General features: G+C 42.8%; 1 protein-coding gene and 1 long non-coding RNA gene across 2 annotated transcripts; both read left to right on the top strand.

Moving 5' to 3' along the window:
* The first annotated feature begins 30,436 nt into the window (after positions 1–30,436).
* MRPS9 (mitochondrial ribosomal protein S9) lies at positions 30,437–95,188 on the top strand. The gene is made up of 11 exons (XM_047068573.1): positions 30,437–30,553; positions 41,873–42,052; positions 62,735–62,797; positions 62,883–62,913; positions 74,786–74,865; positions 83,793–83,878; positions 84,937–85,012; positions 87,487–87,655; positions 88,650–88,758; positions 92,523–92,692; positions 94,919–95,188. Exons 1-11 carry the CDS (start codon positions 30,437–30,439, stop codon positions 95,008–95,010), a joined length of 1,173 nt encoding a protein of 390 aa, XP_046924529.1. The 3' UTR covers positions 95,011–95,188.
* A 3,274-nt stretch (positions 95,189–98,462) lies between these two features.
* On the top strand, positions 98,463–105,967 carry LOC124503491 (uncharacterized). The gene is made up of 3 exons (XR_006960185.1): positions 98,463–100,134; positions 100,732–101,098; positions 105,135–105,967. It is a non-coding gene; the product is annotated as an uncharacterized LOC124503491 (long non-coding RNA).
* The last annotated feature ends 38,212 nt before the right edge of the window (positions 105,968–144,179 follow it).

Raw genomic sequence — 144,179 nt, 5'->3', positions numbered from 1 at the left:
GGTGGAAAACTGTTCAATTTCATTAGTCATCAGGGGAATGCAAATTGAAATCACCACGAAATACCATTGCACACCTATTAGAATGGCTAAAATAATTTAAAAAAAAACAGAGCTAACATGAAACACTGGTGAGGATGTAGAGAAACTGGGTCACTCATACATTGCTGGTGGTCATGAAAAATGGTACGACTGCTCTGGAAAACAGTTTGGCAGTTTTTAATAAAACGAAATCGGTAACTATCATACAACCAGCATCGATCCCAGAGAGAGAAAAATGTATGTCTGCGCAAAAACCCATACAAAAATACTCTTTTTTTAAAATTTTTTTAACCTTTATTTATTTTTGAGAGACAGAGACAGAGCACAAGTGGGGGAGGGGCAGAGAGAGAGACAGAATCGGAAGCACACTCCAGGCTCTGATGCGAGGCTCGAACCCACAAGCCGTGAGATCATGACCTGAGCTGAAGTCGAACACTTATCTGACTGAGCCACCCCGGCGCCCCTATTAGTTGTTTTATTCATAATAGCTGAAAACTGGAAATAAACCAGAGGACCTTCAACAAACAAATGGTAAACAACCTGTGGTACATCCATGCCATGGGGTGCTACTCAGCAGTGACAAGGAACAAACTTTTGACCCATACATCCTCCTGCATAAACCTCCAGGGAATCATGCCGAGTAAAAAGAAAAACAAAACTCAAGATGTTTGTGTCATTACATTTATATTAACATTCTTAAAATAATGTAATCACAGAGACAGACCAGATTGGAAGTTGCCAGAGGTTAGGGGCTTGGTAGTTGTGAGAAGAGGCTATAAAGAGATAGCATGAGGGGTGCCTGGGTGGCTCAGTCTGTTAAGCGTCCACCTCTTGACTTTGGCTCAGGTCATGATCTCGCGATTCTTGAGTTCCAGTTCTGCATCTTGGCTCTGCGCTGACAGCATGGAGCTTGCTTGGGATTCTCTCTCTTCCTGCTCCTCCCTGACTTACTTGTGCTTTCTCTTAAAGTAAATAAGCTTAAAAGAGAGAGAGAGAGAGAGAGAGAGAGAGAGAGCGCGCATGAGAGAGCCTTTATAATTATGGAACTCTTGGGTATCTTGACCCTGGTGGTGAGTACATGAATCTACATGGGAGATAAATCTGGACACACTCTCTCTCTCTCTTTCTCTCTCTCTGTCAGTCTCTGTCTCTGTCTCTCTTCCTCCCCATGATCCCCCCCCCCCAACAAAGTGCCGTAGAACTTTACAGCAGAACTTTACCAGAGAACTGGTAAAAGCTGATAAGCTCTGTGGATTGTTGATTTCCCCGTGTCACATTGCTCTGTAATTATGCAAGATGTTACCATTGAGGGGAACTGGTTGAGGGGTACATGAAACCTGCAAGAACGTTTTTAATTTTGCAACTGCGACTTCAGCCTGCAACTCTTTATAACTATTCTGAATCTTGTAATTTTTAATCTGTAATTATATCTTATTTGGGGGCTACTCTTTATAAGGATTTCAAAATAAAAATGTTAAACGAAACTAACAAAGAAGGATGCGGGACGGACAATACGGCACACGCGTTAACAGCAAAGATGAGTCTCATGACCCGGTACAGGTTCCCAGACACCGGTCATTCATTCAGGATGGGTCATCTGAGATGGGGCTGAGTGGGTGTGGCTCCCGGCCACCTTCAGCTGGTTAGGCGCGTGCCTCTCATTCTCCATTTCATCAATACCGGTCACTCATTACTCAACAGTGCGGCCGGGGTGCTAGCCCAGGCACGTAGACCTAGGCTGAAATCTATTTGCCTTGCATCTCATCTAAGCCTCCTCCTAACGGATTCCTATGTGAGTGTTGGAAAGGGTGTGCAATCCACACCTCTGGCGTCCCTAGGGGAAGCTAGAGGAAAGGCCACCCGACCAGCTGCTCCCCAGCCTTCAGCCATCGCAATACCACACAGTGACATTTACAGATAGCCGCCACACACTCGGAGCAGGGCTGTGCCGTGAATTCAATATGAACTCTGAAGTACAAATGAGAATGAGATTCTAGCAAAATAAAAATGACCAATGCCTGGAGCCTGGGGAAATCTACACACCCTGCTAACTGGTGGAAATCAAGTCTTAGATGGATTCTGCCTCATTCTAGTTTAGTGTGTGTGTGTGTGTGTGTGTGTGTGTGTGTGTGTGTGTTTGTGTGTGTGTCTATATATACTTCTTTATGGCTCATCAGGGGATATAGAGCATCATTCTCAAAGTATAGAAGAAAAACCCATTTCTGGAAATGTCTATAGAAATCAGAAGAAAGTTTAACGTTTATGCATCTGATCAGACTGAGAAAAGACAATCATGTTCTCAATGACATAAGAAAAAGAAAGTCCTAATAAAATGCTATTAAGAAGTCTCAGAGAGATAAATAATTGTTTAAGGAACTTACATAGCCACTAGCTCATTTATGACTTCAAGTTTTTTAATAATTTTTAAAGTTTATTTTGAGAGAGACAGAGAGAGAATGAGCAGGGGAAGGACAGAGAGACAGAGAGACAGAGAGAATTTCAAGCAGCTTCTATAGGGTCAGTATAGAGCCCCACATGGGGCTGAAATTCACGAAACTGTGAGATCATGACCTGAGCTGAAATTGAGTTCGACGTTTAACTGACTGAACCACCCAGGCGCCCCGATGACCTCAAGTTTTTAAATGGTGGGGTAAAGAGGATTGCCCTTTCCCCTTCTCAAAAATCATGCTGGAGTACTAAGAGAATAAGTACCTATAAGAGTATTAAAAGAAGAAACAGAAGCAAAATCCATTTCCACTGAAATGAGGAGACATCTGTAACCGTGCACCTGTGAGGAAGGGTTGGCAAGAGTGGAGAAGGTCAAACAGAAGTGTGAAGCTGCCCAGTAGAGGTGTCCGCAGGTAGACTCTGGTGACCCAAGCCCATCATGAATCTGCTCTCAGCCTGCTTCTCAGCCACACTTCCCTTAGCTGGTACTCTGCAAACCACATTTCTCCTGCTGGAGTCTGCGAGTAGGGGGTGCTAGAGAAGGACCAGAAGGAAGAAGGAATGGTGACGGCTGGTGCCACAGTTAATTCCAGTTTCCAGTTGTTGGTTTCTTCTACAGTCCCAGAGCATCATCTTATCCCCTCTGAAATAGCTGACAACTGCTTCTCCACGGAGGTCTGTGTCTCCCACCCACCAAGCCTCTAGGTTATAATGACCTTAGGCTCTCCTCCGATTTCCTCCAGAGCTAAGAGTGGTGGGGGCCTCCTGCAGTTCCTATCGTTCTGTTAAGTTAGCGTCCCTTTCCCCATTTTCCATCTGCCCAGGATCTGTTTAATCCAGCTCTTATATGAAACTCACTGCTAAAATAACTTGTGGCGTTCTGTTCTCCTGACTGGACCCTCACAGATATAAAATCACTATCCTCAAAAGTAAGTGACCCACTGAGAGGGGAAAAATTAATCATTCTTGAGTTGATCTAATGTCCCTGGCCTTGGTTTGATGGGGGATCTTCCAGAAGCAGAGAGGGTGATGCTGCATAAACCATCACATAGAGCACCATTGCAGAAAGAGGTGTCTTGGTAAAGCGGGAGGGGAGGACAGTGTGCTGAGCCTCACGAACTGACTGCAGGGCTTATATTTCTTGTCTAGGGAGAAGTCACAGCCGAGAGAACAGTCATACAGGGTTCTGTCACAGGAATCCTTGCCAGCCTGGGGCGTGATCCTGCCTGACGTCTGACCTGCACCTCCCATAGACAACTCGTCCAGGAAGAACTCATCTCATTCGAAGATGAGCAACAATCCAAAATGAATTTGCCATAAATTATATGCAGACACATACCATGTTCTACGTGAGAAAGCAATAGCATAAGAATAAATAACCAAAATTCTAAGAAAGATATTAAGCATATACAGTCAAGCAGTACATTTTATAATGATATAAAATAAATAGGATTTATATTTGGATTGATAAGATGCTTCAGCATTAAAATATTTAAATGTTATATTAATAAATCAAAAATAAAAGCCACGGGTGTCTGGGTGGCTCAGTTGGTTAAGCGTCTGACTGTATTTGGGCTCAGGTCAGGATCCCAGAGTCGTGGGATTGAGCCCTGAATCTGGCTCCGCATTGAGTGTGGAGCCTGCTTAAGATTCTATCTCCCTCTGCCCCTCTTCCCTGCTCGTGCCCTCTCTCTCTGTAAATAAAATAAAAATAAATAAATAAATGAATACATGAATAAATAAATAAATAAATAAATGCCAAATAACTGGTGGTGATTTTTTATAGGTACAAAATATGAACAAAATTCTATACCTGTTACCAAAATGTTTAATAAAAGTAAAGAATTTTTCTCAAATATTTTGAACAGTATTCATCAGAAATCAATAGTAAACAATTCTGAAAATTTACAGGTATTCTGACTGTCAGGAACAAGACAAGTATGTTTACTATCTGTATTATTCACTGCTACGGTGCTTTGGACAGTCTATTTAATGGAATAAATCTAGAAAACAAAATGAGAGGAAAAAGTGAGGTGGCAATATTTACATACGATATGGTTGTATATGTAGAGAAAAACCACCTGAAACAAATATAATGTTACACATCAATTGTATCTCAATAAAAAAATAAAGATTTACAAATTAATATCTTTGTTTCTAACTAGCCATAACTAGTTAGAAATGAATTGAAAATAAAATTCCATTTGCAAAAATGACAACTCAAAATTCAACAAGAAAAAAAGTATATATACATATACATATATATGTATATATACATGTAAAAAAAAAAAAAAACTACGCGGCATTAATGACAAACGTGAAATAAAGCCCCAACTGAATGGGAAAACATACCATTCTCCTAGACAGGAAGATTCAAATAACATAAAAATGTCAGTCCTCCCAAAGTCATATATAAACATTGTGCTTTTTCAGTCAGAATATCAAAGGGATTTTGAAGGAACGTAATAAATTGATTCTAAATTTCATCTGGAACAATAATTCCATCAGAATTGCCAAGAAATATTTGAAAAACAGAATAATGAGTAGAGGCATGTCTTATCAGATATGAAAATGTCCTTGAAAACTATTATAATTAAAGTGCCATATTATTATACCAGGAATAGACAAATAGCTTGTTATAACAGAATATAATCCAGAAATATGTATCTATTTAATACATGAAAAATGTGACATTTTAAATCAGTAGGTAAAGAATGAATTATTCAGTATTTGGATAATGGAACAACTGAATATCCATTTTGAGTAAATCAAACTTAGCTTCCTGCATTATGAGATATATATATGTATATGTACATGTATATGTATGTATATGCATATATACAATTATTTATCAGTGATGGTTTACAAAACCAGTAGAGAAAAATTTTAAGAAAGTTTAAAAATATCTTTATTGGAGAATGACCTTCTACATAAAGTGCAGAAACCAGACAAAATTGGACATAATTCCTAGATTTTCCTACTAAAATTTAAATTTGCTCTATGTTGAAAAAAATACCATAGACAAAGTAAAAAGATGAAATGGATTAAGAGAGAATGTTTGCAACTCAGAAAACACAGAGGGGCCAGCAGGGAGCTTCAGTCTGCTTTCAACTTGAGAGTTTTGGTGACCTGGTGAGCCTCATCATCAATTTTCAACAGCTCGGGAGAACAGGGGTAGAAGAAAAGGCCCAAAATGCGAGTAAGTAGGACCCTGTTCGCCACCCCATAAACCTGGAACATCAAAGGACTACACTCTCACAGTAAAGTTAAACTAGAAAAGACACTTCCCCTACTCCATTGGTCTAGAAAGACATGACCAATCTCAAACCGGTTGTTGAGTAGCAAAACTATAACCCGGCAATGAAATACCCTGAATTCAATTTAACTAGGGGTTTCAAAAAACCTCAAGGCAAGAATTTAACCTAGAATGCTCTGGGAGTGTTCCCAAACATTTGGCAAGAGCAAACATAAATCCTTTCTTCAGAAATGCACCTTTATCCAAGGTCCCAAGTATTTCTCTCCCTCTCCAAAAGAAAGAAAGAAAGAAAGAAAGAAAGAAAGAAAGAAAGAAAGAAAGAAAAGAAAGAGGAAAGGAAAGGAAAGGAAAGGAAAGGAAAGGAAAGGAAAGGGAAGGAAGGGAAGGAAGGGAAGGGAAGGGAAGGGAAGGGAAGGGAAGGGAAGGGAAGGGAAAGGAAGGGAAAGGAAGGAAAATCCAAAGAAAATGAATGTTTTCAATCAAAACAAAACAAACCACAAAAATGCAAGCACGATGAGTGAGCATAGCACCAACAATAGCTGAAAAATCTGACCTACAAATACTTTAGATGAGTTATTCTCAAAACATAGTCCCTAAACTAAGCAACATCAGCATCACCAGGGAAGTTGTTGGAACTACACATTCCTAGGCTCTGCCCTGACCTGCTAATCACAGGTCCTAGGTGTGACGCCCAGCCATGTGTGTTTTAACAAGTTCTCAGGTAATTCTGATGCACACTCAAGTTTGGGAACCTTTGCTTAAATATTAAATTTAAAAACCCAACGTATGGTGTATTTGATGTGTTTCTCAAGAGAGGCTTGGAAACATGACAAAAGAGCAAACAATTTTGAATAAAGCAGAGCAGGGCTTTCAGAAATGAAAAATACAGTAACTGGAATTTAAAATTCAATTGATCCATTTAGCAGTAGACCCGATGGACATAGCCAAGGAAAGAATGAGTTACCTGAAAGACAGAACCAAAGAATAGCATGGAACGAAGCACGGAGACATAAAGGAGACGAGGATGAAAGGCAGATTTAAAGACTTCGTGATGCACTGAGTGAATATGCATGTATTGCATATTTCATGATGTAAAGGAAACATTTAAAAATTTTTTTTAACGTTTATTTATTTTTTGGGGGGACAGAGAGAGACAGAGCATGAACGGGGGAGGGGCAGAGAGAGAGGAGACACAGAATCGGAAACAGGCTCCAGGCTCTGAGCCATCAGCCCAGAGCCTGACTCGGGGCTCGAACTCACGGACCGCGAGATTGTGACCTGGCTGAAGTCGGACGCTTAACCGACTGCGCCACCCAGGCGCCCCGTAAAGGAAACATTTTTAAATGCTTGAATGACACCTATAATTAATACAACCCAATTAATGTATACGCATTGAGCGCTGCACCCCACAGAGAAGTCCAAAATCATAAAGGAGAAATGTGGCCTTCAGGCCATGGTCACCCAACAAAGGATAGAAGTCACAGCAAAGGGTGAAGGTAAAAAGGTGGGTATGGTGAGCCTACAGCAGCATTCCTAGAAAGGAACACAGGGCCACAGAGACCAGAAGCTTCTCTCCACACCAGAGGAGCAGAGGGTCTGAATAGGCTGTTAACAATATTGGATTCGGCCGTGGTCCCTAGGGTGGGAGTAATCTTATATTTGCGTTGCGTTGCTTTTAAGATATGAATATGACAACTTTCAAGTTTCAATCAGGCTTCAAGAGAAAAGGCAGACTAAGTTAAGGGTCTTTGCACTTTCCTACAAGAGAATTCAGGACATTTATTTCCTAGCAAATTGAGTGTGAACTAAAAGTTGCTCATGGCAAGCAATCAGGACCAACGGTACTTGCAAACTGCATTATATGTGGGTTTTATATGCTTTAGACAGTATATGGTTGACACTAACATCTAAATATAGTGGAAAAATAAAAACTCTTGGAAAACTAAACAAAATGCTCTCTCCTGCACATGATGAAGAGTATCCAACATAAGGCATACCTGGCTGGCTCTGTTGGAGGAGCGTGTGACTCTTGATCTCAGGGTCGTGAGTTCAAGCCCCATGTTGGGTACTGAGATTACTAAAAAAGAATAAAATAAAACTTTTTACAATAAAGAATATCTAAGTTAAAACAATAGCCAACACCATACTTTCACAAATCACCCAAGAGATTAGCATTAAGTAAAGAAGAGGTCAAAAATGGCTGCTATCTACAAATTACTCCCATTGAAAGTAAAACCAAGAAGATTCACTGAATAACTCTACCAAATTAATTTATGGGCTATGAGAATTTAAAATAAGTATGGTAGAATTGATACATAAACTTTCTCCTTGTCTTTGAGATTCTTCAATTTTATGGTACTGTACTCAGAGGAAGGATTCATTTTATTACCCAGCCTGTGAACTTTTCCAACCTGAGGTCTTTCATTATTTCTTTCCTTCTAGAACATGGAATATTAAATTCTATTTAATAACAGGCAATTATTTTTAACAAGAAACCAAGTGGAAATAATAATTCAGAACTGTAATTGCTGAAACAACTGAATGGAAGGGGTGAATGTCAGCATGGATTCCACCGGAAGCAGATTTTATGAGCTGAAGACCAGGTCGAGAAATCCTCTCATCAGCAAGTAGTAAAGGATCATTGTGCTGGTAACAGGAGCACCAAAAGGACAGGGGAAAACAGAGCGGAGGAAGCATTTGACAAAGAAATGATAGGGGTGCCTGGGTGGCTCAGTAGATTAAGTGTACGACTCTTGATTTCAGCTCAGGTCATGATCTCACAAGTTCATGAATTCAAGTCCTGAGTTGGGCTCTGCACAAACATTGCAGAGCCTGCTTGGGATTCTTTCCCTCTCCCTCTTTCTGCCCCCTCTCCGGCTTGCACTCTAAATACACACACACACACACACACACACACACACACACACACACATATATATATAAATTATAATTAGTGGAAATTCTCAGAACTTTACAGAGAAAAAGCAAATCACATACAAAGGACCAAAATAAATCAGGCTTTCAACAATACCACTGGCATCAAGAAGGTGGTGTGGTAAGACATTGAAGACCCCCAAAGAGATTGGCTACATGGGATTGCATCCTCGCCTCTGAGAGGCAGGAAGGGGAGAGAGGAAAGATGTGTAAAGACAAGTTAGTGGGGGAGAGTGAGCTGGTCTGAGGCTGGACAGGATGCCACCACATGCAATCACAAGAAATGTCCCAGTTGGTGAAATAGCCAAAGAGTATTTTTAAGGACAACAATTTTGAAGAACTATATGAGCCATGGCTCAGAGATTTATAGTAGAATATTTTCTTCTGATGAATGCTTTCTATGAGTGTGTGTGTGTGTGTGTGTGTGTGTGTGCACGCACATGAAACATTCACAGAAGGGGTTGAATGTACCATCTGGATTGATGTGTAATAAATAAGACAGCTTCTCTGAAATGAGGAGCTTGGAGACAAAGGTGATCAAAAGGGTGTAAGCTCCTAGGAATTTTTAGAAATCTTCAAAGGCAAGGAGGGTAGGACATGCGCAAAGGTTTGAGTCAAGCCCACCTGGACAGCCAGGGTCTGGAGGACTTCATTCCAGCTGACATCTGGGCGACAGAGCACTTCTACTTCCAGAACAAAACTGTGCTCTCCATGGTGGTTCCTGCACCTGGGTTCTTTTTTTTTTTTTAATGTTTATTTGAGAGAGAGAGAGAGTGTGTGTGAGCATGTGCACACTAGCGGCGGAGAGGCAGAGAGAGAGAGAGCAAGCAAGAGAGAGAATCCCAAGCAGGCTCAGTGCTATCGGTGCGGAGCCCACTGCAGGGCTCGAACTCAGAAACCTGTGAGATCATGACCTGAGATGACATCAAGAGGCAGAAGCTTAACCAACTGAGCCACCCAGAAGCCCCAGCCTTGGGATCTTTCTGTATGAATTTCCTGATAAATGTCCTCGCTATCTCTGGGCTCATACAACTTCCTCAGTTTGCTCCCTCGTACTCCGCCTGTCTTCCTCATTAGCTTGCTCTTCCTTCCTTCCTTTTGTGGAAACGGCATTTTCCAAGGGTTCCCAAGCACCCCCCTTCTGCTTTCCCGAGCTCGCTGATCCAGGAGGTGAGCCCGGAAGCCGTGGCTGGCAGAGTTCCATCTCAGGTACACGTGAATCACCTTGAACTCAAGGGGCCCGAATGGCTGCAGATTCACCATGTGTTTGGAAAGAAGGGGGACTTTGTTGTAATATTCACTTAATTTCAAACTTTTCCAACTTCTTCTGTAAAGTTTCGTAACTATTTTCGATTTCGCAGGCCATATGGCCTCCGTAGCAACCATGTAGTTCTGCCATTTTGCACGAAAGCAGCCATAGATGATATGTAAACAAATAGTTGTGGCCGTGTTCCAGTAACATTTTATTGACAAAAACAGGCAGTGGAAAGGAGTTGGCCCACACGCCTTCTTTTGATGTAAGCAAGCACTTGCCAAGATGAACACCCCCCCTCCTCCAGGATGTTAAGTATAGCAAAGGCCTGGGGAATATTGGCCCGATCTCCCTGTCGGTGTCCAATCCCTCCCCCAAGGTTTTTGCAGATTTCAAGATTTCTCAAGGTGAATTTTAGCTCTAGACTTTGGCTTTTGTGTGAGTTGCCTCTGTCGTGTACCTGATCTGCCCTGATTTATGTATATAAGCCATTCACTGACTTCCTGAACCATCCAGACGATATTTTGGTGACTGTTATCATTTTACTAGGGCTGCTGTAACAAAGTACCACAGACCGGTAGCTTAAACAACAGACATTTATCTTCTCAAAATTCTGGAGGCTGGAAGTCCAAGATCAAGGGGCCGGCGGGGTTCGATTCTTCTGAGGCCTCTCTCTTTGGCTTGCAACTGGTCGTCATCTGCTCCCTGTGTCTTCACGTGGCCTTCCCTCCGTATGTGTCTGTGTCCTAATCCCCTTCTTACAGAGACACCAGTCATTTTGGACCTGAACCACCCTAATGACCCCATTTTAATTTACTTTCTAAAAGATCCGGTCTTAAATACAGTCCTGTTCTGAGGTAATGGAGGGTTAGAACTTCAACTTCCCCTTCAATATGAATTTAGAGATAACATAAGTTAGCCCATACTCAAGAGAATATAAATTTTATAAGGTCTTATGGTTATAGCAAGGGGTTCTCCATATATATTATGTAGCAAAATTGTTAAATTGCTTATGAACCATTCCTATTGTAAAAGCCTTTTTTAGGAGCGCCTGGGTGGCTCAGTTGGTTAAGTGTCTGACTCTTGGTTTCGGTTCAGGTCATGATCCCATGGGTCATGAGATTGAGCCCCACGTTGGGTTCCATGCTGAAAGTGCAGAGCCTGTTTGGGATTCTCTCTCTCTGCTCCTCCCCTGCTCTCTCTCAAAATAAATAAACTTTAAAAAAGCATTTTAAAAAAGTTTTTATTTAAATTTCAGTTAATTAACATACCATGTAATATTAGTTCCAGGTGTACAATATAGTGATTCAGCAATTCCATACATTACTGTGTCATCATGACAAGTGGATTCCTTAATCCCCATCACCATGCCCCCACCCACCTCCTCTCTGGTAACATCTGTTTGCTCTGTATAGTTAAGAGTCTGTTTCTTGGTTTGCCTCTCTCTCTCTCTTTTCCCCTTTGCTCGTTTGTTTTGTTTCTTAAATTCTACATATGAGTGAAATCATATGATATCTGTCTTTCTCTGACTTATTTTGCTTAGCATAATACTCTCTAGCTCCATCCACATCATTACAGATGACAATATTTCATTCTTTCTTATGGTTGAATAATATTCCATTATATATATATGTTATATTATATATATTAATATATATAAAATAAATAAAATAATATAACATATATATACCCCATCTTCTTTATGCATTCATCAGTCAATAGACACTTGAGCTGTTTCCATAATTTCGCTATTGTAGATAATTCTGCTATAAACATTGGGGTACATATATCCCTTTGAATTAGTGTTTTTGTATTCTTTGGGTAAATACCTAGTAATGCTATCGCTGGAATGTAAGGTAGTTCTATTTTTAACTTTTTGAGGAACCTCCATACTGTTTTCCAGAGTGGCTGTATCAGTTTGCATTCCCACCAACAGCACAAGAGGGTAAAAGCCTTTCTTGACCACTCTGCCACTCTAGGTTTAATTATTTTTTAATTTTTTATTACTTTTTACTTTTTTTTCAACATTCATTGCTTATTTTTGAAAGACAGAGCACAAGCACAGGAGGGACAGAGAGAGAGGGAGACGTAGAGTCTGAAGCAGGCTCTGGGCTCTGAGATATCATCACCGGGCCTGACACTGGGCTCGAACCCATGAACCGTGAGATCATGACCTGAGCCGACATTGGACGCTTAACCACTGAGCTAGTAAGGTGCCCCCTGGGGGAGTTCTTTTTAAACTGAAGGTCCTTTCAAGATAGTTGAGTAAGGCTAGTGCTCCTTTTGGCTCTGAAAGTACAGTTGTATCATCTTTGAAGGACTCAAAGTATTTTTTTTTTAATTTTTTTTTTCAACGTTTATTTATTTTTGGGACAGAGAGAGACAGAGCATGAACAGGGGAGGGGCAGAGAGAGAGGGAGACACAGAATCGGAAACAGACTCCAGGCTCCGAGCCATCAGCCCAGAGCCTGACGCGGGGCTCGAACTCACGGACCGTGAGATCGTGACCTGGCTGAAGTCGGACGCTTAACCGACTGCGCCACCCAGGCGCCCCTCAAAGTATTTTAATATACATTTTATTTTTCAATCATATCAGAATTACATGTTCAAATAAAATACCTACAATACACAGAAGGGAAAATCTGCCACAGTCATGCCACACTACCCATCCACTGTTAACTTTTTGAGGCTTTTACTACACTTTCTAACACAGTGGTGACTACGAGATGTGTATACGTTATTGTTTCTTGCGAAGAATGTTTTTTTTGTCCATAAAGGTAATTAATTAGCTGGGTTATTTCTACTTTGTCTCTGGAAATTATATCTGCTCAAGTACGAGGAATTTACCAGTGAATTACGTTATTAAGACATGGCCTGCCATTCTCACACGGATGCTTGTCTGAAAGATAAAGGACAAAAATCAAAGCAGTGTTAGTTACAGACAGCATTCACCAATAACTTATTCAATGGTATTCAATAGTAACTATATTAATATGCTCCTTTTTAAATCAGCTAATGGAAAGTTAAGTGTTAGCAAGGCCTGTTCCCAGATTTAACAAGAGTCATCAGCTTCCTGATAGTCAACTTTTGGGCTGAAGAGGTTTTTCAATGGAAATGTGTGCATTTGATGAATGCTAATTGCATGGTTCCAAATCTTCTTTAGCCAATCCGTTTGCAGCTGTTATCCAAGTTATTTTATAAACGTCTGAAACAGCTGTCAACATTTTGAGGGGGAAGCTCTTCAATCAATGAATTGACAGAAATGCAATACTTAGATTTTTCTGAGCAGAAGGCTCGAGAACATAATATACATCTATTTAGTGATGTAGCCAGCAATGAAAGGCAACGATTGATACTCCCATTGTGTTTTAAAGTGTTGAAGAAAATCTTCATGCTCATGGGCATGGAAAGTACATCTTAAGAGCACACTACTTGGAGGGGGGGAGACCCACAAAGTCAAATGGGATGTTTGAGTGTCCTAAGGATACAAGCAATGCAATCTTATTTCCCGTCAATAAGAATGCTTCTGATGGTATATAGCAACATTGTAAATCATATTTTAATTAAAATTTTAGTACTTGTTGATGTTATTTGTTTATTGTCTCAATAAAACATTTTTAACAGATGACATCTGGACATTTTGCTTGATTTCTTTCTTTTTTTGCTCTATAAAATTCTTTAGTAAATCTAATTGTTGGGAATTGCATCAGACTGACAGCTCTGGAAAACGAAGCCGTTTATTCAGGCTCAGAATCTGTGTATTCGGAAAACAGCTCCCTTTATGCTGCTATGGGCCTCAGTTGCGTACCGAAACTAGAAGGCTCAGGTCACTTTTAACCTTCATGGAGCATTTGCTTCTTTGCTAAGGTTGCCACCTTTGGGGGGAAAAATGAGCATCTGTAATTGTGGTGCTTTCCAGAGCGTCACGTGTCTGAAACAAGGCTGAAGACCGCTATGTCTTTCCATCCGCAACTGGTCCATATGATTCCTGTCCTATCATGACCTACTTAAAAATAAGCCAATGTTTTCTTTGCACGAATGGGAGACAAAGCCTGTCTGCTCTGACTTTTCATGGAACCATGTCCCTGTGTGAGCATGTCAATTTTTCATGCCAGTAACCAAAGAACATGATGAGGGTACGTTAAGTTTGCAAAAGTCTGCCTGGTTAAGTCATGCTGGCAGAACACATATACTCATCTCTGCAAACTCGATACTGATGATTGCATAGATGAAAACATTTTGCTATTGGGGCTGTTCCCTAATAGATGAAAACATCAGCAGTCATGGCGTAATATCCCTGGGCAGTTTTTCAAAAACACACAAAATCATCTTTTAACTTTCAAATGATTAAACATAGAAAGTCCTCTTTGTTGACCCTGAAATTTCTTCAAGCGTTGTGGAATAAGTTTGTTTGTTTCCAATCAGTGTTTCGGTCTTTATTACCTTCTCTTTCCTCTCTTAACTAACCTACTTCTAGGGTTAGTTACCATGGAGCCACCAGAAGCAGATACCGAGACAAAGATACGTGTGCAAATGATTTATTCAGGAAGTGCCTCCCAGGAGAAACTAATAAGGGACTGGGGAAGCAAGACATGGAAAGGCAAAGTACAAGCCAGGGTATGATCTCAGGCAAAAGTCCCTGGAGAGAAGAACGAGCCTGATCCGGCAGGGGAACTGGATTACAAATTTTGCCTCAGTGTATCCGAACCGGAGGCAAGAGAGCTGGGCTTTCGTTGGCCGCACCAGTCAGCCATTGGCCAGGGGCTTCCCCCGAGGAGGCAAGAATTCCCAGGCATTCCCTGCTTTCTGTACTTGTGCCCAAAGTGACTTCGGCAGACCTTGGGCAGACCTCCAAAGAAAGACACAGGTGTGGACAGTTACAAGCAAAAGCATACCAAAGCCAAAGGAGGGGTGTATAAGAATAAAAGAGATCCAGCTGAATCTGGCTGAGCCCCAGCAGTGTTCAATACACATAGGAACATTAGACAATATGCCTGGAATTGTAAAGTGAGGATAAGAGCTCATTCAGAAATCATGAGCTCCGTCCTGGTAGAGTACAAAAATGTGCAGTCATTTTGAGTAGCACGCTCATGGCCATGAGACAAAGAAAGCACAGAGCAGAGATTCCCATGCTCGTTAGAATCACCTGGGAGCTTTCAGAACTCCCAAAGCCCAGGACATACCCCAGACCATTCAATCACCATCTCTGGGCCTGGTGCCAGACATCAGCGTTTTGAACCTTCGGCATAGAATATGGTCTCGATATTGATGACCCTTGCCAAAGGATGTGTCGCCTTTCCTAAAACGGGTTTTGCTCATAACCTGTAAAACAACAAAACAGAACAAACAAACAACAATCGGGCTCCTTAATGTGATAGATAACATGTTAGTGGGAAAATGTCTTGCCTTTGGCAAAAGTATCAGTCGATTTCCCTATTAATATAGGGTTTGGTACTTATTTTAAAATTGTTTAATTGGTTCAGGGACAAGCTATTAAGAGTTTTGCAGAAATCTACGGGGAAACATTGTAATATTTTAAAAATGCAAAACAAAGAGAACTATTTTAACAAATCATGAGACGGCTACCTTTTACCTTATAAAAATAAAGGGAGGACTCTGGGAAGATGGCAGAGTAGGAATCGGTCTCCCCACCTAGACAGTAATTGCACTGGCAGGATCTGTCTCATATAACGATTTGGGAACTCTGGAGTCTATTGAAGGCTTGCTACTTCCAGGGGAAGTAAATTTTCTGGATGGTAAATTGCACTTAATTTCAGTCAATTTCATTGTAGCAACTACCCATCTCCCATCCTCTGGCCCCACAAAGACAGCTGTGCACATGTCTCAGGAGCAGCTTGCATACAGCTTGAGGGAGCTAGGGTGGATAATAAGGACTCTGCCTCCAAATACCAGGGATCTTTGCTCTGATCACTGATTGCTGGAGCCCAGCGCAGACACAGAAGCATTGTTGCCTTCCTCACTCCGCTGTTAGAAGCCTTTCCTCTTTAGGCTGAAATGACTGTCAGAGGATTTAAAGGCCAGTGTCTTTCAAAATTTTCTTTTGTTTTCTGTTGCCTCTCATTTCCCTCTTTTGGCAGCCAGATAGTTAAGGTCTAGGCTATTCAAAAGTAACCACACATATGGGGAAATTTAGAAAATCATCAGGCATGCCCAGGGAAAGTTGCAGCCTCAGCGAGGAATTGAGAAGTCCTTTAGTTTATACCTCAGGCTGATCCCCAGCACAGATACAGTCTACAGCAATCAAAAAATAAAAACAAAACCAAAAGTTGGCAAACCCTGGGGAAAAGGGAGAATCTGATTCCAGGGTTACCGCATTATTAGGTAAAAATGCCCAGTTGTCAATAAAAAAAACACAAGACATTCAATGAAACAGAAAAGGGTGGCTCATTCAAAGCAGGGGAAAAAAACAACAGCGACTGTCTCTGAGAAGAACACACGATGGACCTACTAGGCAAAGACTCTAAAACATCTGTTTTAAAGATGCTCAAAGAACTAAAGCAGACAGGGAGAAAAATCAAGAAAATGCTGTATAAACAAAATGAAAATAACAAGAAAGAGATTTAAAAACCTAAAAAAAAAAAAAAAAGAAAGAATCAGAAATTCTGGACCTGAAAAATACAGTGACTACAGTGAAAAGTTCACTAGAGGGATCAGAGGGATTCTGAGGCAGATTTGAGCAGGCAGGAGAAAGAATCAGCAAACCCGCATATGGAAAAATTGAAAATATCAAATCTGAGGGAAGAAAAAAGATTGAAGCAAAGTGAACAGAGTCTAAGGGACAGGTGGGACACCGTAAGCCAATCAGCATACACATTGTGGAAATCTCAAAAGAGAAAAGAGAGGGGCGCTTGGGTGGCTCAGTCAGTTAAGCGTCCAACTTTGGCTCAGGTCATGATCTCACGGTCCGTGAGTTCGAGCCCCACATCGGGCTTTGTGCTGACAGCTCGGAGCCTGGAGCCTGTTTCGGATTCTGTGTCTCCCTCTCTCTCTGCCCCTCCCCTGTTCATGCTCTGTCTCTCTCTGTCTCAAAAATAAATAAACGTTAAAAAATAATTTAAAAAAGAGAGAAGAGAGAGAAAGGGGAAGAAAGATTATTTAAGGAAATAATGGCCCCCAACTCCCCAAATTTGATGAAGGACGTGAATATAAACGAGAAGTTCAATGAACTCCAAACAGAATAAACTCCAAGGGACCCACACCAAGACCCATTGCAATCAAGCTGTTGACAGCCAAAGATGAAGAGAGAATCTTGACAGCAGCAAGAGACAAGTGGTTCTCAACAAATAAAAATCCTCAATAGAATAATCAGCAGACTTGTCATCAGAAACTTTGGAACCAGAGGCAGTGGCTGATATATTCATGTGCTGAAAGAGAAAAACATCAATCAAGAGTCCAAGATTCAGCATAACTGTCCTTGAGAAGTGAGGGAGGATAGTAAGACATTTCCAGATAAACGAAAGGCGAGGGAGTCTGTTACCACTAGACCTGCCCTGTAAGAAATGCTAGAAGGAATCCTGAAGGTTGAAATAACTGGACATGAGACAACTCAAAGCCATATGAAGAAATAAGGACCTCAGTAAAGATAAATACATGGGCGGTTATAAAAGCTAGTATTAATGTAATTTTGATTGGTAACTCCAGTTTTTGTTTTCTACATGATTTAAGAGACAAATACATTTAAAAAAAATCATTGGTCTAAAAGCTAGAGTTACTTTAACTTTGGTTTGTGACCCTACATTTTGTTTTGTGCGTAAGTGAAGAAACTAATGCATACAAAAATGCAATTATTAGTTTACATTTTGGACACACATATGTAAAAACATAATTTGACATCAATAACTGAAAATAGTGGGGATAGACCTGTATAGGAGAAGTTTTCGGTGTTACTGAAGTTAAGATGGTATAAATTCAAATTAGAGTGTTTTGACTTTAGGATGTTAAATGAATCATGGTGATCACAAAGAAAATATCTATGGAACGCACACAAAAGGAAATTAGTACATTTCACTGTGAAAACATCAGCTAAACACAAAATAATACGGTAATGTGGGAAATGAGAGACAAAAAGTAATAAAGCAGGCAGAAAACAAATAGTAAAATGACAGAAGTCTCTCCTCAATAATTTTTTTAATTAATTTATTTATTTTGAGAGAGAAGGTGTGAGCGCACAAGTGAGGAAGGGGCAGAGAGAGAGGGAGATGTGGGGCTCGATCCCACAAACTGTGAGATCATGACCTGAGCCAAAATCAAGAGTCAGACACTCAACTGACTGAGCCCCCTAGGCACCACATCAGTAATTACTTTAAATTTTTTTTTTTCAACGTTTATTTATTTTTGGGACAGAGAGAGACAGAGCAACAGAACGGGGGAGGGGCAGAGAGAGAGGGAGACACAGAATCGGAAACAGGCTCCAGGCTCTGAGCCATCAGCCCAGAGCCTGACGCGGGGCTCGAACTCATGGACCGCGAGATCGTGACCTGGCTGAAGTCGGACGCTTAACCGACTGCGCCACCCAGGCACCCCAGTAATTACTTTAAATGTAAATGGATTAAACTCTCCAGTCAAAAGACAGATTGGCAGAATAGCTTTTAAAACATGATCCCAATATATGCTGTCTACAAGAGACTCACTTTAGCTCAAAGACACAAACAGGTTCAAAGTGAAAGAATGGAAAGAGATATTCCATGCAAATAGTAACCACATAGCACATTATTCACAATAGCAAAAATGTAGAAGCAACCCGTGTCCACTGGCAGGTGAAGTGACAAGCAAAATGTGGTATATTCCTAAAATGGAATTTATTCCACCATAAAAATAAAGGAAATTTCAGGGTGCCTGGCTCAGTCAGTTAAGCGTCCGACTTCAACTCAGGTCATGATCTTGAAGGTCATGAGTTCGAGCCCCACATCGGGTACTCTGCTGTCAGCGCAAAGCCCGCTTCACATCCTCTTCTCCCTCCCTCTGCCCCTCATCTCCCTCCTCCCCAAAATAAATAAACATTTACAAAAAAAAAAAAAAAAGGAAATTCTGACACATGCGACAACATGGATTAATCTGGAGAACATTATGCTATGTGAGATAAGCCAGTCACCAGAAGGCATATACTGTCAGATTCCACTTATATAAGGTTATTTAAGTAGTCAAATGCATAAGGACAGAAAACAGAATGGTGGTTGTCAGGGGTTGGGAGAGGGGGTGAATTGAGAGTTCATGGTTTCAGGCTTGCAAGATGAAAAGAGTTCTGGGGACGGACAGCGGTGATGGTTGCACAACAGCGGTACTTAATGCCATTAGACGGTACCCCACAAATGGTTAAGATGGTAAATATTATGTTATGTGTGTTTTACCACAACAAGAAAAAAGACACATTAATATCAAGCTAAGAGAGAGAGGGTTTATGTGGAAAGGATTGTAAGTTAAAGAAGGAAAATGGCAAGGAAAAGACAGAAGGGATATCTCACCCAGTTGTATTTCTAAATCCTTATTTATTCATTCTTCCTCTGATTTTGGAGAATTAGCTTGAATCCCTGGCTAACGGGGTATTTCATGAAACCTGGATACCAGTATTTAGCGCAAATTAGTGTTTTCAGTGATGAAATTATGTCAAAAATCATTAAAGGATTTTTTCACATTAGTCAAGGTATTTTGATTCCCTCTCTCTCTCTCTCTCTCTCTCTGAATAAATTAAGAACATCTAAGAAATTTAAACGGTAATTTCATTTTTCACAACCAATCTACCTAGTTAATGTTTTATTTTTCCTTTGAGGTATTTTATTTTCATAGTGTTAATAGGTGTTTTTTTTTCTATCTAAAGATAAAATAACACTTTCCCATTGTTAATATGTGCTTTTAACATTTAAAATATGCAAGCCAGTGTATCCGAACTCGACCATTTCTGGTATGCTTAAAATCTAATTAGACTGTTGTGTGAATCAAACGAGGTAAAATATATAAAAAATGCTTTGGAAAATGTAGATTATTGAATAAAGTTAAGGTCTACATTTTGTTTTAGACACGGTAATAAATCTAATTATGGAGAAAAACAAATCTCACAAAGTGGAAATTTGTAACATAAAACATGGAGTTGTGTATCATGTGCAATACATTCATTTTAATTAATTCCTAAAGGTGCTGAGCTTTGGGTACCTCAATTAAATAATCATTACAATAATTCACTTATAGAGATATGTGCATGCTGGGTCTGCACACAACACGAAATGGAGATGTCTGAACAGAAAAAGAAACACCAGTGAAATTTTTTGGGAAATGAAACAATCAGGGTTTCTAAACTCAGGAATTAAAAATAAGTTAAAAAAAAAAAACCTATTACGTATATGAAACAAAGGAGAGAGGCATTTGCCAAGAAACTGGCAGTTCTTCTTGTTACATCCTTCACCTCAAATCACAGAAACAAAGCCACATCAAGGACACGCTGTTTGGAAAACTGACCTGATGGTCATTGTTTTCTGACTAATCATGTTGCATTTGCCTTGCTTCCAGGTCTAAGATGCCACTTTCCAAACATAGAAGGAAGGCATTTTCTGAAGCGTAAAAATCATCAATGATACTTTTCTGTATAATAAAAGTAAAAATGGACCCATCGGGCCACCGCACTGTTACTGTAACGGCCAATCTTACACGGAGCCAAGTAAGCATCAAAATAAATTTAGTTGCCAGAATAAAGAAAAGGTGCACCCAAACATGCTCCCAAATTCTCAGTTTGTACTACATCCTTAATTTAGGAAAAGGAAAGCAAGTGACAAAGCTATCAAAAATATCTATATGACATAAAACAAAAATTGGAGAATAACCAGTATATGAACCTTGAGCATTGAAGGATGGTGGAGATAGGAGAAAAAGACAATTTATGTTTCATGTGATCATCCATTTAGCCAACAAGCATTTACTGATTGTTGCCTAGCATTGTGCCAGGCACAGTCCAGCTTTGGGATACAATATGAACAAAACAGACATGGACCTTGCCCTCGAGGGATTTAGTTATAAAAGGACCTCAGATTCATCTCATGTAAGCATCCACTATGAAAGCAGGAAAGCTAAAGACTCCCTTGCAGCTTGAGTTCCAGGTATGGATTAGTTTCTACCAATCAGAGGGATCCGTGTGAAACTTAAGTCAGTAGCTGGTTTGAGTGGAAAAGACGAGCAGAGCAAGAGGCATATCCAGTTGGCTGATGCACGTAATAGCAGTCGTCCTTGGAGAGATGTTCCTCGAAGTACGGCTACAGCTTGATCCACTTTCCCTTTCAATGATTTTTAAATACCTGGTAATAAATCCCTTTCTACTGAAACCAGTTAGAGTGGATCCGATTGCCTGAAAGTGAACACAAACTGACACAGTGTTATTAACACGATGCTTGGACCCATTGTCTGGCAAGAATTCCTCCCTGCTGCTGGGAAGCTATGAATCTACACTACTGATTATGGACACACAAAAGACAGAAGACGAAAACCGAAATCTCGTTTCTTTTCTCACATTCTCTCTTTTCAACAATAGGCCAGATGTGTATTAAAAAAAAAATCTGGAAGTAATGCTGCCTCATGCCATCAATCTTACCTTTGACATAACTGCATGAGTTGTTGAATTCTTCAGTTGAACTCTTGATTCTAACGACGTAAAGAAACACATTGCACTGACTGGATAAGAAGTTATAAGGAATATGAATATTTGGCAAGTTTGTGCCTTGAGTTCAGAGATCTACAACTAAAAAGTGCCGGACATCTAAATAAGATGACAGGAAACCATGGGTTTACCACACAAGCCTAAGTATTTGTAAGTTTCAAATTGGGTCATTAAGAATGTAACTCTAACAGTTTGATTCAAAAACTGATATGCTTATTTCAGGAACCTGTATTTCCCAGGATAAAATGTTCCTTTGAGTCTAAAGCCAGAATAACACTATGCAGGTGTTTACAATCTAATCACAGCAAACTATTCATAAAGAGATGAGATAGTTTAATCAGACACCAGGCTGTGATATGCTTCTTGAAATTGGACACAATTTCAGGTTTCAGATATGATACTTGATTTTGGAAAATGGGCCAGCAATGTGTCTTCAGTGGAAATCGGAAAGGTGGCATGCAAATGCTTAAGAGCCATTTAAGGATATTGAAGAATAATTTTTAATCGCCTGATTTGATAAATTGAGATGGAAAATTCTACTTTGTAGGTATTATAAAATGGGGTAGGTTAATTGCTTTCAGAGAGGGTTTGGAAGTGGTTCTGCATAATGGTAAAGAAATGAGTTAGATGGTTTTCTTATTTTGATTTGCAGCTCTATAAAACATTTAGGAAATAAAACCATCTTGATCCATTTGGCAGGAAGTAATGTTTTCCTTCTCAAAGTCCCAAATTACTTTGCAATTCTTTCATGACTGTATCACAATCTTTCTAGAATGATCATATTTGTGTAAATATCTTTTTCTCTATATGTGTTGATAAGCCCTTGAAAGGCAGGTATCATATTAATACCCAGATGGTTCCTATCAAAGAGAATTTCAAAGTATGTATCAATAAATATCGGGTGATAAAGCTAAAATAGTTTTTTGTGCAGATTAAATTCTGACTGCAATTCCTAAAGTACCAAATTTCCACTTTTCAGCTGGGCGGTCGAGTCAGAAGACATACTGGGCAGATTTATCTATGTCTCCAAAATATGAAATATCCAGTTTCCTGGTTGGCCTATCTGGAAGAATCCTGTGGGCCCTAGAGCCCTTGCTATCTCTGAGGAGGCAAAATCTGAATAGTTCTGGGGTTCATGTTTACGTCAGGAAACACTTAACGAGTGCATATGGGTAGCACTCAGGGTGGGCATTGTCGGAAGCAGGGTAGAGTATGAACATGCATGGGGACAGCCTGAGTGGGGTCCCAAGAGTGGAGGGGACATGGTGAATGGAGGGTATGTGGTCAACTTAAAGCATCCATATTTAAACTTCACACACACACACGCCTGTGCAGACCAAGGAAAATGTACGTGAAGGGCGACCAGTTTTCGACCTCTGAAGAGCAATCTAAACCGGTGTATTCCGCAGGAGATGGGATGCGTGGGAAGTATGAAAGCAGCAGACAGAATTAAGTGGGGTAGGATGCTAAGGCAAGAGGACAAGTGAACAGGGTCCCTAAAGAGAATGGTTAACAGCAAGCAGATACAATGTATAAAGGGGAGAGTGAGGGTTCTAGGGGCGCCTGGGTGGCTCAGTCGGTTGAGCGTCCGACTTCGATCAGGTCACGATCTCGCGGTATGTGAGTTCGAGCCCCACGTCAGGCTCTGTGCTGACTGCTCAGAGCCTGGAGCCTGTTTCCGATTCTGTGTCTCCCTCTCTCTCTGACCCTCCCCCGTTCATGCTCTGTCTCTCTCTGTCTCAAAAATAAATAAACGTTAAAAAGAAAATTTAAAAAAATAAAATAAAATAAAGGGGAGAGTGAGGGTTCTAAAGACACCCTTGTTGACGAACTCACGGTTCTTCCAGGACCGGGCATAATATGGAAGAGTGGTTGCGTGTGTGTCCTTGGGCGCCATGGTGCCTGGTTCCATGCCCTGCTAGTTGTGGGACACTAGGCAAGTTATTGAACACACCCCCGCCCCAGCTTCCTTATGTCTAATATGAGGAAAATAATAGTGCCTCCCTCATAAGGATGCTATGATGCAATGAGGCAGAAAGCCAGAACAGCCCCCAGCTAATGCCATATAATGTTGTATAATGCTCCCTAAATTAACATTTTGTGCGTGTTCATTTGCATATGATGTACAACTTCTATAACTCTCTTTTACGTTTCTTAGACTCGCATCTCATGGTCCATCTCAATCCATCCGCTTTCTCTGATAGGTGAGAAATATGTTGCTCTTCTCTTTGCTTCCTCAACAGCGTCAGAATGAAAATTACACCTCAGAACACTTCTACTTCTTCTTCTCCTTCTTTTTTCTTTTTTCAGGTCCAGATGACAATCTTCTTCTATAACTTATTTACATCGTTAGGCTGGATCAACGTCTTAGTAGCAATGCACTTTTTAAGGCTCCTCCCTGCTGGGTAAAGTGGCCCTTCCTGTTTGTCCTAAAATGGTCTCTTTCTGCCTCAAGTTTATTTTGCTCTAGTTTTCTGGAATTTGATTAAGTTTGTATTTGTTTTAACCGGGCCTGCACCGATTTTATTGATTTTGATTATTCTCAAAACGTCGTTATTTGATTATATTCTTATTTGATTATATTCTTAACGTTCATTATTATTATTATTATTATTATTTTTGCTCTGACATCCTAGTATCTCAACTATATTCAGTCAAACAACTCCTTTTTTCTAGACCTTCTTTACCTCCACTTGGCCTTCATCACAAGAAAGTCCTGTTTGGAGCCCGAATGCATCCTTAGCTCATGGATACACATAATGTCATAGAACATTTTCCACACGCTATTATTTCTAATAGGGAAAAACACTTATAATTCCACCACCCAATTGGAATAACTACTTCCACTGTCTACATGCACTTAAAAAAATGACTTAATCTATGCAAAATAATTACGAATATGGTCAAGAAGACCCTGGCCCTAAGCACACTGCCCCTGCACCTGCGTATGTTGGAAATCATTTTCAAGGCACAGCAAAAGGTCTGCCTGATCCACCTTTATGTTCCCTGTAAATTTGTTTTGTTTTTGATAATGAAGCCTGGAGAAATGATTCTCGAAGCATCATAACAGCATTGACTGACAGCTCCCTAAGTGCTGTGTCTTTTATAGCAACCATAATTGACAGCTCATAGGTAAAGAGCATATGTAGACGGATTGAGCCCACATTGAACACAGTGGGGGAAAACACCAAAGAAGAAATTTGTTCTATTTTTTTATTAATTAAAATTCAATTAACATGGTAAAATATATGCATCCTGGGAGAATAGATTCACTTGTAGGCTGAGACAGATTCAGTTTTTAAGCTGCTATAGAAGCTTCTTATATAGCAATTATGTACTAAAATTACCTCTCATAAATGTTTTTACACTTCAGTGAAATTTGCATTTCCTTACCCCACGTACACTGCTTATTTAGCTGGGCGTGGTCTAGGTCATTAAAACTTTTTAAGTTGTAGATCTAAACATCGCTGAAGTTGTGTGGGCACCTGCCTGAGGAGGGTAAATTAAAAATCTGGCCCCATTAAAAAGAATCCTGCAATGCCACTTTTGGGTATGCACCCAAAAGAATCAGAAGCAGGGATTCAAACAGATACTCGTGCCCTCACACTCATAGCACCATTATTCACAATAGCCAGAACGTGGAAGCAGCTCATGTGTCCCTTAATGAATGACGGACAAACAAAATGTGCTATATACATACAATGGAATATTATTTGTCCTTAAAATGGGATGAAACCCTGAAACATGGTACCGCATGGGTGACACGTGAAAACATAATGCTAAGTTAATGAAGCCAGGCCCAAAGGGACAAACATTGTGTGATTCGACTTACAAGAGGTACTTAAAATAGTCAAGTTCATAAAGACAGAAAATAGAATGGCATTACCAGGGGTCGGGAAGAGGGTGGCTGGGAGGTGTTTCATGGGGCTCGAGTTTCTGTGTGGGAAGATTGACAGTTTGGAGATGAATGGCAGTTGTGGTTGGACAACACTGTGAATATCCTTAATGCCACTGAATTGTATACTTTAAAATGGTAAATTTTAAGGTATGTATTTTTTAACCATGCACGCACACAAAAGACATGTAGGAATCTGTATGGTCAGTCCAGATGGTCAAGTTGAAGGAGTATTGACACAGATGAAAGGTAATGGAGTCTGACCTAAATAAGAATCATGAATTATTTGGACGGTTTTGTGCTGGGTCCCCCTCTCAGATGTAATAGGTCTGGACTGGTACCCAACAATCTGCATTTCTAACAAATTCCCTGGGGTATTTGTTTTCTAATGCTGCATAACAAATTATCCCAAATTTTAGTGGCTTACGAGAACATATTTTTTTTATCTCAAAATTTCTGTGGTCCAGGAGTCTAGTGGTTCTGGCTCAGGATCTGTCATGAGGTGACAGTCAGACTGTTGATGGAGGCTGAAATCATGTGAAGACTTGGCGGGCAGGACCCAGTTTCAGGATGATTCACTCCCTGTTAGCAAGAGGTGTAATTCCCTACTAGGTTGGTCTCTCCATATGTCTGTCTCACCACAGGGCATCTGAGTTTCCCAGAGTGGATGCTTCAAGAGAGTGAGAGCAAGCAGGAAGCCAGCTTTTGTGACTAGTATCCAAATTCTATTTTTTCAGAGATAGGTCATTAAATGCAGCTCATATTCAAAAGGAGGGGCTCGACCTTTCAAAAGGAGGAGTACTGAAAAACCAATTTTAAAAGCCAATACCCTGGGGGCGCCTGGGTGGCGCAGTCGGTTAAGTGTCCGACTTCAGCCAGGTCACGATCTCGCGGTCCGTGAGTTCGAGCCCCGCGTCGGGCTCTGGGCTGATGGCTCAGAGCCTGGAGCCTGTTTCCGATTCTGTGTCTCCCTCTCTTTCTGCCCCTCCCCCGTTCATGCTCTGTCTCTCTCTGTCCCAAAAATAAATAAACGTTGAAAAAAAAAATTTTTAAAAAGCCAATACCCTGGATGTATTCCTGGGGCTGCTATAAGAAAGTACTGTAAACTGGGTGACTTAAACACCAGAAATTTGTTGTCTCACAATTCTGGAGGCTGAGAGTCCAAGATCAAGATGTCAGTAGGGCTGGTTTCTTCTGAGGCTTACGGGGGAAATTTTGTTTCAGAGCTCTGTCCTTGCTTCTGGTAACCTCACGCTTTCCATGGCTTACAGATGACCATCTTCTCCCTGTGTCTTTACGTTGTTTTCCCTCTATACATGTCTATCTCTCAATCAAAATTTCCTTTTTTTACAAGTACTACTGTCATATTGGATGGAGACCCACTGTAATGACCTCTATATAACCCTACTTCCAAAAAAGTTCACGTTATGAAGTCCTGGGTGTTAGGACCTCAACATCTTTTGAATTGGATACAATTTAACACACAATACAATCAGGTAATACTGAGGGTCCTGCTCTGGGGACAATACTTTCGAGAATCACGGGTCTAATCCACTCCTTGGTTACTCCAATGAGAAATGTAGGTTTTTCGGATCTCTGTTATCTGTGGACCCATGAAACCTTTGTGTTTTTTATAGGTTCTAGGTTCTTCATATTGACTCACAAAGCTCTGAAGTTCCAGGAATCCTTTAAAGGTGTGTGTGTGTGTGTGTGTGTGTGTGTGTGAATTTTCTGGAAACCTCATCATTCATCATTTAAGCTATCTACACTGGGAAGGAGAATAGAGAGGGTAGGAGATGAAGAGGAGATAATGAAGGAGAAAGGAGTAAGGAAATGAGATATGAGAAATACAGGAAAAAGAAATATTGTACCAATTTAGACTCCTACCATAGCCTGCTACATCATCCAGTGTAAGGCAGGGTGGGAGGTGAGATAAAATCAACTCTTACTGTTATATGTATCTATATTTTTAGAAATTCAAGAAGAAAATGAACACCTGTGTATCTGCCAGTCATCTAAAGACAAAGAACAGTGGCAGGGGCACCGATGCCTCTGTGTGCACAGCTCACAGCACCCTCTCCCTCCTTCCTGGGTTATTTACTAGTCCCACGTTTGTGTTTATCTTTTCCTTGGTTTTCATTATGGTTTTACTACATACAGATAGACCCTTAAACAATATCTTGCCTAGTTTTACCTGTTTTTGAACTTTACATAAATGGAATCAGTCTAGGTGAGCATACATGACTTTCTATTTTTTTCCTCCACCTGGTGAAACCCATCCATATTGCGTGGCTGTGGTTCATTCACTGTCATTGATGTCCACCCATCTTCTGATCCATAGATAGGTTACTTTTGCTGTCACACACAAAAAAATGTTATGAACATTCTTATGTTAGTGTATCAATATGTGTGCACTCCTTGGTGAGTTAGACACAGAGACGATACCAGGGGGAGTTGCCTCACAAGGCCATCTTTATTTGCAGCAAATAAGGAGATCGGGGGAATAATTTCCAAAGCTGTGACTCCTGCAACAAGGGTAAGCAGGTTCTTTTTATTGGGGTTTGGATGAATCTTCAGAGGGGCAGGTCTCATCACTGAATGTAATGGGCAGGCATCAAGTTACACATCCCCACTCAGAAAACATGCCTATACATATATTACATGTCATCTAATGAGGCTTATGTCCCTCCCTGGGTGGGGATTTTAACATTATCATGAAGCTCAGGTAACTGTCAGTCACTTTATGATTCCTGATTCATCTCCCCAGGCATCTGTCCTGGGGGGGGGTCATATTCAAAGGTTTCTTGTCTTGTTCCAGCAATTTGTTAGTTGCTAAAAGATAAAATCTGTAGTTAGGCAGAAGCTTCTAGGAGTTTCCTGAGTGCAGGGGTCTCGCTGATGACACTTTTACATGTCTCTTGATACACTGTGTAAGAATTTCTGCAGGGTATATGCCTAGGAATGTAACTGATGGAGTGCAGGGTGCACTCCCCTTAGCATCACTGATTGGTTGGTAGATTTCAGGAGGGTTGTACTAGAACACTCCCACCAGGAGCACCTAACTTATTGCTAGCTCACAGCTCAGCAGCACTTATTATTAGTTCAATATTTTGACTTGCCTGATGTCTACCCTACAAGCTGACTTTAGAACCAAACCCTCACATTAGATGTGACACCACCATATTGGACTTTTTGGGGACTTTATGATCCTCATGCCTAGAATGCCTGATGCCTCTGACATAATAGGCGCTCAGTAAATGAGAGAAAAATCAAATGAATCTTATGCTTCAGCTGTTTGGTAAAACCACACTTTTTCTTTCATTTTAAGTGTTTATCAGCACATTCCTGATTCCAATCATTCTTTCTGACTCCAAACTATGTACCTAATGTCAACCGTTAGTGGTATATTTTTTCCAAACTCAAAGGTTATGCAGGAAATTTAAGGCAGCAGTCCAAGTGTTGCCCCTAGAGGTAGGAAATGTACTACATTCACCTTACTGTAATCTAGTCAAAGACTGTAACATGAATTTAGACCAAAAAAAAAAAAATAGAAGAGAAAACCTCCATAATTCCTAACCTTAATTACATAACCTACTTCGTTCTTATATGTTCCAACATGTCATTTTGTAAAAAAAAAAAAAAAATAGTAAAAATTCTGCATTCACATACTTATTTGATTGTTTTATACTTAATTAAATTTCCACAGTTAAAACCATTTTTTGTGACAATGTGTAGGAATTGCTATTTAAAGGCATCTATTTTAATGAGCTATAAAGTTTTGGTTCCCAAACGCTAGTTTGCGGACCTCTGCCAATTTCTGATGGAAGTTATTAGCCTAAAAGGTACTAACAGAAAAACAACAGAGTGAGCTTTTCAATACAATGAAATGCATTTCATTTAAAGGAACACCCCCCCATTTCCCCCCTGAGATTATGTCATTTCTACCTTTTTAATGACAAAATGTGTTTTAAGAAATTATGGTGTATTTATTTGTTTGACTACTCTGTCTGAACTCAGATTTTGTGTGTGTATGTTTGTGTTTTAATTTTACTAATCCTTGAAGTCTAAATGTTTGGAAGTCCTTTCAGAGTAGTTTAGTGCATTATTTAAAATGCATTTTGTAGGAAGCACCCTGGGAGTTACTCTCAAGAACACACAAGTCTCATAAAGCAAGGTATACTCATTTCTATTCCATGACTGTGGATTTAATTGATTGGTTGCAAGTAAGGCTTAGGACTAACACTATGGGGAGTGGTGTGCAAAGATGGGTAAGACTGTTTCATCCTTACCTGTTAATGGTTTAGTCTGCACGTTACAATTAGAAGTGTGTGCCCTGGAACGTAGAGTGGTTTGGCAGCTGCTCAGGAGGGTGGAGACCCTGGACCCTGAAAAACGTGGAAAGGTATACAGGAGAGGAAAACCCTACTAGTAAGATAGATAGGAGCCAAGGTCTGAAATCCATTCTTGTGTGAGCAAGGAGAGCAGGATCCGGGTTGGAGCGTGGTGAAGACAGACTGCAGAGGGAGATGCGGGCGGGTTGCGCAGGTTCTCCCGTTCCGGAAGAGCCTGCTAGAGGTGCAGCACTGGGCCAGGGAAGGAAGGGTGGGTTACAGAACCACATGGAAGTCGTACCCAGACTTAGACAACGACAGAATTCAACAGCTGCAGCAGGTGAAAGAGACCAAGAGGCCTCTTTCGGAAAGAGGCCAATACTCTTTCAGCTTGGGGCTACTAAGAACTAGGGGATACTACGAACTGGCTACTCCAGGGGGTGTAGCCGGACACGCCCCTCGGGGGGGTTCACACACCCAATCAGCGACGAGCCGCCCCGCCCCATGGGGCACGCCCCCTGCTCCTTCCCCACACCCTCGGGATCCCCCTTCTCCCACAGGCGCCTGCGCAGCCGTCAGGCCCCGCCCCTTCACCCTCCAGCCCTGGTCTCCAGCAGCCAAGATGGCGGCTCCCTGTGTGTTCTGGGGCGCAGCGGTTTCCTACCGGCTCTTTCTCGGAGGTAGGGTTAGCCTTGCCCTCAGACAGGGCGTCTGGAAAGCCGCGGCTGCTGAGCTGCAGGTAGGTACATGAGAGAAGTGGAGAAGTGGAAATACTGGTCCGTTGTAGCGCGAGGATGTGGAGCCGGCGCCGCTACCTTCCCCTGGCGTCTCGCGTGCCTGCCGACGGGGACCCTAGGGTCTTGGGTATTTAGTAGAGTTGTGCGGTTGAGAGAGGAATGGGTATTGGCTTGCAGCGGCCACTTGGGGTTGTGTCTGGTTTTCGCGGGGTGTGCAGTGAGGAAGTTACCTGCAGACGGAACTAGAGCGACCCCCTTTCTTGAGTTGGCTGCCAGGCAAAGGGGAGTCTGTGCCTAGGTGTGGAGTAGGGTCCGGTCCCTCCCGCCTTCCCCGCGGTCCAGTGGGAAGGAGGGCCGCGCCAGAGGCGGTGAATGAGAACTGGACTCCTGCAGTGAGTGGTCTGGAAGACTTCACAGTGGATAGGATTGGTAGCGACTTTAAAAGTGCCTTGCATCTGTGCAGTTTCTGTTTTCTTAATTTTCCCGACACCTTGTCTCTGGAGAGGTGGAGCCCAGAACTTGAACGTTTCCGCTCATCCTGGGGGCAGTGAAAAGCCAAGATTCTAGCTTCACAGCTGGTTGAGTGATGATGCCATTTACTGACATGGGATCCCAACAGGAGGGACAAGATTTGAGAGGGTAGAAAACGAGTTCAGTTTTGGATAGAATTGTATTTATTATACAATTATAATTGGGATGTCCGAGTGGAGATTTCCACTAGGCTCAAAGATTGGCAAGTTTGTAGGTCAAGAAGAGTACTGATTTACAATCCTCTGTTACCTTGTAGATGGTAATTGAGGCCTTAAGAGTGAATTCAAACACCTAGTAAAGGTGTACTGAATTGGAATGAGTAGAGGTACAGGGCCCCGAAGGACAACAGTCAAGGAAGAAGAGCCTCCCAGAGACTGAGAATGAGCTGCCAGAGAAGTAGGGGGAAAACCAGACAGTGTGGTGTCATGGAAAACAGGTGAATGTTTGAAGTAGGGAAAGTGATAAAGAAGTACCAAGTATTGTGAAGAAGTCAATTATTATGATATAGAAACTATTGAAAGGGGTGCCTGGGTGGCTCAGTTGGTTGAGCCTCGCACTTCAGCTCAAGTCATGATCTTCCAGTTCCTGAGTTCGAGCCCCACGTTGGGCTTGCTTCTGTCAGCGCAGAGCCTGCCTTGGATCCTCTGTCCTCCTCTCTCTGCCCCTGCCCTGCTTGAGCTCTCTCTCTCTCTCTCTCTCTCAAAAATAAACAAACGTGAAAAAAAAAATTTGAAAAAAAGAATAGTCTATTTTAACGTAAATCAACCAGTCCACCTATTCATTTGTCCATCATTTGTTTTTTAATACTTTCTCGGTGAAAAATATGTTGGAAGTTTTTATTTTTTTCCTGCATCTTATTTGAATATATTTTTCCTGTGTATGCATAGTCATATATAAAAGGGACTGTTGCATATATAATGTTTTTTTGCTGACACTTAATATGTGTCTGGGGGAGAATGCTAACTTTCTCTCCCTCAAACTCTGGAATATGCGTATCCTCCTGTGTCTTTCTCTATGTTCTTTTTATTGCGTGCAAACATCCATGCACGTGCATGCTTTCCAAAAAAAGTAGATTCCATTCTACATTTTGCTTCTCCAACTTACATATATAGTAGAAATTCCTTCAGGTCACCTGTTATGTATCTAACTGCTATATAATATTTTATTATGAATGTGTCAGAGTTAATATTTGATGGCCATTTATTTTGTTCCCATTTTCTTCCCACGAATAAAGAGTTCAGTAAACATCGTGGCATAATTCTTGGTACTGTTGCTTTTAATTGTGTAGTAGAGAGTTCCAGTTGTGAGATTCTTGTTACAAAGTATGTGTAATACATCTTAAATTTTAATAGGTATTTCCACATAGCTTTCCAGGAAGGCTGTAGCAATCCACGCTCTATCTTTCATGTATGAGAGTGCCCCCTTTTCTACTGGCATCAGGTATGTTTTCCATTAAGATGAGTGAAAAATTTAATTTTCGTCTCCCTGACCACTCTTCAAGGTTTTTTCCCCCCATATGGCAAATGTTTACTGAGCACTTTACTTGAGCCAGGCACTGTGAAGTAAACAAATCATTATCGAATAATTACCCAGACAGTGTTGACCCATAGCACTCTCCAGGGATGATCCTGAGACTGCCAAATCCCCAAATTCGTGAATAGTATCACAGCTCATGTTTTACCACGTGAAGTAGGACTCACACATAACTGAAAGACTTAACTGACCCCAGTCAGACCCTTACTGTTACCATATATATGGTTAAAGACATTTATGAAGCTTTTTTCTGGCACAGAACTTGTCTGTCTTAAATATTAATGTTTCTTCACTTCTGTCTCCAACATTAATAGTTGTATTTCTCTTAGGGGCCATGTTTCATAAAACAATAGAATAATAATAAATACATCTCGTACAGGGTATTTTTGCAGTTTTTTTATATCTAAAGGTGTGATGAGGTGGTGATATAAATAGCTATTACTGTGGGTCACAGTCAGAAAAGTTTGAGGAGCACTGATGCCACAAGGAAAAAGAAACAAGTTTTGTTAAACTAGGATTCCTGTGGGCTCAATTGGGACCCTCACTAGCAGACTTCCTCTTGCATACCACTCTTGTGGTATACGCATTTCATATTAATTTCTCTACAACTACAAATTTGGGGTGGAAGAAGGAGTCTTACGTGTGAATGGCAAAACTTCAGATTATGAACCCCCAAATATCAGGACTTACATACAGTGTACTGAGATTTGCAGAGGTAAGTACAGAAGAGCCCAGATGTGCAGTGCCTAATGCAAATGAGTTGTAACATGTAGAGTGGTGCGGTGGGCAATTTCTCAAAGGAGATGATAGAGTCTTCAGGAGCAGTGAGGAATTACATGATAAAAGAGAGGTATTCTGTTCTAGGAAGATGAAATAGGTTACAGAAGGGGCCAGATGTGTACAGAGTGTGTGGACTCTTGCCAACAACAAATAATTGGTTCTAGCAGTTACAATTGGTGTAGTTACAAGAATGGTGAGAGACGGGAAAGTTTGGCAGGGCCCAGGTTATGGTCGGTTTTGCTGTACTAAGGTACTTGAATTTTTCTTTTCTTTTTTTTTTTTTTTTTTTTTTTATCTTTCGCTAATGAGAGTAGCACCGGCTTTATTATAAGCAGGTGACAGTCATGGTGTCCTGCAAAGGTTACCCGTGAATTCTTAAACCCTCTGTCAGTATAAGACAAGAATACTGATTTAGTTTCCCGAAGTATTATTTGTGACTTTCATAATAAGTAAACCAGTAGGCCAATTTCTATTTTTTATTTTACTTATGATTTATTTTTGAGAGAGAGCAAGAGCAAGCACGAGCTGGCGAGGGGCAGAGGGAGAGAGCGAGCCCAAGCAGGCTCCGTGGCCGGCGCGGAGCCCCAGCGCAGGGCTCGATCTCGCTACTGTGAGATCACTATCTGAGCCAAAATCAAGAGTCGGATGCTTAACCGATTGAGCCACCCAGTTTCTATTTTGAAAGCTAGTATTGCCAAATGTCAAGGAGATGCCCTCTTTATTTTCTACTAAACGCTTAGTGCTTACACTTTCTGTTTTTATTGAGCCAATATACTTCCCTTGTGGGATTGGACTATCTGCCGAAGAATGACAGGCACAATCAGTGGCAGTTTGGGAGCTTGGCCCTTGTAGATTTTAGTTTTATTGGAAAAACGTTGTTGTCCTTGTCTTAAGTATCTGTTCTTATCCTGTATTTATCACAGCATCCAGTTGGTTTACGGTAGGGTCTTAATAAACTTTATTGATAAATTGCTTAAAAACTCTTCGACAAACAGATTTAAAAATCGACTTGCATTTGTATCAAATGCTGTATGCAGTTCTGTAAATTAGTTATGTTTTTCCCCAGGTAACTTTGAATTTTTTAAAAATCCCATTTTGTTAGCAATGGAGATAAAAACCCCTTGGTGGGATAAGTTGTTTCTTTTGAGATCTCACCCTGTCCTTTAAAGGATAGAGTTAGTGTGTTCCTCATTACTCCATTATGAAAAATACTGAGACATTAAAAGTAGCATTTTCCTCATGTAGTAGTTTCTTACTTAAAGAGAGGCTGATAATAGATGCTACCATCATTCCCACCTATTTTGTCCTTATAAAGCAAATAAGTAAGTTTCCTTGTACTGTGCTTCATTGTTGTAATTAGGATGATGAATCCATTATTTATTGCCGTGTAACAAGTTACCCCCAAACGTAGCAGCTTAAAACAACAGACATTTGTTACGTCGTCGTTTCTGGGGGTCAGGATTCCACACACAGCTTAACTGGGTTTTGTGCTCACAGTCTCCCAGAACGCAGCAGTCCAGGTGTTGGCTGTGGCTTTAGTCCTCTCCAGGCTGGAGGGTGGAAATCTGCCTTCCAGCTCACTCTTTGTAGGTGTTAGCAGGATTTATATCTTGGCAGGCTGTTGGGCCGGCTGTTGGTTGGAGGCCACCCTCAGTTCTTGCCACGTGGGCCTCTGTAGGGCAGCTCACCACATCTGGCTTCCATCAGTTGATCAACAGAGGGGGGAAAAGAGGGAAGACCATCTTTTTGTAACCTAATCTTAGAGGTGACGTTCTATTACTTTAGTAGTGTTCTAGCCGTCAGAAGCAAGTTACTCAAGCGCGCATTTGAGGGGATTGAACAGGATGAATATCAACCAGTAGACTCACTGGAAGCCATCTTGGAAGCTGCCTACAACTGTGAAAGACCCACATTTACTTCTTTTTTATTATCTCAATGTCTCGTGTGTTTAGGTCTTTCCCTCACAGTTGGTTTTTTTAGACCTCTTGAGAAAAATAGCATAACCTTTGTATTCCTACTCTGATGCTTCCTGCAATGCCCACAGACACCTCCTAGATGCTCATGGATCATTTCTTGAATTAAACGTGAGGAGCTCTAGGGGCACCTGGGTGGTTCAGTTGGTTAAGCATCTGACTTCAGCTCAGGTCATGATCTCATGGTTTGTGAGTTCGAGCCCAGCATGGGGCTCTGTGCTGACAGCTCGGAGCCTGGAGCCTGCTTCGGATTCTGTGTCTCCCTCGCTCTCTGCCCCTCCCCCCACTCATGTTCTGTCTCTCTCTCTCTCTCTCTCTCTCTCTCTCAAAAGTAAATAAACATTTTTTCAAAATTTAAACATGTGAGGAGTTCTTACATGTAGGGATATGTGCATGTGTACATGTGTGTATGCACATTTGTGTATGTGTGAACACCTGCCACATTCTTTTTTGCCAGATAGATAGTAGCTTAAATAAGAAAACTGCATTTTTACCTTGTTTCATGTTTGCTTTTCTCAGTATGGCAACGTTCTCATTTTAACACCACTCAATTCTGCTTGACGGTTATTTCTGTTAAAATTCAGTGTATAGCCTGGCCCATAGTAGTTCCTTAAATTTCTTCAATGAACGTGTAAAATAGTTTACTTTTTAGAATTTTACTATAAAAATTAAAGCACATTCAAGCATTTGCAAAAATAAAATACTGTAAGGAACCCATGTATATGTCAATCAGCTTCAACAATTATTAATGTTTTACCAATCCTATTTATCTTCCTGCCTTTTTTTTTCTGTAGGTTTTTGTGTAAATCTCAGGCTTTTTGTTATATTACTTATATATATACTTGATTTTTTTTTAACAGGTAGATTTTTTTTTTTTAAAGAGCGTAGCTTCCTTGGGGCACCTGGGTGGCTCAGTCGGTTAAGTGCCCGACTTTGATTCAGGTCATGATCTCGTGGTTCATGGGTTCGAGCCCTGCATCGGGCTCTGTGTTGACAGCTCAGAGCCTGGAGCCTGCTTTGGATTCTGTCTCCCTCTCTTTCTGCCCCTCCCCTGCTTGCGTTCTCTCTCTGTCTCTCTCAAAAATAAACATTAAAAAAGTTTCTTAAATAAATAAAAGAACATAGCTTCCATGCCACTACGCACATATCTAACAGAAAGAACAATAATTTTTTAATATCAGCTATTACCTATTCCGTGTTCAAATTTCCTTGGTTGTTCCAACAATAATCTTTTATAGTTGGTCTGTTTAAATCATGATTCCAACAAATTGCATATATTTTATTTGGTGAATATGTTAAGGCTCTAAATCTATAAGTTTGTGGAGTGAATATAAATGGTGAATTTTGCTCGAGTAGTGTAGGACATTTCCTTGTTTGTCTAACCTGGTGTCCATTTCCCCTTCATCAGGGCACTCCTATTTTCTCAAGAGTAATGAGTTCTTCCCCACTAGATACAGCCTGGAAGAACTATCATCTGGGGCATCTGACCCAAGGTAGCCCCATTAGATAGTCCCTCCCTTGAGATCTTGAGCAGAGAGAGAAGGACCGTTGGAATAGCATTTTATCTTAATGGCCAAGACTTCATTGAGTGTGCTGTGGATCATTGGAGTTCCTGCTTTTTAGCTGCCTGCTTCAACTATAGTCCTGCTAGTCTATAGCAGGACTATATTTTCTTTTGCTTGCATCCAGAGACCTCTACTTGATGAAAATAAAAACTCATTCAGAAAGGTTACTATCATTTCTCTCTTGGTGTCCTTATATTGTTTCTTTCTTTCCACCTTTTCTCTAATCTGACTTCAGTCTTTATCTTTTATTCCTTGAAGTATTTCTTTTTTTGCCTTTTCTGTTCAGATTAGCGGTGCATTCTTCTTTGTTCCATTTTTATCCAATTGAACGAAAAGGAAACTCCTCAATACTCTCGTAGTATCATTAGAGTAGTGTGTGGCACTGGCATTTGGCCAAATTTGGGACATCACTGCTCTGTCAGGATGTGTCTGCTTCTTTGGCAAACCTGCTTGATTGAAATTATAGCTGTCTGACCCACTGATTATCTTAAAAAAGAAACAAATCTGTCAACTTGTATCTATACCATTCCTAAAAACAGAGTGTGAGGAAAATTCTCTGCCACAGCTTTTCAGTCGGAAATAGAACCTATAGAATATTTGGTTGGGGATTTGTACTTACCAGTAGCAAAGCACATTCTCTCCAGGAATTCTGACTGCTCATAGGTAAAGATCTAGTCGATTCAGATTCAGCCTCATCTGATTTAGTGGATTGTACTAATGAATAATGGTCTCTTTTGAATGTAAATACTTTTGTGTGAGTCATTGCTAGAATAACTTAGAACATTTATAAATATATTCAGTACTCTGGTACTGATGCTGTAATGGCTTTGTAACTTTAATAAATAAGAATTTCCAGAATGTCATATTCTTAGGCAGTACACTTGTCTTTGAAAAGATCCTAAAGAGATTTTTATGAAAAATAACAAAGTAGGGACTTTTTTAAAAAGTTCTTTCTAAATCAACAACAATAAAATTTTTTTGACAGTCTTTTAAGACTCATGTTAAAACTAAGAAAGCTGCCAGCTGTCACAAACTCGAAGAATATAGACAGACACAAGATCAAGTGAAGATCAAGTGAAAAAATGAGTCTTCCAGCCAATAATCAACTCTTTTGCTTGAGGTGATACTAAAATGTTGTCAGAACAAAATAAGAAAAGGAACCGAATCGGAGAGAGAGATGAAGAAAACAAAGAATATTTACTCAGCAACATGGAAGAATTTTTTTGCTATAACTCCTTCACACTGTCAAGGACACTTTAAAAATGTTGGGTGAGGGAGAGCTGTATGAAACAGGGGATAAGACAAGAATATACAATTAAATAGTTAAGGAAAGATTTTTGAAGATAGATCAGTGATTTAAGAAGCTAAAAATTCAGAGTGGCTGCCCAGTTGACACTGTAACACACACACACACACACACACACACACACACACACACACGTCTCCAAGGAATAAAGGTTTAAAAATCATACAGAATGCGGAGCAAAAAGTAAGAAAGAAGTGAAGCTGATACGGTTGGAGGACGGAAAAACATAATTTTTATGGTCGAAAAAGAAAAGATAAATAGGTGAGAATTGAATGAGTGTTACTTTCTGAAGTTGATAGAAGAAATACATTTAAACATTTTATTCAGAGACATAGGTAATCACTACTGAAATAAAGGCAGGCTCTATAATATCCAAATTGCCATATCAAAAAACAGATATAAAAATCTACAGACCATCTAGTAAAAGAAAGAAAACAGGAATGAAAGCATAACAAACAATAAAGATAAAATCAGATGAAAAATGAGACAGAATATCTATGAAATCCATTTAAATGTATTAAAAACTCAGATTGGGTCAAAAAAAAAAACTAAAATTATTCAAAATTTAAATGAAAAGTACTGGCAGTGACATTCCTGGGAGATACAAATTGAACTTTGAAAAGGTTGCAATATTATGATCCAGTAGAATTAAATTAAAAATGTAAGTATTGCCTGGGAATGGAACACTTTATAATGCTGAAGGGTATAGTCTGCCCTAAGATGGAACTCTCCTGAGCTAAGTAGTGCATTGAATATTCCACTGAAACATACAAAGGAAATCTATAGGAAACAAAAAGGTAATTGACAAAGAAAATATTGTAGCTGTCGTATAGATGTAGATTCATAACTGTTTCTTTGGTAGTATTTTCCTGGCACACATCCAGTATAAAGGGGTACTTAAATTTCTTTTTCTAATTTTCTTCCTTTAATTGTCCTTCCTCCTTTATAACTGCTGTATTGTTGCTCTTTGAATGTGAGGTATTCAGTCCATCAAACCTGTCACTCCTTACTCTGCAGACCCATCTCGTGTCCCGTTTTATAAAAATAATGGCCGTAAGGCATAAGTAATCTTACCTTTCTGCCTGCCTTCTCTCACATACTGTGTTGTTTCTTTGCATAGTAGAATAGATGTTTCTTATTCTAACACTAATGCCTGCATTTCCCCTACATTGGTGGTGTCACATCATGTCCCATGCTGATTATTAACAGACGGCATCTCTAGCTCAGATCTTTCCTGTGCACACACCCACAGAGCCATCTGCCTCGCGGACACCTATCTCTCTGGAGATGCCCATCAAGCATCTCAAACCTGTCATGCCCCAAATTGAACTCATCACTTTCCTCCCTAATCTTACTCTTCCTGTAGAACTCATTACTTCAGTGAATGAGTCTCCTAGTGAATCCGGGAGACTTCCATTTCTCATACGGGCTGTGGTTGGTGATTGGTGGGAAGTGTAGTGGGTTCACCTGTATTACACATGGGTTGTTTTAGCTATGGACGGAAACATTTTGTCATATGACTTCCAAAACCCGCAGCATAATCATCCTTTTGGCAGTGGAATATTTGGGAGAATCTCCTCTCCTGAGTGACTGCGACCTTCTCCTCCAAATCCGTGCCTTTGCCATGATTCTTGGGATAGACAGGCATTTTCTCTTCACTTTGAATATAGGAAGCAACATCTTCCTTCCAGTGTTCAAAGAAGACATGGAATCAGAAAAAAACAAAAAACAAAAAAAACAGAAGCAAAACCCTGGAAAAAGTAAAAATAATAAGATGGTAAACTCCTGAGACAGGGATTTGGTCCTGGTGGCACTTGGCTGTGGGAGAGGTGGCACGGTGTACAAAGGGGCAGGCTAACCGTACTTCAGAAGTTTGGGTCATGGGGCGCCTGGGTGGCGCAGTCGGTTAAGCGTCCGACTTCAGCCAGGTCACGATCTCGCGGTCCGTGAGTTCGAGCCCCGCGTCAGGCTCTGGGCCGATGGCTTGGAGCCTGGAGCCTGTTTCCGATTCTGTGTCTCCCTCTCTCTCTGCCCCTCCCCCGTTCATGCTCTGTCTCTCTCTGTCCCAAAAATAAATAAACGTGGAAAAAAAAAATTAAAAAAAAAAAAAGAAGTTTGGGTCATGTTTTTATTTGTTGGTAGTGATACTTTCTTTATAAAGCATCTCAGGATTCCTGACTAATAATACAAAGAGAGAAACTCCTTTGTGCTCCCCTAAGGAAAAATAAACTCTAAAATTTCATGGAATTTTAAATTGCCCTATCTTACTCATTAAAGAGTGACAAGAAACCGTTTTATCACTGTTTTGATTTGTTAGTTTAAGAACATAATTTTTACTCTTAATAGGGTACGGTGATATTTGTCCTGTAGTTTTTCTTCTACTTTTTATTATAACTATAGTGACAAGTGATTATAGTTATTTGAATCTCTGCTTCTCAGAGGGCTGGGGAATGGATGAGAGAGGGATGGTGGTGGTGTGGTGGTATTGTGCAAGAGAGATTTTTATGTTGATGAAAAGGGAAGTGAATGAGTTACTAAGAATTGTAGTTCTTAAGATCTGAATTGAAAACTGTTGAGGCTGGGATGAAGGTTGAAAACCACAGGTTAAGGTTTTGAGAAAAGCCAGGACCAGAAGTATCTGTGCTAGTTACGTCCAGCTGCTGAATGTACCTGAGCGGTCATTTGAAAACAGTTTTCTGGTTCTTTAGCACCCATATTGGAAGTGAACTATTAATGCCTTAGGGGAGGCGGGGGGGATTCCTAGTGCCACAGCATGAAATGATTCACAGCAGCAAGTGTGATACCATTACCGATACTTTAAAAGGAGGGAAAAGCCCTTATTTCTACAGTTAGCATGTGGAACCAAATTCATGATAAATCTTGGTGTTTAGTGAAGCAGTCTCTTCACTGAATCAGCCTGAAATAAGGACCTCAGAAGAGTCTCCAGTTAAGCTAAACTGTTTTAAGGCATTGAAAGATGGGCTATATTTGTACCCTTGAACCAGGTGACTAGTCTAAGTGTGCTAATTCCCAAGTGCATGTCCCTTCCCTCCCATGTCTTCTGTTTGCTAGTTTCTGCCTGCATGTGCACTTGCCTTTTTTTTTTTTTTTTTTAAAGTAGGCTTCACACCCACCACAGAGCCCAATGCAGGGATTACACTCAGGACCCTGAGATTGTGACCTGAGCTGAGGTCAGGAGTCGGACACTTAACTGACTGAGCCACTCAGGTGCCTCTACATTTGCCTCTTTTTAAGGGAGTGGCATTTTACTCTTCATTCCCTGTGTGTCAGATATCACAACTAGTTGTCTTTGACCAATCAGTATCAAATGTGGATGTTTGTCATAGATAAGGAGGTGGCATATCACTTATAGGTATTTTGGGTTTTAATGTGTTGAAATGCTAGTAGTTTAAACTGCTATGTAAGCAGAAGCTTTTAAAAAGCAAGCTTTTGAGTGGGGGACAATTTCTAGTAGCTTTCTTAACAAGCCTTTTACCTGTTTCCAGACTCTTGCCAACTGAGTACTGTAATAAAGACAACTGTTTGAACATCCTGTTTTATGTAGAGACAGTGGCCTACAAGATCATTATTTGTTTTAAAATCTTTTTTCCTTTTGTTTCTATTTTCTGCTAGATACTAAGGCTAAGACACACCACGGGTGTAACAGCAAAGAAAAATGTTGCAGCCTTAAAACGTGAAACTTACACAGTGGATTTTATTAAAAAGCAGATTGAAGAGTTCAACATAGGAAAGAGACATTTAGCCAACATGATGGGAGAAGATCCAGAAACTTTTACGCAAGAGGATATTGATGTAAGTACAGTTACTCTGTTGGGAAACTAATTACTGTAGTTTTAACTGTTGAAATTACTTTTCTCCAGCTTGAGTTCTTTAGCTCTGTGTAAATTTTAATCAAACTGTCAGAATAAGGACAAATACCACTATGCGTTGCATGTTGGAACCAGGCTTTCAAAGAGAGAGATGCTACTCTGTATTTCAAGCATTATAAAGCAGAGTGAGTTTTAGATTTTAACGAGAAATGGATAACTTTATTGTTTCAAGGTCCTAGGAGCCACTATGAATGCTTATACACAATTTGGAAACATTTATCCAGTTGTGTAGTCTTAAACTCCACTTTCTTGCAAAATGATGATGGAAATATAGTCAAGTATACAGGAAATTCCATAAGTAAACCTGAGTCAAGTGTTTTTTATTATCTTAACTGTACATAAATTTTCAAAGTCAGGGCATGTTCTAAATGATTTGAGAGTTGAGAGTTAGAACTCTATTATTGTTCCACTCTTGAGTTGTTCTAACTCTCATAAAAGTAGTAATGATACATTGTTGCTAGACATGTCCCAACATAGTTAACAAAGATACTTAAAATTTAACAACTTTGTAACTTGTTCTAAGTTTTTTTTATTCTACTTTGCATTCCATTATAGTTGACATATAGTGTTATATTAGTTTCAGGGGTACAATATAGTGATTCAACACCATACAACACCAGGTGCTCGTCACAAGTGCACTCCTTCATCACTTATTTAACTCCATCCTCCTACCAACCTCCTGTCTGGTAACCATCAGTTTGTTCCTTATAGTTAAGAGTTTGGTTTTTGGTTTGCCTTTCTCTTTGTTTCCTTTGCTCATTTTGTTTTGTTTCTTAAATTCCATATAAATGAAATCATATAGTATTTGTCTTTCTCTGACTGACTTATTTCACGTAGCATTATACTCTCTAGCTCCATCCATGCCATTGCAAATGGCAAGATTTCATACTTTTTAATGGCTGAATAATATTCTTCTGTGTGTATGTGTGTATCGTATCTTCTTTATCCATTCATCTATCCATGGGCACTTGCGCTGCTTCCATGATTTGGCTGTTCTAGATAATGCTGCTATAAACATAGGGATGTGTGTATCCCTTTGAATTAGCGTTTTAGTATTTTCTGGGTAAATACTCAGTTGTGTCATTGCTGGATCATAGGGTAGTTCTATTATAGATAGATAGATAGATAGATAGATAGATATAGATATATAGATATAAATAATTTATCGTGAAGTTAGCTAACATACAGTGTATACAGTATGCTTTTGGTTTCAGGGGCAGATTCCCTTCATTCATCACTTACATACGACACCCAGCGCTCATCCCAACAAGTGCCCTCCTCATTGACCATCACCCATTTCCCCCTCCCCCGCCATTAACCCTCAGTTTGTTCACTGTATTTAAGAGTCTCCTATGGTTTGCCTCCCTCTCTGTTTGAAACTATTTTTCCCCTTCCCTTCCCCCATGGTCTTTTGTTAAGTTTCTCAAGTTCCACATATGAGTGAAAACATGTATCTCCCTTTCTCTGACTTCTTTCACGTAGCGTAATACCCTCCAGTTCCATCCACGTTGTTGCAAATAGCAGGATTTCATTCCTTCTCATTGCCGAGTAATATTCCATTGTGTATATAAACCACATCTTCTTTATCCATTCATCAGTCGATGGACATTTGGGCTCTTTCCATAATTTGGCTGTTGTTGAAAGCACTGCTATAAACATTGGGGTACATGTGCCCCTATGAATCAGCACTCCTGTATCCTTTGGATAAATTCCTAGTAGTGCTATTGCTGGGTCGTAGGGTGTTCTGTTTTTAACTTTTTGAGAAACCTCCATACTGTTTTCCAGAGTGGCTGCACCAGTTTGCATTCCCACCAACAGTACAAGTAGGCTTCTTTTTCTCCACATCCTCTCCCAACACCTGCTGTTTCTTGTGTTGTTGGTTTTAGTAATTCTGACAGGCACAAGGTGATAGATATCTCATTGTAGTTTTGATTTGCATTTCCTTGTTTTCATGTCTGTTGGCCTTCTGGATGTCTTCTTTGGAGGAATGTCTGTTCATGTCTTCTGCCCATTTTTAATCGGATTATTTGCTTTTTGAATGTTGAATTATAGAAGTTCTTTATTATTTTGGATACTAATGAATTGCAAATATCTCCTCCCATTCCATAGGTTGCCTTTCACTTTGTTATTTCCTTCACTGTGCAGAAGCTTTTATTTTGATATAGCCCCAGTGGTTTATTTTTGCTTTCATTTCCCTTGCCCCAGGAGACATATCTAGAAAAATGTTTCTGTGGCCAATGTCTGAGAAATTACTGCCTGTGCTTGGATCTCTTCTTGGATTTTTATGGTTTCAATTCTCACATTTAGGTCTCTAGTCCATTTTGGGTGTTTTGTTTTATTTGTTTTGTTATTGTTTTATTTTAAGAGAGAGGGGGCCCAAGTGAGCGAGGGGCAGAAAGTGGGAGAGACAGAGCGAGGGAGAGGGAATCTCATGAGGGAGAGACAGAGAGAGATTAGGAGAGAGGGAGAAGGGCTCACCCAAAGCAGGCTTGTGTTCACCAGAGTAGGACTCATGCTCACCCAAAGTGGGGCTCGAACTCACAAATTGTGAGATCATGACCTGAGCCAAAGTCAAGATGCTTAACCGACTGAGCCACCCAGGCGCCCTTTTAATGCATTTGAATTTATTTTTGTATATGGTGAAAGAAAGTGATCCTTTTGTATGTAGCTGTCCAGTTTTCCCAACGCCATTTGTTGAAGGGACTTTTTCCTATTGGATATTCTTTCCTGCTTTGTTGAAGATTAATTGACCATATAATTGTGAGTTTGTTTCTGGGTTTTCTATTCCATTGATCTGTGTGTCTGTTTTTGTGCCAGTACCATATGATCTTGATCACTACCACTTTGTAATATAATCTGAAGTCTAGAATTGTGAAACCTCCAACTTTGCTTTGCTTTTTTAAACTTGGCTTTGACTATTCAGGGTCTTTTGTGGTTCCTTATACATTTTAGGACTTTTTTGTTCTGTGAAAAATTCTGTTGGTATTTTGATAGGGTTTGCATTAAATGTGTAGGTTGTTTTTGGTAGTATAGACATTTTAACAATACTCGTTCTCCCAATCCATGAGCATGGAATGTCTTTCCATTTCTTTGTGTCGTCTTCAATTTCTTTCATCAGTGTTTTATAATTTTCAGAATATAAGTCTTTCACCTCTTTGGTTAGGTTTATTCCTAGGTATCTTATTGTTTTTGGTGCAGTTGTAAATGGGACTGTATTAATTTCTCTTTCTGCTGCTTCATTATTAGTGTGTAGAAATGCAGCAGATTCCTGCACATTGATTTTGTATCCTGTGACCTTACTGAATTCATTTATTCTAGTTTTTTGGTGGAGTCTTTAGGGTTTTCTATATGTAGTATCATGTCATCTACAAATAGTGAAAGTTTTACTTTGGATGCCTTTTTTTTTTTTTTCCTTCCTGTTGTCTAATTGCTGTGGCAACGACTTCTGGTACTATGTTGAATAAAAGTGGTGAGAGTGGACATCCTTGTCTTGTTCCTAACCTTAGGGGGAAAGCTCTCAGTTTTTCCCCGTTGAGTATGATGTTAGCTGTGGGTTTTTCTTTTATGGCCTTTATTATATTGAGGTATATTTCATTTAAACCTATTTTGTTAAGGGCTTTCATCTTGAATGGATGTTAAAATTTGTCAAATACTTCTTATGCATCTGCTGAGATGATCCTTTCTGTTATTGATGTGATGTATCACATTGATTGATTTGCAAATATTGAACCACCTTTGCATCCTGGGAATAAATCCCACTTGATTGTAGTGAATGATTTTTTTTTTTTTTTTTAAGGTATTGTTGGATTCTGTTTGCCAGTATTTTGTTGAGGATTTTTGCATCGGTGTTTATCAGAGATATTTGCCTATAGTTCTCCTTTTTTGTGGTGTCTTTGGTTTTGGTATCAGAGTGATACTCTCTTTATAAAATGAATTTGGAAATTTTCCTTCTGTTTTTTGGAATAGTTTGAGTAGAACAGGTCTTAACTCTTCTTTAAATATTTAGTAGAATTTGTCTCTGGAGCCCTCTGGCCCTGGACTTTTTGTTTGTTAGGAGTTTTTTGATTACAGATTCAATCTTCTTGCTGGTAATCAGTCTGCTCAGATTTTCTATTTCCTGTTTCTTCAGTTTTGGTAAGTTATATGTTTCTAGGAATTTTTCCATTTCTTCTAGATTGTCCAATTTGTTGGCATATAGTTTTTCATAATACTCTCTTACAATTGTTTGTATTTCTGTGGCGTTGGTTGTTATTTCTCCTCTTTCATGGGTAATTTTGTTTATCTGAGTTTTTTGTTTTTTGTTTTTTGTTTGTATGTTTGTTTTTGATGAGTCTGGGTAGAGTTTTATCAATTTTGTTGATTTTTTTCAACAGATCAACTCCTGGTTTCATTGATCTGTTGTTTTTTAGTTTGTGTATCATTTATTTCTGCTCTAATCCTTGTCATTTCCTTACTTCTGCTCGTTTGAGGTTGTATTTGTTCTTCATTTCCTAGTTCCTTTAGGTGTAAGAGTAGATTATTTGTGATTTTTCTTGCTTTTTTTTTTTTTTTTCAACGTTTATTTATTTTTGGGACAGAGAGAGACAGAGCATGAACGGGGGAGGGGCAGAGAGAGAGGGAGACACAGAATCGGAAACAGGCTCCAGGCTCTGAGCCATCAGCCCAGAGCCTGACGCGGGGCTCGAACTCATGGACCGCGAGATCGTGACCTGGCTGAAGTCGGACGCTTAACCGACTGCGCCACCCAGGCGCCCCGATTTTTCTTGCTTTTGAAGTAGGCCTGTGTTGCTATAAACTTTCCTCTCAGAACAGCTTTTGCTGCATCCCCCAAAGGTTTCAGGCTGTTATGTTTCATTTTCATTTATTTCCATGTACTGTTTGATTTCTTCTTTGATTTCTTGGTTGACTCATTCAGTGTTTAGTAGCATGTTATTTAACCTCCATTTATTTGTGCTCTTATCAGTTTTTTCTTGTGGTTTGTCTCTAAATTTATAGTATTTTGGTCAGAAAAGATGTATGGTATGACTTTGATCCTTTTGAGTTTGCTGAAGCTTGTTATGTGGCCTAATATGTGATCTGTTCTGGAGAATGTTCCACATTCACTTGAAAAGAATGTTTATTCTGTTTGAGGATGGAATGTTCTGAATACATCTGTTAAATCCATCCATTCCAGTGTATCATTCAAAGCCGCTGTTTTCCTTGTTGATTTTCTGTTTGGATGATCTATCCATCGCTATGAGTGGGGGTGTTAAAATCTGCTACTATTACTGTGTTATTATCAATTAGCTCTTTTATGTTTGTTATTAATCATTTTATGTATTTGGATGCTCTCATGTTGGGTACATATATATATTTACAGTTGTTATATTGTCTTGTTGGATTGTCCCCTTTATTATTATATGATGTCTTTCTTTGTCTCTTTTCATAGACTTTGTTTTAAAGTCTATTTTTGTGGAGTGCCTGGGTGGCTCAGTCAGTTAAATGTCTGATTCTTGATTTTGGCTCAGGTCATGATCTCATGGTTCATGAGTTCAACCTCTGCCATTAGGCTCTGTGCTGAGTGTGCAGACAGAGCCTGCTTTGGATTCTCTCTCTCTCTCTCTCTCTCTGTCTCTCTCCCCACCCCCCCACCCCTCTCCCGCTTGCTTACACTCTCTCATAAATAAGTAAATAACCTTAAAAAAATGGTCGGTTTTTGTCCAATGTAAGTATTGCTAATCCAGCTCTTTTTTTTTTTTGACATCCATTTACATGAAGTTTCTTCCCCCTCACTTTCAGTCTGCAGGTGTCCTTAGGTCTGAAATGAGTCTCTTGTAGGCATCGTATAGATGGGTCTTGTTTTATCCACTCTGTCACTGTATGTCTTTTGATTGGAGCGCTTAGTCCATTTACATTCAAAGTAATTATTGATAGATATGTATTTATTGCCATTTTGTTACTTGTTTTGTGGTTGTTCATGTAGTTTTCTGCACGCAGTGTGCTCTCACTTGCAAATAGGAACAGCTTAACTTCTTTCCTTCTAGTCTGGATCCATTTTATTTCTTTTTCTTCTCTAATTGCCACGTCTAGACATTCCAGTAATGTTGAACAGAAATGGCAAGGGTAGACATCCTCATCTTGTTTCTGATCTTAGGGGAAAAGCATTCGGTCTTTCACCAATAAATACATTAGCAATGGGCTTTTTGCAGATACTCTTATCAGGCATAGGCAATTCCATACCCAATTTATTGAGTATTTTTATTGTAAAGAGGTACTGGATATTGTCAAATGCTTTTTATTTTTATTTTTATTTTTTGCTTTTATTGAGACGATCATGCCTTTTATTGGTATGGCATGTCACTGTAGTTGACTTTTTTATGTTTTTATCATTATTAAGTTAGAGTAGTAACAGCTACTTTCATGTTGTAAAACTGAAGAGATAAGCATAAGCAAAAAAAAAAAATTATGACATAGCAAATCGCAAAGTCAGTCATAAAGGAGGGTCTCATTTTACCGACAGATTTGTTCTGGACTTGATGGAAGCAAATGCTGATTTTCTAATTATTATTATTATTTTATTTACATAAATTGATGTGGATGTTAAACTAACCTTGTGTTCCTGGAATAAATCTCACTTTGTGTGGGTCATCTTTTTTATGTGTTTCTGGAGTTAGTTTGCTAGCATTTTGTGGAGGATTTTTGTATCTGATTGATACTGATCTGTGGTTTTCTTGTAATGTCTTCGTCTCATTTTGAATTCAGGGTAATATTTGGCTTCATTGAAAGAGTTGTGGGTGTTTTCTTCTGTTTTCACAAGAGTTTGTGAACAGTTGGTATTCTTTAAATGTTTGGTTGAATTCATTTGGGCCTGGGATTTCTTTGTGGTTGGTTTTCTTTTTACTGCTGTTTGCATTTAAAACTGGTTCTCCTCAGGGCACCTGGGTGGCTCAGTCCGTTGAGCTTCCGACTTCAGCTCAGGTCATGATCTCACCACTCGTGAGTTCGAGCCCCGCATCGGGCTCTGTGCTGACAGCTCAGAGCCTGGAGCCAGCTTTGGACTCTGTGTGTGTGTCTCTCTCTCTCTGCCCCTCCTCCGCTCATGCTCGCACGCGCTCTCTCTCTCTCTCTCTCAAAAATAAGCAAAGATTCCAAAAAAAAAATTAAAAAAAAAAACCAAAACAATAAAACTGGTTCTCCTCTCTCTTCTTGGGACCTGTGTGCCCCTGAGTAACTGTTGTCAGCAAGAGGATCCCACTACCCAACTGAGTTTACCACTATGGCATTTTTGAGGATCTTTACTACCTTTCTGGGCATATGGGGCATATTTAGCTTATAGAAAGAAATAAATTCCTTCAGTGGCTTTGTAATTCTGTCTGAGAAGATAACCATTTTCACACTGTTAGTATTAAAAATTAACTGTGTGGTTTGGAGTGGTTATCTCATTGCTTAGATACTTAATCAGAATATTAGTTTGGGATGTTAAAAATACTTTCAAGAGGATTTAACTTCTAGGTAGCAGACACAGTCTATAATTTAATTCATTTACCTGCTTGAAAGTCTAGGCTCACTGTGTAATTTTCACATTGGTAAATTAGGTGCCATTATATTCAGATTAAACGATTTGTTATTTTATATATTTTAGAAATTGGTTTTTCCGTACTACTTATCCAATTGCTAAAATAATGATAGCTGAAACTATCTGTAAAATGTACTTAAGCAAAAATATTTAAGATTGAAAACAACTTTCATATATGAAGATATCTTTAAAATTTGTTAAGGTGTTTGCCACAGACACACATGGGTGTCTCCATCTAGCGTATTCTTTTTGTATTATTAGAGGAATCTAAAAGGATCCTATCATTCAGTCAGGTTGAAACGATATGTTTTGTTCTGGTTCTTACAATATAGAATTGCTTTCCGGAGAAGAGGTATTTAAAATCAGTATGTGAATGTGAGAGGTGACAGCTTCTCTGTTCTTTTAAAACTGCATGTGTGTATGCAGATGGTGAAGGTAACTTGTTATTTTGTGTCCTTTTGCTAATAGAATATAGTAAAAATCTCACTTAGATTTAGCCAATAGAGTGATAAAATCATGAATTAACATGAAAGCCATCCAACTGCGTCTTTAAAATTTTCTAAAATGAAGCGGAATTTCTTGTGTTGTAAGGAATACATATATCTACGGAACATATAGGACTTTGTTGTTAAATTTAAGTTGTTTTTTTTTTTTTAAAGAGATTCATTGTAGTTGAAGTGATGCTTTTGAAAGATGCAGAACCTGGAATCAGGAAATTCCTTGCAGTGTCACTAACCACTATAATGTTTGGCAAGTCACAGCACTCTGTCACTTGATTTTCTCATCTCTAAAATAATACCTGTTTGCCTACCTCAGAATATAAGTAGAGTATGAGATTAATGCAGCGTGTTATTGTTCTCATTACTGTTAAATGTCATAAGTAAAATCTACTATAATTTGAATCATTCACTAGTTCTCTAATTACCTTTGTCACACACATCTCCCATCCCACCTAAGACTGGATGTCGAGGAGAATAATAGGAAGTGCCGTTGAGTATATTGATTTATCACTGAGTGAGTGGAACCAGAGATTGCGTTGTAGCCACAGGTTGGATTTGGTCTCACCTAGCACACTGCCTAAATGCCTGTGTGGAAGTGAATGGTGACCCCAGTGACATAATTCTGCCGTGTTGGACTTCCCTGCAAGTGATTGATCTGCCTCACTAAGTCTCACATTTAAATCAATTAGCTCTGGGCATTTTATTAAATTTAGTGGACTGTCTTTGGCATCTAAGTAGATGTAAAAGCAAAAAAGGACAGAGACAACCAGCTCAATTCTTTAACCAAAGATTTAAAATTATATATACCTATTGCAGTTCCTGTTTGTGTGTGTGTTTTCAAACCTATTATTTGTGTTTGAGCTTTGGCGGTATATATAACCAGAAAGAGTATATAGCTGATGAGTCTTATGTAGCGTTTCCATACTGACACAATGCTTAATTATTTCTAAAGACAAAACCAAATAAATTTCGGATACCCAAAATCAGGAAAATGCTTTAAACTTCCAGATAATCTTTTGGAAGAACACTGTGATTGCTTTTACATATTTAGAAGTTGTAATGCTTTTTTGTAATGTGTTTAAGAATTTAAAACCAGGTACAGTAATTTTTCTCTTATTTTATATGATGAGGAAATTAGATAATCTGCAAAAGTGAAGTTTCCAGATAAGAGAAACTATTTTTAATTATTATCTGTAATGAAAAATACCACCACTTATCAAAAACCTCCTATGTATGTGCAAGATGCTGTCTGGGAGCCTGGTATACATGACCACATTCAATCTTTATAAAAACCTTATGGGGTCAGTATTTACTGTTGAGGAATCCGGGGCTGGCCAGGTCTTTCTGTATGCAAAGCCTGTTTTTCCACACTTTCAAAGATTAATTTTTGGGGTAACATTTTCTAAAATAAATGATGGTCTCCCCAGCTTTATTTAGCAGAGTATAGGGAGTGCAATTTAACCTTACTACGCCTCAGGATTTTCCTTTTAGCGTGGTTGTTGAGCTGTGATAACCCTGACTGTGGCTCGCCGTTCCTGTTTGTCCCTGTACTGAGTGGCCTGGCTGTGCTTTATTGCTGATCCCTGCCATCTCCTTTCCTGTCAAGGTGTCTGTGAGTCTGCCTCTGTCTGCTCTCCCCTCCAGCCTTCTGGCATAACTAAACTTGTTAGGCCTGAGAATTAAAACTAACAGCCACTGAACTTGGCATGAGGACCCGCGTGTCCTTCCTACTAAGTAAAATCGTGAATTTATTGTCGGCTAATTCAGCTCTTTGTAGGCATTTTTCTGTGGATTTCTAGGTTTAGAACTTGATTGCAGAAGGCTGAGCTTGAGTAGAAATCTGGCCCTACTGAGTGCAGCATATAGAATATGTGAAATTATACCTTGCTAATCTTACATGCTATGTATGTATAGCATGTATAAAGGCTTTTAAAAAGAGTACAGGGGACCCCGGGTGCCTCATTCGCTTGAGTGTCTACTCACTTGAGTGTCCACCTGATTTAGCTCAGGTCACGATCTCACGGTTTCTGAGTTCGAGTCCTACATTGGGCTCTGCACTGACAGTGCAGAGCCTGCTTGGAATTCTCTCTCTCTGCCCCTCCCCTACTTGCATGTTCTCTCTCTCTCTCTCAAAATAAACTTAAAAAATACTTTAAAAAAAAGATTACAGTTGTGGATTTGCAAAATAAAAAGAGGTATATATGTTATAAAATTTTCTGAATAAAAATAATTCTTGTCACTTTTAATATTTACTTAAAAGTTACATTATTTAGAAGTTTATTATTAATAAGCTACAGCACTGTGTATTGGCTAGCATTTTTTTGTATGTGTGCAAAATTACTTTGCTGTATTTAATGCTCAATCTTGGTATTGTATTGATGTGAAAAAAATTTTTAGTTTGTGAAATAACAAATTAACTAGAAAGAAATTAGTCATGGGCAAAGTAGATTTTCTGCATTTCAAGATAGTTTAATTTTTGCCTACTATTTTAAGTTCTTTTGAAAAGAAAGAAACCACTCGTTGCACTTCCCCACTGAACCACTATGATGCTACTTTACCTCCAGCAGATCTGAGAGGGTCGGTCCCCTCTCACAGTCAGTAGTGTATATGGTCACTTGCTGGAAATACTTAAATGCTATGCTGAATGTTTTGAAAATCTGTCTTAATCCTGTGGTTCTCAACTCCTGTTCCTTAAACCTTTCACAGATTACTGCCAAATGTTGATCACCATGTAAAAAATATTTTGGTCTATAAACCGTACGGTTACCATGAGGAGGATTGAACTGTCAGATTGAATAGTGAGCCGAGTGGGTTCTGTATTCAATGTGAAACAGTTCCAACTTGGCCAAGAGAAGACTATGTGTACGGAGACTGTAAAGAAATAAGCCCCCAGCGTGTAATGGAGGCAGGGCTGCATCCGTTTTCCTTAGTGACCCAAGGCAAAAGGCTGGTCCAGTGACATTGTAACACACTGTTATGCTAGAGTAGACAGTAGGTTACGGTTATTTCAAAATCATGCTATCAGCACCCAAAGAAGTTGAGGACCACTGCTATTTGCATTTCCCTTTTTGAATTAAGTAGTATCACTTAACAGTTTTAAGTTGGAGACATTTCGGTTGTGTTAAACGTTATGGATACAGAATTGCACTTGCATTTACTAATGTCTTTATTTGGGAATTAAAAGTTAAGTTCTACATTACTATAGCATTTCAGGAAAAAAGCCAGCAAATTGATATATAACACTGCTGAAGTCTACCAATTACTTTTTAATTGGTATTATAGACCTCATTCTGAAACCAGAATGTTTTATTCTCCTAAGTGTGAATATGCTGTATGAAGTTTCTCTAATTGATTTGCTGTGCCCATTCCATTTGATGTATCATTTTTCACAATATTTCATAATTTGTGCTCACTTCTAATGAACAGAGTCGTTAGGACAGGCATGTCTAAGTACAACTGACAGCTAACATTAGGTGCCAGATGCAGTTTATAAAGCTATGTAGAACTGTAGAGAACAGTTTAAATAAATTAGCACCTGTACATTAGTCTCACTTGCTGGTAATTTATAAGCGAATCAGTAGAGATGACATTTAGGTAAGTCATTGATCAAGTTAACAGCTGCAAACCCACTGCCCAGCTGGGATACCTAATTAATAGAGATTGCATTCCTGACCCGGTGCTCCTCCTGGGTTGAGCCTGCAGTCCTTTTATACTTTGATTTAAGCCTAAGAATGTAGTTAAATACTTCGCCTTCATTTTAGAGAACGCTTGAATTACCCAGTGTTCTAGTTAGACACCTAGAAATGTAAGACACATATTTACGAGATGAGAATTACCTTACTCCGTGACTTATGTGGATGAATTTTTTTTTAATTTACATTCTTTATTTTTGTCAGTATTTTTTTGTTTTAGATTCAGGTAAACCATGCTGTCATCCAATAAATATTTTTAAATCTTTATTTTATTTCGAGGGGGAGGGTGGAAAGGCGGGGGGAGAGAGAGAGAGTGAGAGAGAATCCTAAGCAGGCTCTGCACTGTCAGCACAGAGCCCGATCTCACAAACCGTGAGGTCATGAGCTGAGCCGAAATCAAGAGTTGACTTAATCGATGGAGCCACTTAGGTGCCTCTAAATTTTTAAAGGTTTCTGTACTTATCATTAAATGTATGCTCCACTTTTTTTATTTCCAAAAGAAGCAGGATTTTTGTGGTTTGTTTTTTTGTTTTTGTGACAACCAACTATTGAACCTGCATCATGTGTATAACGGTTTTTTTTCAAATTTGATGTAACACCTAATATTTAAAATACCTAAGAACTTTGCCAAGTTGAATTCCAGAACTTAATATAGGAAATGTTAATCTAGAACTTATTATAAGAAAATACTTTTTTTCCCCCTATCCCTATGGCTCAGAGTTTCTCCTGAGTGAACTTAAGTCTGGAAGATTAAGTCATCAGCAACCTTAAATCAGAGTCAGGCAATGATTTGGCATCTACTTCAGGTGTATAATCGTAGACATTGATGATGTTTGCACACGAGTGTCAACTACAAGCTACACCCAGAATCTGGTTCCTACTAAGAAAAGGTTCTCTTGAAACCCAAATGCTAGCCTAAGACAAGTACCGATGTTGAGCTAGTAATACTGTTTTCAAGCTTCTTGAAGAAAATTGGTCCCCTACTGATATACAGTTGGCCTTTCCACAGCACAGGGTTCAGGGTGCCAACCCCCTATAGAGTCGAAAATCCTCAGAGAACTTCTGACTCCCCTAAATGTCACTTAGCTACTTATTAATGGCCTCCTGTTGACCAGAAGCTCTATCGATAACCTTGTGTCGATACAGTTGATTAGCACATACCTTGTATGTTGTGCGTATTATACACTATGCAGTTACAATAAAGCAAACTAGAAAAAAGAGAGTGTTAAGAAAATCACAAGGAAAATACATTTACAAGTACTGCACTGTGTTTATCAGAACAAAACTCAGCGCATACCAGGGACTCACAGGAATTGAAACCTGTGTCGTTCACTGGTCAAATGCATATATTTCTGTTTTTTGTTTCTGTGGAAGAATTGGCTGTTTCTTAGTTTATGTAATAGTTTTTTATGTAGATTGCTTAGAAGTGAAACAATGCTTTTTTCAGATGATTAGGAAACCTCCGTTAATTCTACTGTAGTTGATACATGTGGTCCAAGTGGGCTAAACCACAGTTCAGATGTGAACTGCCAGTTCTTCTCTAATTTTAAGATACTTGAGGTCCTAGGCCATGTCCTGCTGGTGCTTTTTCTCTAGTGCCCAGTAAGTGCCACACATGTGCCAGGAACCCTGGAACATTACAGGGGACGAGTTTACATTAGCAGAGAGTCAAATATTTCTCTCACCGCCTTCCTTCACTGATTTTCTGGTTGACTTAACCTCACCTATCTTAATATTTCAATTCTCCGTTTTTTTATCATGCTAATGTAGATACTTCTGAATAACATCAGGAAAACTTTTTAAAAAAGTATTTTAACACTTTCTTTGCCTTTGTTTCTCATTTTCGTTTCTGGTACTTCTAAAACTTTCCCAACCAAATCTTTACCTTAATTTAAAATTAAAAGAAATTTTTTTAATGTTTATTCATTTTTGAAAGATAGAGAGACAGAGGACAAGCAGGGATGGGATGTGGAGAGAGGGAGACATAGAATCTGAAGCAGGCTCCAGGCTCTGAGCTGTCAGCACAGAGCCCGTCGCAGGGCTCAAACTCCCGAACCGCGAGATCATGACCTGAGCCAAAGTCAGGTGCTCAACTGACTGAGCCATGCTGGCACCCACCTTAATTCAAAATTTTGTGTGAAAAAGCCCTTCTGCCCCTAACCATTCTTGCTGCTGCTTCTTTGTTATACTTATTTGAAATACGGTCCTGAGCCTTATGTTGAATTAGGAATAGTATTCTTAGGTATTGTGTATTTTGGGAAGCCCCGAGGACTCAAGGTGTGAGCCCGTGGAAGACTTTATCTTCTATGAGATGTTTTTCAGGTGTGGGGCAGAGGCTGTCGTTTTAAGGAGTGAGGGTGAAGCTGTATGCCATCTGCAGGGAGAGCTTGGGGAAGTCTCTCGAGCCTGTGGCTTCGGAGAGAAACTGATTGAGGAAGCCAAAGGGGCAAATTAGTGGCGGTATGGAGAGAGGTGGAGAGGTAGATGCCGTATTTGGAAGGGCTTGCACAAATCCCTTTCTGCTAAAGTGTCAGGTCCCCGTGCCCTAACAGACCCCCGTAGGGGTTTGGGATGTGCCTGCCTGGCCTTGATTACACACAAGTCATCCTGGTCAAGGAAGGTGAAATCTTATCCCTGGGTAAGGAGACAGTCTGAAAGGCAGGAAGCAGGAAAGCTGTCGTGTTCCCTGGTGGGTCTCGTCGCAGGGGCCGGTACCCTTACAGCTGATGGCAGAGCTTCTGTAACGAGATGGCAGTGACTTGGGTGACACCGTGCTCGGAGGTTGGTGCTGGCACAGCAGACTGCAGCGCACACGCACGGTCTCATACTTTGCAAACGTGCACAGTGTCCAGGAGGTGTGTCACTACCAGCAGCGGTAGAGAAAGCTGATGGGTGCCTGCCTCCCCTCACCATTTCTGCCTTTAAGGTGGCGGTGGGGACCTGGACTGAATGCACTGCAGACACTGGGAGAGGGTTCCCTGGAGGGCATGTTGCAGACGAGGCTCTGTCCTCATGGGCTCTGGAGGATGACCTTGTTCCGTCAGGTGGGCGTTCCGAGGCCACAAGAAAGAAGGGGATGCTTGTCATTTTGGTTGATTTTTTCTTCCTTTTGCTTTGTTCCTAGGAGGAAAGAGGTGCAAAACAAGCAGGAGTTTTCAGTGTTGGTCACAACTCGGTATTTACATCTTTTTCTTTCCAGTAGCAAGTTAAGATTAACTGGAAAGGAACAAACGGGGGTGGCAGGAGCCGCCAACTGTAATAAGGGCCCCTGAATTAATAAACATTACAAGAGGACTAATTGGGTATCTGTGGAGTCTTGTGATATTACTTTCATTTTCACCCCGCGTGAGTGTTCGTGTGTGTATGTATATGCCTAGGTTTTCCTGCCACTTACTGTATATAAATGTTTCTTCCTCCTGTCCCCAGCATTCAAATTCAGGCAGAAATGGGGTATAGAATCCAAGTTCTGAGACACAGTTAAGTTAAAGTCATTCTGGTTAGTAGCAGAGGGCCTCAGTGGTATCAAGAGAAATGTCAGGAAATTCGACTTTCTACAGCTTTCCCTGATGCTGAGTTCTCCATCCAAGCCCCCAAGGAATCAAATCACAGATCCAGAGTATTAAAATGCCCTCACCTCACAGAAGAGAAAACTAGGAATGGCTATCAAGTTCATTAAAGTGAACTAACGTTAAAGTTTAGTTCCTCAGTCACACTTGCCACGTGTCAAGTGCATCATGGCCGCGTGGGCTACTGGCTGTCGTATCAGCCAGCACAGATTATAGAATATTTCCATTATCGGAGAGACTTCCTTTGGACTGTGTTGACCAGAAGATTGCTCCGTCATTTCCCGCCAAGTGAGAATTTGTATTTTTTGCCTTGTCTTATTTGAAAGAAAGAGAACACTTTGGAAGTATAAGTAATATCATTCTGTGATTTCATTTTATATTGTCTTTCATTAAAACAATTCAAAATACCTGAAATACTGGTTTTGAAAACAGTTCAAAAATACACTGAAAGAATCAATAGAGATTTAGAAGTGTAGACAATAGTTGCTTATATCTGACTGAAACAGCAGTTGCTTATATCTGACAATAGTTGCTTCTATCTGAACTGAAAACAATTTCAGTTCAATTGTAAAAGAATAAGATTCATCACTTGTGTGTGTGTATGTATATGTGTATACACACACACACACACACACACACACACACACACACACACACATCTATGTATTTATGTAGGTATATTAAACATGGGGGTAGAAACCAGAACTGAAAAAGCGAAATATTCTAGGCTAATAGCAATAGCAGTAAACATGAATTTGTATACTTTTTCCTGTGAAAATTTCAGTCATACAGAAAAGGAGACATCATTGTACAATGCATACCCGATGACCGTCACCTAGTTTAAATAACTTGACATCTTGCCATATTTACTTCACCTTCATATTTTGTGGCTGAACTACTTTCTCTTAAAGTCAATTACAAACATTAGGGTACTTTAGCCCTTCATGCATGAGTGCATATCTCCAAAAAATTGGGATGTTTTCCTGTACAACCGCAATACCATTATCACGTTTAACAAAATTAATTTGAATATAGTCTGTAGCAGGGTGTGAGAACATTTATATATTAATCTGTATTTCAGTTTCCCCAATTGTCTATAAAATGTTCTATTTTCTAGTTGATTCACTTGAGGGCTCTGCAGTCAATTTGGTTCTTGATTTATCCCTTGAGTACAGTATTACCCTTCTGTCTGTGGTTTTGTTTTCTGTGGTTCCAGTGATCTGTGGTGAGTCCCAGTCCAGAAGCACATGATCCTCTCTCTGCCATATCAGAAGGTCATTAGTAGCCTAATACTACGTTACAGTGTCTACATCACTCACCTCACTTCATCCCATCGTGTAGGTATTTTATCATCTCAGACGATATTATCACCTAATAATATGGTGAGGAATTATGAATTAGTAAATATGTGTTAATTTGCTTTTAGCTGAGATTTTTTTTTTAAGACAGTGCTACTTTTCCTCATCCTTTCAGGAAACTGCAGAGTATATCTAGCAGATTCTTTATTGGCTTGCTTTTATTTTTTCAAAACTGAGATTGCCTGTAAGATGTAGACGCCCCTTGCAGTCAACACTTTATTTTCAAGTTCTGCCAATTAACTTCCTCATGACTTATCTGAGTCTTAGTTTTCATGAGAAATCCAGCTGTGGGATGGAATTCTTTACATTTTCATTCTCTTCTTGGACTCCTAAGTTAATGGTAAGTTTTATATTTGAAAATGATGCCAGTAACAGCTTGAACCGAATTTGAAAGTTGGTTGGATTTCCCCCCTGTAATTATGGAGCGCTCACCCCCAGCTGAAGAGCTGTCCTTTAGTCCTCCCCGCTAATACTCTCCCCCAGGCCTGGAGTCAGTAGCCCCTTGGCCAAGATGTCTGACCAGCCTTGTGTCCGACTGTGGGAACCAGGCCTGAAGTCTAGGTGGCCCACAGGTGCTGTAGGCTCTTGGTGGCCCTGCTGAGACCGGTTAGATTTGGAAAGATCTGGCTGACTTATTTTTTAATTTTTAACATTTTCCTCAGTTTTTTATTTTGACATTTTTCAAATTTCCAGGAAATTTGAATATTCAACGAATACAAACATGCACATGCATATGTACGTATACTTTTCACATAGATTTGCCAGTTAACGTTTTGCCACATTCCCTTTCTCTCTGTACATTAAAGCTTTTTTTGAATAAGCCGTTGAAAATGCAGATATAACACTTAACCCCTAAATGGTTCAGCATGTACCGCTAAATACATACAACCTTTATACCATTTTTTCCACAATACCACTATTGTACCTAAATGCAATTATAATAGTTCTATAATGTCATGCATTATATAGTCTATACTTAAATTTTCTCAATTTTCTCCCAAATGCCTTTATAGCCAGCTAGTTTTGTAGAACTCAAGACCATTTGTCTTCTACAGTTATCCCACATTCTGGCGTTCTACTTCCTTGTGATTAGATTTAGAGTATATACAGATAGTTCTCCCATGATATTGTGTACTTCTTGTTCCCTCACACTGGGAGGTACATCGTGAGTTTGTCCCACTATTGATTGTACATCTTATCCCTTGGTTAAAAGTAGTAAGTAACCACTAGACCTCTTTATTGTAAAAGGAACTTCTTCCCCGCCTTGTAACTGGCAGGTAATCTCTAGGGTGATACTTTGGATTCATTTGAATATTCCATTCCCCAGTAACCTTTCAGCCAATGATTTTAGCATCCACTGGTGATCCTTGGCTAAAATTGGTGATTACCTTGAAAGTTATAAAACAATGATTTTCTACTTCCGCCATTCCTTCTATTTTTATTTAACTGGTATTCTTTCATACAGAGGCTTTCCTTTTCTCCTCGCCCCCTACTTCAGAACTCTGGAAAAAAGAGAAAGCCAGTGAGTCTGTGTGTGTGTGTGTGTGTGTGTGTGTGTGTGTTCACAAGCACACTCTTCAACATGTACGTATTGAGCATGTTACAAGGCATAGTCATTGTTCTTTTTGATGTTCGCGTTGTCCCAGGTATGGCCAGTGGGAGCTCCTTGAAGCTGGCTTCTCTGTCTTTTTGAGCACTTCCTTGTTTTCTGGCACAGGAAAGTGTTTCAGGCTTATTTTATACTTTTCCTGCCTAAGGCCTAACCATTTCTCTGCCATACGCTGTTCCTCGTACTAAGAAATTGTATTTAGAAACTAAGATCTGGATGCTAGGGGCCACCCATTGTTCCTAGAGTTTCATTGCTTCTATGCGCTTTCAGGGGACACAACTAAAAACTAGTATCTTTTAAATATTAGAGGAATAATGTAGGAAATCATATTTTTTAAAGATCATGAGTGTGTATTGATTTGTCTCATTCAAACTGACATTTCTTTTATATTTGTATCTCCTCTACAGTAAAATTTTGGTCACTGTAAAATTAATATATGTATTTACTTTATGCTATGTAATGTACACATAATATTTCAGAATTTTAGTATTAATATTCCTGACACTAAGCCTTCCAAATAAAGTTGGGGATTTCTTTGCAATTGTTTTTGTCATTAGAAGTTAAGTTTATTTGTTTATGTCTGCATTAAGTTTTAGAGTTTGTTTTGAAAATTTTAGTCTTTAATGTATATGACATATTCACACTTCAGAGGACTCGTCCCCATGCCCCTCACCTGCTGCTGCCCACCCCTTAATAGATGATGGTTTTTTTTAGTTTCTACTTTACCTTTACGTGTGGAAAGAAGCCGATGTATATCCCCCCCCCCCATTCCTATGTGTATTATCTTATTTCTTTTTCTTATACCAGGTCACACTCTAAGTACATTTCTTTTGCATTTTGCTTTTACCTTTTTTTTTTTTTATGGCTCGAGTGCTTGATGGCAAGGGTGTGCCATCATTTATGCAACCAACCTTGGCGGGGGGTGGGGGGGCGGTGCTGAGTGTTTCTCATATTTTATTGTTATAAATCCATGAATAAGCTGTATGTGGGTTTTGCCTGTGAGGGTGTAGCTTGTAAAGGAGTTCACCATGTTTTTTCTTCTAGTACTTGTTTGATTTGATTCTCTGTGTTTAGCCGTCTGACTCATTTGAAGTTTATTCTTGTGTATGCTGTCGGGTTTGCATCCACTTTTATCATTTTCCAAATGGCAGTCAGTTCTCTCAACATCACTTATTAAAAAGTCCACCTTTTCTCCTTCAGAGAAGGAAGGCAGAGGAGTCTCTGGTTTTAGAAAGAAAAAAAGTTCACAAAATGAGCCCTCTGATGTTTGATCTAAGAGTGGCTTCAGTGTCGATTTTATTGCCAAGAGGCCGAATGGGAGAATGAAGCTCGACCCAGAGTCACAGACGGGCTCCCTAATATAATGGAATTTACAAGCCCCAAATTACAGGCCCCTACTTTCGGGGGCAGAATCTGGTCTAGCACATTTCCTGTGAGGGTGGGCAGAGAGGCCCATCGTGAGAACAGCCTCTCTAAAAGAGCAGCACTGTGTTTCCATGAGCTGCCAGTTCATTTAGAGTTCAGATACAGAGCTAATAAGATCCAAGGCCACAGACTTCTCATCCGACACCCTTCAACAGAAATGACAATGCACGTGGTTTGCTTTTCATTGTGAGGAGCGGTGTTGGAGAAGAAGACGCTGGAATGAATGGCTTACGCAGTTGTCAAAGTGGCGGCGTACAGGGAGGCGAGGGGCATTTGGAAACGTGGGGGTGAGATTTGTCACAGGCACCAGGGATGTTACTGGCATAGGTTGTGGAGAAGGGCTGGCGTGCTGAGTGACCTGCAGTCCAGGGGAAGGGGAGGGCTTCCTGCACCAGAGCTGTCCCACTCAAAATGCCAGTAGCATCCCCATTGAGAAACAGACATTTAGGAGAACTTGGCTGGAAAAAATGTAGCTTAAAAGCCTCTCACAACTTCTAGGAAGAGTTCAAAGAGTGTCAGAAAACGTCGGGGCTGTCACGGTGGATGAGACTTAGAGCCTGCTCTTTTTGGTGTTCAGTCTTTGATATTTGCTCCGCCAGCGGGGAGTTCGAAAGGGTGCTCTTGAGCACAGAGGTTGTAGACGAGTGCCTCTCGTTTGCTTTCAAAAAAGAGAAGTTTGCGGTATCACCTCCGTGTTTCAAAGTTGTTAATAACCAGTTTAATAGTTACAAATTATTTTTATTTGGGGGGATGTGGATGTGGTGATTTTACTATCCCATTGAAAAGATTATGAGATGAGATAATGTGTATGAAACTCTTACTTTGCAATCTGGCATGTAGTAAGCACTCAGTCACTTGTGTTTATATTAACTGTTAATGAACCTTCGTGTGTCTTTTCAGAGAGCTATTGCTTACCTTTTTCCAAGTGGTTTGTTTGAGAAGCAAGCCAGGCCAATAATGAAGGTAGTTATCTTAATATTTTTTAAAAATTTCACTTCGGTTTCTATGTTACAGTAATTTATCTAATGCACTTTAATTTATTTTACAGCATCCCGAACAGATTTTTCCAAAACAGAGAGGTAAGTTGGCTCAAGAATGAATGAACAGCTCTTCCTGTACTGCAGTGTTACGTTGCGTATCTGCAGCCGCTCGCACATGGTGGAGATGCGCTCCTGTGTCATGGCCATCGTGAAGTCAGCCAGTGATATTTTATACCTAATGAGAAATGACTGCAATTTACAAACTGTTTTCTTAAAGTAAGTTATATTACAATCAGGTCAGGTTAGAGTTCGTGCCTATACTAATGTCATACTAATCCGTTTGCATTCTAATATGCTTTTTTTTTTTTTTTTTAATTTTTTTTTTTTAATGTTTTTTATTTATTTTTGAGACAGAGAGAGACAGAGCATGAACGGGGGAGGGGCAGAGAGAGAGGGAGACACAGAATCGGAAGCAGGCTCCAGGCTCTGAGCCATCAGCCCAGAGCCCGACGCGGGGCTCGAACTCACTGACCGTGAGATCGTGACCTGAGCCGACGTCGGACTCTTAACCGACTGAGCCACCCAGGCGCCCCTAATATGCTTTTTTGAGGAAGAGTGTAGAACAGATCTGCTGAAGCCTAATGCAGTTTTTTTTTTTTTACTTGAAAATGTAAAGTTTTTGTTCATTTTGGAAGCATATTTTCACTGAATATAGATCCTCCCCCCCCCCTTTTGATCTTTCCTTACTTTATTGATATAATTCCATTGTCTTTTGTCTTGCATTGTTTCTGATGAGCAGTTAGCCATCATTCTTGCCTGGCCCTCTGTTTTCTCTGGCTTCTTTTAAGCTTTTCTCTTTATTTTTTAAATGTGTAAAATTAAATCTTGAAGAAGACATACAAACCAGGAAATCATGTATTTACTGTTGTCTAATTTACATTAAAAGCCTATTCCCCAGTGTGGACTGGTGGTAGTTGTCAGTTAATTTAAAAAGTACTAAAGCCAGAAATCACTTCTTAAAAACACTTGCTATAAATTTACATTTATTCATCAATCTTTTCCTATAACCCTAGAGGGTATTTTTCTTTGAGTAGGTATCTGTTTCTCCCTGTTTCTCTGGCATAACCCTGCTGTCGTTGACGTATCATCAAAGTGTTTTAGGTTTGGTTTCCTCACGGTGGAGCACAGAACTTAGACTTTCCAGGAAATCTGAGTGCAAAATATTTCTTCACTTCTGCAGACTTTTTCTCTAACCACACTGAAGATGGACAAACTTGGTTTTTTGGTAACCTGCCTTTCAGTTTTTCTAAAGCATTGAACTTCATTTTCATAGATGCGAAAACTGTCTTTTCTGTTTCCACTCATATTTCATCCGTTTATGTAATACTTAACTCAGGTAACTACAGAAGGAGGTACAATTGTAATAAACAGGTTTGGGAACGAACACAACTGACTCTTAGTAAGCATGTAACTCGGCAGCAAAAATGTGCCCGGTAGAGAAGAGCCCAGTAGCCGCAGATGCTCTATGTGCAGGCAGCATTCATTACTCAGTATCTAATTAGAGCTGATTAAATAGAGATTGGTAGGAGAGCAGATATTTCTATAAAAAAATGTATTTGCGTTGCCTTGATACTTCACCTAAGTCTTAACCTGTGTGCAGAGCCAGGCCTTCTTTCATTCTGCTGCTTCCGTTCTCTCTTCGAAATGAGAACTTGTATTTTGAATCCCGTTACAAGTATTAGGGGTCTTTTTATAAATACGTTCTGTCTTTTTATATTTTCTCATTTCTTTGACATGGTTGATTGTAAACTATAACACCAATTCAATTAATAGCTCTTGGAGACATCATACATGAAGGCTGTGTTACAAGTACAGGTCAAATTTAAAGATGCAGCTCACTTTAGAAATAAAACTGCATATACAAGGCATACACACCCAAACCTAGTGGTGTTTCTGTAAATGTGTAACTGATTTTTTTTTTCTTATTTTTAGTGGCTTGTCTATTTTTCAACCTCACAGGCTCCTCACTTACGTGTCTTCTTCTCTTTGTTCTGTGTATCTCTACTCTTTTTATCTCTTATGCATCCGCCCCTCTGAGGCTGTTTCTTTCAAATCTCACCAGCTTCTCAGTATTAAAAGTTTGTTATTACATCACTTGGAATGCAACACTGAAACTTCTAGAGATCCCTGCAGAATGCTTGTTATTTTGGAACTGTGTCAGTAGCAGTAGGATTTTATTACACTGCAGTTAACTGTATTTAAACAGGACTCCTTGAGAATTAACAAATTTCCTTTTGCCACCTACCTACCAGTTTTGCTGTACTTTGTAAACATAGGCAAACTGATTTTTTTATGTTTAAAAATACCAGGGAAATTTAGATTTGACTAGACTATGATGTTTGGAAAGTGCCACCTCTTTATTAAAAGATGAAAGCTTCCAGATTGAGTTAACATAAAAATCCTGCTCTGCTGTTACAGGCAAGTGATAAAAATATCGGAAAAAACAAAGATATATACCAGATTGGTGACAGGCTCAAGGAATAGCACCTAATACTAGATGAAATGGAATTCAAGGAGGTCGGGGAATGGTTCGATGAGACAAGAATGTTAATTTATATTGATAGGATCTAATATCCATTAAGTGGTTTTGACGACCATGAACCTTTTTGTACCAAGCATTTAGCATTGAAATGTTCATAGCAAAAGCTGTTAACTAAGGCTCTAAAGAATTTGAATAACACAGCATGATTTTATAGCTACACATACAAGTACAAAGAATACATTTTTCTGTATGGATGCTAATGGAATATTAATAGAATTATATAGGTCATAGAGAAAAATCTAACAAATTCCAAGAATTTATATAGATTAGATTTTCTGACTTAAAATCAACAGAACCGTAAAACTGTTGGATTAAGGAAGAAATCCAAATTGAGATTACAGATTATTTAGAAATGTAGAACAATGAGAACGGTTCATAGCAAACCCAACGGGATATGGGCAGGTGTTATACAGAGGCAAACATGTATTTGGCAGACATTAAGAAAGACTAGAAGTAAATGAACTAAGTATTCAGTTCAAGAATGTAGGAAAAGAACTCTATTGAATGAAGAAATTTGGAAGAAGAGGTAGGAAAAATAAAACCAACTGGTTCTTTGAAAATTGATCAACTTCTGGCAAGTCTGGTCAAGGAGAAAGGAAAACATAAAAGGACAGTATTAAAATTTTTAAATAATATTCAGAGGGTATTATTAAAGTGTAAGATTGTTTTTGGGTAGCTTTATTCTAATTTGAAGAGTATCCTAAGTAATAAAAATGACCAGTATTTATGGAAACATAGAGCAGGTCAGGCCCAGCTCTTAGTGCTTTGTAGGTATGTCCTCCTAATCCTCACAACAGTCTTGTTAAGTAGATACCGTCGTGTGCCTCATCTTACAGACGAAGGAATTGAAACGCCAGGGACACACAGCTAGGAAGCGCCTGAGGCAGGATGTGCACAGGCCCCAGCAGTCGTTGCTCCAAAACACTGCCGCACCCCACTGACTCTCACACAGGTAGTTTGAAGAAAAATATGATTCCCCAAGTTGTCCTGATCAGGAGAATACTGGTTAGACTCAAAGCTAGAGAAGTCACAGGTGGTCAGAGAGGAGCAAAGCCCAGAGCTTCTGACCGTGAGGTCTGTCATACCTTGGCTAAAGCTTGAGCTTTTTAACATGTTGCAGAGCAGAAAAAAAGAAAGAAAGCTTGCAGAGTCACTTTAAAGGCTCACACAATTATTAGATCTAGACATGAATCGCATAAATACCTGTAGTCTGTTCTCACTAAATAAAATGATAGCAAACCAAATAAAGCATTATATGAAAAATGTGCCAGAACCTTTTTATCCCCAGGAATATAAGGATGGCTTAATATTAGGAATTTATTAATGTGTTATTTGAGTCAGGGGAAAAAACATTTTCATAGATGAAAAAAAGGTAATTTGACAAAATTCAGCGTTTTGGGGTTTTTTTAATGTTTATTTTGAGACAGAGAAGGAATGTGTGCATGCATGAGCTGGGGAGGGGGAGAGAGAGAGAGAAAGAGAGAGAGAGAGAGAGAGAGAGAGAGAGAGAAAGAAAGAAAGAATGAATCCCAAGTAGGCTCCTTGCTCTCAGCACAGAGCCTGACCCGAGGCTTGATCTCACACACTGTGAGGTCGTGACCTGAACTGAAACCAAGAGTGGGATGCTTAACCGACTGAGCCACCCAGGCACCCCCAGCATTTATTTTTTGATGAAACTCTTAAACTGGAACTAAACAGAAACTTTCTCAGTTTGAGAAACAGAAACACATTAAATTAAAAAAAGTTATCATTGGATTCCTTTACCTTAAGTTCAGAAATAAGTATGTCTCCACTTGCCCCTGGTACTCGGTATTGTTTTGAAAGGCTTAAGCAGTAGGATTAAAAAAGGCACCGAAATTAGGAATAAGTCAATTATTTATAGAGGTTAGGACTGCCCACTTAAAAATACAAAACCACAAACTTAAAAACTACATTAGATTTACAGTAGAATATCATTATTTAAATATCTGAATATTGGAAACATTCAAATTATCAATTATTCTAATTTTTGAAAATGATACTCGTTACAAAAACATGCCGCAGTATTGGTGAAGGATGAAATGCTAAGCATGCAGAGATGATATGAGCATCCTGCCAGTTGATGACGAGGTGGTCAAAACCACACAAACCAGTATGGAATGGAGCGTAAGGATGATCTAATAAGTAACATGATGGTCTCATTGGTAACAAATAAATTGCGATTTTTTTTTCTCTGCCTGTATGTATTTTGGTGGACAGGAGCTGTTTTAAAAACACCGAATTGCAACATTACAAATAAATTCATGTCTGTGTGTACACATACAAAAATATGTGTCTGTGTGTATTCTATTTTTTTAAATATTTTTCTTCTGTATACTTCTTACTCATCTTTGTTCTAATCTTCCATCTATAATTAAATTATTAAAGGCTGCCCATAACTCCTTTTGCTAAAGTTTCCTTTGTCATCTCTTGATTGAAAGGAGTTTGTTTTCTAGTCGATTCTTCAAAGAGGGCTCATAGATACAAAAATTTTAGACCTCTTATGTGTTTAAATTGTTTTCCTATAGCCTTGATACTTAAGGACAGCGAGGCTGGAGGGAAAAATCTTTGGTTCACGCTTTCTTTTCTTGAGTTTCTTGAAAGTGCTGCTCTGTTGTTGCTTTGCTTTGGCTGTTGTTCTTGAGAAGTCTCATATCAGTCTAGTTATCTTTCCTTAGGAGTCATTTAACCTCTTCCCCTGGTGGTCCTAGAGATTCCTTATCTTTGTTTAGTAACTTTATGAAAGTATGTCATTGAATTGACTGGTAAAGGTTAGCTTACTGTGCTGCTGATGAGCTCTTTCAGTATGTAGATTCAGGTCCTTTACATCCAGAAAGTTTTATAGATGTTAGTTCTGTTCCATTTTTTCTTTTTGTCCTTTGGGTCTCCAGTTATATAAATGTTATTCCTTCTTTGGTTGCTTCCCACATCAGTCGTGGTCTGTCTGTCTGACTCCTCTTCTTCCTTTGTCTCATTTTCATTTTCTTGATTGTTTTTCTACTTTTTCCCCCAATGTCCTTTATTATATTTTAATCTAATTCTTCTTTGAGTAACGTATAAGTCAGTCTACATTTCTGATGATTTAAAATTTTTTTTTAAATTTTTATTTATTTTTTGAGAGAGACAGAGACAGGATGTGAGTGGGCTAGGGGCAGAGAGAGAGAGAGAGGGAGACACAGAATCCGAAGCAGGCTCCAGGCTCCGAGCTGTCAGCACAGAGCCTGACACGGGGCTTGAACTCACAAGCTGTGAGATCATGACCCGGGCCGAAGTCGGACGCTCAACCAACTGAGCCACCCAGGTGCCCCTACATTTCTGATGATTTTAGCTTTTTCTTCTGTTTCTTCTCTGATTAAGTTGTTTCATTTCTTTTAGTTTTTTGTCCATTATGATCCCATGTTTCGAAGATTTGATTCAGGGTATGTTCCAGTAAACCCAAATGCTTGTTTGAGGATACTTAATTCAGTTTAGAGTGTTGCATTTCACCCTTTCCTTCTGTTTTGCCTTTGGTTTGGGTAACATTTTATTCTGTATACCTCTTACTCATCTTTGTTCTAATCTTACATCTATAATTAAATTATTAAAAGCTGCCCATAACTCCTTTTGCTACAGTTTCCTTTGTCATCTCTTGGTTGAATGGAGTTCATTTTCTAGTAGATTCTTCAAAGAGGGCTCATAGACAGAAAATTTCTTGAGCTGAACATTTGGATTATTCTCATTTTCTGTTTTAACTTTGTAGCAGTCTTTAAAAAATAGATGGAAATAGGTGTCTGCATTTCTGTGGACAGAAGTGTCCTATTTCTTAATCCACTCAATGGAATTAAAAAAAAATTGTATCCATAAGATGACAGAATTGGGTCAAGACTTAAAAAGTTCATTATGAATTAAGAGATTTAGATTCTAGAATAGAATTAAAGTGGCTAGTTGAAGGATAAACATACAACTCTCAAATAATGGGTAAGATTATACCAGTAAGTCACAAGAAAAGCAAAGGAGAGAGATCAATAAACTATTTTAAAATTCAGAACTTCTGAATTGGAAAAAAGACACTATAAATTTAAAAAGCAACTAGAGTGCCTAGGTGGTTCAGTTAAGTGTCAGACTCTTGATTTGGGCTCAGGTCATGACCTCATGGTTTATTAGATCGAGCCCCACATCAGGTTCTGCCCTGACAGCATGGAGCCTGCTTGGGATTCTCTCTCTTCCTCTCTTTTTGCTCCTCCCCACCCCCTCAAAATAAATAAGCTTAAAAAAAAAAAGAAAAAAAAAGCAACAAACTAGAGAAAATTTGAAACAAGACAGAGGTCTGTTATCTAGAATAAGTACTCTTAAAGTTAAAAACAGCTTAAGAGAAAAATAGGCGATTCATTAATGAAAATACAAGCAACCAGTAAACATAGGAAACTATCAGATCAGAAACCATGCTCTATAAAACAATGAGAAGAAACCATTATCCCTTATCAGATTGGAAGCTGTAAGTATTACATGTCGGCAAAAAACTAGAAACAATCTAAATGTTCACCAATTTAGGATAGCTAACTAAACTGTCAGAGAATCCTACTGTGGAGTAATATGCTGATGATCGAGAGAGGTAGTTCTAGTTGTGTTAGTACAGATAAGACACACTGTTGGGTGAGAAAAGCAAGTGAAAATGCTGTAGTATTGTCTTAGTCCATTCAGGCTACCACATACCAGGTGGCTTACAAATCACAGAAATTTATTTCTCCCAGTTCTAGAAGCTGGGAAATCCAAAATCTCACTCTAGTGAAGGCCTGCTTCCTGGTTCATAGACCACTGTCTTTCCCTATGTCCTCACATGGTGAAAGGACCAGGGGTCTCTGGGGTTCTTTCTGTGAGGGCACTCCTCATTCTATTTATGAGGGCTTTGCCCTTATGACCTGATTACCTCCCCAAAGCCCCACACTGAAATACCAGCACATTGAGGATTAGGTTCCAACATGAATTTGGGGGGGGGGGCAGGGGAAGACAAAGAGTCTATAGCAAGTATGTAGGGTAAATACAGCTTAATATCACTCATGTTTTTAAAAAAACCATGCAGACAGTTCTATTTCAGTAGGTGTGTGTATATATATGTATGTACACACACACACACACACACATACATATACTGAGAGAGTCCAGAGCTGTAAACTTTAACCTTGCCTCTGGCAAGAGAATTCTAATATTTAATCTGTATGAGAGGAGTGAGTAAAAGAAATGTTCAGAGGGAAATTTATAGCATCGAATGCATATGTTAGAAAAGAAGATCTAAAATCACTTATCTAAGTTTCCATCTTAGGAAACTAGACAAAGAGCAAATTAAATCCAAAGTAAGTAAAGGAAAAAGAATGATAAAAATTACAGCAGGAGTCATTGAAGTTGAACACAGGAAATCAGTGGAGAAAATCAACAAAAGCTGGTTCTTTGATCATAGATTGTATACATCCGTTTTATGTTATCGGTAAAATCGATGAGCCTCTAATCAGGCTAACTAAAAGAAAGGAGCGAGGATACAGATTACAAATACCACAACTGAAAGAGAGGATACCACTACAGATACCAGGACATTCAAAGGATAATCAAGGAATACTATGAACAGCTCCATACCTACAAACTGGATAACCTATGTGAAACGGACCGATTCCTTGAAAAATACAATCTGCCAAAACTTACTGCGGAAGTAGACACTTTGAATAGGCCTAGGTCAGTTAAGAAAATTGAATCAGTAATTAATATCCTAGAAGACCTTGGGTTTGGCCATGGCTTTTATATACAACACCAGAGGATAAGCTGGATTCCATTAAAATTAAAATTGCTGTGAGAAAGACACTGTCAAGAGAATGAAAAGCCACAAAGAGGTTGTAGAAAATATTTGGAAAAGACCTATCTGATAAAGGACAGTTACCTAAAATACACAGAGAACTCTTCAACTCAACAGTAATTTCTTACTGTTGATGACCCAATTTAAATATGAGCCTAAGTTCTTAGTAGATACCACAGAAGATCCATGCGTGGCACATAAGCATATAAAAAGATGCTTCGCATCAGCGAAATGCAAATTAAAGCAACCCTAAGATACCACTACACACCTTTTAGAATGGCCAAAACCCGAACACTGACATTATCAAATTATGCCAAGGATGTTGAGCAGCAGGAGCTCTCGTTCTTCGCTGGTGGAAATGCAAAAATGGGACAGCCACCCTGAAAGATATAGTGTGGCAGGTTCTTACAAAATTAAGCATCCTCTTCCCCTGTGATCCCAGCAGTTGTATTCTTCGGTATTTATCCAGAGGGCTTGAAAACTTAAGACCACACAAAAACCTGCATACAGATGTTTAAAGCAGCTTCATCTGTAATTGCCCAAACTCGGAAGTAACCGAGATGTCCTTTGGTATGTGTATGGATAATTAAACTGTGGTAGGTACAGACAACGGAATATCATTCAGCACTTTTGAAAAGAAAGGTGCTGTCAAGCCTTGAGGAGACTTAAATGCAAATTACTGAGTGAAAGAAGCCAGACTGAAAAGGCTACCTACTGTATGATTCTAAGTATAGGACATTCTGGAAAAGGCTGAACTATGGAGACCGTGAAAAGGTCAGTGGCTCCCGGGGATTGAGGGGAGTATGTGGAGCACAGAGGATTTTTAGGGCATTGAAACTACTCTATGATATTATACTGGTGGATCCAGACCCCACTGAGTATACAACACCAAGAATGAACCTAGTGTAAACTATGGCCAGACAGAGTACGTTCACTTGTAACAAGGATACCACACTAGTGGGCGGGGGGGGGGGGGATGTTTATAATGAAGGTGGCTATGCATAGGTGGGGGCAAAGATAGTATATGGGAAATCTCTACCTTCCTCTCACTGTTGCTGTGAAATATTCTAAACCAAAAAGTCTACTAAGAAAATAGTGAAAGGAGAGTATATTGTGTAAAGTTAATTTTATAGAAAACATAGTTAAATGAGGGAGGGGGCAGTGTCCAGAACAACAGAAACTTAAACACAGACACAAGTTAACAAAAACATGCAAGAGATTTATGTTGAAAATTATGCAGCTTCAAGATCATAAGTGAAAATCTGAATAGCTGGGAAGAAAGACTTCATGTTCCTGTAAGGAAAGATTGCAAGGTTGCTTCTTTTCAAAGTATTAATTAGAGTAATTTTCATCAGAGTCCTGGTAGGACTTTTGGGGGAAACTCAGAAACTTTATTCGAAAGAGTAAATGTGCAGGAAGCAGCGAGAAGTGTTTAAAAAGAAATAAGAATAATGAAGGAAACTTACCCTACCAGCTATCAAAATGCAGCAAAAGCTTCTTTGAATCATGTGGGGTAGTGGTGCAGTATTCCGACAGACAGACCAGTGGACCAGATTAGAGGACTCACCGTCAGCATGCTTGTTGATGTGAATTCTAAGACAGTTTTTCAATTTTAAGATCTTTGACAACGGGACTCATTTTACAATTAACGTAAACTATGATGATCAGCTTTTTTTCCTTCTCTCTTTATAGAACATACAGGATAGGGCATCTTAAAATCTGGGACATCTTTAGATTGAATGAAATATCATGAAATCAAATATATATACATGCACGCACATACGTACTCACGCACTCACACTCATGAAATGAGACCCAATTCAGAAACCCCTCCAAGTTTTACAGTAGAGTTGTATCTGCAGCCATGAGTTTTATCTTTCTAGGGCACATTCTGACTTGAATGCTTTAACGATACAGTGAAAACGGATTGCAGAGTAAAGTTCTAAATCTTGGAAGATATGCAGGATTTCATGAAGTCTATGAAAATGATGTGGGAGAAGTATTTAATTCATCCATAGCCATTGGCAAATAAGAATTTGGTTTTCTTTTTCAAGCTGAAATCCCTATCAAGACTTTCCTTCATAATTTATTAGAAATTTTGGTCTTCATTTTACATATGTTCACTTAAAGTGGCCTATGTATAATGTCAGCTATCCTCACAAGACAAAAATATCCTACTTATCGTACAGGTGGTATTTCAACAAAGCATAGTATCAGAAGAGTAATGGGATAATGACTCTTTGCTGGACAAAGTAATAACTTGGATTTCTGCCTCACGAACACAAATTTCATAGAGGTGAAATTTCTGCACATGAAAAAAATAAAAATTCCAGAAGAAAATATAGGAAAATAGTTTTTAGGAAGCCAGTCTTGAAGCATGCTCGCTCAATAGGAGTGATGTTGTCCCTGAGGTGGCATAAAAGGGTGCATAGGAGGTGAGAAAAGTCTGAGCTGTTACAATGTTTATGGCCCTCCAGAGGGCCACCATGTACATCAACAAATATGCGGTGTATTTGTGGTATTGAAATTTCATGGAGACAGAGGCATTTAGAGCGGGAAATGTCTAACAAGACTTCTTAGTAGAGGTGATAGTGAAAAACAGTCAAGAAATGGTGCCATGGAGGAAGTGACTGTGTCACACGTGCTATGTTTCACACATGCTATATATACACATGCTATAGACACACACACATATATATACATTTTAAACTTACTGGTTATGAAAGACCTGTAAACCAAATTAAAAGGTGGGTGACAGATTGGGAGAAAAGAGTTTTCAACTTATGTAGTGGACAAAGGAGTGTACCTTTAACATGTTGGTTTTCCCACAAATGGTTAACCAAGAAACAACTCAGTAGAAATAAGGGCAAAGGATGTGGAGTTAGGTTTGGTTTATGTAGTGCAGTGACTCCATTCCTCAGTTTATTTGGTGTTTATTAGATGTGAATGACCATCTGTATTTCAAAAGGAATTACACATAACACCTTCAGGGGCCCCTTCTGTTTTAGACGTTTAAACTCTCAGAGGTATGTCACCACAGAGTTGGAACAAATAATGTGGCATGGAAAAATCCATTTAGTGTTTTCCTTTGTTATAGTGTGCTTTTTCCTAATGTCCTGAATGTACGATGTCATTGACTTTATCCGTTTTCCTTTTAAGGAATATGGGGGCGTACTGTATTTACAGCCAAACTTAAATGTTTCTGTTCTAACAAGAAGATTTGGGCTATTTTATATGTGTTTATTTAAAACAAGTTCTAGAAATTCTCATGGTGAAATATATAGGAATATGTTACCAGATATAAACGTTGTTTTATGTTAATGAATATGGAATTTTAAATATCCTGAATATTTACAAGTTAAACATGCTGAACTACGTATTAAAATACTATATATTAATGCTGTTTTGTTATTTTAAAAGTTAATCAGAATTATAGACCTGTCTTACCTTCAGTTAAATACAGCTCTTTGGGCTCTCTCTGTGTATATTTTTATCTTTGTTTATTTTTTTTCCATCTGGCTTTTCATTAGCAATCCAGTGGGGAGAAGATGGCCGTCCATTTCATTTTCTCTTCTATACTGGCAAACAGTCGTATTATTCACTAATGCACGTAAGTATATTACATTTATGATTAATAATATGAACCGTAAGGTAAGTGACTAATTATATCAGAGATTAGTCAGCTTCAGAACTTACCTTGTATGTTTCATATTGAACTAAAACTAAGACGTCTAGAGGTAAGGCAGTGTGTTGAAAAGCTTTATATTTTATTAATTCATTTTTGCTAATGGTAAACATCACAGAATTTATATCAGGGCGGTTTGACCTTCAAAGGCTGTTACTTCCAAATTAAGATCATTTTAGGGGATAGGGGCTCAGCTCAGTAATAAGGCCCGCGTGTGTGTCGAAGGTAAAGGGCGAAGCAGGGAAGGGGACAAGTATATGCTGCTGTCAGGGGCTGTAAGGCCTTTACCGTGGGAGAGAGTCCAATTGTTGTCTGTGCTTTTTGTTTATTCATACATAATTTTTGCTTTTCAGAAGCGAAGGCAGTGTAGGAGTCTAGAATTTGTGACTCCACAAGACCTAAGAAATGATTTTATTACACTTTGACTTGCAACCGCATTTGAGTGTACTGGGACCCACTTTTATTTTGTTTCAGAGCTAGAGGTGTCTGTCTGATGGCAGATTTGGGAAGTCCCTAGGGTACCACGAATGAAAGGCCTGGATGCTAATATCCAGTTTTCAACAGCAGAACCCGTTCACCGTAAGAACACGATGTCAAGTTTTATTTTCTTCATTATGTGATTTTTAAAAGTTGCGAAAACATTCACCGGGCTTCCCCCGTCCCCCGTCAGATTTCAGGTTGCTTGACTCCCAGGCACACATTCACTCTGCTGTTTCAGAACGCCCCGGTGTTTATTTGTGCTCCACAAACCCACAGGACAAAAATCCCCCCTTGTCAGGTACATTTATTTCTTGGGGAAAAAGAAAAAAAAAAGAAAACCTTCTTTTCGCTCTTTGTTGACCTTGGGCAAATGAGCTTCTTGCCCTGGCAGAAATGAAATGAATGATAAATGTAGAGGGTGTCTTTGCTGAGTAATGGAGCCGTGGCTGGCGCTCCGCCGAGCTCCTCCGCGCCGCCCGAGGCTGCCCGAGGACCCCTGCTGTTCATTTAAATAGGTATGTCAAATCTGCCTCCCAACGCCGCTGGTTTGATCTGTGGTAATATTTGTGAAGGTTCCATATGGACTTGAGCCCCCTGCAGTGCTAAGAAATAATGTACAACGCTTCATGGTGCAGACGCAAATTTTCTCTGAAAAGGGATGCGGTGCCGCGTTTTAGCTGTCGGAGGGGATGATGGAGCTGACGCGCTCGGCCTGTCAACTTGTTACACGGATGGGTTGCACGCAGCGAAGCTGTGGAAAATCTGTGCCTTTTAACTTTTCTACTTAATCACGGTTGTAGCATTGCCTTTAGACTGTATGCTACATTAATTCTCTTCCTGCCTTCTGCCTTTCATCCCAAGTTTCACGGAAAAAAGTAAAGCATGCAGGTCTTGTAGAGGAGCCTTATCAAACAGCTGTCATCTGACAAGCCATTTGCATTTGTTTGGGCTGAAACTGAGCGACCCAAGGGCAAGATATTTTGTTGCATTCCATCATAATGAAGAAATTACACATTGCCAAAGAGGCCCAACTTTTACTTTGGCTGCCGTGTGTGTTTTGGAAAGGAACCGCGGAACCGCTCCAGAAACCGGTCGGTTTCTCCGTAGATGAAACACTACCATAGTCTGACTCAAAGGTCAAATTACATTAATAAACGTGTTTTTTTGCTTGGTTTTTTTTTGTTGTTGTTGTTTTTCTTTTTGAGTAATACAGTTTGTGTCGCAGAGAGCAGAGTTCCTTGGGCTTTTCTGTGTCAGTTAAATTCAGTAGTTTCGGTCCGGTTTATTTCGTTGGGGGTTTTGACTCCCCTCGCAGCGTGGGGCTTCGCTTACACCCGCGAATCACAGATCTTCGGGCTTAACTTGAGCGTTTAGTTCAGATAATTAGTAAAACCGTGTATCTCCCAAACTTTCTCGAATGGAATTTTAAGGTGAACTTCTGTAGGGAAGAAAGGATAAATGCTTTCCTAAACACATGCCAGTCACTTCAGCGTCATGTGTGGCCAGTTTTATTATGAATTCACAACTGCAGTCCTACCAGCCTCGTTTTCCAGATCATGCCAGATACCCTTTGTTGCTTCGAAACAGTACGTGACTGAATGAGTACTCACTGACTGGCCACTTTACAGAAGTGGTTCTGTGGGGGAAGGCCGCACTGGGTATAAAGTAAAAGTTTCCACCTTGAAGCCGCTTCGTGTGTTTGCCGGCTCCTTTGTTCTGCCTTCTCTTGGAGGGGGGTGGATGGTGTTCCATTCTGTGGGAGAGCGAGCCCCGTGCTGCTGTCTCACGCAGCAAGGACTTGGCCCCCAGAGACCGAGGCAGGCACTAAACACTTGGAAGTGTATCGTCGTTGTTACCGTGTCCCTTTGGTGTAATTTCTTACCACGTGACCAGGTAAAAAGACCCTGAGCCAGTCTCGGTTTTCATCCTTGGCCAACTGTAATTGTGTGAGGCATGGCAGTCAAAACAAAGCAGAAACAGAACTCAAAAAAACCCCCCACAGATCTAGATCCTGTATGCAGTTCTGCCAGGAGACCTTTCTGACATCAGTTAACCTTTTTATCGTCTGTAATAATGCCGGTTCCTCTTTTGAGTATTTGGTCGCCGTTTGTATGTGTATGGAGCTTATCTATTACCTTACAGCGGCTAATACGAGAGAGTCCTGGTGTGGCTTACGGTGAGGGAGAACATATAATGCTTTAGTGAACACTGTCTCCCACTGGCCTATCATTAGTCCATCCGGGCTTTGTGGAGAAGCGGGAGGATTTTGAGGGAAGATGAGGACGAGAAGAAAGCAATTTATTGTTCCCAGAAGTGAAGCATGATAGGAAAGCGTAAAGTGGAGGAAACGTGCCGATCCCTGGCAGTCTCAGACTTCGTAGATGTGTTTTACGTTCTAAAGGATGTTACCCCTTCGTTGGAACTCCCTTTTTCCTACAGAGACAATGTATGTCCTCAGGCTCCTGGGAAAGTCAATTAAAAAAAAAAAAAACACTTCTTTTACCGAGTAGTGAATAAGGTGTACCTATGTAATGTAAAAAGTATAGAACAGTACAAACAGGTCGTGTCTTAAGCAGTGAAAAGTGGTTTAAGGAAGAAGAAATAAGACACTCAGGGAGTTTCTCCAAGGATGGTTGAGTACTGAAAAGGGAGCTCCACGCTTGCTTGGCACTGGCTCATCTGTCTTTTTTCACCCAAAATGGATGGCTTTCCATTTCCTTAATAGCCATGTGACGAGTAGCACTTGTATACTTTTCAGACATGATTTAGAGTTTCAGTTTAGGGTTTCAGCCGCGGCAGGAGGAAGCAAAGGGAGAATGAGAGAACTTTCCTGAAACAGCCAAGCCCAAGTGTAAAGGAAAGGGAAGAGTTTTTAAAGAGAATACACGTGTTTGTGCAGAAAAGAAAATGCTGTACCGTGGACCGACTGAGCTGGGAGTAGCCGAGGGCTAGATGAGGAGGACCGCGTGTACATAGTTAAGGGACGGGCCGGAAGGGCGGTCTGCCTTTGGGTCGGCCAGCCTGCCGGGGCTACGTACCCCTTGTCCACAGCAGCCGGAGCCTGGCCAGGCCGACCGTGCTGGTGGCAAAGAAGGCTGGACCCATGAGCAAGACAACTGCACCTGCAGCCTGGACAGTCATGGTCGAGTTTGGGCAGGGCCTTTAATTGTAGGGAAATGTGAATTCCGGGTCACTCATTAATGCAGACACACGCTTTTGAAAAATTTTAAGTTCGCTCACTAAAAGTGAGTTGAAAACTATTTAAATTTCATTATGGGAGGTGATTATTTGACTCTGAAGTGGGAACCCTCTGTAAAAGATGATTCGTTAAGTCCAGGCGTGTCTTCTGCAGTCTTTCCCAAAGTGGTTGTTGAGAAACACAAGATATCAACTATTTGTCATGAGAAAGGTTCTCAAACTGAGTGAGTCTGGCAGTGCTGCGTATTGCACCCTGGGGAGCTCTAACAAGGAGCTACGCGACAGCACGATAAAGTCCTTCGGTAAAGAAACCTGTTGCAGTGACCCACTGCTGCTCAAACAATGGGTCACGGAACCCTTCCTACCCACAACACCTGTTAACACCCCATGAGACCAGTACTTGGGAAAGGTGGCACTGATGTTGCAAACAGGTGTCAGATACATTAGGCATTTGCTTGAACTTTGACAGGAGCCCCCTCACCCCAATTTTTAAGATACGATTGTGCATCTCTAAAAACGGCTCTGGGAATTGAGCATCTTATAGAAACCTCACGTTCAGGACTAGTTTGCAGTAAACAATGGATGATTTTCAAAGTATTTCTATAAATTGAAGGAATTACATGGCCACATAGGGAATTTGTACCCAAAAAAGTATGAAACTAAGGAATAAGTAGATCATTATGTATTTAAACTATTCTGCTGAAGTGAAAAAAAAAAACAAAAGGTTAAAATTTGAAAGAAAACCAAGTAATTCTAATCCTGATAACTTATGCATAAATGGGATTCATTTGCCTTTTGAAGGAAGGCTGACTTATTTAGAAATTCTCTGGTTTATTTTAAATGACTTCAGTAACCTTCTGTGTTCATAAAGCGCGAGAACAGCAGCCCCAGAAGCATGCGGCTTCATTATGTGAAGATTCCAGACTCCCAATAAGCCAAAGTCCTGGGGACTTAGTATGACAAAATTCTCACGTCGTTTACATCTTCTTTGTAACCCTGTGGTGAATATTTAAAATTTTTGATATAGTGTCCTTATCTTTAAAAATGGAGTTAAAATAGTGATCCTTCTCACAGTGAGGTATTATGAAAGAACTCCTTTAAAACTATGCCAAGTGCTGATTTTTAAAAAGCTCCGGATTGGTGCTGACATTATCTCTGCATGCTCTTTTAAGACTCTGTAGCTCTATTGTGTTAACAGAGTGATAGCAAGGGTCTAGGGTAGTATGTCACCTGGAATATTAGGTAAATAGCAGTAACTGTGACAAATGAATTATATATTATGTTTGTTTCATTTCATTTTGTATATGCCAGTAGCCAGAAAATTGAGAAGATTGCTAGTTAGGGAATTGAATTCTCTGTGGGTTTTTTTTTAAACAACATATTTTAAGTCGGTTACTTTTCTGTTATTTAACTAGTATCTAAGACGGTAATTACTATTAGTTTATTATTGTATGTTTTGGGTATCAAAATACAGTTGACTTCCTATACCACCCCCACAAGAAATTTTTATTTGTTTACCTTGCCTAAAATTGGAATTTCTACATGATTAATACAGCCAAAACAGATTTTAGAAGGATACTAAAAATCATATTGCTTATGCTCGGGGAGGGCTTGGTTTAAGTATCCTTTTTCTGCAACCTGAGCATCTGGTATTTTCAAATTAGGCACCTTCTAAATTTGACTCATACATTATGGAAATCTGATGACACGAGGGGTGGATAGGCTTGCTTTGATTTTATGAAATATTAATCATAGCTGTGATTAATGATTCAGCATTTCACATCTGGGTTATTCCTGTCATATTTGAAAATTATACTATTAAATACAGTATATAAACTTAGTGTAGGTGGGGTCACTCTGATTCTCTAGTGTCCTTTAAAAATTAAGTGGAAACTTAACAATATACCAGAAGCTACCAGTGATAATCTGTGATGTTGACAGTTCCTGGCATATTTTATACCCTCAAGGATTTTTAGATACACGTTAGTACACATCTCTTCAGGGAGTTGAATCTACTTTCCAGAGAGCTGTTGTCTCTAACTAACCAAGATAGAATCTCAAGAGCGGTTTTATTATATAGAGAAGAGAAAGAATAAATAGAAATGGTACACCGGTAAAACTGTTTCAATTGTTAGACTCTTGAATGCCACACCTCCCCCCCCCCCCGGCCCCCCGCTGTCACTTCTTGACCGTTACTACAGGTCAAGCACTGTGCTAAGTACTTGACGTGTGTTTTCCTGTTTGAAGAAGTATATGGGGTGGTGTAATGAGAATCGTGTAAATCGATGGGTTACAACCATCAAAGTATAAGCATCTGCCCTAAATGAATAGAATGTACTGTGTTTGAAATTTGGCATGTACTTGTCGTGGGTGTTTTTTTCATATTACACACTTTTTTTCTGATTACTTCACTTGGACTATTTAACAAATTATTATGGAGCTAAATATAACCCTGGAAGGTAATAATAGTATAGTGAAAAAAAAAATGGGAAGAAGAGTATGGGCCTAAAAATTGGCCCAGAGTCACTGGAAAATGGTGGTGACTTTAGCAGCCTACACACTGACTTGAAATTTGACTATGAGGGGGTGCCTGGGTGGCTCAGTGGGTTGGGCGTCCGACTTCAGCTCAGGTCACGATCTCGCCGTCCGTGAGTTTGAGCCCCGTGTCGGGCTCTGGGCTGATGGCTCAGAGCCTGGAGCCTGCTTCTGATTCTGTGTCTCCCTCTCTCTCTGCCCCTTCCCCGTTCATGCTCTGTCTCTCTCTGTCTCAAAAATAAATAAAAACTTAAAAAAAAAAATTTGACTATGAGGCAGGCCTATTATTATTATTATTGCCTTAGTTATTACAGAAAATAACAAAAGAGCCTTACCAGCAGGGGAGGGCATCGTTATTACTATTGTTGGTGTTCTCTTGGACAATTTTTTTAGCTGTGTTTGAAAGATACAGCTGTCTGACTTACATATTCTCAGAATCTCCAGACTCTGGAGCAGACCAGAGAGACTGGCGCCATCCCTTTCCCAGACGCCGAGGTGCGGCAGCGTGGCTGATGTCCTGCCTGCTGACGGGTTCGTGCCAGGTGCACGGTGAGGTGCTCTCGGCACCGTGTCTGTTCTGCTTCGTACAAGTGGGGCAGGATTCGTTTTGTAGGTTGTTGCTTCTTCCTTTGGTTTACCTGTTCCTTTATTTGACCTGTTCAGAGCACTTGAGAATTACTTTCTAGAAACAGTTGCACAGAAATGATTCTGATATGGTGGCATCCAGCTGGGGTCACAACCCAGTATCTTAGCCTTTTAAAGTGAGTTAAAAGCACCTGCAGCACAGTCAAATGAGGCTTCACCATAATTCTTGCGAGAGAAGTGGTAAACTTTTGTTTTAAGTTGAGTAGCAGGCACACATGCTACACGTGGGTGGTTCACATTTGCCTTTGCTTTCTTTGGGGTAGACCGCTGTAGTTGTGCCGCTACAGGTGATACATTTGTACTTCGGATGTAGTTGTAGACATTGTTACACTTAATGTGCACACTAGAGTACGATTAACTGATTTTGTCCCTTCGCTGTATTGTGTTGAACTAGACTCTTGGTACTTCTAGCGTTCACATCCAAACTGCAGTGTATATCACTTGGGCTCATCATTAAAACAGGTCGCTGGGCGCCCCCTCAGACGTTCCTCATCTGAAAGTACGGGCTGGGACCTGAGAGGTTGTATTTCTAACCAGTGCTAGGCTTGTGTGCTGCTGCGTCTTCCCTGGGAATTTACCTTTGAATTACTGACCCAGCGATGGTTTCACTCTGTTTGACATACTCACGTACACTGTTAATGTACACACCGGTTCATACACAGACCGGGGCAAAGGGACATGTACCCTTTTACTAGAACAGACTCTGTCAACAACCTTGTGACTGTGTGTGTGTGTGTGTGTGTGTGTGTGTGTGTGTGTGTAAGAAGTTGCATCTCACAATTTTGGAATTCTCAAGACTGAGATATGAATGGACATATCCATTGGTAATAAGCTGTGTCTTCATTACCTGACATTAGCTAATGATATTGGAAGGGGTCATTCCCAGCAAGAAAATAAAAGTCACGTCACCTCCATCTCATGCTTTGAAAATGTCTACTCATTGGGTATCCGTATGGTAGATGATGGTAAATTATAAATGCGTGGGGGCGCCTGGGTGCTTCAGTTGGGTAAGCGTCCGACTTTGGCTCAGGTCATGATCGCGTGGTTCAGGAGTTCGAGCCCCATGTCAGGCTCTGTGCTGGTGGCTCGGAGCCTGGAACCTGCCTCAGATTCTGTGTCTCCCTCTCTCTCTGCCCTTTCCCCGCTCATACTCTGTCTCTCAAAAATAAGTAAAACATTTAAAAAAATTTTTTTAAATTATAAATGAGTACACACATAGTGGATGTGAGTCCTCAGTTAAATTTGCTCACTCAAAAAAACTGGGAGACAATTTGTGTGATTCTGCTTTTGTCAACTCATTTCTTGGAAAATGTATTTTCTAGATAATCTTCATTGCCAGATTATTGCTTTTTACAAGTTCTAACAAAATGGCAGTTTTTCCCGTTTGCATTATAATTTAACAAGTGACATAATACTCAGTCTTTGTTAGAAAGTAAATTAATGGAAAGAAATCAAATAATGAAAAATAAACGTAGTAGCAAACTTTTTAAGATACAGACTAACATGGTGAGGACTTAAATATTATGTAAATATTGAATATCAGATAAGTAGTTCAGCTACAAATACCATAACTTTTATTGGTTAATTCTCTAAGTTTAAAGTGCATATTGCTATATAAATTATGATTTTTTTAAAGGAAAATTTTTGGTCCTACTCGTGGAACTTAAAGGAAGATAGTTCACAGCTTTGTTTTGTTTTTACCAACTTCACTGGAATTTTTTTATATAGAGTTCTTTACAGAGTAAATTTCGTATAGGGTTATTTAAAAATCAGTTAAAGTATGGCACTGCGTGTGATACAGAATTCTCATTGAAATTACTGTCCTTTAGTTTGAATGAGAAATAGTATAATTAAAAAGCACTTTCAGTATTATTTGCTGTGCAGCTAGATTATGTGAGGTCACTTCTGAAATGAAGGCTGCTCACAGGGAAGGTAGGAAGTAGAAATAATGTACTGTATCTCTTATTTTAGTGTGTATATTTTATTTGCCACAGGAAGCATATGGAAAGCTACTAGATGTAGAAAAACGTCAGAATCAGTTGCAAGCCAAAGGTCTATTTTCAGAAAAAACTAAAACCAAGTAAGTTCTTCTCTTGCATTAAAACATATGAAAAATTTGGGGCTCTTGGGTGGCTCAGTCAGTTAAGCGTCCGACTTCGGCTCAGGTCATGATCTCACAGTTCCTGGGTTCGAGCCCCACATTGGTCTCTGTGCTGACAGCTCAGAGCCTGGAGCCTGCTTCGGATTCTGTGTCTCCCTCTCTCTCTGCCCCTCCCCCGCTCATACTCTCTCCCTGTCTTCAAAATAAATAAACATTAAAAAAAAAAAACATGAAAAATTTGAATGAAAAACATGACACTTGTCATTGGTGTTTTTAGGCATATTTAAAGGCTAGGAATTTGTTTGCTATTTCAGCGTTAATCATTCAAGTTAGGAGTCAGAATAATAGGTGAGTTTTTTGTTTGGGGGGAAGTTGATATTAAAGTTAAATCTGCATTCCAGATTTATGTATTAAATGACACTTAATTTCTATATTTGAAGATGATGTCCTTAGAATTTTTGTTTGTATAGCTGCCTATTCACTGAAATACCAAAAACAAAGATTTGGACTTCCATGTGGCAGTGGAATCAGATTAGATCTACAGTGAAAGACTGTGATGGATTAGATCTGTCAACCTGGTTATTTTGGCCTATTCACTTAACTTTTTCTTAGGCAGAAGACAAGTGTTTGAGCATCCCTTGTTTAAGTCGTAAATCCTTCCCCTAGCTCTTTGGACTTAATACTACTTTAGTCCATTGACAGGCTCACTTTGTGTCCATAACTTCTCTTTTGAAGTGAATTATGAAAAGTAAGCACCATTTAAATTTTTAAGAACCTGGTACCTTTTAGTATCACATGAGTTCCACAGTGGCATGTTTAAATCCTCAAACAAAACATTTGCTAGACTGCGTATCTTTTCTAAAGTAGAATAAGGGCATGAGCTAACACTTCTCAAAAATAGTTTACTTGGGTTTTAAGGCTTTAGAATACAAAAATTTGTTTTCTAATCAAGAATCGCTACTACATGTGTGATCTTTTGTGATACAACTCTAATTGCATGGTTAATTTAAAAGAGAATATATGTGATATTTTAACAGAGACCTGATTGGCAGCAGATGGCTGATTAAGGAGGAACTAGAAGAAATGTTAGTGGAAAAACTGTCAGATCAAGATGTGAGTAATTAATCTTTTAAATTTAAGGGGACCTGTGCCATAAGAATGCAGACAATTGCTGTATTTAGGATCGTCATAGTAATGTTTCTCAGACGCAGGTGTTCCTAAGACAGTTTTCCTTTCTAGAACATATTTACAGCTGATTTCTGCCACAGGGCCTTACTGTGGTCAGGAAAGTGACATGCCTGGTGTCTAGATCCTCGTGTGTAAGTGCCTTGCTGTGCTCGGCCAGTTGTTCTAGGGGACTGTGGCAGATGTCAGTTTTCACTTTCTCCGGTAGAGCAGATAGCTGATTGTATAAGCTAATGGTAAGTAGAAGGAATCCTCAGAGGTTAAGTCAGAAAAGAACGGAGCACACGGTTGGTTACTTTCATGCAGTTTGCTGCTCCCCGGCTGACCCGCGTGCAGGATCTGTAAGGACAGTAGTTTTCATCTTGGAATCCGTAACACCACCTGCATCAGTCATTTGAAATGCTGGCTAGAAAACGCGGTTTCCCAAGATTCAGACCTACCTCAGAATTTCTAGGGGTGTCCTCCTGGAATTCCTATTTTTAACAGCTCCCTGGGGAGTATTCTACCCTATAAAGTTTGTGCTCCCGCATTAGGTTTTAATTGGAGTCTTTTGCTAAATGTTCTAATACATGCCAATGTTATCAGAGGAAATTTGATGTTTTACATATGTGGGTGTTCCAAATTTAGATTATTCTAGAAGATTTGAATGTAAATTTCACAGATTGTTCCAAGAAGGGTTTTTTTCTTCCATGGCACTGGCTAACATTGTTAGTACCTTGCCACCCGTGTTGATTTTAAGTCATGTACTTAAATTGCTCTTTTTCTCATTTAACATATTGACGAAATTAATGATTTGGAAACGTTGCAATTTGCTTAACAAGGTGTCAGGCATTTGGTGAGCGGTGGATCTGGAGTTAATTTCTAATATCCTAACTGCCAAGTCGGTATTGCTGCATGGATCTAACTGAAAAATCTCTCTTTGCTTTTTCATTGAACGTGTCATTTCATTGTGTCCTCTGTTTTCTGGCTGCTTTGATCTTTATACTACAAGTTTGGGGTTGTTAGTTTTTTGTTTGTTTTCTCCCATTTTGAAGACATCCCAAGGACTTCATTACAGGTATGCAACAGGAAAGACAAAACAAATAGATACATTTTATATACATGTGTATATAATACGTGTATATAACACATGTATATAATACGTGTATATCACATGCATAGATAGTATATGTAGTGCATACGATAGTCTTCTATACTTTTAGGGTCCTGGATAGCAACAGAAATCCTGAAACGGATGGCTGGTATCCAGATGAGGGAGGCAGGGACTTCTTAAACCTTCACCCTGGTCCCGGAGAAAGGCCATGCTGTACTTGTAGGTACTCCTTTGTACGTTCACAGTCAGTGTGTGGTGGGATTGAGAGAAGCGCTGAGAGCCAAGGACGCAGGCCTGTAAATGGAGGGCGAGAACGGAGCTTTGTCAGGCCGGGTACCACAGGTGGCAAAGTGTGTCACCCTTACTCAGAAAACTCCCTTCTCTTGTGCGGTAACAGCACAGGAAGCAGTCATTGGAGCCATCTGTTTAATCTTACTGGTGAGATTGCTCCACATTTCAAATTATTAATGGCGGATGTTCACAATGAAGTCAGAGGTGACAGAGGAGTGTGATTTTTAGGGCTGACAAAAACATACATAAGGTTATCAAAAATTGAGTCTCACACTGCACATTAACTAAGGATCTCCAGTGTTAGTTGTCTCCTTCTGCGTAAACACTTTAGAGTGATTACTGTGGCTTCTAATTTTAAGGGGTTAATACCAAGTTGTTTACTTTCTAATCACATGTTCAAGAACTATTAAAAAAAATGCACAGAGTAGCAGGAATAATTTATTTCAAGAGGTTGCCCTTTAAGTCAAGTATCTCTTGAATTTTTAAATAGCTTGATTGTTCGGTTTTAAAGGAAATCATAAACATTAAAGTAACACAGCTTGAACAGCTAAAGATATATTTGCCAAATATATTATGAAATATAATTTAAGAGGTACATTTTCTCAAAATCAAACTCTTCCCATTTTACGATACATAACTTACTGGAAATTATTTTGGAACCTCCTCTTGATCCAGTTAATAAAAGAGTAGAAATTACACTTGAAGATCATCTAAATATGTTTTTAAACGAATTTAAGTCTCCATTTCATGTAATTAGAATACAGAGAAATGGACTTTTCTTTGCATGGTAAGTGTCTTTTGTTTCTTAAGAGAAAAGCCTGGGCACGGCGGGTACGCAGGGAAAGCGTTGCATCTGCACGCTGTTTAAAAGCAGCATGTGAAGGTGCACGGGTGTCATCCTGTCAAAATTCATCAAGAAAGGCAACATCGGAAAGATCAAGTATACAAAAATAGAAAAAACTTAGCAAATGCAATTACACTTGCATCTTCTAATGAATTTTTATTTTATTGTCTGCAGTATGCACAGTTCATTCGGCTGCTAGAAAGGTTATTGACAGTGGAGTGCAGTGCCGAAGAAGAAGAGTTTGTGCAGAGGTTTCGTAGGAGTGTAACTGTTCAATCAAGAAAACAGCTGATTGAACCCTTGCAGTATGACGGGCAAGGAATGGCCTTCAGCACAAGCGAAGGTAATGACACTCTGGGGAGAGAAAATAAATTTCGTGAAAACGGAGAAACTATAGTTATTTTTATTTGCTCTTGCTCCCTGGTATTCATTTGGTTCATTTGGGGTTTTTTTTCTTTGTGTTTTTTTTTGTTTTGTTTTGTTTTGTTTTGTTTTTCACTGATGCCACATTGGATTTTCTGATTTTCAAGGCTCTACTGAAGTTTTGAAAATCTGAACCTTTTAAGGCCCCAAGAAAAAATGTGGATGTTTGCCTACACAATCACGTTAACACTTTATTTTCGCAGATCTATGTTAAATCTTTTTATTTTCACCTTTTCAACTGCCAGAAAGAAAAAATGTTCCTAATAAAGGTTTCCTGTGTAAAATGAAAATGCTCGGGAAATCTGCTTGTCAGATACCGAATCCGTGAAACGTGGTCCTCGCCTCCTTTCTTCCTTGTGGCCAGGCGGACATTCATTTTGCTGCTGCTTTTAAGGACCGACCCTGTTACATGATAGACTTGCAGCTCTTCAAAATTGAAGAAACGAGTGTTTTCAAAGAAATGGGACCTTTCCTGAGAAATCCTTTCATTTCTACCAATGATATTTTTTCATACCCCTCATATATTTGTAAAAGCTGTCGGATTAAATACACTCTGATGGATTGTAAACAACAAACACTGTAAATTGGTCGTTTTTCTCAAGTATCATAAATACATAGGAATTATCTCACTGCTTATTGAAACTGATTGAAAATCATTGTGGTATTCCTAAAATGCAATTGAGGAACAAAACTACCCCATAATAAGCTTTACTACATGGATTATGGTGTAGTCACCTGTTTTGTTTTTGTTTGACTTACAGTAGTTCTAGAACTTCCCTATGCCCCCTGTATATATTGTCATTCTGGGGTGTGTGGGGGGGGTGGATCTAATGTTGTTTTATCGGTCTCAAAGCATTGGCCTAATGGCCAATATCTTAAAAGACTTTCCCTGGTAGAAATTTTATATTTTAAAGGTAAAAGAAAGAGTGCAAAAGCAGAAGCCGTCGTTTATGAGCATGGAAGTGGAAGAATAAAAGTAAATGGAATCGATTATCTTCTTTACTTCCCAGTGACACAAGACAGGTTAGTTTCTGCTTTTGCGTTTGCTTTTCGTCTTTATTCTTTATATTAAGGGGGCTTCCGATTTTCCGATTATGTATGTCTGAATGATGGTTTCTCTTTACCAGTGTAATTAATTTATCAAACTAGCTAGAGGGAAGCTACCACTATTCTTTATGTAGCTTTTCAGGTTTTGGAAAAGCATCTCTAGAATTCCTCATCAGTTGAATCTTCCTCCTCTCTTCATCAGCTCCTACTGGAAGTGGAGTATTTGGGATGTAGCTCACATTCTGGAATGCAGACTATGCCAGAATGAAAGAAGAGTAGACTACCACCTTGTGTTTCCCTAGTTGGGGGGGGTGGGGGGGGGTGGGGGGAGTGGATGCACACAAAACAACAAAAACCAACCTTGACCCTTACATGGGAAATATTAGAAAAATCTGCTTTGTCACTTTGGATTTTTTCCTACTCAGAGGAAATTGATTATATATTGAGCAGGCAATGAAACCTGACATTTATGTGTTAAAATAGGAGCTCATCAGGCTTTGCTTTAGTTCCTAGAGCTAAATATGGCAGCTTTATGTTTGGACCTTTGTAGCCCATGGAGAAACAGACATTAATCATAAACAGGTATCAGAATTCAAGTCCTCGAAACATGCTCCTCTTTGATCTCTGTGAGTCACTATCTAAAGGCCTCTTTTGGAGACGGTTATTATTTTTCTAGTAGTTACTGTCCTTATCCACAGGTAACACAAGTTCTGCATGATCAGGCCCTCCTCTTTAATCCTCCTGTTCCCTGAATGTGTAGTGTGCTATTTAAGGTGAAAGGGGGCAGGAGCTCTTACGATCCCCATGCTTATGTAAGGAAAAGAGAACCCTGTTAGTGTAGTGCAAGCTTCTGGACTGCATACTTACTTCAGGAAATGTATGTTTATTTTATTGCCATATGTGTCTGGGTCAAAGAGTAACCAAGTCCGTTAAGCTTGTAGTTCACGGAGTGAACTAATTCTGCCATCCCTCTTGCAGGGAGATGGGTGGAGGAAGCCCTTCTTTCCCTTCAGAAAAGCCAAAGAGAGACCCAGAACTTGAGCATTGGGAACTGCTTGGAGCAAAGGCATTTGACCCTAACTGTCAGTTTGCTTTCAGATAGAGCTCCTGATGATTTAACAAGTCTCAGTTTATGGCTTGGTCTCATAATTAAATGGTAGCCTTACAATCCTTAGAACTTGTTTTTCACTCTGAATTCAGCAGGCATCTGCTAAGGATTGTCCGTGTACGCAGTCCTGTTCTGGGCGTTGTGAAGAGATCAGAGTTGTTGAAGATAACGATTTCTGTCATTAAGAAACTTCTTCTCTGGGAAGCCTAAGGCTAGTCTTGGCGGGAATGGGCCCCCAGACCATCTCGTCTTTAAGCGGTTGCAGGGATTTGGGGCAGCTGTGCTAGCTGTGGGCTGGCCTTTCCTCATGCGGAAGCAGCTCGAGAGCTTGCAGATTCCGCAGCGAGGCGACCACTGACCAGTAGGAAGACAGCTGAACGGAGAATCAGATGATCTTGCTTCTAGTTCTGTTTTCTAGTTGTGTGACCTTTGCCCAGATACTTATAGGTCACTTGGCTAGTCAGCAGGAGAGAGTTGGACTTCATCTCTCAGATGCTCTTCTGAAAGTCCGCTGGACTGCTAGCTGTCTCTCCGGAGCCCTTTCTTCAGGCTGTTTGCACAAACATAGATCATTGGGAGCACTGACTGTGTTGCCTTCCCAGGGTTATCAGAAAACTTGTTCATTCGTTCATGTGTCACTTACACATTTGTTACTATGTGCCTAGCACTGTGGGATACAAGGATTAATAGCCCTTCTGATTTGGAAAGGCCTTTGCTCCATCAGCCAACCATTAAAGCAACTCTGAGTTGATCATCTGTACAAAAGAAACACGTTCCTCACACAACACTAGCCATGTAATAGGAGAGATAAGGTTAGCATTCTGAGTGGTTACAGAAAAAAAAAGTGTGCGTTTGTACAGATGCTAAGTTACAGGCTTTTGAATTGGTGCCATAAGGGGTAGTGTTCAGAGAAGAGAGAAAGGAAATCGTTTTATTTTTATTTTTTTTTCAAAATAACTTTGATTGTATAACAAAGAACAAAACAAATCTGATTCTTTTTTTTTTTAATTTTTTTTTTAATGTGTATTTATTTTTGAGATAGAGACAGAGCATGAGCAGGGGAGGGGCAGAGAGTGAGGGAGACATAGAATCTGAAGCAGGCTCCGGGCTCTGAGCGGTCAGCCCAGAGCCCGACGCGGGGCTCGAACTCACAGGCCGTGAGATCATGACCTGAGCCGAAGTCGGACGCTTAACCGACTGCGCCACCCAGGCGCCCCTCTAGGTTTCTTTATGTAAGCATTTGTTAGGGAATCTTAGAATCTTAGGAATTAAGACAGATAAATGTTTACGCTCCCAAACCAGAGCTTCTCTTACTAATGTCACATACCTGTCACTGACTGCTTACCTGCGTTGGGCAGTGCAGAGACCTTCCGTGTGCTATGGAAACAGCATCCCTACTGAAGCAGTGCTATTGCAAACTCCAGTTAACTATGTTCTTGGAAGGTCTTGTTCAGAGAGAAGGTTCTGCCCATGTATCTGCATGCGATTATTTTGGTCATGCAGTCCAAGGAGTACAATGTGAATGTCCCATCCGCATCAGTCTTTCAGCATCACTGTGGGACAATAAGCTTTATTTGGGGTCTAGAAAGCCACACTGTCAGATAAAGCAAGCAAATGCAATATAAATTGGCTTTGCTAAATATTCAGTAGAGGTATTAAGGCAAAATAGCAGGGGCGCCTGGGCGGCTCGGTCGGTTGAGCGTCCGACTTGGGCTCAGGTCGTGATCTTGCAGTTCGTGAGTTCGAGCCCCCCATCAGGCTCTGTGCTGACAGCTCGGAGCCTGGAGCCTGCTTCTGATTCGGTGTCTCCCTCTCTCTCGGCCCTTCCCTTGCTCACACTCTGTCTCTCTCTCAAAATAAATAAAGGTTTAAAAAATTTTAAAGAAAAAATAGCAAAATCCAAGTCCCTGACAGAGGCAGTGGTGAACACTGTACCTGGTACATAAATGATCGAATACTTGCTGGGTTGAGCGAGAGAAGCTCCAGGGCCGTGTCGTGTGTGTGTTCCGGTCTCTAATCTGGGGGTGCCTGCCCGTGCCCGAGTGGGCACTCCCTGACTGCTGCGGGAAGCAGGCCTGGCTGGGGTTGTGCGGCGTCACCTGGCACCCGGCGGGTAGTGGGACCCCGCCACTTCGAGAACTGGTAATAGGAATGGGTGTTTCGGCGGGGGAAGCGTGGGGGTGAGAGGAGTGGAATGTGGTGCCAAGAATTTTAAAAACCAACCACGCCAGGGTGAACAGCACACACTAGACAGGTATTTATGGTACGCCTTGTTCAGCGAGTCCAGATGGCATTTGACGTTGCTTGCCGACTGAATCCAGAGAGATTCAGCTGACGAGGGGAGGTCCCCCACTTTGAGGCTTCTTTACGAGGTTATCCTCGAGCTTCACAAGGTTCTCGTGAGAGAAAAAGGGGTCAGCAGTGAGAGAGCGTATATCGCCATATCCAGGAAGAAGGAGTCAACCTCGCATTCCAAGTATCGGAAACACCAGTCGTCCTTCTCTTACTGGGTTTGGCCATGAAGTATGATCTCTGGCAAGCCTCATACGCTTTGTATACATGTTGAGAATGTGAGCAGTTCCTAAAGCGGGTATCTTTACAGTAAACTTCCTTTCCTTGTGACGCGTTTTAGAGAACAGCTGATGTTCCCTTTCCACTTCCTGGACCGGCTTGGAAAACACGATGTGACCTGCACCGTGTCGGGTGGTGGGCGGTCTTCGCAGGCGGGAGCCATACGCTTGGCGATGGCCAAAGCCTTGTGCAGTTTTGTCACCGAGGAAGAGGTCGAGTGGATGAGACAAGGTACGCGCTGAGGTGGGAGTTGGGGGTGGGGGGACAGCTGTCTCCGCGCGATCTGTAAGTGGTCACAGAGTCCCGCACCAGTTACCGGAAATCAGAGAGTACTTGGTATCGCAAATTGCTGGCTTCTCTTTTCGTGCTCCAGGATCGTAACAGTGTTTTACGGTTTTGATTTCTGTGAGGTGAGTTTGAATTAAAAAAAGAAAAGGAAGTCCTCCCGGCGTCCGGGAAAGTTTCTTTGGGCCTTTAAGGCCTAACCTCTTATCCAGTGTAGCAAGCGCTACTCCATTGTGTTTCACAGATGAACCGGTGATGGGTTTCTTCGGTTTTTTTGGTTTTTTTGTTTTTATTTTTTTAATGTTTGTTTATTTCTGAGACAGAGTATGAGTGGGGGAGGGGCAGAGAGAGAGGGAGACACAGGATCCGAAGCAGGCTCCAGGCTCTGAGCTGTCAGCACGGAGTCTGATACGGGACTCGAACTCACAAACCGTGAGATCATGACCTGAGCCGAAGTCGGTCGCTCAACCGACTGAACCACCCAGGCGCCCCCCGGTGATTGTTTTATCATAGAAATTTGTAACTGTTTGGTGTAATAACCAAGCCCATACTGTTTCCAACACCATTGGAGATTTTTCTTTTTCCACTGTGGTGTGGCTGTGAATTTTATGTTGTCTCATTCACTGCAACACTCTTGTCACCTCACCATGAATACAAGAGTCTGTACAGTGTGAGAAAGAATACACAGTCAATATGTCCATTAGGGCCCCACTTTCACACTTAACTACAAATCAGGGCAGTTCTAGCTGAAGGTCACCCTCGAACTGTTCACAAAGGGAAGAAAGCGCTGGGTGCATGGCCTGGGTGAGTCACTTAGCGCCTCTGTGCCTGCACTTCCTCTCTGGGCACGCAAGCTGGCCTCTGCACCCCCTGCCCTCCCACAGGAGCCGCTGGGTCCTCACTCCGTGCTGCAGATTAGCACTGCTTAGGGCTTAAGTTGAGTTTTTAAGTCTCTTAAAAGTCTGTAAACAAATTGATTTTTAAGAAACCCACTGTTTTGTGGGATTCATATCTAGTCATTAAAGTAACTTGTAGGACCTTACTTAACAGTTCTGCTAGTTTGACTTACTGTGTATATTAAAAAGTAATAGTGTTACGGGGCGCCTGGGTGGCGCAGTCGGTTAAGCGTCGGACTTCAGCCAGGTCACGATCTCGCAGTCCGGGAGTTCGAGCCCCGCGTCAGGCTCTGGGCTGACGGCTCAGAGCCTGGAGCCTGTTTCCGATTCTGTGTCTCCCTCTCTCTCTGCCCCTCCCCCGTTCATGCTCTGTCTCCCTCTGTCCCAAAAAAAAAAAAAAAAAGTAATAGTGTTATTATTTATAATTCAAACTAGAATTTAGACAAGTCATGTCTGCATTTTGTCCAAAATACTGTTTTATTCCATGCCTTTTAAAGACAAGTAAATGCAAAAACTTACATAACAAGTGATTGAGGTTTCCCTTTGCTTTACGGCCATTCACATACTCCTAATAAGATACCTGCACCTGTATGCAGTGACAAGAAGTGCTAGTTTTGGAAGAGTGAGAAAGACACTGAAAGACTGGGGTCTGTTTACATATTTATAAAAGCAATGTAAGAGCTTTCTTATCACTGGTATTCTTGAAATCTGTGGTTCCAGCCACCCCTGGGGCATATTATTTGGGGCATATGTTTGAGAATAACTCATTAATTGCCTAGAAATCTTAATTGCTCCTGATGACTAAGAGAGTGGAAGCTTCCAGAAGTTTCTTTTCTCAGATATGTTTGATAAGTCATACTGTATGTATTTGTGAACTCATGTTCTTAACCTATAGTGCCCATATACTCCCTCTTACTTCACCATACGGTGCTGCTTTTCTGCCTCTTCCCATTCGAACTTCCACACCTGTAATAATAAGTCGGCGACGTAAGTCCAGTCACAGTGAAGAGTGCCCGCCCACATAAGAGCAGACTTAAGTTGAACAGGCTTAAAAACTACAAGAACCCATGGCCCTCATGGGATAAGTAAGGAGAGCAGACTCAAACAACGTAGCTGGTGTTTGTCTCGAAATGGGGAGAATGTCCTAAAAGAGTGAAAGCAAACTGCTCTCATGAGATTTATTCCAGGCTGGTAAATTATTACAGGTCTGGTTGCTTTCCGGCTAGGCAGCGTGCTATTTCCATGGTTCATAAAGGCCTCTCTCTCTACACTGCAGCTGGACTGCTGACTGCCGATCCACGGGTCAGAGAACGGAAGAAGCCAGGCCAGGAGGGAGCCCGCAGAAAGTTTACCTGGAAGAAGCGCTAAGTGTTCTTTCACAGGAGAGGAGAGGAAACGCTGTGTATATGTGCCCGGCATGCGGCAGACATATGATAAATATTTGCCGGCCAGTGTGAGGGCAACACTATCGGGCGTTTGAGTTGTGAGACGGTTTATTTTTAAATGCTACTTCGTAAAGGTTACCCTGTAAATACAATTTTTAAAACATGTTTAGCTTCATTCTGCTGCTTTATTTTTTAAACTTTTTCAGAAGGTAGTTTTAGAAGCATGATTCATAGAATTTTGGCATATTAGATCTGAAAGGAACATTCAACAAAATCTAGTCAAGTAACCTCATTCTGCAGACGAGAAGGCCCGGCCTCCAAAATGAAGGGACCCACCAGCGCTACACTGCTAACTGAACAAGAGAGGTTGACCAGAACTCGCTTCTCCTGCTGCTGTGGTTTTCCCGTACGGCGGCTGTTATCCCATATTTTTCAAACTGAGAGGTGAGGATGCTTGTTCAGAAGAATGAAGTAAGCTGTGAGCGTCTTTGTCAGGAGCCGGAGAGGGCTGGGCTGCCAGGCGTCAGAGGAGTGGCTTCAGACAACAGGCCAGTCTCCCGCCGGCCCCTGGCAGCCACCATCCTCCTGTTTCTATGGGTTCAACTTCATAAAGATGCTACATAGAAGCGACACCGCGTGCTGTTGGTCTTCGTCCAGCTTCTTGCCCCGAGCGTAACGCTCTCCATGTCGGGTACACGCTTTCAGCTACAAGGTGAATTAGTTCTGAGGATCTAACATGGTGATGATGATACTGTACTGTTACAATGGAAGTTTGCTTAGAGAGTAGACCAGAAGCACTCTCACCAAAAAAGGTGGGGGGGGGGGGGCGTAACTCTGCAAGGTGATGGTTGGGTTCATTAACTTGATGGTAGGAACCCTTTCACAAGCCGTGTGTATGTGCACTAGCCACCCCCCACCCCCCCCCCCGGGCATTTGTTCCAAGACGCCCAGTGGATGCCTGAAAGCACAGATGGTACCAAACCCTGTACATACCGGGGCTTTATCCTGCACATAAATATCATGATAAAGTCTAGTTGATGAATTAGGCATAGCAAGAGATTAACAGTAATAAAATAGAACAATTACAATGTGCTGTGATAAGAGTTACGTGAATGTGGTCTCTTCAAAATACGTTTCTGCACCGTATCCCCCCTTCTCATGCTGCCATGAGATGATAAAATGCCCACGCGAGGTGATGCAGTGAGGTGTGTGCCCTGGGCCTTGGGACATAGTGTTAGGCCACTGCTGACCTTCTGATAAAGTAGCAGGAGGGTCGTGTGCTTCTGGACAGGGGTTGACCTCGGGTATCTGAAACCACAGATAAGGGGGACTACTGGGGCGCCTGGGTGGCTCAGTCGGTTAAGCGGCCGACTTCGGCTCAGGTCGTGATCTTGCGGTCCGTGAGTTCAAGCCCCGCGTCGGGCTCTGTGCTGACAGCTCAGAGCCTGGAGCCTGTTTCAGATTCTGTGTCTCCCTCTCGCTGACCCTCCCCTGTTCATGCTCTGTCTCTCTCTGTCTCAAAAATAAATAAAACGTTAAAAAAATTTTTTTTTAAATAAAAAAAAAGGGGGGACTACTGGATACCACATCGTCGCACTGTACATCTGAAATATATTACTACAACTTCGTCAGTTCTACCTCAGTAAAGCTGCAGAGAGAGCCAAATGGAATTAGAGTCTGTAATCACTGCTATAGTGTCAACAAGAGACTAACCCAGGGGAGGGAGGTGCTCCCCCAGCCCACAGAGGTCTCAGCAGAGGTGTCCGAGGCAGCAGATCCAGAGGCTCTGAAGGAAGGTGGGGAGGCCGGGAATTCAGAGGCGGAAGAGCAGGGGTGGGGGCCCAGGTGTGGAGTCCTTGACTGCAGGTGACCCCTCCCCGCCCCCGGGGCGGCCGCGCAGTAGCCATCTGCAGGTCAGCGGCGGGGAGGGCTGCTTCCCCGCTACAGCCTTGGTGCCTGTGTTGGGTCTGAAGGATCACATTTAGGTTTTTGGCCAACAGCTGGACAGACTCCTTAGTCATAGCTAAATGTTAACTTGAGTTGGTTATAGGATTCCTAAAGTTCTTTGAGAAACTTGGATCTTAACTTTATTGCAATTTTGCAGTAGGCTTCTGGCGGGGGAAAAGGTAATTGGTGTCAGAGGTACCTTAAATCTATTTTAATACGGTTGTTTTAATAAATAACAATACTTAAAGAATTAGACCCTCAGTGTTCAGTTTTCCTTCTGTAGAGAGTTATCTAGTACTGGTTTCTTTGTAAATTTGGCTTAAAAAAATCTAGGATAAGGTCTGAAACGTGTACATACTTCAGATCCTTGAAGGGTACGGTAACATGAAACGTGGGAGGCGTGTCACCGCATCAGACCCAATGCACTATTCATCTCCCACGGAATCGCGGGAAACATGTTCTGTTTTTTTCCTATGCAGCAGTCCTTCTCTTGTGAAGCCCTGGCAGGTTTTGCTCAGCCCCTGCCTGTCCGAGCATGCTTTCTCTCACCTTGACAAGAGAGAAGTGACGTGTGGCCCCGCCGTGTGGTACGGGTCTGCTCAGGGCTTGTAGGTGGCTGTGGGGCCACGAGCGCAGGGCTAGCACCTGCCACCCTCCTGCCAGATGGGCAGGGCCGAGCACGCATGCGCCGGCCGGAGGCTCTCCTGGCAGGTCCCTCGGTGTAGTGGAGGAGACCAAGTGGAGGAGGTCTTGTGGGAAAGCTGTGCAGTCACAGTGAAGCCAGGAATGGAGCCACTGACCAGGGCCCTGAAGGACAGGAAACCCAGCAGAGACGGGAGTGGGGTAAGACGTGGGAGCGCAGACTCCAGCAGCAGGAGACAGGCAGGAGGCAAGTTTACAGACGTTTGGATGTTCCGGGAACTGAAGGAAACCTGAGGGCTGGGGTACTGCCGGTGGGGTAGGTTGCCACGGAAACCCAGCCAGGTCTGCGGCAGCGGGAAATGTTGGAGATATGTCCCTGCTCACCGCCCAGGGGGATTCATAGCCTTTGAGAGAATAGCAACGAGGGCCGAGATTAGAACAAGGATTTCAAACTGTTAGCCACACGACGCCCTTATTTTAGCTATTAGGTAGGATCATAGCACATAGTACAGTTGTCCTTTGAGCTGCACAGGCCAACTTACATGTGGATTTCTTTTCTTTTTTTTTTTTTTTAATTTTTTTTTCAACGTTTATTTATTTTTGGGACAGAGAGAGACAGAGCATGAACGGGGGAGGGGCAGAGAGAGAGGGAGACGCAGAATCGGAAACAGGCTCCAGGCTCTGAGCCATCAGCCCAGAGCCCGACGTGGGGCTCGAACTCACAGACTGCGAGATCGTGACCTGGCTGAAGTCGACGCTTAACCAACTGCGCCACCCAGGCACCCCGTGGATTTCTTTTCAATAAGCACAGTACTGTGAATATATCTTAGGATTTTTCGTAATAACATTTTCTCTAGCTTGACTATAAGAATATATAATAAATATACATAAGATGTTTTGAACAAGTATTTGTCATCAGGAAGGCTTCCAGTCAACAGTAGGCTATTAGTAGTTAAGTTTTGAGGGAGTCAGAAGTTACACAATTTTCTCCTGCATCGGGGTCAGTGCCCCGAGCCCCCACGTTGTACAAGGGTCATCCTATAACAGAATATGAGTGTTAAGTGCCACCTTCCTGTGAGGCAGCTCTAGGGAACACGCTCTGAAATCTGTCCCTCATGCAGATCACAGTTGCTGCAGGAGCAAGAGGGACTCGAAGTAGGGGACCCCTCTGGAGACTGCAGCGACACTGAGGGAGCAAGCAGAGTGACCAGAAAGGAGATGGGTGTGTGGAATATTCCAGAGATGGCCTGGACAAAGGTGACAGACTACTGTAGGAAGCAGGGGCTGTAGATACCAAGCAGGAGAGTAAGCGGGCATCTGGTAATTCAGAGAACCACAAACCCAGGAAGGGCAGTTGGTGGCAGAGGAGACAGTGACACGACAGGGGCCGGCTTGGGTTTTGCGGAGTTTCCGGTGTTTGGGGACTGCTGAGTGGTGCTGCCCGGCACACACTTGGGAACCGAGAGGCTGTAACTCAGATCTTGCGGACCTTGCGGATCTTGGGTGCGTCAGGCTGGAGACCTATTGGGGAGGCCGTCACATGGTGGGGCATTTGCAGTGCGGCTGGAAGGGACGCACAGCAGAAAGAAGGCAGAGACTCCGCTCTGGGCTTTAAAGCCTGAGGTAGGGAGAAGAGCCAGAAGCAGCACCAGTGACGGTGGAGGAAGGAGGACATCTGGGGGGTGAAGCTGTTGGTGTCTTCCCCGTGCGGGCCAGGCAAGTGCTGGCTCCGGCGGAGACGCGGGTTTGTGTACTCGGCAGATCACCCTGCCCTCCGAGTCTCAATTTCCTCACGTCAGGGGGGGGTCACGGTCTGCCCTGGCAGCGCCCGCATCAAGTAAGATAAAGTGGGAAAGCCTGTTCCAACTGCAGCCCAGGCACCGGGCCATCCGAGTGTGGGGATGGGGCAGCCAACCAAGAGGATTAAATCGGCTCCAAGCCCTTGTTTCTTTGCTCAGCTGGAGGCGGGCTCTTTCGCAAACAAGTGGTTAGGGCAGGAGCAGCAGGCACTTGGCTTTCCAGCCTCTGGTTCGTGACCTTCTCAGCCACCTTGGTCGGAAACTTGGGGAGTGTGTCCGAACACCCCACCCACTGCGTGTGTGGACAGCTTCGGGAAGGGCTGATAAGAGCCAGTTTCTTAAAGTAGGCATTTGACAAGATTATGGCCTCGAGATAACAGCAAGAGCTAATGGCTTCTGTAGTTCCTACTTGGTGCCAGATACTGTTCTAAATACTTGGCAAATTTAATCCCTGCAGGAACCCTGTTAGATAGACACAGAAAAATCATCGCCCAGGGAGGTTAAGTAACTTCCCCAAAGTCACACAGTGAGGAAGCAGCCAAGCCAGGTTGAAATCTGGAAAATCGGCTCCAGCATGTGTGCTCTGAACCCACCGAGGCAGGACAGGATGGAGCACGTGAGCCGCCCCCGGCCACCTGTGCTCACATGGCCCACATTGTTTGGTGCAGTCAGAAGATTCGACAGAGGAGGCGGGGCTTCCGGCAGATCCTAATGGACAGGTAAGCATTGATTACTTCGCATTTGTACTATACCCTACGTAGAGCCTGCATCACATCCAAAGAGGGGTGTCATAGCCACGCCATCGAGATGGGATCACTAGGACAACAGTGGTGGGCCAGATGCCTGGGGAGAAGGTTCTAGGCGAGGCGTGGACGACGACAGCAGTCCAGGGACGGAGCCCGAGGAAGGTGAGACCCCCGCCAGTTTGCCCACGATGGCCCCTCATTGTAATTGGTTATCTCAGTAGAACTGCTAAGCAGTTCTGTCTTTTGCTCCCCACACTTCAGGGCACAGGTGAAACCTTCCAGTCCTTTCCAAGGTCTTGTGGCTCTGTCATTTTTCTTGGGCGTAGGTCCAGTCCATCGCTCTCACAAGATGCCCAAAGGGGTCCCTCCCTGTAATGGTAAGGACCACTGGCAGAAGGTTTTGTTTTGTTTTGCTTAAGGAAAACAAGCCTGGCCTTTGGGGGCAGGCCCGAATGCGGTGGGTGAGGCAGAGCAGGTGTTGTAGGACACTGGGGAGAGGCGCTGCACCTGGTGGGGGCAGAGGGTTGGGGAGATGGGTCCATGGGTGTCCACTCAATACGCCTTCCACAGGTGATACATTGGATTCTCATTCTGCACTGTTACATGATGAAAGTAACTGCAGGGCCACCCTGAGGCGGTCCGTGGAGGTTTCAGAACAGTCTCTGGAGTTCGTGACTGTGACCTCGAGCAAGCTGACCTCCTTGCCCCTCGATTGCTCATTTGCGAAGTGGGGAGAACAGTGGCACTTGTCCAAGGATCACGAGGAGTCCTGAAACCACAGGAAGTGCTCTATAAACGTTGGCTGTGACTCTCATCAAAAGATCCCTCTTTCACCTCTGTCATTCGGCTAAACAAAAGTGCATGGTGACCCACGAGCTTAGAAGAAGTGGTGATGTCAGCAGGTGGTTTCCTTGAAAATGAAGGACCACGTCATTCGGTAGGTGTTTTCCTCCTCGTGTGGCACGAAGTTCACGGGCTACCCAGAACAAACTGAAACGCGATGGCACAAATGGTGGAGCGATTCGATGTTGCAGAACAAGCAAGTGTCCAGGCCAGACTGGATCCAGGGACACACAGACATCGGGTGTGTTCAGCCTGGGAAAGCCCCCAGGGCCACGGTAGAGGGCACCAGGCGAGGTACTTGGAGGGGTTTACGAGGAAGGATCAGTAGGTTGTGTTTTGCAAACACTGAAGTCAAGTGCCTTTAATAGGCTGTAACACAGTCCCCAGAATTAACAGGCACTGAACTATAAAAATAAAAATCATCACCTCACAGAAATTATTGCCCCTTTGGTGAACAACTGTGTGGTGAAAAACAACGGAACTTTCTCCTATTCTAAGCCGTTGGCTAAAACAATCAACGCATAACTAAAAACCGGAAATAATTTTTGAACACTGACCTATAAAAGCTACTGAACATCACTATTGTGCACAAAGTCTTAGCAAAGAATTTTTGCTGTCATTTTACAGGAAGTAGAATACAAATCATTACTGCGGTGCAAAGTGTGCAAAGGATTTTCAAAGAAGAATTCAAGTGCTATCATAGTATTACTCGTCCATCAATCATAAACCGTTAGCTTCTTAAACTAAAGCATCAGTATGGGGCACCTGAATGGCTCAGTCCGTTAGGCATCAGACTTCGGCTGAGGTCATGACCTCACAGTTCATGAGTTTGAGCCCCACGTCAGGCTCTGTGCTGATAGCTCAGAGACTGGAGCCTGCATTGGATTCTGTGTCTCCCCCCTCCCATGCTTACTCTCTGTCTCTCAAAGAAAACAAAACAAAAACTAAATCAATGAAATTAGTATCATATATATATCATGATATAATTATCATATATATATGATATATATGAGAGGAACCACAGATCAAGTATTTCACTAGGATTAGAAGACACTTCAAGTTTCCTCGTGTAAGTCATAAATGATTATGGAGCAGAGGCCTGTATTAACCACGTGTTTCTGATGCGTTCACATCCTGGGGCCAGACCTGCCTGCCAGCGAACCTTTCATATGCAAACCAACCGGTCCAGCCTCCACACCCCCAGCCACCACCTGTTTTGGCTGTCACTCTTGAGGACACCCTCCTCCTGCCCTAATCACCTCAAGGCTATGTGTCCCAGCTGCCCCTGGTGCTGCCCTGCATGGCCCAGTGTGGCACTGCGTGCCCATTCCTCTCGGGAACTGTGACAAAAGACTTTCCCATGGCAGTCACCTCCTGATCTGTTGGCCTCACCATACCCGAATCATAATAAAACCTACATGGTCAACAAGGCTTCAACCATGAAAGGCACTGCTATACTATGACCTCTCTGTTCTACGATTGCGGTAACTTCTCTATGTTAGTGCTTTTTGTTATTCAATTTACCACCCTTTCCTAGGGTGGTAAAGTCCTATTTTTTTTTTTTAATGTTTATTTATTTTTGAGAGAGAGAGACAGAATGTGTGCACAGGAGGGGCAGAGAGAGAGAGAGAGGGAGACACAGAATCTGAAGCAGGCTTTAGGCTCTTAGCTGTCAGCACAGAGCCCAACGCAGGGCTCAAACTCACAGACTTCAAGATCATGGCCTGAGCTGAAGTCTGGAGCTTAACCGACTGAGCCACCCAGGTGCCCCCCTGTTGCTTTTCATTAATTCACCCTTGCTTCAGCTTTAACAAAAGTTAGAAGCACTTTGGGATCTTCTCGGAAAACTGTTCGTGAGAAGTCCAAATTTATTCCTTTTGCATTTTCTCAGCACCTGGTTGCACTCATCCTAAAAAAGATTGAAACCTCTCCAGGCGAGCCAGCCTCACAGTGTAAGGCCTTTACCTCAAGGTCAGGAATGAAAAGATTCCTGCCCAGCTCTTCACAATCGTATGTAACTTTCCTGGAAGCCCTCTGCACTGAGGCCACCACGGCTTCTGGAGGAAACTGTTCCCTCACAGTGTCCCCCAGCATTAAGGTGAATTTCTCTTTTATAATTTTCAAGCATTGCTTCTCTGAAGTGAGGGGAGGAAGTGGCAGAGGGAAGGGAGGTTTTCACAGGGGTGTTCAATGGATAGAGTTAAGGAAACTGAGTATCGGGTCAGTCGGTAGTGGTGTTTGCTTAGGATTAGGTGCTATTAGGACTCTCCTGGCCGTCGGCAGCAAAAGCCCCAAACTTGGACTTTCTACCGCAAAGGGGATTTTCCAGGAAGCTCTCAGGATATCCGGCCTATTTGCAGGAAGAGGTGTGCCGCCATCTTGCAGGAAGGGAGTAGCGCCTCAGGCTTGTAGGACGCCATGCTTCCAGAACTCTCACTGTGCCCTCTGCTTCCTTCCCTTCTTGCACAACTGCTGCTCCCGCAGGCAAGAAACACTCCTGCTGGCTCTCGTATCTCCTGCTTCTCAAGGCGCTTCCAGCGATGCCAAGAAACCACTCATGAGCCCAGGTGGCTCAGGGAGCGGGGCTCGTGTTGGAACTGTGGCAGCTCCCACGGAAGGCCGTGGTTGGAGCAGGAGATGGGACAACAACTAGAAGACAGCAGGTCCTATTCCCAGAAGGCAGTGGTCCCACAGACAAAAGAACCGTGCATCCCAGGGTCACCCCTGGGCCATCTTAAAACAGAAACGGCCACTGAAGGTCTGTAGGAGGCAGTCTGAATGCTCTCTCTGCCACACAGTTGCTGGGAGCCCCTGACCATTAAAGAATATGGCCTCTACCCACCTTTCTGGGCTTATTTCTTCCTTCTAACACCCTCCCAACAGCCATCTGAGGTGCTGAGGCCTGGCCTCACCATCCCCCCTCGATCTCCTCTGCTCTCACAGCACTGGTCCCATGCAACAGTCACAGCGCTCAGCCGGTAGTGCCTGTCCATGTATTTTCTTCCCACCAGACTGTAAACTCAGCAACGGCAGAAAGAACGTTCAGCTCATCTTCGTGCCCCACGGCCTGGCTCACAGAAGGGATAGGAAGAGTTCAAGGACTTCATCACTGATTCCTCATAAAAACGGTCAGGTAGTTTCAAAGGTAGCGATCTGCCTGTCTGCCTTGTGCAGTCTGGACTCTTCTGTGGCCCCACCCACATTCACTGAGAACTCCTTTGGGTCCGGCCCAAAGGCCAGAAGCACCTGGGGCAGGCAATGAGGCTCACTTACTGTCCCCTACAGCTCCTCCTACTTTCCAGGGTTATGAAAAAAATGATCAAGTCAGAGCTGTGTCCCCAGAGTCTCAACTAGAGAAAACAATTAGAAGGCAGGCGATTGCTGCAACTGCGGCAAACAGTTGACTGTGAGGGAGTGAGTCAGAGCAGAGGGCACAACCAGGACAGTCACCAGAGGTGACAGCCATGGGGCCTCCACACTCTGGGCTCACGGGCTCTGAGCCCGGAGGGCCTGGCCCGTATTAGGTGCTTGGGAAACCATGACTCTGCCTTCACCAAGCCTCAGCTTTCTCGTCGGACAAATGGAGTCACTGTCTCTGCTTTCCGGGGTTCTGTGGACACTCAACAAACATGGGCAAAATACCCAGCAGAGTATCTGATGTGGGCACGTTCTTGGTGAATGTGTGTGATGGGGTTCAGGACAGGCCGCCACTTTGGCATATTGATTATTTGGAATTAAAGTTACTTAAAAAGGACACCCTGACCCTCCTTTGTCCCCTGAAAGCAGAAAATGCTCCCCATGTGAAGGCTACCCTCCCTGTACCTGGAGGGTAGAAGGCATCCTTGTCCCCAAAATAGGGCATTCAGGGCCACCAAGGCTGTGCAAACAAACCTCGTTACTTCTTCAATTATTTGCTACCCCCAGCCTCCCAGAGCTCTGCGCGCAGGGTCCCCTAAAAGCAAGACGGTGAGAGCCCTTTCCTTAGGAGAAAACATCTGTGTGCACTAGTTCCTTGGGTACAGCGACTCTGGTAAAGATTTGTCAGGGGTACTTTTGCCCGCTGTTGATTCTGTTCCTCCCACAGATGCTCACTGCTTTCTTTTGTCTGTCTTTTGTGTTGTTTGTCACAGGGAAGAAACCCCCACGGTGGAACACAGACATGGGCCCCATCGGCTGGCTGTTCCAGCGGCCTGACACCGATAAGTTCACCGTTCTCGCCAGACCAGCATCTCTTTCGACTGACTTTGCTGTGGGTCCCCTATGTAAAAAGTGAATGAGGTCTTCCTCTGTCTTGTTCTGTGTCCTGAGAGCCTGGCTTTGTGACCAGTGAGAGTATTCCTGCTGGCATCCACCATCTAGAAGGTACATGTACCACTGTGCATCTGGTGGCCAGACCAAGAGACTGGGGATCCGAGACACGAGGTCACAGGCAGTGGTCTCTTTGTCCTTCCATGCCGGCTCTCAGGGGAGTTTGTTATTAGGGGTCCCAGCCCATAGGGGGCCTTTGTCACCCCAACTTTCATTATTTTGAAATAATGTTAGAAAAGCCCCATAAGCCCCATTCCTGGGGCACCTGCCCCATGTCACAGATTAGCGGGTCTGTGATTGCAGGTGTCTCATGTTCCCATGACAGACCAGAGACACCGTTTTCACTACACTGTTCGCCTGTGACAACAAAGGTCTGTGCTTTCATAGGGTAACTCCGGGAGACTTAGATTGTGGGGGCTCTGTTTTGGAGATGCCACTTGCATCCATGACTAAGACTTACTGATTTATTCTAAGCCTCGGAAGTTACCTCCAGGTCTTTCCATTAAAAAGGCTTATTGGATTGAGCCACATTTGGAATAAATATACTAATGGAGACCTCACTTGTCAATGGCCAGATGATGGATGTTTTGAATAGGAAAGTTTTCTATATTTAAAAACAAATGTGGGACACCTGGGTGGCTTAGTCAGTTAAGCATCCGACTTTGACTCAGGTCATGATCTCACAGTTCATGGGTTTCAGCCCCGTGTCAGGCTCTATGCTGACAGCTCAGAGCCTGGAGCCTGCTTCGGATTCTGTGTCTTTCTCTCTCTGTTCCTCCCCCACTCATGCTCTCTGTCTCTCTCTGTGGAAAATAAGCATTAAAAAAATTTAAAAATTTAAAAATGAAAAAATAAAAACAAATGTAATGAGCTCTCCTCCTACAGAGCTATCTTTCTGGTATCTCTGGGAAGATCGGATTGAGAACAGGACACCAGGGAATACAATGCCTAACATTAGGGGCTCCCTTAACAAGACGAAAGAACAGAAATTAGACTGGGAACAAAGATTAAAATCCACATCTAACACAAATCCCCTGTCCCCAGCTTCTGGTGCACCAATTTACTCCCCATCTCCCTGTCCCCTACCCTCCAGAAGATCTTTTGGATCTCCAGGCACTGGGTCAAAATCCCCCTTCGCGGAAGCCAGCCCCAGCTCCCCAGGAAGTTCCCTTAGCTTCCCAAACTCTTCCACCTTCCCTAGAAAAATCCCTTAAACACCCAGCTACCTGTTTTAACTTCTCTTTCCCTACAAGATTTACTGAGGGCGCTCTGGCCTGACTTCCCGGCCCAGGGTATACAGGTTATCTGTGGAAATGCTGAACGTCAAGAAGGGAATATATATAGCAGAAGCCCCTGGGGCAGGTGATGAGGCTCGCTTACTGTCCCTTACAGCTCCTCCTACTTTCCAGGGCTCTGTACGCAGACCCTACCAACCTCAGGCCTTCCTATCAATGGCCTTTATGGATGCATCCTGGGACACCTACCACAAAGAATTCACATCCCCTGGACAGCGGCAAACCTTTGAAATTATAAAGCCTTTTACCTCCACTTTCAGAAGATCCTACCAAATTTAGAGAGGAATTAGGAAGATTAGTGGCCATTCACAACCCTACTCCCGGAGACCTCGATTGCCTGCTTAAGAGTGTTCTTTCCTCCCGTGATTATACCGGGGTTGTTAGGCAGGCCAGACAGCCCCCTGGAAAAACCCCCTCGCGGAGGAAACAGATGGCCAGGAATTCTCCAAGGCCCTTCTGCAAATGACCAGGATGTGGCTCAGCTGGAGGCTGATAGTCAAGGCTTGATAGGAACAATATTAGAGGCTTTTCTCCCTCAAGTGAATTGGTCTAAGGTTGAATTGTGAGCTCAGAGGGAAGGAGAACATCCAGAGGCCTTGGCTGAATGCTTTATACGAACTCTTCAAACGTGTAACTGCACTGAACCCAGAAACTCCAGAATGTAAAAACCTTTTAATTTCCACTTCAGTAGGAAACTTTCTCCCTGATATAAAGAGGCAAGTTCAAAATAATGTAGTTGGATGGGCCAGCCAGCCTATAAATGTCACAATAGAAGCAGCTACTAAATTCTTTGAAAATAGCTGGCAGGGAAAAAAAAAGTTAAAGTCAACTATTCTTTCTCTGCAGTTTGAATCTTTAGAGCGACAGAATCGTAACTTTCAAAGCTACTCAAAGGCCACTGTGACCCTCCCTATCTGCCCCTAGACATTCGCAGATAGTATAACAAATACTATTGGAACACTAATTGTCCTACCCTTAAGAGAAAAGTCAAAGCGGGGCGCCTGGGTGGCGCAGTCGGTTAAGCGTCCGACTTCAGCCAGGTCACGATCTCTCGGTCCGGGAGTTCGAGCCCCGCGTCGGGCTCTGGGCTGATGGCTCAGAGCCTGGAGCCTGTTTCCGATTCTGTGTCTCCCTCTCTCTCTGCCCCTCCCCCGTTCATGCTCTGTCTCTCTCTGTCCCAAAAATAAATAAACGTTCAAAAAAAAATTTTTTTTAAAAAAAAGAGAAAAGTCAAAGAAACAATCCTCTGGGACCTCAGTGTCCCCAGAAGGTCAGTTTTTCTCCTGTGGGACAATTCACCATCAGCTCAGAGGGTCAGCTGATCCTCAGTCACACCCAAGCCCACTGTTAAATTGAAAATAGAGGACCTGGGGGCGCCTGGGTGGCGCAGTAGGTTGAGCGTCCGACTTCAGCCAGGTCACGATCTCGCGGTCCGTGAGTTCGAGCCCCGCGTCAGGCTCTGGGCTGATGGCTCAGAGCCTGGAGCCTGTTTCCGATTCTGTGTCTCCGTCTCTCTCTGCCCCTCCCCCGTTCATGCTCTGTCTCTCTCTGTCCCAAAAATAAATAAACGTTGAAAAAAAAAATTAAAAAAAAAAATAGAGGACCTGGAATTGTATTTTTGATTTTTAATTTGAGAGAGAGAGGGAGAGCTTGTGCGCGAGAGAGAGGGAGAGAGAGAGAATGTGTATGTAAGCTGGGGAGATGGGTGGAGGAAGAGGGAGAGAGAATCCCAAGCAAGCTCCACACTCAGCACAGAGCCCAACGCAAGGCTCGATCTCACGAACATGGGATCGTGACCTGAGCCCAAATCAAAAGAGTCAGATGCTTAACGGGGGCACCCAGGCATCTTACGGGACTGGATGTTTAAATTGACCTTGGTGTGATTTGCCCTACCAGCCCCTCCGAGGATTCAGCTCTGCCTGTCACCTGATTCTGTTCAAGCTACCAGAGACTCCGGGCACCCATTCCATGGCCCCTGTTTCAACCACCTCAACCAGCATGACTTGCTGGGGTCCAGCTGCTCATTGGCAAACCTTTCTGGTACAGAGTTGTTACGGAAGTTCAACGCCACTGTGAAGCATAACGAGACAGGTGCTCATTTCCCTGCCCTCAGACCATACGGTAACTCATCTTGATTTAGATTCCTCTGGAGAGGAGGGGTCTTGAAAAGACGCCCGGTTTGTCTCTGGGCCACACATGCAGGTGAGGCTGGCTTGTCACTGAGTGCCGAGCCAGGTGCGTTTCTTGGAAAGTAAGCCGTTTTCCATCCAGGAGCACCCTATCCCCAGATACACAGAGAGAGGAGTTGAGCCTGTAGGAGATTCGTTGGGAGGAGATTGCACTGGTCTTTACTGTCTCACCCTGTAACACTCCCAGTTTTGCCAGTAAAGAAAGAAGGTACATTTGACTCGGACAGGAACCAAATCTATCGACCTCTGGAACACCAAAGAGCCATAAAGTCCTGCACCCCCTCCTTACCCTGTGTCCCTGATCCGGCCACTGCTCTTACCTCAATTCCCAGGAATGCCATCTGGTTCACAGTGACTGACCTCTGCTTGGCTTTCTCTTTAATCCCACTGCCCTGACTCAAGATTTCTTTAGGGAAGCAGTTAACGTGAACTCGCATACCTCAAAGATATTATGGGTCTCCCTCAATATTTTCCCAAGTCCTTAAAGCCGACTGGGATTCTGTAGCCTTCACACAAGGCCCCCCTCTTGTTCAGTTTGTTGATGATCTGTTATGCTGTAAAGACACAAGACCAACCGCTCTTACAGACCCCCTCATCGTTCTAAAGGCACCAGCTGAACGAGGCCATCAGGCCTCCCCATCTAAACTTCAGTGGGTCCAAGCAACTGTTACCTACTTAGGACGTGAGGTGTCCTCGGGGTGTTCAAAAGCTCACCCTAAAATGCCTTGAGTCAATGTTGTCTCTCTCCCCAAAACCAAAACAGTTACATAAATTTCTAGGGGCAACCAGCTACTGCTACCAATAGATTCTTAGTTTTGCAGCCCTTGCTGAATCTCTGTATGTCCTCCTCCCAGAGAACACCCCAGAGCCAGTTTGCTGACCAGCCTTTGAAGCCATTAACCTCCTCTGAAGCCTTAAAATAAACATCGTCCACACCCCCAGCTCTCCACTTACCTAATTCGGACGAACCTTTTTATCTGTACTGCCATGAAAATAACAGGGTCCCAGGACAGCCTCTGCCTCTCAGACTCATCCTGTGGCCTACTGCTCATGTCTGCCAGGCCCTGTGGCATCGGGCATGGCTCCCCCGCTTGCCCAGTATAGCCACCATTGCCTCCTTGATTGACAAAGCCTTTCATTAGGCTCGCCCATTTGCCCACGTTCCCCGTGAGGGGTCTGCCCTCTGACAAGTTCGTAAGACCCAGCATCTCTCCACACAGCGACAGACCACCTACGACCAAGTCCTTGTGACTGACTTTCTACCATCTAAGTTGTTGTGATGCTCTCAATCCAGCGACCTGCTCACTGCACCCCCTGCACCCCCGACCATGATGGTTGCCTTGCAACTATAGAAATGGTCTCAAAGCCACCGGGGGACCTCCTAGACCCGCCGCCCTCCCCGCCCCCCAGAAGCAGCCCAGATTTACCTCTAGTTTGTTATGGCTTCCAGAAATGAAATTCCCAGGGAAATGTAAAAAATGGCTATGCCATAGTGTCCCCACGTGAAACACTGGCACCATACTCCTTCCTTACCTGCTATAAAATCAGCCCAAGCAGTTGAACTGCTAGCTCTCACCACAGCTTGTACGTCGGTGGAAGGGAAAACTGCCAGTTTTCACACGGACTCCAGATAGGCTTTGGGGGTCTGCCGTGCTGTTGGCGCAATTTGGAAATCCCTCGGATTCTTAACCTCTGCAGTCTTCTTGCTGCTAATGTGTATATGATTGCTGCCTCGTTACAAGCTATTCCCCTCCTTCTAAAATCCCCATTGTTCACTGCTCAACCCACACTAAGGAAATGGATGTTGTATCTTTAGAAAGGAATAGGGCGGACAGAGCTGCTAAGTGTGCAGCCCAAGAAAAGTCCCTTCCTATCTCCGCCCAGCTTTTTTTTTTTTTTTAATTTTTTTTTTCAACGTTTTTTATTTATTTTTGGGACAGAGAGAGACAGAGCATGAACGGGGGAGGGGCAGAGAGAGAGGGAGACACAGAATCGGAAACAGGCTCCAGGCTCCGAGCCATCAGCCCAGAGCCTGCCGCGGGGCTCGAACTCACGGACCGCGAGATCGTGACCTGGCTGAAGTTGGACGGTTAACCGACTGCGCCACCCAGGCGCCCCTCCGCCCAGCTTTTAAGCCCGCCTTTCTCCTCGACTGATGTCTCCTCCCCACCCCAATCTGAAAAAGACAAATGGATCCTAAAAGCTGCCAAAGCAAACAAGTTACCAGATGGATTCCCCATTGGGCCAAATGGACTTTTGTAGCCCCTTTCTTTTGAACTTGTTGGCTTGTATTTCTCTCCCATCGAATGGGACCCATGTGCAGGTGAGGTGTAGGTAAGGAACTAAAAGACAATTGATTCTGCCCCAGCATCCACAAAATTGCTGCCCAGATTATTTCCCGGTGCCCACTTGTCAGCCTCACCAAATTTCTAGAAGAAATTGACATTCCCTGGGAAGTCCTCCCAGGGCCGCACCACCCTTGGGAGTGTTCCAAATGCATTTTTTATAGATTTGCCCCCAGGCATGGGCTATTCTCACTGTTTGGTTTTTGTACTTTTGGTGGACAGACTGAATGCTAGCTGACTTGATATGCTGTTGCCGCAGTAGTGTAAGGAAACTAATAACAGATTAATCCGTGTTTTGTCATTCCTTTATGGATCGAGTCAGACCAAGGAATTCCTTTTACAGCAGAGATAAACCACCTGCTTGGAGAGACTCGGAGATATTCGTTACAGTTTCGGACTCCACACCGTCCTCGATCATCAGGGCAAGTGGAACATAAAAATTGAGACATAAAAAGGACCCTAGAAAAGACCAGTCAAGAAACTGGACTTAAATGGCCAGATGCTGCCCCTGGCCCTTGTAAAGATCCAGAATACTCCAAATAGGAGAGATGGATTGATCGCTTCTGAAAGAGTGCTTGGACATCCAATGCCTCCTGACATTTAAAAACCTCCGTTCCTGGGGCGCCTGGGTGGCTCAGTCGGTTAAGCATCTGACTTCAGCTCAGGTCACGATCTTATGGTTTGTGGGTTTAAGCCCAGAGCCTCAGGCTCCATGCTGACAGCTCAGAGCCTGGAGCCTGCTTCAGATTCTGTGTCTCCCTCTCTCTGCCTGCCCGCACTCGCATGCTGTCTCTCTGAAAAATACACATTTTTTTTTTTAATTATAAATACGTAAATAGATAAACACAAACTTCCATTCCTGGAGCACCTGGGTGGCTCAGTCGGTTAAGCATCTGACTTCAATCAGCTCAGGTCACGATCTCATGGTTCGTGAACTCGAGCCTCACGTCAGGTGTGCTTGTGCCCTGCTTTGGGTGAGCCCCGTTTCTCTCTCTCTCTCTCTCTCTCTCTCTGTCCCTCACTCACTTGTACCCTATCTCTCTCTCGAAACAAAACAAAAACAAAAACACTTCCATTCCTGGATTCAGTGGACACTGTGGGAATTAAGGGAACCATGTGTGCTATGATGAGCTATATATAAGAACTAACTAGCATCCTTGAGGCGCATCACCAGCAGGTAAAGAGGCATGGCCTCCACTGACAGACAAGCCTCACCATCGCTCTTGACCAGAAGACCAAGAGATCTCAAGGTCTTTAGAAGGAAACATGCACTGTCACCTCACCGGGAAGGACCTTACAGAGTACTGCTGACCACCTACACGGCAATAAAAAAAAAAAAAAAAAAAAAAAAAAGTCCTTCTGGATTCATGCAAGCTATGCCAGAAAAGACCCAGCTCATCACTTCTGAGATAATCGGAAGATAGCCCCTACAGGTGACCTTCAAGGAAGCATTTCTAGAGCCAATCCCCAGGCTCCTGAAACAGTGATAGAAAGTGGAAGAGGGTCAGTAAAGTATCCTCCACACAGAGAAGGCACTTTGAGACTGAAAACTGAAGCAAGACCCTGTGCGTACCGTTTACGCAGAGTTTCGTTCCAGGTTCTTACTGACGTGGAGATCGGGCAGGCAGGAGGATCCAAGAGGTACGTGGCCGTTCTCCATCCCTCGTCTCTGCCCAGACCAACCTGAATCCCCAGCTTTTCTGGAGTGCGGGGCATGGTGGTGAGGTCACAGGGCAGTTTTCTAAAGCGGCACCGTCTATGCACCAGAGGATCTCCACTAGTTACCCAAAGTGGGACTTTCGGCACACCAGCCATCTCCAGTAATACATGCCCTCTGCGCACCACTTTAGGGCAGACCAGAACAAGCCCTCCCACGTTCCAGTCAGGGTGTACATTAACCTCCATGGGGCCTGGAACACGTGGCCCTGAGGGCGGTCATCATGGGGCATGAACAAGATGGAAGGCCCAAGATGGAGTCCATGTTGTCAGCACTCCTACACTCCACCCCTGCCATCTTTACAGCACGTACAATCTCCTGTCCTTCTGTGATGACCCTAGAGCCAGATATCAGGATGTGACTTGCTCCCCTGTGCCACGACAGCAACATTGATATACCTTTAAGCCCAAAGGAAAAAAAGAATGGTTCCCCAGCGACCCAGTAAAGAGGTCCTTTCCACAGGGGGATGGTGAACTTCAGTGTAAGTGGTGGCCCATGACAGGAGGAGGTTTCCTGACGTGATAGGAGAGGAACATCAGAAATGTGAGGGTAGGGGCGATAAGAGAAATGTTTTACAACAGTAGCTTTGACAAATCTTCATTTCAGAGCAACACAGCAGTTTGGTCCCCGTGAGTCAACACCACCATTGGCTTAGCGATTTTCCCTGGGGGATGATACCATAGATGTCGCTCCTTAATATAATGAGAGGGTGTGTCTATATTGTCATCTTGGTTGGTACCCATACTAACAACCCTGCCTCATCATGAAGAGTTGGAGGTTGAGAAGTTATTTGCAGGTGTTGGGCCCCGACCAATGTCCAGGGGTTAAGAATAATACCAGATGTGGTGCGCCTGGGTGGCTCAGTCAGTTGAGTGTCCGACTTCGGCTCAGGTCATGATCTCACGGTTTGTGCGTTCGAGCCCCGCGTCGGGCTCTGTGCTGACAGCTCGGAGCCTGGAGCCTGTTTTGAATTCTGTGTCTCCCTCTCTCTGCACCTCCCCTGCTCATGCTCTGTCTCTCTCTCTCTCAAAAATAAACATTAAAAATTTTTTTGATAGGGGCGCCTGGGTGGCGCAGTCGGTTAAGCGTCCGACTTCAGCCAGGTCACGATCTCGCGGTCCGTGAGTTCGAGCCCCGCGTCAGGCTCTGGGCTGATGGCTCAGAGCCTGGAGCCTGTTTCCGATTCTGTGTCTCCCTCTCTCTCTGCCCCTCCCCCGTTCATGCTCTGTCTCTCTCTGTCTCAAAAATAAATAAAACGTTAAAAAAAAAAATTTTTTTTGATAAAAAAAATTTTTAAAAAGAATAATACCAGCTGTGAGCCATTGGCCCCAAGGCATTAGGACACCAGGCTCCCTAGAGAGGCACTCCAAGCTAACTTCCAATGAACGGAAGCCTTACCAGGTGGGAGGGCTTGTAGCAATTGCAAACTGAGTCCCTCCTCCAACCAGACAGGCCTCAACCTCCTGAGAGTCCTGCACCTGAGCGCCCAGGCGTGGGGCTGCTGTTTGTTACCCACTGTACGCCAATACCTGTCCTGCTGTGGGTGAGGTGTCACGGCGTGGAATTGCCGTTAGTCATAGAGACCATCTTCTGAGGAGGCCGTTTGGTGACAAAGTCTTGAAAATGTTTGTGATCAGTCCATTCTTCCTTTCAGTTAGTCCTGCAGCAATGGAGTGCCCGGCAGATGGAAAGTCCATAATATGTCCCGGGCCTCTGCCCGTTCTTGACCCTCACAGCCGGTACAGTGAGTCCCTTGATTCCTATGTATCCGAGTCAAGTCCCACACATGCCCTCTGGTTTATTAATCCCTTTATAGTTGCAGCCTGGCTGGCTCTCTTACAGGCAAAGGTTGGTACAAGCCCTGTGGAGCTGTCTGCGCAGGTCAGCGCGTATCTGTGCCCTTCCGATACCGGCAGAGGGCCTGTGCCATCTATTTGCAATGTGGTCCGACCAACGTGCCCCGGCTGTCACCGGCGGTGGCATCGGGGACAGTCCTTGTCAGCAGCTTGTGGATCTGCCTCATGATCACCTGGTGGTGTGGGTGGGTACTGAGTGGACACTTGCCATACTTGGACGGCTGCGTCGGGTTCAGCGCATCCTTCCCAAATCTCTTCCTCTGAACCAAAGCACATCAGAGTGCAGTGGGATGGCAGAGGGACTTCATTTGGGGTGGGCTTTCCCCGGCAGCCGCCATCAGTGTGCCATGTGGGTGCTGGAGGCCAGCCTCCCCCTTCCTTTCCTTGGGGAATAATGTCTGTTGGGGGGAAGGGTGCCATTTCTGCGAGGGGCTTCCCTGGGCCAGGCACTCTTAGGTTTGCTGAACATGTCTTTCATCCATCGTCCCACCTGCAGAGAGGTTCCTGCCATCATCACAGGCAGGTCAGGCAGCAGGACTGCTAGCTGTTGCTGTACGAGATACACAGCTCATAGTTGTTTCTTGATGGGACTATACCTGACTGGTGTCCTCTTCCGTAACTGAGATGGGCCACAGCTAAGGAGGTTCGTTTCCCATTTTGTCACTGCCACGAGCCCCAGACAGCCCTTCTGGATATGAACTCACAGCTCATTCACAACTCCAATGTGGCATCAGTAACCCCAGGGCCTTTATCATTTTTGCCTTTAAGAAAGCCTTTTGTTGGTTAGCACATCAATCCCATCAATTTCCCTTCCTAACCAAGGTATATAAAGGTCTTAACGGCTGCTCTCCATGGGAAATAAAAGGTCTCCAGTAATCCAATAAGCCAACAAAAGCCTGTAACACCCTTACCATGGTAGGGATTGGGAAGGCTCAGATCTTATGGATAACTGCCTCCCGCATCACCTGTGTCTTACTCAACCAAAGGACACCCAGACACTGTATTGACTGACCCTGACCTTGGATCTTGACAGCATTTACCTCCCATCCTTGTGACTTTAACTACTCCTGGAGTGACGTGGCTGCTTGAGACAGGGAGGATACATCATCACAGGTTAACATGATATCTACCTCGTAAGAAAGCACCATTTCCTCTGGCAATATCCATTTTTTCAAATCTCTGGCCACCATCCCATGACAAATTATGGGGCTATGGAGCTACTGTTGGGGCAATGACTGGAATGCCCATTGTTTGCCATTCCACGTGTTGGTAAATTAGTCTTGGGATTCAAGTCCTAACGGAATGCCAAAAAAGGCGTTAGGTCCAGTACGTAATGTCTTAGTAGACGCCATGATTTTCTCTGAATATAAGGCTGTATTAAGCACCGCAGCGTGGATGGGCAGAGTTCCCTATAATCTATTGTCACTTGTCAGGTCCCCTTAGATTTAACCGGTTTACTAAACCCTGGCTGCAGGGACTGATGAATATGACCGCTCATTATGTCAACATCTAGATAGTGTGAAAGAACCTGAACTGGTTTCATTCCTGCCAGTGAACACCTGGTGGAGTAAGTAATGGGAAATGGGTGAACGATGAGGTATGGTATCCACGACGAGAAAAAGATCCCGCCGCCTCTTCTTCAGGTGGGTGATTTAGGTCTGGGAAAACCTCTATAGGAGCTCAAGGACTGTCCCTCTCCCAGATAAAGACATGCCACTGGACCTTTCCTGGGTGACATACCAGGACGATGTTGCAGTCAAACCCCGTGGTTTGAGTCCATAGATGGCATCTTCCAACAGGTCAAGGAGATTGAAAATGACTCTTAGAACTACCTCCCATGGCACAGATGTTTGCCAAGTCACCAAATGTTTTAGGTAGTTCTCAGGCCACCCTTGTATGACTTGGGGTATCTCAGCTCCTCCTGGATTGGATTACCTGACTATGTGGTAAGCTGACTATATGGAAGGCTATATGGGAGTGGACCAAAAGTCTAACTTGGCCAGGTGACAAAACCAAGAATAAAGTTGCCAAAGCCAGAGTACAGGCTTCCCGTGTCAGATGTTCTGGTCTTACAAACTGAGAAAACGCAGATGTGTGGATGCTGACATTACTAGCAGGATAGGTCACAGAAAGCCCCAGATCTGAGATATTACAGATTCCACTCTGACCTTACCTTTGAATCACATTGGTCTTTTTATCTTATATATGTAAAGGTATGTATGTAAAGGTACAAGGTACGTAAAGGGTTCCCAGCTAAATGGTTAGCATGATATGGACTCGAATGTCTGGCTCTTTCTGCCACTACATACTCTTCCTTAAATGTTGGCCAAATTTCGGGACGCCTGGGTGGCTCAGTCGGTTGAGCGTCCGACTTCGGCTCAGGTCATGATCTCATGGTTCGGGAGTTTGAGCCCCGCGTCAGGGTCTGTACTGACAGCTCAGAGCCTGGAGCCTGCTTCAGATTCAGTGCCTTCCTCTCTCTGTCCCTCCCCCACTCGCGCTCTGTGTCTCTCTCTCTCTTGCTCTCTCAAAAATAAATATTAAAAAAATTTTTTTTAAGTCTTGGTCAAATTGCAGACTTGGGCCCCCTTGTTCATGAAGTCAGGCCACATAAACATCCCAGAGTAGAAAATCTGCTTGGGTATCACTACTGCAAGGTCTTTGTAGCATTGAGGATCTCATTCCCAAGCTGTGGGAGTTATGAATTGGAAAAGGTGATCTTAAACCTTTCCATGGTAATAGAACAAGAATTCAATGCCATCACGTGAACTTGGGAGCTACCCGGTCAGAAGTTAACAGCTTTGGCCTCTGCTGTCCTCCACGTTCATCCAGCCCTCACTGTCCAGCAAGGAGTAGCATATGCGATCATCGGTGAAAAATGCTGCTGTGATGTAAATCAAACAGGACAAGTAACGTCTAATGTGCATCTATTGAAAGAGAAGATGAACTCTGTGCACCAGCTAAATGAAGCACAGCCATTTTTTTGCACTGATCAAGTCCCAGGACTGGGAAGTGGTTTAATGAGTTGTGTGCAAAATTACTTCCATTGTTCTTATCTGTCCATCCTGATTCTAATCTACACTCTTTTCTTCCTTCACAGACCTCTTACCACTCAGCTACTAACCTGATTCTGCTCTCTACAACCACCAACTCAGCTTTAATGTGTGCACTTCCCGGGAAGTTTCAGAGGAGGGAACTGACGGGGTTCAGGGCTGGCCACCCCAAAATATGCCACTTTGGTATGTTGATCATTTTGCGTCAAAGTTATTTAAGAAACAGGGGTGCCTGGTGGCTCAGTTGGTTAATTATCCAACCCTTTGATTTCAGGTCAGGTCACGATTGCACCGTTCATGGGATTGAGCCTCTGCCTGGGATTCTCTCCCTCTCTCTCTGCCCCTCCCCACTTGTGCATTCGCTCTCTCTCAAAATAAGTAAATGAAGTTTAAAAATATATACAGTTACTTAAGAAACAGTGCAAAACGGACACTCTGACCCTCCTTTGTCCCCTGAAAGCAGGAAATACTCCTCATGTGAAGGCTACCCTCCCTGCACCTGGAGGGTGGAAGGCATCCTTATCCCCAAAATAGGGCATTCAGGGCCACCAAGGCTTTATAAACAAACCTCATAACTTCTTCGTTTATTTGCTACCCCAAGCCCAAACCCCTTCTCAATTCTTCACAAATAAGTGTTTCTCTGTTTAAAAGATACCAAAAGCTATTGGCTTTGATCACTTCAGGGAATCTCATATTTCTGCGAGCTTTTATACGGACAAAATTAAAGCTTGTTTTTCTCCCATTAATCTGTTTTGTGTCAATGTAATTATCAGGCCAGCCAAAAAAGCCTAGAAGGGAAGAAAAGTCAGTTGTGGGTTTTTCTGTTTGTTTGTTTTTACCTACAGATGTTACCAGTGTTGACCCAAAAAGTCAAAACTGCTTTTGGGGGGAAAAGTAAGCCCTGACCGGCAGCGAGCATTTAGAGAAGCCTGTGACGTGGCTATTCATTCTTTCTGGGCCTCTTCCTGAGAACAGAATCGATAGGAAAACAATCCTGACTTGATGTGTCACTGGGTCTCTGCGGACCATGCTATGATTATTTCTTCATATGTGAGTTGGTTTGCCTTTACTTGGCTTGAAGTTCGTGTTGATGTTCTCTCTTCTTGTTTCTCTTTGCCTTGACCTATCTCACAAACTATGAAAGGCCTGTCAGCTGTGGCCAGACACACAGGTGTTGGAGGCTTTCTCTACCAACATCTTTGCAAACAAATATTGTCCCCGCTAGAGGCCATCATGCACGCTGTCAGCGCTCAATTTCTTTCCAAACAATGTGAATTTAAACCACATAAAAATTCTACTAATCCGTGTTAGAGTAATCGGATTAGATGAAAGCAAAGGACTCTGGCCCTGGAAAAACGTCATGAATCGGCAATACCATACAAAAATGTTGAGAGGTTCACAGTAGCCCAAAGTTCACCCGGGGACTGGGGCTTCTACCCACCACCAAGCTAAGAATTCCCGTTGAGTTCATTACTGAGATGGGACGAATTCAAAATCGTAAGGTCAACTTACTTATTTTCTGATTTTCTTGCTCCTATCTTTAAAATACTTGTTTAAAAAAGCACAGTGGATTAACTTTGGCCTTTGTCTATCAGCTTCCTAAATACCAGCCTCAGAAACCATCACGTGTGTGTGATAGGCGTTTCTGACTGTCCAAACGGTATCGCCATCTGAGGTCTCTCCCTGGTCCCAAACTTCCCAGATTCCCTCCTCCACTTGCCTCCCACCCAGCCTGCCTCTGAACTTGGGATCTGAATGAACGAATGGCGGTATGTCAGACAAAGGGGCAGCTCACCATCCAGCATTTTACCCTTGTCTCCACACGCTGCTCCTTCCCTAGAACTGCCTGGCTGATGGGTAGAGACCCTTTTGGATTTCAGAGGGCTTGAAGGGAGAATTTGAAGACCAAAAGTAAGCCACCCAAAACTCCAGAGCAGATCTTTACAAACTTAGCTCCTTCCACACAACAGAGCCCACTCATGGGTAACACTAAAACGGGAGCTGAGAGGCCATACTGCGTGTGAAGCATGACCCAGGGCTTGTGAGGTTTGAGGGGGTGACAGACACTAGTGGCTCGAGACTAAATTGATGGGTGTTTTTAATTTCTTTTTTTTTTTTAAGTTTTATTTATTTATTTCGAGAGAAAGAGCATGAGTGGGAGAGGGGCAGAGAGAGAATCCCAGGCAGGCTCCTCACTGTTAATGCAGAGCCTGATACAGGGCTTGAACTCACGGACCATGAGATCATAACCTGAGCCAAAGTCAGATGCTTAGCCAACTGTGCCACCCAGGCGCCCTGGTGTTTTTAATTTCTAACACACCTAATATACATTCAGTGGAGTATCACTCAGGCCTAAAAAAGAATGAGGTCTTACCATTTGCAACAACATGGATGGACCTAGAGTGTATCGTGCTAAGCAAAATAGGTCAGACCGAGAAAGACAGGTGCCACACGATTTCACTTATCTGAGGAATCTAAAAAACAAAACAAAACAAATAATAAGCAAAAAGCAGAAACAGGCCCACGAATACAGAGAACAAACTGGTGGTTGCCAGAGGGGAGCAGGCAGGGGATGGGCAGAGTGGGGGAAGGACAGTGGGAGGTACAGGCTTCCAGTTACGGGATGAAAAGGCCACAGAAATGAAAGGGACAGTTTAGGGAATATAGTCAATGGCACGATAATGGCATGTATGATGACAGACGTTAGCTACGCTTGCGATGAGCACAGCAGGACAGATAGACTTGTGGCGTCATTGTGTTGTACACAGAGTGACAGGGCATTTGCATGTCAACTGTACTTTGATTAAAAAAAAATTTTTTTTAACATACCTAGTATATGGCTGTCAGTACTCATTATTGTGCTCAACTCTTTTCGAGTACTGTCAAAACAATTTGCTTAACCTCTGAGCTCAATTTGCAGGGTAAGAAAAACTTGCTTGTGGCTCCGTAAATCTACCCATTTAGTCAGAAAAACTAAATAAGAGAATTTACACATTGAATCATTGAGGTCATAGTCTATACTTTTGATCTAATCAGCAAAATAAATCCCTAGCCTTAATATTAAGGGGGAGTGTGCACCTGCAGAAAGAACGCAGACTGCCCACCCCCTGATTTTAGCCTGGTGAGACTAAACCTTCAGAGGTGGATTTCTAATCTGCAGAACTGTAAGGACAGTAAATTTGTGCTGTGTTTGGCCATTAAACTTGCGGTAATTTGTTACAGCTGGCGTACAAAACTAATACAGGTGTGTATGGAGTCTATGTTATTGTTACTTTTATACCAGAGTCTTGGAAAGAATGAGGTCAAGCTGGCGCCAGACCTCGAGGTCCAAATACACCATGGAGTCACAGGAGGCAAGGCCTTCTGGGAAAGATCCGCACATTGAAATTCCCAAATGAAACCCAGGGAGACAGCCTTCTCTTGGGGTGCTTCTGTGGCAGGTGGCCTGAGGGAAGAGCTTGTGTGGGGTAAATTCACACCTTCCAAATGGCTCCACCAATAAAGACTTCTTTCCAGAAGGAAAGATTTGATTTGGTGATGTGTGAATTTTAACCAAAACAAACTGACAAAAAACGAAAGTCTGGCCAAAGTCGTAGGCATATGGCGCATGGATGGATTGCCTCGGTGCAGCTGCCTGGATCTCTGCACTGGGAGGATTCTGAGTCCAAGTTCAGCTGGACAGGAAAGAGTCCCACTGCGTGAGCGTCATGGTAGCACTTCCTTCCCTAGTCTAGTTCGGTCTTCCTATTGTTCATGGGCTGACCCTATCTCGAGAGGAGTGGGAACCCCCTCAGCCAAAGCTCCCCAGACGCTCTTTCTTTATCCAGCAAATGCTTAGTGATCACTACTACCTGTAGCCCCGTGGACGTCCTGAGGATGTTCCCGAGCAGAGAGCAAAATTCCGCCCCTCGCGGGGCTCACACTCCAGCTGGGAAACCAACGATCAATCAAATCAGGTGCGTGGTGTTGCGTGCGGTGGAAAGTGCCAGGAAGCAGGAAGCAGGGAAGGAGGGGGTAGGGGTGAGGGTGGAGAGGCTGTGACTTGAACAGGGCTGTCAGGGGGGGGGAGTCGTTGAAGCGGAGACACGAAGGCAGCCAGGCAGTGAGCAACAGGTACCTCTGGGACCAGAGGGCTCCGGGCAAGGGCTGGGCTTATGCAAAGGCCCTGAGGTGAGATCAAGAATAGGCAGATATGGCTGGAGCAGAGGGTGGGAGGGCGGGTAGAAATAGTAGAAGGTGAGGTCAGAGCCATGGTAGGGGCAGAGCATGGTGCCTTGAAGTTATTTAAGGCAGTGGTTTCTTTTGAAGGTTCGGGGGGAGTCATGAGCGTTCTATGCAGAGGCTGCTACACCCAGGAGTGACTGCAGGAAATGGGGAGGGAGGGCAGGGAGGCCGAGTGGGGGGCTTCTGTGCCAAGTTGGGTGATATGATGCTAGCTTGGACCTGGTGCTAGCAATGGAGGTGGAGAAAAGGTGCAGCCTCTGGGGTTTGAAAGCCAAGTCCCAATTCAAGCCGTTCTGGATTTATTGAAAGTTGATGTTACTCTGTCCTGTTACTTTATCAGCGACACTCTTGCCACTAACCCGCCAGGCCAATTCATAGTATAGCCCACATTATGACCAGTTGAACTGCAGTAGCCCAATCCTTGTGTGGAGGGGAAATTTTGAAAATTAATAATGAGGAGCTGAGAGAGAAGTGAATAGGAACGGACGGCCCGTTTTCACTGATGTCAGACTTAAGCACCAGAATCATCTGAAGCCTTGTTAGGACGCATCCAGGTTCCCACCTCCCTGAATTTCTGATTCAGTAGGTCTGAAAAGGCCGGAGAATTTGCATTTCTGAGGCAGATGATACCAGTGTCCTGGGACCGCACTTTGAGAACCACGAGTTCTCAAAGCTAGGAACAGAACCCTTGAATGTCTCAAGTGGAGGGGACGTAAGAATCATTTACGAATTCTTTTTTTTTTTTAAGTTTTTTTTGTTTTTTGGGTTTTTTTTGTTTGTTTTTTAAGAGAGAGAGAGTGCACAAGCGGGGGAAAGGGACCAGAGAGAGAGGGAGAGACACAGAATCTGAAGTAGGCTCCAGGCTCTGAGCTGTCAGCACAGAGCCCGACACGAGGCTCGAACTTACAAAGTGCAAGATCATGACCTGAGCCAAAGCAGGAGGCTTTACTGACTGAGCCACCCAGGTGCCCCAAGAACCATTAACTAATTCTTTTTTTTTTTTTTCCAATCCTTTTTTTCCAATGTTTATTTATTTTTGGGACAGAGAGAGACAGAGCATGAACGGGGGAGGGTCAGAGAGAGAGGGAGACACAGAATCGGAAACAGGCTCCAGGCTCTGAGCCATCAGCCCAGAGCCCGACGCGGGGCTCGAACTCACGGACCGCGAGATCGTGACCTGGCTGAAGTCGGACGCTTAACCGACTGCGCCACCCAGGCGCCCCCCATTAACTAATTCTTAAGTTGCAGACCAAACACTTCCCCAGGGAGGCAACATAAACATGTTGAACAGCGTGAGACCACAGGCACCAGAAGGTCTGGGGGCCAGATTTGGGACTCCCTGGCACTCAGCCTCTGACACCCTCCCCTTCCTCCTGTGATGGATCAGGAAGCCAAGGCCCATGGAGGCTGTGGTTACCCTGTTAGGAAAATATTCAGCTTTAAAAAAAAAATGTTTATTTTGAGAAAGATAGATAGAGAATCTCAAGAAGACTCCACACTCAGCACAAACCCTGACCAGGGGCTCGATCTCTTGAACGGTGAGATCATGACCTGAGGAGAAATCGAGAACCAGACGCTTAACCTACTGAACCACCCAGGCGCCCCTGAAAATATTCAGTTTTTATTCCAACCTGCTAACCAAACACTGATGAGCTCTCTCCTGAATCGTGTTGAGATGGTGATTCCGTTGAAGCGAAAACAGGCAAATTAAATGGTAACTACTATGTCTTACATAAAAGAACGTACCAGTATTATGTCCCCGTGTTTGACTTATAAAATATATGTGTCTAGATATGTCTAGACAAGGAAATTATTGATAAATGCTACTTTTTTCTTTTAGGTATAGTTTGGATTTTTTTTTTTTTCCAGCTCATTCATCGTTTTTATAACAGGGGAGAGAATACAGTGATTTTCTCTGTGACAAGGGTCATTTCTAGCTATGAGTACCCTTGTTCAACCACAAGATGGAGTAGTTTACAATCGAATAAGCAACTAAATGCAGAGAGAGGCAGGGGAATGGAACTCTGCCCCCTTCCAGAATTTAATCTAGGTGATTCGTGTGCATTGTAACGCCTCTTGAAACACATCAGGCCTATTAATTGTATTTTAAAATTCATCTACTGCAGGTAAATTTCTAAATTCTGATTTTTCTTATGCTTACATATTAACTTACAGTTATCTCACTTATTAAATTGATTTCTTCTCATACAAGGTAAATTGTTAGAGAAGACTAGAAGCCAAAATTGTACTTAGCAGCAGCTTATTCTTTTTTTTTTTTTTTTCAACATTTATTTATTTTTGGGACAGAGAGAGACAGAGCATGAACGGGCGAGGGGCAGAGAGAGAGGGAGACACAGAATCGGAAACAGGCTCCAGGCTCCGAGCCATCAGCCCAGAGCCCGACGCAGGGCTCGAACTCACGGACCGCGAGATCGTGACCTGGCTGAAGTCGGACGCTTAACCGACTGCGCCACCCAGGCGCCCCAGAAGCAGCTTATTCTAATGAGAGAACATTCTGGCACACGGAGGTCGGGTACCCATGGCTTCCACCTCAAGCTGCCCCAACAAAGAATTGCTACCATTGGCCTCCTAGGGCCATTTCAAAATGTATATTTACATCAACGTTTGGAACGGCTAATAAACTCTCTGTTAGTGTACAAAAAAAAAAAGAGAGAAAAAGAAGAAGACCAATGGTAAGAGACTGAGACCCAAAACCAAGGCATAAGGACCGCATTCCATCCTGAGGCTTGGGGGAGAGGGGCATGGGAAGCAAATGAGAGAGTTGGTGACAGCAAGGTCTTGCCCCCGCAGAATGAAAACGGTTTGTGGATCCCGGATTGGCAAGAGAGTCCTCTCTTCCCTTTCCTGCTTTCCACCCACAACCCCTCCTGGCATGTCACTGAGAATGTCGTTCAAAGTGGGGCTGGCATAGGGGCGCCTGGGTGGCTCAGTCGGTTGGGCGTCCGACTTCAGCTCAGGTCATGATCTCGCAGTCAATGAGTTGGAGCCCGCATCGGGCTAACAGCTGAGAGCCTGGAGCCTGCTTCGGATTCTGTGTCTCCCTCTCTGTCTCTGATGCTTCCCCACTGGCGCTCTGTCTCTCTCTGTCTCTCAAAAATGAATAAACGTTAAAATTTTTTTTAAAAAGTGGGGCTAGCGTGTTCTCTATGCAAAGCACCCCAATATGCTGTGGGCTGTTGATGACCTACGCTGCCTTGGTAGGGAGGAGTTCCCCTTCCCCCCAACATTAGTTACTATCAACAGTCAACCTTGACACTGGATGAGAGGGGTATTCTAATGGAGTCACTACACCACAAAAAATCCATCTTTTTTAAAGTTTATTTATTTTGAGAGAGAGCACATGTGCACATGAGTGGGTGAGGGACAGAGAGAGAGAGGGAGAGAGAGGATCCAAGCAGGTTCTGAGCTGCGAGCACAGAGCCCCATTGCAGGGCTCCATCTTCTGACTATGAGATCATGACCTGGGCCAATATCAAGGGTCCAATGCGTAAATGACTGAGCCACCCAGGCATCCTAAAACCCATCTTATTGGACCTCAGTACCATCAGAGTACAGAGTGGGGGGGAAATCAGCGATGTTCTCTTTTGAATAAGGTAGTAACTCATAAGATACAAGGATACATTTTTATCCTTCCAACCAGCACTGTAGCGTTAGGACTCAGAAGGAGTCTACTACAGGGGAAAGAAAAAAGAAATCACCCGTAATCTTACCAATATCCCCAACCAACAGCTAGTCTCAGTTTTAGGAATTCTACTGTCGTATACTTGTGTGTGAAAGCCTATCTCACGTAGTTGCAATGAGACCTCTGCATACCAGATCTTAAAACTGGTTTTCCATTACCGTCATCATCACTTTTCTGTGCAGCTCTAAGCATCATAATTAGGATCTTAATGACCTCATAATATTCCATCCATTGAGCATATGTTCCATAATTAACCAGGTTCCATACCGTTAGCCACATGCGCGTTTTAAAAATAATACTGTAAATAATATGCCACAAGCATGGTTGAATGCGTGCTTTTTCTTTTCCTTTATCCCGAGGGGAAATTCCCCAAACGGACTTTATTGAGTCAACGGGCATGCACTGTGACTTTATACCTTGTGTCACACAACTTCCCGAAAGGAACCTGCCGCTCACCCGCGTGAGTGTGCCAGCTGCACTGTGTCCACGTCGGTGCTGAGCGCTTTCATTTTCGGAAGCCTCCAGCTTTCCAACGTAGTCTGCCCAGCGGACACGCAGCCGTTCTTTACTGCCCTTCTCTGTTCTGGGGGTGTTCACCTTGAGAGTGTATACCTTATCTCAGCCCCCACGCCCTGACCTCCCAGGCCAGGTCCCCCTGGTTATCTTCTGGTTACCCTCAGAACCGTTGCTCTTCTTTCTGTAAATGTGCCCACACTTCCCCAGGGGCCCTCCAGCAGCCCCGAGGGCCGTTCCGTCTCCTCCCTGGGTGTGCTTCCATACCCTGTATATGTCCCAACCTCCCCTTCGTGCCTCACTCCAGGCAGTGTGGCTCCTGCTCCCACCTCTTCAATGGCATGGCTCTTTCTGAGGTTGCCGGTGATGTTAACTGCAAAAGTCAGCGGACGTCTTTGAGGTACTTCTCATTTGCTCTCTGTGAGGCATTTGATACCACTTTTCTGGAAGCTTTCTCCTGCCTTGGCTTCCACGTCCTCCTTCCGTGCTGCTGCTTCTTTGCAAATGTCTGCTGTCTTCCCTCTGTGGACCCAGCCCTTAACCGTTGGTGTTCCCCCCAAATGAGATAAATGGTACATAGGACAATGCAGTGGGGCATCACACCCTGTCTCTATGCTGTCATGTTGGTTCGAAAATTTACAAACCCTAGTGTGTCCTCTACCCTGGCTTTGTGATTCCCAATCCTGGATTCAGTCTCTGTCTTCTTTTCATTCTTTACACATGAACCATGAATAGGCTCATTTGCTTCCAAGATCGTACTCCTCCCCTATGCTAATGGCTTCCCAATCCGTGCCTCCAAAAAGGTCTTTCTGTTGAGTTTGGCTCTTATCTTACGGGGGCCTGGTGGACACCTCTGTCTGAAGGTCTTGCCAGTACCACAGATTCAGCAGGTACTGAATAGAATCATTTCCCTCCTCACCTTACTTGCCAGTTTATTCACGTCCTCGTAGTGAATGACACCACTCCCCACCTATGTGATCGAGGTCAGAAGCTGTCTGTCATTTCAGACTCTTTCCCCTTCCTCGCAGCCAAGGCCACCAGGAGCTTGTCCATCCCACCTCCTAAAGCTCTCCAGTCTCTCTCCTCATGTCCCTCCTTCACTGCTTCCTGAGTTCGCTCCACAACTCTTGTCAGCTCCTGCCTGGATTATTTCAACAGCACCACGAATGGCCTCCATTCTGTAGCCCATGTTCCCAGTCCATCATGAGAGCAGGTAGGTTGTACAGGTGGATTTTCTGGATTCAGTCACTCAATCTTCTGCTATCTGTGCAATCTTGGGCAGCTTCTTCAACTTCTCTCCATTTGCTCACATGTAATGGAGACAATAACAGCATCTACCTCAAGGGAGTAGGTGTGAGATGGGACTACAGGAGTCAGTACACGTCTGGTACTTGAGACGGTACCTGGCATACAGTAGGCACTCATTTAATGTTTATTGCTGTTACCATCATCATCTTCTTCTGCACCGCCAGGTGGAACTTTCTAAAGGAAAAATCTGGTCCCACCTGTAGCCTACTCAAAATCCTTCACTTCAAACATATTTGTCCATCCGCCTTTTTAGAAGCGTTACTCACAATAGCCAGAAGGTGGAAACAATTCAAGTGACCATCAATGGATGGATGGATAAACAAAATGTGGTATATACGGGTGATAGAAATATTATTAAGCCTGCAAAAGGAAGGAAATTCTGACACATGCTATATAATATGGATGAGTCTTGAAGACATTATGTAAGTAGAATAAACCAGTCACAAAAGGACAAATACTGTGTGATTCTACTATGACGTACCCAGAATAGTCAAGTCCCTAGAGACAGAAAGTCATATGGTAACTGCCAGAGGTGAGGGGTGGGCAAATGGAGAATTAGTGTTTCATGGGCACAGAATCAGTTTGGGAAAATGGAAAAGTTCTGGAGATGGATGGTGGTGATGGCTGCACCATATGAACGTACTTAATGCCACTGAACGGTACACATAAAAATGGTTACAAAGAAAAATTGTATGTATTTTTTACCACAATGAAAAAAAAAATCAGAGTGTCTCCCCACTGCCTACAAAGTTGCAGCACCACAGCATATGCTCCAAGTCCTTGAGGATCAGTCTCAGCTCACCTTTCCTGACCTCATCTGCTACCTCTTCCTGAGCTGCAACCATACAACAGTAATCTGTGGTCTCTTGGACCATGAACTTGGACAACACTCAGCCTCTGCAGGGCTCTCCAGTGCCTCACTGTCCATGTCTGTGATACTTGATTCATGCCCACCTCCTATATATCTGGTCTTGTTGATGGACTTTCATTTGGACGATTCAAAACATGGAATTGTGGAATATTGGAGATTATTCTAATTGAACTCTCTCAGTTCCAGGTAGGAAAATAGGTCATCGATTTACCTGAAAACACACAAGTTGGTGGTGCAGCCAGAATAAGAACCCAGGTTTCCTGCCTCCTAATCCTGGAATCCTGACGTCATACTTTGACAGCCATGGCATTCATGAAAAATAAAGTCCTGGGCTAGGAACAAGGCCAAATGCAGACATGCCAAGGCCACAGATAGGCCCTGAGAACCATAGAGCTCCCAGGCTAATGGGGATTCTATTTGGGGGGACAAGCTTGTTCATTTGTTCATTCACTCATTTGTATATCCATCCATCCATCCATCCATCCATCCATCCACCCAACCATCTATCCATCCATTCATCCATGCATTCATCCATCCATCCATCCTTCCATCCTTCCATCCTTCCATCTATCCATCCATCCATCCATCCATCCATCCAACTACCCAACCATCCATCCATCCATCCATCCAGCCATCCAGCCATCCATCCATCTAAACAGTCAGCCAGCCAACCATCTACTCTTTCATTCATCTGGGAGGCAGCATAGCTAAGAGTCTAGATGTGAATTGGTTAGTCTGAATTTTATCTCTGCCACCTGCTTGTGTGATCTTAGGTTATTTGCTTTTCTGTGCCTCACTTTCTTTATCTGTAAAGTGGGATAAGAATACTAGTTACTTCATAGGGTGGTCATAAGGAAAAAATTAACATATATAAAATGCTTAGAACAGGGTCTGGCACCTGGTAAGCTGTGTAAGTCTTTGACTCGGCCCTAAACCAAGGGAGAAATACCTCTAATCCTGGAAGACATAATGCACAGGCTTGTCTGTTGGAGACCCTTCTCCCCGCCTCGCAGGCGTCCCAGGCAGTGATGAAAAGACTGTCCGGCCCAGGGGCCTGGATTGCACAGAGTGGAGTAGATAGAGTCACAGGAGGCGTTAACTCATCTCAGTGCTCGTGTCTCCAAGCTTGAAGTTAACCAAGATAAGTGTGAGATTTCAAGCAATATTTTGATGTTATGCAAATAAGATAGCAAGGTTTGTTTTAAAAACATTAGCATAAAATTGAAAGTTTCTGGGGTTTTGGAATTTCTGACGATTCATCTACATGGCAAGAGGAGCTAGGGTGTTGTCGGGGAGGAAACGTGCTGCTCTTGGCTGAGGTCTGGCAGAGCGTCTGAATTTAAACCACGGGGCATTGCTCTCCACTCCTTTCTCTCAAAAGCCACTTCAGGTGTTTGGAACTCCTCTTAGAGTATTAAGAAATTAAATGGAAAACTTCCCTTCTTTTCACATAAGAACTTTCCCTGATCATCCACTGATCTGCACCATCAACAAAGCAGAAAAGAATTTTATGAAAGCCATTTTTTAGCTACTGACTGTATGAAGTGGGGAGGGGAGTTAGTTTTGCAAGCACTGATGTATATGGCCGATGTTAATTTTTTTCTCTAACTTAAAATATCCTTTACTGCAAATTGAGGTTGCATGAAAATGCTGAGTGTCCGTGCACATGTTTTTATGTGTACCTAAGTCTTCATTTCTCTGGGACAGCGGCCCAGGATCCCAATTGCTGGGTCAGCTGCGTGTTTGGCTTTTTAAGAATCTGCAAAACTGCTTGCCAGAATGGCTGTGTCACTCACCAGCAGTGCATGAGTGATCCGGTTTCTCTACATCCTTGCTGGCACTTGGTGTTGTCGCTATTTTAGATTTCAGCCGTTCTGGTAGGTGTGAATTGATAGCCTCTTGTGGCTTTAACGTGCACTGCCCCGATGGCAGATGACATTGAACGCGTTCTCACGTGCTCTTCTGTTCTCCCCCATGAAGACGTGTCATAACTCCATTCATGTCTTTTGCCCCTTTTCTCGTCGGATTGTTTGCTTTTTACTGTTGACTGTTGAGAGTTCTTTATCTATTGCAGCTATAAACCTTTATCAGATACGTGGTTTGCTGATGCCTTCTGTTACTCAGTAGCTTGTCCTCTCATCCTGTAACGGGATATCTTTCAGAGAGCAAAGCACATGACCTCCTGCCTTTCAATGGGGTCAAATTACCCTTTCTTGGGTCCTTTTTCTGATGTCAAGTCTAAGAACGCTTCTCCCAGAGAGGTTCTCCTGTTTTTCCCGACAGTTTCACAGTCTTTACATTTACATTTTTTAAGTCCTGTGACCCCATTTTGAGGACGTTTTCATTGTATACGGTGTGATGTCAAGTCGAGGTCCACTCCTTTTTTTTTTTTTTTTTTTTTTTTTTTTGCCTGTGTGTGTCCTGTGACCCAGCACCGTTTGTCAAGGAGACCATCCTTCCTCCAGTGAATTGCTTTTGTGCTTTTGGTCACAGAGAGTTCCATCGTTTGATCATAGACCTGCGCAGCAGTGTTCGTTTCTGAAGAGAAATCCAAGATCAAATACTGGGTGTTTTCCTTCTGTGTCCTCCTCTTTATCAACACAGAAGGTCCGTGTGAGGCGCTGGGCTGCCAGTGAAGGTGGTTTATGTAGCAGGAGAGGGGCACTCTAGCAAAGACGGTAAGACAGGTCTGTGTGCATCGTGTTACAGTTTAACAAGCCTCAAACCCATGCTGAGCCCTTCTAAGGCAGTCAACTTCAGACTGTTTCTCAAACCCTGAGCCCTTTCTGTGAACTTCCTTTTACAGCCAGGAGGACTGAAGAAAATCAGTACTTCTAGTGTTGTCTTGCTTTTATTATTATTTTTTTAATGTTAATTTATTTTTGAAAGAGAGAGGGGCAGAGGGAGGGAGGGAGACACAGAATCCGAAGCAGGCTTCAGGCTCCGAGGTGTCAGCCCGACGCGGGGTTTGAACTCACAAACTCGAGATCGTGACCTGAGCTGAAGTCAGATGGTTCACCAACTGAGCCACTCAGCCGCCCCTTTTTAAAATCACAGATGGCATCTCCTGTCCTGATTAACCCTACCTTTCTCCTTATTCATAAGCAGGGTCACCAGGGTCATGGGGCAGTGAGTAGGATGAGGTTTCACAGTGACCGATTATCACCCAGGTTTGCTACTTACTAGCCAGATGATTCGGGAGGAGTTATTCACCGAGCGAAGTCTCCATTGCTTAGCTGCAAAATAGACTCGGGGACACAGTGAGGACTAAGGAAGCTATAAATCCAGGGAGCATAGAATAGAGCCTGACATATAATAAATATTGAAGAAATGATAGCATGCGTTGTTAGCGCTTTACTGTTTTGAAAAATTAAATCCTTGTAAGAGAGGATGTTGAAAGTATGTGGGTGAGACTCCTAAGGTAATTCCATAAGGGACAACAGAAAATGTTCTGAATGGGGTGAGCTGACTACTTTGAATGGGTGAACTCTCATGGGCTAGGTAATGTTTGGCATGATTGCTGATGAAATATTTCAGTGATAAACACGAAACTCAAGGTACGATGACCTCTGGGGAAGGCACGGGGATGAGACCGGTCAGAGGCAGACACGGAGTTTGATAGTACTGGGAATGGGCTGGCGAAGTTGGGTGGTGAGCCAATAGGTGTTTGCTTCATTAACACACACGACCTAAATTCTTTTTTTTTAACGTTTATTTATTATTGAGAGACAGAAACAGAGCATGAGCATGGGAGGGGCCGAGAGAGGGGGAGACACAGAATGGGAAGCAAGCTCCAGGCTCCGGGCTGTCAGCACAGAGCCCGACGCGGGGCTTGAACTCACAAACCATGAGATCGTGACCTGAGCTGAAGTCAGATGCTTCACCGACTGAGCCACCCAGGTGCCCCATGACATAAAATCTTTTGAATAGTAATACACGATAAATTTCCTTAAGAATTAGTCTCACGGAGTCATAGTCATACCTGATACATTTATATATAATATTCACCTAGATGTGTAAAACACAAAAGTCAGTTTAGTTCCACAAATTTCTATTAAATTCCCACTACTGCATAAGAAAAAATAAATATATAATATGCACGCATGCTGAGAGGACTTAATGGACATCGGAGGACAAGGTAAGTTTCAAATGTAGTTACCATTCACCAAGGAAGGTTTGTTGCAAGAGATATATCTTTGAGTTATGAAAAACATAATTTCATGATGGAATGAGCCCATCACTCAGTTTCCACACTTAACTTCCTCATACTCTTCCAGATTCTTCTGTGCCGTACCTGGAGGAAACTTTCAGTCTTTCTTTTTTTTTTTTTCCTGAGAAACTCAATCAGACATCATTCTGTATTTCCTCATCCTTCCCTTCTCTCCCTTCCTCCATGCCAGGCAGTGTTCTTGGTGCTGAGACCAAATCAGTAAACCAGGCAAGATCCCTCTCTCACAGAGCCTATATTTTAGTAGTGGAAATAAATCATCAATGCTTTAAAAAATTTTTTTAATGTTTTCTTTATTTTTGAGAGAGAGAGAGAGCATGAGTGAGGGAGGGGTGGAGAGAGAGGGAGACACAGAATCAGAAACAGGCTCCAGGCTCTGAGCTGTCAGCACAAAGCCCGATGCGGGGCTTGAACCCACAAACTGTGAGATCATGACTTGAGCCGAAGTTGGACGCCCAACCGACTGAGCCACCCAGGCGCCCCTCATCAGTGCTTTTTAAAAATAGCTCACAAATAAATGTGGTAATTGCAAATAGTATTAAGTACGGTGATCGGTAGCTTTTCTGAAGATCTGGCATATCCTGGTGTGTTTTCTAACACTACCAAGCAAGTCCCCAGTTTCCAGTGGCCACTGAATGGGTGTCTTACAAATTTAACTCAGTTCTGACACCAGCTACCCAAAGATACGTTAGATCCCACAGGTAAAGGGGTCAGCCCCACAAGACTGCCCCCACTTCAAACACAAATCTCAAGCCCAGGTTGCCACCTGTACGTCTTGTTTTTGTTTTGTGTTTTGTTTTGTTTTGTTTTAAGTAGGCTTCATGCCCAGTGCAGAGCCCAATGCGGGGCTTGAACTCACAGACCGTGAGATCAAGACCTGAGCTGAGATCAAGAGTCAGGACGCTTAACAGACTGAGCCACCCAGGCGCTTTGTCACCTGCATGTTTAGACAACTGGTTGAAATCAGGGTTTTCATCACCCACCCCCCATCTTGGGCCTGATAACTTTCTAGAATGGCTCAAAAAGCTCAAAGAAACACTTACTTACCTTTACCAGTTCTTTACAGAGGATGTTACAAAGGATACAGATGAGCAGCCGGATGAAGAGGTACAGGGTGAGATCTAGAAAGGTCAAGAGCACAGGAGCTGCTGCCCCTGTGGAACTAGGCCATACCACCCTCCCAGCATGCAGATGCATTTAGCAGCCGGAAAGCTCAACAAATCATATTGTTCAGGAGTTTTTACAAAGCTTAATGTGGGGCCCCCAGCCCTTCCCAGAGGTTGGCGGGAAAAGCTGGAAGTTCCAACCCTCCAACGAGTTGGTCTTTCTAGTGACCAGCCCCATCCTGAGGAGATCTTGGGGCCCTACCCTGTCACCTCATTAACGTAAACTCAGGTGTGCTCAAAAGGGGGCTCCTTACAGACAACAGAAGACCCCTTTGTCACTTAGGAAACCCCATGGGTTTTAGGAGCTCTGCGCCAGACACAGGGAGAAGACCATGTATATTTAGTATAATTCCCAGGATCACGTGTGTCCCAGAGGAGGCGGTGCAGGCTGGAGTAGCGGCCACAGAACGAAGTGGCGGCCTGGAGAGATGATCTAGAAGGTAGAGTCTGTCAATCCTGGCACTTTGATTAGAGGTTAGAGTGGCAGAAAGAAAGATGGAGGTCGCTTGCCAAGCCATCCACGGGCAGGCGTCTGATGAGCAGAGAGGGAAGGGTCTGGAGCACCGGAGAAGGGATAGAGCTAGATACCTGGATTGGGGTGGGGAGGGCATGCAGGTGGTATCTGAAGCCATGAGGGAGAATGATATCTCTCAGGAGAGGGGAGTATGTTGAGTGAAAAAGAAAAGACCTATGAGGTCCAGTGACATTTAAAGGACAAGGAAGGGGGGGGGAGGGAGGAGGAGGAAGGGTCTGAAGGACCAGCCAGAGAGACAGAATAAGGATAGGTAGATCCTATCCCCAGAGGTCAAGGATAGGTAGTCCTCCATGGGAAGGGAGAGGGGGGATCAGCAGGGTCAACTCAGGGCAGAAGAGAAGTAAAGACTGAAGAGTGTCAGCTAGATTTGGTATAAGTGAGATCGTTGGTGACCTTGGCCAGAACAGGTGCATTGGGTGGGGGGAAGGAAGCCATGCTGGGGGGAGGGAGAGGATCTGAGTAGGGGGCCAGGCAGTGGGAAACAAGAGGGAAGGGTGTGGCCAAAGAGGACGTGGGGCCCCAGGATGGTTTGGTTTTGCGTTGAGATGGGGAGGCCTGGGTGCAGTTGACTTCTAATGGGATGGGGGAGTAAGTGAAGACAGAGGAGAAAGCATAGATGTTGGGGAAGGTGATGCTAAAGATGCTGAAAAGAAGCCCTGGGGATGTAAGAGATGAGAAGACAGGAGGAGGAAACGATTCACTTCTTCTGCTGTAACAGGAGGGACCCAAGAACACATCGGTGTCCATGCAGATCGATAGGTCCATTTGATGGTAGGAAAGCTGTAGATAGAATGGTGGCTCTTAACAGGGGTAGTACCTCCTTATGGAAAATGTGCAGGGGCTTTCTCAGTTTGTGTGTGTGTGTGTGTGTGTGTGTGTGTTCTCATGACTGGGAGATGACCCTGGCATTTATTGCATGGAAGCCAGGGATGCAGGGTGACCTACGATGGTTGGGACAAAGGGAAACGGTATTTCAGATAAAACTATGCCACCAGAAGCGACGCTGTTACCGGCACGGCCGTTGCCCATGCAGCTCACTGCTGCTAGCAATCAGCGTGCTCAGCTCCTGATCCTGATTGCCAAATACTGCTCTTTGCCGGCAAGGAATCTGGACTCACTGGAGAAATGGCTGCTTTGCCGGGAACGGACAAGATGAACTTGGGTCCCCTTGTGCCAGTGGCTTATTGGCCAAAGACGCAAGCCAGCAATCCCGTGCCTGAGTTTTTACCCAAGAGAAATGAAAATTACATCCAAAGCAAGACTTTTGGGCATGCAAACTTCATAGAGCTTCATTCTCCCGAAGCCCAGACTGGAAACAACCCGAGTCAACAGGTGAACAGGTGAACAAACTGTGGTGTATCCGACAGGGCAGTGCTGCTCAGAAATAATAAGGAATCAACCACGGGTTCACCCAGCAATGGGAATAAATCTCCAACACCCTATGCGGAGTGGAAAGATAACAGACGCAGAAGAACCCACACTGGATTCCAACATTTATGTGAAACTCGAGAAAGACAAAACTGGCCAATGCTGATCAAAGCAGATAATGCGGGCACGAGAGAAGTTTGTGGATGCCAGAAACTGTCTCTGTGATGGTGGCAGAGGTGACACAGGTACACTCCTTTGTCAAAGCTGCCGGACTCCACAGGTACCGTGGGTGCATTTCATTTTCTGTAAGTACTATTACGGTGAGGTTGGTTTTTTAAAGACCAAACCGGGAAGTTAAAAGGACAGAAAAGGCACCTGATGGGCTTTCTCTGGTCAAACTGGGACCATTTGAGCGTGTGTGTGTGTGTGTGTGTGAGAGAGAGAGAGAGAGAGACAAAGAGACAGAGAGAGAGAGAGAGAGAGAGAGAGAAGCTTATCTTTATTTAGGGATCATATGTAGGATGGAAACATACAAAGAAATGTAAGGACATACCTGTCAGTGAAGTCAGTGGTTGTGGGTGAAGGAGGGAGCCCAGGGTGGGGGGCTTTGGGGGTGCTGATAACGCTCCACTTCTTGATCCAAGTGGTGATTATATCTGATCTTTACTTTGGAAGGATCTGTTAAACGGCACACATCTGTACGGATGTTATATTTCACAATACAAACTGCAACCTCTGTGTTCCGAGAAGCAGCCACAATCCAAGTGACCCTTCTAAAAATACTTTCAGGCCATTGATTCCATTTCTCTAATCAAAGCGCCTATTAAGTCTAACAAGGAGAGATGCGTGCGTTGTTAAAAATAGAACTGATTCTTACACGAATGTTATCGAGAAAGCCATTTTCAAAAATAGAGATAGGGCCTCTTAAATAACCCGAGATGAAAAATACCACGTTGCTGAAAGAGCCTAAGCGCTGAAAGATAATAAGTGCTCTCTCCTCATTCGAGCAGGCTTCCCAAATTCCTCCAGCTGTAAAATGTCTACTCTTTTCTAAGAATGGAAGGATGAAACGGAATGGAGGGCCTCCCTCGTCTGCATGAGCATCCCCCTCACTTGGGGTCTTCAACGGGTTGCTTCCTCAAGCTCCCTCTGAAAGTACTGATTAAGTTATCAGAAGAAATTTGATTTTCATAAAAAAGGAATCTGATTAGAACCTCGAGGAGAACTGATTAGGGTCTAATACTTTCCGAGGGTGGTGGCAGGGGCTCCGGCGGCCCCTGCTTGGGGCTAATTGATGAACAGCCCCCCGTTCGTTCCTTGTGGCTTCCTTTTCTCCCCCTCAGGGCTGTTCTTGTACTCCCCTATCATTACCTTGATAATAAAAGGCCGAGTGATCAAAATTGAAAATAACAGGCAGATCCGATCTCTCCCAGCTCAATCTTGGGTGAAAACCTTTTCATCTTCGGGGGTTTCCCGCCCCTCCCCCGTTCATTTTAATACATTTATTCCGCTTTGCCCAGAAAATTATTTTGGTCTCAGACAACTCCTATTTATTCATTCTCATGGATGAAAGCAGAAGCCTGGATAATGCAAAATGATACAAATCCAGAAACCTTTTATATTTGACTTTCAAATGTGGGCTTGTACTTACATTTGATTATGTGTATGTTTAATATTCGGGGGATTCAATTCAGACAAAATAAATGAGTCACAGGATAAGCATCTAGCTGGAAAAAGTGTTCCAAGCCCCGTTCCTTAGCCAAAATCTAGCCCCAGGGGACAGGTGGTCTGACTTCTGACAGAAGACAGATGGAGAGCCGTCTACACGCACAGACTTTCTAGCCTGAAGCTGGGTTCGGGGAGTGCTGGCTTCCTCGGACATCCCCGGTGTCCTGCTCACTCCCCATGCTGCTCATTGTCTTAGGTCAAGTATAATACGAGCTGCTAATATCTAGAAAGGAGGCTTCACCGCCAGAAAGATTGCTTTACATGGGTGCAAAGAATTGCTTTTCTAATCTTTCCTTCCCAGCCGACCGTGAGTTTCAGTTCTTGGCACGGGTCCCACTCCCACTCAGGGGGGGCAAATTATACACCACGAGGCAAGGATCGTGGGGGGCCCATCCTAGAGTTTGATCACCGCAACGATTATATGTATAACCAGTCTGTCCACCAGGGTGGGCAAATTATTACCAAGTGGTAAAGCGTGCACAGTTCCAACGGTCACACAGTTGGAAGCCACCTGCCCCGAGGGGCATCTCTGGGTCTTCCCTCCCAGAGTCTAACCGCATTGTGTGTCCTCGACCTGACTTGATAAACTGGGATCTCTGTGAAGACGCTCACCATGGTCCTTCCCATCTTCCTTCTCCCCTGTGCACCTTCCTTTATAGACGCCCCGGAGCCAATGGGCAGTTTCTTTGGAGCAAAGGTTTGTGTTGGGGTTTGCCACTGGGAGAGAACGCGGGGACCCTGGCGGGAAAGTGACATGATCAGAAGTGGTTCAGAGAAGGGTCAGATTTTACATGATAAACTGAAATTTGAAGGGGGGGCGGGGAAGAAAAGAAGGGAAAGGAGGAGGGAGAGGGAGAGAGAGAGAGAGAGAAACAGGGAGGAGACAGAAGGAAGGAGGGGATAGGGGAGAAGAAGGGAGGGAGAGAGAGAAGAAACTATGGAAGCAGGGAGAAAGGACATTTTCTGTAAACAACTACCTGTTGTGTCTTCTCTTCTCACGGATGGAGAGACCACAGGGGAGGGGAGGAGGCAGATTCTGCCTGATCAAGTTGAAAATGTCCTTCTAGCAGTTTCTATCCTTTGAGGGCATCTCCCTCATCCCTCCGAGTTCTGAAGACAGGGTCTGGGCCCAGCGAGCAGCCGAGGTCCCCTCCCCAGGGTTGGCAGGAGAAGCTTGGGGTCCACACACTTCCCTCTGTGGCTTCGCTAGCATGTCTCTCCTCAGTGTGACCCAGGCTGCTGGTCACTGAGGCAGGCCCTCCGGTCTACACTCCGGGTGTTGGCCGGCAGCAGCTGCCCAAATCCACGGCCTGATTCAGCCTCCTCACTGACACCCTGGCACTTGGAGACTTTCTCCTCTCGGCCCTGGGGCTCGTTCCTTCCGGGGTCCTCAGTTCCCTCAGGCCTCTCCTCTTCCCGCAAACTATGAATGGGGACCAGGGGCCAACCCTTGCCCGGACTCCTGCCTTCCCAGGCTGTGCTCAGTGGACAGAAGAGAGATCTCCCCCGTCCAGTACTTTCCTCCAAAGCTGTTGAGAAGTTTCAGGTGTGGGTGAATTAACTCCAGTCTTACCCAGAATCTCGACTTCTGAACCCCTGCCCTACCCTCTCTCCTACGAGCTCCCCTTCCGGCTCCAGAAGGACTCCCCTGGAGCCCCCCAGTGGGAAAAATCTCATGTCCCAGGCTGCCCCTACTCTATGTCCTCAGCAAACCCTGCTCACGACTCTCGATTGGCTCTTGGTTTGCAAGGGAATTGAATTTTGAAACATAGAAGGAAATAAAAAACAAATTAACATTTTTCTTTCTCCCTTCAGCCAGGTTTATAAGAATACATTCTTGCCACATATTTAAAATATCTCATTTGTCATGCAGACCCGAGCACGTACCCCTTTTCTAGGGAGTTTTTAGCCTCCCTCTCAAGCTCTGAATGCCACTGATTCAATGGAAGGAAAGCCTACATCACCTACGTGAAAGGAAAAATGCATCTATTTAATATCACGCAGAGATTATGCCTGCAGAATTCTTCAGGAAGATCACTCAGGATGCAGTGCAAGAAATGAATTAAACATGGGCAAGATAGGAGACAGGCCATTTAGGATGTTATTGCAAAAACCTAGGCTAAGAATGACAATGGATTTAACCCAGGCAGTAGTCACGGAATGGAGGAGACACATTAAATAAGTATTAAGACATTAACATTAAGATCGACATAGCAAGGCTTCATCTGTGACTGTTTGTTCCAGGAGAAGGTAGTTTTTATATGGAAAGAGGGAAGGGGAGAGAGCAGGAGCATGGCTGGTGCACTACAAGGGCAGTAGACCAAATGGAAGGAATCAAAGATTCCATCAGGCTAAGCCGATTAACATGGGGAATTAGGGCTTAATGTGTCAGCTAGGTGTCCCAGGCTGGATTTTCTAGAAGCAGATGCTGATGGGGCTTGGGGCGCAAGACGTTCAATCGAGATTTTCATTGGCTGAACTGTGTCGTCCCTTCCACCTCAAATCCAATTCCTATGTTGAAGCCTTAACTCCTGGTACCACAGACTTGACCTATATTTGGAGATAGGGTCTCAAAAGAGGTGATTAAGTTACAGTGAAGTCATTAGGGTGCCACCTAATCCAATATGACTGGTGTCCCTGTAAGAAAAGGAGATTAGGACACAGACACACACGGAGGGGAGACAATATGAAGACACAGGAAGACCACCATCTATAGCCAAGAGGACAGGCCTCCTGAGAAACCATCCCCACTGACACCTTGATCTTGGACTTCCACCCTCGAGGACTGTCAGAAAACTTATTTCTGTCACTTAACCCATTCAGTCTGTGGTATTTTGTTATGACAGCCCAAGCTGACTAATAGAGGTGAATACCTGTGAAGGGGAGGAAAAAGTATCGGGCAGAGGAGAAGCCCAACCACCATGTAAACCCCCCAAAGTCTTAGCTAAGCTGGCAGGGAGCTTTGGGGCAGGAACAATTCACCAAAATCACAGAATACCCGTACTTTCGTGCTCCACCTCATTCAGTCGCCAGATGAGGGCTCTCATCTGTATGGCTGTGACCTCAGGCTAGGTGGCTTTCTGCAGCTGAGGTGGACTATCAAGGAGCTGATTGATGAGCAAAGGCTGTCTGCACCCCGTGCTCCTCACACTGGGCACAGATGGTGCCATGTAGGAAGAGCCATTCTCCATGTCTATCACAGTCCACCCCTTGCCCTGCCCAGAAAACATGCTCTCCATGTATATTCAGGGAGGAGTGTCTTGCCAGATTCTACTGGGCCTCTGTCTCTGTGAGAAAAAGTACACTCAGAGCCACACTAATACTTCCCACCCTCATCCCTTTCCTCCACGGACTCAGTAACGCCTACAGTTAGTAAGGGTAAAGTCTCAGAATGCCCGGATGGCCCATAGTAAAAGAAGTTCATAGGCTCAGGGAAGTGACTAAGTTTGAAAGCATGGATTCCGTGCAACCCACACATCCATCTTTTTAGCACACTCCCTGGGAGGGTCTAAGGGACACTCTCCTCACCACAGCGTAAAGAAATGGGCCGTCAGCACCCCTGGAGGACTCTGTGGTGGTGTCCTCTGTAGGCTAAAGGTCAGGGTGGGAGATACTGCAATAGAATAGGTTTCCCGATCTTAATGGGAATAATTGGGAGCTGGATAGTTAGAGACAGATGACACTGCAGTCACACTCAGGGATGGTCCTAAAAATCACCGGTGAAGGGAATCGCCCCAGAGTGGGCAAAACTTGCTGTTGTCCATCGGTGTGGAAGAAGAGATCTGGATCTACACTGACTAGTGAGCTGTGACTCACAGAGGAGTTGCCAGTGGGGGTTGGGAAAGAGGAAAATTGAAGAACCGGTGGAAGGAGCTCTTAGAAGAATGTGGTAACCTCTTGGAATGTGGCCAACCTCCATGGAATACGGAGCGATTTAAGTTCTCTGCAAATCCTCACAAGAGTCATTCACCCAAAGTAAGGCTCTCCACGATCAGGTGTACAAGATGACGTGCTCTGTAGGTGCCAGCCCTTTCCCCACCACCCCGTACAATGACCGTGTGGCCGGGTGGCAGAAATGGGGATTATGTAGCATTCAGCCAGAGGGTCTTCTCCTCACCGACAAGGATGTGGCTACTTCCAACAGCAGAGGCCAACATGGAGCCCCTGATATGCCACTTGTTCTCCAGAGCAGCTACCTTTGAAGAGATGCATTACACTGGCTTCTTTCACGATGGAGGAGGCAGTGATCTGTCTTCAAAATGATAACCTACACTCTGAGTATGGATTTGCTTTCTGTCTTCAGTGCTCTGCCAGATCCCCAAACGTGGACTTGAAGAATTCCTCATTTGTAGTCATAATAACCCTTACAACTTTCATTCCACCCAGGGCACATTTTCCGATGATGGCGGTTCATGAAGTGGGCTAGTCTTACCCCATGGCCCACCACCACCCGGAAGCGGCATCAATAGAACAGTGGAATGGCCTCTTGAAGGCTCAGTCATGGTAACAGATGAGAGGAATACCCTGAAAATTACTGGAAGCTGTCCTATAGGATTTAGCATGTGCTTCTGACCTACGGCTAATGTTTGGTGGCTTCTCCCATTATCCAGATCCATGCGTCTAGGAATCAAAGGTTGGAGAGGGCAGTGTCCCTGAGTCTCTTATACCTAATCCCCCCAAAACCCATTCGGAGACTTTTCCATCTTATCCTGTGATCTTGAAACTGGTGAGGCTGGAAGTCCTAGAACCCAATAGAGGACCATGTCAGCAAGGAACACACTCATAGCACTGTTAAATTAGAATCCGAGACTGCCCCCTGGCCACTTGAATCTCCTCATGCTGTTGAGTCAAAAGCCTACAAGAGGTCACTGGGCTGAGCAGAGTGACGGATCTCAATTACCAGGGAAAAACTGGATCATCGTTACACAGCGGGTCAGGGAGGTTTAGGGGGTTCGCCCAAGGGATTCCTGGGGATATAGCCTCTTGGTACTTCTCCCCAGCTAGTCCTCATCCAAGGAAAGCTGCAGTGAAGTCAAGGACTCCGGTCATTCAGGTATGAGGGTTTGGGTCACTATCACTTATCAGAGAACCTCCTCATCCAGCTGAGACACTGGTGGAGAGGAAGAGGGACATAGTGTGGGAAGACAGGCAAGTCGCGTAATAATGCCACTTACGCCTCATCATCACAGCCACAGAAAAGGAATATGCAGCAGATCTGTTTCTGTTCATTGTTTTCCTTCTCCCTCTTCCCCTCCACCTACGTTTCAGTATAGGAAGAGCACTGTTAGGGCGAAAAATGTTAGGTTTCCCATGGGTATATGGCTGAATTGATTTCACCTATGGTGATATCACAACTGATAAAATTGTGCGTGTCCCCTCTGTGGAAACCATGATTTTTCTTTTACACAAATGACAGACAAGAGGGGATGGACTGTCTAGGATATTTTCCTTTGGCCCTCTAGACCCACTTTGCAACTCTCTCCACCCTGCTCCGCGTTGGGGAGGCGTCAACCAGGCCCTGTGCTCTGGCTTCTGGGTGGGATCGGCCAATGGGAGGCAGCCACAGGGACTGGCCGGTGGGCTGCAACTCTCCCCTCCCTCCCCCACTGAGAGGTCCCTCCCCTGACGGCTCCTGTCTGGCAGTCTTCTCCACAAAGCTGCTCCTCTCAGGCTCTGGAACGTCCTTCTCCTTCGCCTCTTCCAGCCCCGTGGTGATGGCTTCCCTCCATTGCTAGTCTCAGGCCAGTGTGCTGGCCTTTGTTTCTTTCTCTAACCTTGGCCACAACGTGGTAACTATCCGCTTCTGTAAACTCTCCTCAATGACCCAGTATGAGGGTCTCTTCTATTTTCTGCTAGATCCCAGCTTTTTCCAAGTAAAAAGGCCACTGGAACTATGTTTAACTTATGAAATGTAACTTACATGAAGAAAAAGATGCATAGCATTTATCTAACATTGAACACGGAGTTATAAATTGAATACCCATTTGTCTGGGTTCCCCCAACCCAAATCAAGAACTTGGGAGGAGGCCATTCCCCCCAGAAGCCCACCTGACCTTGTATACTTCTTGCCCATGACAGTCCCCTTCCTCCATTGACAGATTAGTTTTTGCTGTAACAAGGTACCACGACTTTAGTGGCTTAAAACAACACCAATTTATTATTGTATAGTTCTGACCATCAAAGGTCTAAAAATGCATCTCACAGGCTAAAATCAAGCTGTTGACAGGGCTGCATTCCTTCTGGAGGCTCTAGGAGACGATGGATTTCCAGCTCCTAGATGCTGCTTGCAGCCCTGCGCCCGTGGCTCTACATCACTCCAACCTCTGCTTCTGTCCTCACATCCCCTTCCCTGATTCTGACCCCCGGATTAAAAGGACTCTTGTGGTGACATGGTGTCCACCTGGATAACCCAGGGCGATCGCTCCGTCCCCAGACCCTTAACTTACCCACGTCTGTAAATATAATATATTCACAAATTCAAGGGATTAGGATATGAATATCTCTGGGGACTGTTATTCTGTCTGCCACACCCACTGTCTGGACTTTTGGGGTACTCATTTCTTCGAATAAAGTTATTTTTTAAATTACTTGATTGGGGCTATTCATCACTATCTAGTGACTTTTTTAGTCAGGCCATGCCATGGTCACTGGCCAGCCTGTGGTGAGCTTTTCTCACGGTGCTGAGAGGTATATTATTATCTGCATTATTATTCCCGTTTTACAGACAAGGGAAATGAGGCTCAAAGATCTGAAGCTTCTAATTGCTCA

The sequence above is a fragment of the Lynx rufus genome, unplaced genomic scaffold (genome assembly GCF_022079265.1).
Source record: "Lynx rufus isolate CCGP_SWC_20201006 ecotype Redwood Valley unplaced genomic scaffold, mLynRuf1.p SCAF_8, whole genome shotgun sequence".
NCBI lineage: Eukaryota > Metazoa > Chordata > Mammalia > Carnivora > Felidae > Lynx > Lynx rufus.
This window is presented reverse-complemented; position numbering and strand designations above follow the sequence as displayed.

What these genes read in the sequence shown, in the direction of transcription:
- MRPS9 (XM_047068573.1), top strand. Translation starts at nt 30,437, where the DNA reads ATGGCGGCTCCCTGTGTGTTCTGGGGCGCAGCGGTTTCCTACCGGCTC. An exon ending in CCGCGGCTGCTGAGCTGCAG is followed by an intron (nt 30,554 to 41,872) that starts GTAGGTACATGA and finishes ATTTTCTGCTAG; the next exon opens with ATACTAAGGCTAAGACACAC. An exon ending in TTACGCAAGAGGATATTGAT is followed by an intron (nt 42,053 to 62,734) that starts GTAAGTACAGTT and finishes GTGTCTTTTCAG; the next exon opens with AGAGCTATTGCTTACCTTTT.